This window comes from Phyllostomus hastatus, unplaced genomic scaffold (genome assembly GCF_019186645.2).
Source record: "Phyllostomus hastatus isolate PE091 unplaced genomic scaffold, TTU_PhHast_1.1 phas_scaffold_182, whole genome shotgun sequence".
In the NCBI taxonomy this organism is placed as follows: domain Eukaryota; kingdom Metazoa; phylum Chordata; class Mammalia; order Chiroptera; family Phyllostomidae; genus Phyllostomus; species Phyllostomus hastatus.
Window position 1 is genome coordinate 10781279 of NW_025334013.1, and position 140153 is coordinate 10921431.

The 140153-nt window shown below is 57.4% G+C and overlaps 1 protein-coding gene across 3 annotated transcripts; it reads left to right on the forward strand.

Moving 5' to 3' along the window:
- Nucleotides 1–18071: 18071 nt before the first annotated feature.
- Nucleotides 18072–114373, forward strand: PAX7 (paired box 7). Of its 3 annotated transcripts, XM_045859440.1 has the most exons (11): nt 18072–18177; nt 20781–21016; nt 21584–21713; nt 22612–22740; nt 70217–70416; nt 77361–77526; nt 78955–79157; nt 97230–97251; nt 105754–105774; nt 106978–107250; nt 114258–114373. In XM_045859440.1, exons 1-11 carry the CDS (start codon nt 18093–18095, stop codon nt 114371–114373), a joined length of 1581 nt encoding a protein of 526 aa, XP_045715396.1. In that variant the 5' UTR covers nt 18072–18092. The 3 variants fall into 3 exon arrangements, with proteins under 3 accessions (XP_045715396.1, XP_045715397.1, XP_045715398.1); XM_045859441.1 differs by lacking the exons at nt 97230–97251; nt 105754–105774 and having other exon boundaries at nt 22606–22740; nt 107004–107250; XM_045859442.1 differs by lacking the exons at nt 97230–97251; nt 105754–105774 and having other exon boundaries at nt 107004–107250.
- Nucleotides 114374–140153: the final 25780 nt, after the last annotated feature.

Sequence of the window (140153 nt, forward strand, 5' to 3'; positions counted from 1 at the left end):
TCTGTAAAATGGGATGACATGACAAGGACATGACCCAAGGCTCGCACGAGATACAGCCCCTGAGGCACACCTGAGGTGCTCAGCCAGCACCTGCCACTGCGCGTCACCGAGGCAATGGCTGTGGGCTGGAAGGAACAGCTGTGTCACCCAGGGAAGACCAGCGTGATGGAAGTCCCTGGAGATGGGTCTCATGTCTTCATGGACTGGGAACCACACAGGCTAAAGCAAGATGCGTCTTCAGACCTTGAGACTTGACCCTGAAGGCCTTAAAGTTCACATTGTCCAGTTCTCTATCCGAAGACCCCATGTCAAGGTTTGCTTCTTTTCATTTGACCATCAGTCCCCAAGAAAGGGCCCAGAAGCCGTTAGGTAAGGTCCAGAGAGTTCGTTGATTGTTACGACTAAGCAGGGGGAGGGGGAAGGTGCTTTGGCATCTAGGGAACGGAGGCTAGGGATGCCGCTAAATATCCCACAGTGCACGGGATGGCCCCTGCAACAGAGAATTAATTACCCAGCCTAACAGGTCAATGGTACTTAGGTTGAGAGGCCATGCATCAGACTAATTAAACACTTGCTTTCCTTTTTTGCTTTGGCCACTGGGAAGCTCAGAGCACTGTTTAATACTCAGTTGAGCATAGTTTCTCTCAGCCTGTTTCTGATTCGACTCCTACCCCCATAGCCATTTTCAATTACTCTGTATCTTCTCCTTTCATCCCGTGTTCAGTAGGCCTGCAGGATTTTTATCTTATTTGAATCATGTTTTATTGTTACAGGGATAACTGAGTATATAAACCAAACATAACCTACCCCCTGGTTTTTTTTAAGTGATTTTAAAAGTTTTGTACGATGTGCAGTTGCATTTATAGCTTATTCCATCCTCTCCATGGCTGCAGGAGAGGAGGGGGTGGGGGGGCGGGGAAACGGGTTCAGCCGGGTGACCCGTGAGTAAATAGTGGACCTGGGACTCACACACGACGGAAAGGAAAAGTCGAAGAGGAAACAGATCACATGGATCTGCCTAGCCAGGGAGTAACAATAATGCAATTCATTGTCTGAATTAACCAATTAATCCTCAGCCACCCTTTAAAAAATGACCCCCTTTCTTTTTTAAAAATGAGGAGACCCAATATCCGCAACCAGTTTGGATAATCCACTTCGGTGTCCTCATCCAAACGCCAATTTTGGTTAATCCTGTGGCCTACCCAGGCCAAGTGACCCCGAGGATCGGCACATGGGACACTGACTGCCGGCGTTTCCAGCCTGCCCCATCCTCGCCACGCCCCCTCCCTCTGCTCCACCGTGGGCCCGATGTCCACGCCAGACTCCACACTCCGAAGCAGTCTGCCCTCACAACGGAGTATCAGCGGGCTGGAGAAGGAGGGCAGCCCTGAGACGTGCTGCCACGTGGAGGAGGAACCGGGAAAACCTCAGCGCTGAGTGGGCGGGGCGAACGCTAGCGCAGAGTGGGCGGGGCGAACGCTAGCGCAGAGTGGGCGGGGCGAACGCTAGCGCTGAGTGGGCGGGGCCAGGCACCGAAGGGCACGTTCTGTTGGAGTCCCTTTATGGGAAATATTCCAAGAGGCAGATCCGCAGAGGCGGAGAGGAAATGAGCGGTTGTTTGGACTGGGTCAGGGGAGCGATGGGTTCCCGGTTCCTTTCGGAGCAGCGAGCACGTTCTGGAATCAGACTGTGGTGACGGCTGCCCCGCGCTGGGAATGCCACCATTTCATACAGTTTATGGTGGTTAAAACTGGGTGTTACGTGGGGATATTTTTCCATAAGCTTTTTCAATGTAAAAAATAATGAAAGAAAGGGAGAGAGGGAGGGAGGGAGGGGAGGAAGGAGGATGGGAGGAATGAGGGAGGAAGGAGGATGGGAGGGAGGGAGGAAGGAGGATGGGAGGAATGAGGGAGGCAGAGGAAAAGGCAAGAACCAGTCTGACTGTGCTGGGCCCGGCGTGTATGAGCATCTCTTTCTTCCTTTCATTTTATCTAATACTGAAATACAGTTTGCACAACCAACCAACCAAAAGAAGAAGAAACAAACAAGCCAAACCCCAAACCATCTGAACAGCTGAAGTCTTGCTGACCTTGGCGAGAATCAACAGGTCAAAAAGCTGAGCTGGCCGGTCCGTCAAAGGGTTATTTTGTCTACACAACACGGCGCAGCTGGTTCAAAGTTTGGGGTTTTGTTTTCTTTTCCCTCGCTTCAACTGGCTGCTCTCACTGGGCGAATATGCAATTTGAGAATGACTGGGAAAAATAATATTTTTACTCAAGCCCAGGTTTCCAAATTGCCCAATTAATAGAAGCGGGAATGTCCTTTCTTGGAAGGATCTGACCGCAGGCATTTGGAGCCAAAGTGAGCTGTGGTCCCACTCCGAGCCACGGGAAAGGGATGCCTATTGGGCTTCCCTGTCCCCTGGGGCTTTTACGTAACAGGTGTGCCCGGGGCTAATCGCAGCATTATTTAACCTGGGGGGAGGGGAAAGCCACCAGAGTCTGTGGCGGGAACGGCTGGTGAAACTGTGCTGTGTCCACACGATGGGACACCGTGTAGCTATTGCACAGGCTGCCTATGCACAGGCAAACCAGCAAACAGAAACGAAGGACACGAGGTCTGTTTTCCTGCAGACCGAGTGGAAGGGCACACGAACCCACAGCGCCATTGCGAACGAACGCAGGGCCAGGGAACATACTGGCAGCAGATCCCTGCGAATGCGGCGGACGGTTCCGTGGTGGGCGGTCTTCTTCATTTCTGCTACATACTTTGCAAAGAGCGAGTGCTGCTTTTAGGAGTCAAAAACCTTTTTTTCCTTTCAAATGTCGTCAGGGACTGTATGAGGAACCAGGCTTCCCTCTGAAATGGCTTCCAGCTTGCCGACGGCCTCATCGCTTCTTCGCTCTGGGCCTGTCATCGCAGCCACGTTGGCGAAACCCAGACCACAGACAGAGAAGCTTCTGGGCTGCAGGCCGCACCTGGCCTCCTCCGAGAGACACTGCATGGACCCGGGAGCAGTAGAGAAGAGCCGGCCTTAGAGAGGCAGCGGGGCTTTGGGGGACGCACGGCCTCTCTGCAGAGAACCTCGTTCTTCTCCATGGCTGGCTGCACCCAGGACGGTCTGTCTCTGAGTCAGGAGCTTCCTTTTGGATTTAAGTGCAGGCAGGCATGCACCGATTCCACACCTGACGCCGCCGCATGCCCTTGGGCAAGCCGTCTGAACCAGCAGTGAAAACAAACAGATTCAAACAGCAAGGTAGGTTCAAACAGGAAGTCCTCAGGGCTCCCTGTCCTGCCTGGGGTTTTACCTGTGTTCTGGTCGTCCAGCTGATTATTCATCTCCCTGGACAACCCTCTGAGGCAGAGGCCACTGGACCCTTGAGGAGACAGAGGCTCAAAGAGGTGCAGCCTCCTGCCCAAAGCCACGCAGCTGGGAAATGGCAGAGTCAGGGCTGGAGCCCAAGCCCCTCGGAACTGTTCCTCATTTTCATGTCCTCGTTACCCCGTCAGAACCAGCAGACATTTGTGAAGAGTCTGTAATAATGATAAGCATCTATCATGCAGCTATGAAGTGTCAGCCACTCGGCTAAGTGCTTTTCATACATTGCTTCATTTAATCTTGCATCGGTCCCTGACGGGGGACATTGTTGCACCCCCATAACAGAGGGGTGAACTGAGCCACCCAGTAACACAGAGCCGGAGTGTCAGAGGATCTGGACCCTGGAGTGTCAGATGTGGTGAAGATTAAGACTATGAGCTCCATGGCTTGGGAATGACAGTTGGTATCTACCTGGGACCATGGGAGATGAATTCTAAACTGTTTGCCCCGGGGGAGTTGACCACGGGAAATCGTGATCCCTGGCTCCTGCTTCCAGCTGGGCGGGCCTAGAGCGGTCAGGGCACCGAGTCTCCCCTTCCTGGGCAGAGACCTTGGGAGCAGTGAGCTGTAGCCAGCTGTGAACTGATGGACATGTGGCCCAGATGCAGGTCAGGGGATCAGGGGACACCACCCAGCTGATGTAGACGAAGTAGAGTGCTCTTTTCCTTGCCGACTTTGGGTGTGGCCCACCGAGAAAATGTAGGTGCTCACTTCTCGACCTCTTCCATACTGTGGCCTTGGAGAGGTGCCGATGAGGCCTCTTGCAGCTGGAGGAAACTGGCTCAGCCCCCACACCCCCGCACACCCACCCAGGTTCCGGGAGACCCAAATCTCGGCTGGCAAAGCGGGAGGGTTGGTTCAGCAGGATCTCTCCCCTGCCCCCTCCCACCCTCACCCTCTGGGGCAGGGGTGTCCAACCTTTGTGCAACTCTGGGCCACCCATTTAACACACAAACATTAACGAAAACCGATAAGCAAAAAAAAAAAAAAAAGATTTTCAGTAGATTTATGATTTGGTGTTGGGCCGCATTCACAGCCACCCTGAGCCGCGGGTTGGACACCCCTGCTAGGGTTCGCTTTTCCCTTGAAGGGAAGATAAAGAATTCACCTCTGAAGGACTCCCTTCACGGAAAGGCCTCCCAGGGCGTTCCAAGGAAGCTCTGCTTCCGTGTAGACTCCCAGCGCTAATGTAAAACCACGGGTGTCCGTGAGCACGCAGAAAACGTTTGCCTTTCAGAGAGAACGTTTGAACGGCCCACATTTTGCCATTCCCCGCAACCCTGTATCAGCCAACGCTTTTTAGTTAGCAGCTTTCCCGAGATGAAGTCGACCAAATATCTGCTGCTTTTATGTGTGCTCGGCTACCTCAATCTTTAGGGCCCAGACTCGCCCCCATGCACATACACTGTCTCCTACAGCTCCGTGGCTTCTGTCCCTGAAGTTAATCAACATACGGAAAACTCCTCCAGGAACCGTCTTAATAATGCCCAGCTCTGGAAATTCGGGATGGAAGAGAATTTCCAGGTTTGAAATTGTGGAGGGAAGCTTACGAACCATCTGAGCCCACATTTAACAGAGGAGCAAATGCAGACCACAGGGGAAGGGACTTGTCCAAGGTCATCGAGTGGCTCCATGCTGGAGCCCAAGTGGGCGCCCCGGCCACTGCCCAGAGAGGTGCAGGAACAGAGGTCACGGTCTACGTTTCAAGGACACAATGTCTCCATCCCCAAGGAGAGGCAAGGAAGGGAGTCTTTGCAGGCACAATTGACACAAAAAGTTTTCAAAGCCTTTCCTAACCTAATATATGTAAAGAAATCTTTGGAGAGTCATTCCCCATTAATCAGCTGTCAGCAGCGTTCTGAGGGCGGGGAGGGGAGGATAGAAAAGACTAACTCATTTCCCAGAGCCCGTTTTCAAGGTTTCCACAATGCGTTTAGCAGAGCCAGCCATGTTGGGGGAGCACTCGAGAAAATGACAAATGCCTCTCACACTCGAGCACTCCAAACCGGCATGGCGGTCCCTCTGATATGGGGCCTCTCCCACATTAGCGAGCGTCAGAATCATCTGGAAGGCCTGTTAAAACAGTTTGCTGCTTCCCCCCACCCACCCAGAGTCTCTGATTTTGCAAATCTGAGGGGGGCCTGAGAAGCCGCATGTCTAACACTTTCACAAATGTGCTGATGCTACTGGTGTGGGACCACACTTTCGAGGGTCAGCGTTCCAAGCCACTGGAGTGGTACCTGAGTGGTTGGGATAAAAGGGAGAAAAGAAAACTTGACTCATCTGGGAGCAGAAGCCTGTGGCAGTCGAGCAAGACTCAAGGTCGAGCAGAGGTGGTTGGCCCCTGAGCTCTCCATAAACTCCGACAGTGCCGGCGTGCCTGCGGCCTCCTGGGGCCGGCACATGGCAGGTGGCCCATAAATGCGCATTTCTGGAGTGGTTGTTGTTGTCGGGTGGAGGTAGTTCACACTCAGTGGAAAGAAAGGGCCAGGTGGCACAGGGGTGACGGGAACACTGGAGTGACCCTGAATCTCACTCCTTTGCCTTGACATTGGGCTGAGGCAACTCGGCTCTGAGGCACGGACATAGCCCACAGGTGCTTCCTTCCGTTGTGATGATTCTCACTCTGGTGTCCTTATTTTTACGTTACAATTCTTGTTCTAAAAACATGTTTTAATGCCTGGAGGTAAGAAGGAGAAAGTAAATATCACCCATCAGCTCACCTGAAGAGGTGGGATTCACTGATCATCTGGGTACACCTTCTCCTAGGTTTTTTCTATACATCCGTATCATTTTTTTTGAGGGGGGAGCATGCCGTTTCGGAAGCTGCCTCTCTTCACTCGATGTTTCATGAACATGTGTCAGGTCTTTAAAAATTCCGAGAGGTGGTTCAGCGAAGAGCACGGACCCTGGAGTCAGACTACCTGAGTTCACGTTGGTACGTGCCACTTACAAGGTAAGGGACCACGGACCGGTCACGTAACCTCTCTATGCCTCGTGCTTTCACCGATACAATAGTAGTAGTGACCTCGAACAGTCGTCGTGGGGATTAGAAGAGCTACCGTATGTGACGCATTCAGGATGGCCGCTGGCTCGGGACCCCGGAGACAATATGCAAGTGTCGCCTCTTACGATGTATCTTCGTGATGGCTCCAGAGTATTCCATCATATAAGTGTTTCAAAACATGTCTGTCCATATCTTACTGCTCAAGTGGTTTTTTCAAGTTTTCCTTATTATTAAAAAAAGTTGTGCCCTGGCCAGTGTGGCTTAGGTGGCTAGAGCATCATTCCATAAACCGGAAGGACAGGGGTTCCATTCCGGGTCAGGGCAGGTACCCAGGTTGTGGTTTCAGTCCCCCCCATCAGGGCGCATATAAGAGGCAACCAACGGATGTCTCTCTCTCTCTCTCTCTCTCTCTCTCCCTCATGTTTCTCTCTCTTTCTCCCTCCTGTACCCTCTCTCTAAACTCAGTAAGCATGTCCTCAGATGAGGATGAAGAAAAACATTCTTTTTTAAAAAAATCGTCGAACATACTTACCGATATATCTCTGCACATACACGTGACACATCCCTAGAAGGGCAAAGTGACATCCCAAGGACAGGTCTCAACACTTTAGAGCTTTTGAACATACTTTCCAGGTCACCCTTCAGGAAGCTGGTACCGATTCGCTCTTCCACCATCTGTCGGAGCCCCAGCTCCCAGAGCCGTCAGGGACCCTGGGTACCATTTCCTGTCTTACAACGGACACTTTTACGGGTGAGCGTGCCTCTCACTGTTTTATTTGCTTGTCTTAGGTATCTCATAAGGCCGACCGTTTTTCATGTTTCTAGCCTTCACGATGTCTTTAATAAATTGCTTGTCCGTGGCCTTTGCTGAGGGTCGTTCATCATCCTTATTGATTTGTAAGAGCTCTTTACATAGCAAAGACATGATGCCTCTGCAGCAGAGACATTGAAAGCATTTGCTCCCGTTTCCCGTTTACCGCTCAATTTGCTTTCTGCTGGGTTCTTTCCCTCGGGCGTAACTTTGTTCCCATCAGATTCATTTGGTAACCAGGCAGGGAAGCCGTAACTTCCTCCCCCCGTCAGCATCTTCCCTGCCAAGTCCCATTGGCCTGGGGTCCTTTTAAGTCTGCAGCCTGGAGCAGCCCCTTTGATTTACTGGCCCCTACACAATGAAAAACCCCAGATCGGAAAGTGGTCGGTCCGGTCTTTCCAGAAGTACTAGATGACCCCAAATCTGCTGGGCTCTTACCCCTGCTGGCTGCACAGGTCACAGGTCATCACGCCCGGATGAGCCCCCAAAAAGGATAACTCAAGCCCCCTGGTGATGACAGTAGATGCCAGCCAACTGGTTTGGCTGCTTGCTGCTCGAAATGTCCCTGGCAGTGTTCGGTGGAATGCAGGCTGTGGCCCAGGACTGCAAGGGGAAGAGGGATATTCGCTGAGGACAGGGGATAAAAGCTGCTCCTTCCTGCGCCCTGCTGAGAGTCGGCCCCCGGACGCGTGTTTTCTCTCCGGCAGTCCCTCGCCAGCCAAGTGCTACTCCGCTCGTTTCTTAAATGAGGAAATAAAACCCCAGAGAGGTTAAGCAACTTGCCCCAGGCAGCCCAGCTTGGGAGGGCTGCACCCCAGGTTCAGATGGACCCCGTCCCATCGCAAAGCCTGGGTCCCACTGCAGAGCCCCACGCGTCATACGCACCTGCCTGTAACCCCCAGCTCTGCCAGCTGCGTGCTCCGTGACACCAGCAAAACTGCCTCCCCACCCTAATCCCGGTCTGCCTTCACCTGAGGATGATGATAACCTGGCTGATACCGCTCAATATTGAGGCAAGAATTGGGTTTTTAAAGCACGAACACAAAAACCCTGTAAACTGTAAAGGGGCTCCACAAAGGTGCCAGTGGCACCCTCCTTCACAGCATATGATTATTCACTCACGCCCTCACAGTTTACATCGGCTCATGTGGTCGTATGTAAACAGACACTTGCATTACAGGGTGGATCATCAGCCCCCTTCCCATGCCCACATTGATTCATTCATTCATTCGTTCTCTGGGGGAGAGGCAGACAGTGTCTTCGACCTCAAGGAGCCCACACTGACGCACACATATGTGCACGGGTACCTAGCATGCACACATGCATGCACACGCGTGCACACACACATTCTCTGTTCCGTCTGGGCGTCTTTCTCTTCCATGGCTTTGAACCCCTGGCTCTCCGAGGTCTCAGAGACACGGGATCCTGAGTTCACTGGAAACCAGGACCCCACCCCTTGCCCTGTGCTCCAATGAGACGTGGCACACGGCAGAGCCGTGCTCACCCGAGTCCCCACACCTGGGATTCCAGGGAGCACAAGTGTGGCCTTGCCCTTCAGAACGTGGCGGCCAGCAGAACCTCAGCTCCCTCCCGGCGGAGCGTTCTGCAGAGGCGAGACGGGGCCGCTCCGCATCGCGTGCCTCTGCCTGGCAGATCAGATTCCTTTCTGCCTCTAAACCAACATCCCGCTGTGTCAATAAAGGCAAATCTCGAAAACATTACGTTGGGCAAGAAAAGCAAGTTTCAGCCTGATGCCCACAGGATACCATATGTAATCTGCAAAGATAACCTATTTGAATGAAAATAAGTAGTAAAATTATGAAAGCACGTGCATGAGTTTCCCGTAGCTGCCAGGAGAAATTACTGCAAACTCGGTGACTTCACGGAAAGTGACCCTCGCACGGTTCTGGAGGCCAGAAGTCCCAATCAGGCTCTCACCGGGCCAGACTCTACGGAGCCATCCATCCCTCCTTCCAGCTCCCGGTGGCTGCCAGCACTCCTTGGCTTATGGCCATACCACTCCCCTCCGCCTCCGCCGTCACGGCACCTCCTCCCGCTCTGCCCGGTCCCCCTGTTCTTCTCTCTCACGGTGACACCTGGGAGGGCACTTCAAGCCCACCGAGACAACCCAGGATCATCTCCCTATCTGAAGACCCTTCACTTAGCCCCATCACCAAAGAGCCATTCACATTTTAAGGTAACATTTACAGGGTCCAGGGATTAAGACTGAGTGTCCTTGGGGGCCATGACTCAGCTTACCGGAGCATGTGTAGAAATGATCTGTGCCCAACTCATCATTGTGGTGTCTTCTGGGACATAAAGAAGGACAAGGAGGTAGGGGAGGGCAGGCTTCTGTACGTGCCCGTTCTGTTCGAACGTCTCCGTGAAGTATTTAATATATATATTTTAGCCCTGGCTGGTGCAGCTCAGTGGATTGAGCGCAGGCTGTGAACCAAAGTGTCACAGGTTCGATTCCCAGTCAGGGTACATGCCTGGGTTGCAGGCCATGGCCCCCAGCAACTGCACATTGATGTTTCTCTCTCTCTCTCTTTCTCCCTTCCCTCTCTAAAAATAAATAAATAAAATCTTTAAAATATATATGTATTTTTTTTTAATTTTAAGCCCTACTGCCTCCTAGCTGTGTGACCCTAAGCAATTTACTTCACATTTCTGGACTTCTCTCTCCTCCTCTGTAATAGGAAGATACTGGCACCTACTTCATGGATGTGCGTGGGCCTTTAACAGTGCGGCCGAGTGCCTAGCGAGTGTCTAGCTCGTGGTAAGTACCAAGTCACCACTATTATTGTTGCTCTTGTTGCGTTTCTGAAACTGAAGAGCAATTTCTATAGCGCGCGCACACACACGTACCCCTTCCTGAGCGAGAGGAGTACGTTTCTCTGCTCGGAGCCCTGGCTTCTGACACTCAGCACTGGTGAGGGTGGGTGGGCAGGCGAGCCGACAACCACAGTGGTGGGAGCCGGGTGGGGGCGGGGAGCTGGGGGGAGCCCCTTTGCGGAGGCACTTTTTGATCTGCTATAACTGCCACTATAGAGAATACGGTGGAATTCATTTTTATGATGAAGGAATTAATGGTTCTGGAGAGAATCGGGTTCAGGTGGAAGACTTGAATCCAAAGAAGGGAATAAAGCCTTGAAATTCAAATGAAAAATTATTATATAAGCATAAAGGAAACCTATTTTACACCTGTAAGACTAAATGTATAAATATGAACCAACGGCTCCCTCTGGGAAATGGGGATTGTGCTTTTAATTCACCTAGACAAATATGCGGTGCCCTCTTCCTTCCACCTATGCATTTCAATGAGGACCTGGCGCCCGCTGGGGGCTGCTGGCACCCCCACACTGGCCACCTCCTCCCGGGGCCCAGACAAAAGCCCTTCTGGCTTCTCCATAGCCCCCTAGAAGGAGGAGGGTGGGTTCCTGAAGCTGCAAACTCCTTGGACAAGGTCATTTCAAAGGCTCCCTCTCGGCTCTAGCGTTCTGTGGTCCTGCAGTCCCCCGCCCCCACCGCACGGACGCCTGGGTCATCCTGCAGTCATAGAATGTTTCAGCTTCATTCACTCAACCCATAGCACCTTTTGAGTGCCAGCCCTGTGCCCATCTCTGTGATCAGTGCCGGGTTCATCTAGTTTACAAAAGGGGAAACCGAGGCAGCAAGCCAAAACATGGGAGCGAGAAAGAGGACAGGCTTTGTGCTCAAGGAGGCCTACGTTAAAGCCACTTTCCTACCACCGAGACTTAGAACGAGACTCCCGTTTGACCTTGGACTCCGAGTCTCCCTTTCCCCCGCTGTACAACAGAGATGCTGGTATCCACCACACAGGGCGGCTTGGGGATTAAAAAGGCTTGTTGTTAGATGCCTGGCACGGGGTGGGCATTAATATTGGTGCCCAAGGTCAAAGAGTACTATGATGGTTCAACTCAGTTCTTGATTGAGCATGCTCTGTGGTCTCCCAGCCACGGAGCCCAGCCACGAAATCCCAGAGACGAGTGCGCAGTGGCCCCAGGGCCGGCTGCAGAGGAAGCCAGAAGCCAGGGAGCCGGCGTGCACTGAGCACTGACGGCAGACCCAGACTAGGCATCCCTGCTACTTAAGACCGTGCAGATCAGCCACGTTTTGAGTCCCGGTTGCACAGGTGTGAGTGTGTGTGTTGTATGCGGCACAGCAAAGGTTCGATGTTATCGGGCAAGTCACCGGCCTCACAAGATCCAAGCCCAGGCCGCTCAGCCTTTTCCCAAGTCCAGATACCCTGTTTGCTTTACAATCACTCACTCATTCATTCATTCATTCATTCATCCAATGCATATTGCTTGAGCGTCTACTATGGAACACAGGCTACAGAAACAGAACAAGCACTCCTGCACCCAGCGAAGAGCGCTCCCTCCTGAGTGGGCCCGTGATGGAGGAGGGGGCTTCCAGGGGGAGGGGAAAGGACTCGCCCTGCAGACCAAAGGAACCCGATTCCACCAGCTTCCCCTCAGCAACAAGCTGATGTGAGGTGGGGATCAGGCAGCATCTGATCTTTTCATCCTCCTTCCCACCCCACTGCAAACCCCCAAAAAAGCCTGGGGGCCTGGAGGAAGAGTTAGTCTGGGCTGGGAGCTCCCCTGGAACGCGCGCAGTCAGAGCTGCGGGCCAGCCGGCGCTTGGCCGGCGCTCGGCCCCCGCTACCCGCCCCCCTTCGATTTGGTCGGTGAAAACGCTTTGCCAGTTCCATAGATGTTCAACTGTGATAAGGTAATTGTCCAAGGGCGCAGTCTACAACCCATTAACGCTGGACCCGCCGCAAATTGAACTTGGAGAAGTGATGTAAAGGGGCCAGAGAAGGCAGCCCAGTGCGATCCAACACTCGGTCTTTTGTTCAGGCGGCTGGGAGCTTGGAAGGAGACTCCCAGAGGTTCCAGGAAACACATGCCCGTCGCACACCACATACCTCCGCCTCCTCGAACCCGTGTGTGCACACATGCGTCCTGTGTGCACACGCGCACACATGCACGAGTACGGGCACTCGCACCACTCTCGTATACTCTCCTACGGGTACCTACAGGCTCTGCACGTCACATTCCTACGTGGACACTCTGATGCACACACACTCACCTCCACCCTTTAGGGCGCTGGGACCAGACTGGAGGGGCATTCTTCTATTGGGGGGGGTGCCTTTCCCACACCAGAAATGGAAAGGGGGGTTACTAGGCAGAGGAAAGAGTTCTCCAGGTATGGGGAAACACGTGGTGAAGGTGGTCTTGACTGCACTTCTGAGAGCCGGGGGGAAAGCATTCAGCAAGGGAGCCAAGTCCACGCGGACAAGAGGAAGAGGAGGGGCCGGCAGCTGTCCCAGCAGCCAGCCACTGGCCACCGCTGCCGCGAGGCAGGCAGGAGAGGCATCCTGGCGGCTCCCTCCAAGCATCAACCTCAGAGTATTTATTTCCAGAACTTCAGGAGCTAAGAAGCTCCCAGGACTGGCCTGAGAAGGAGAAGGAAGAAGGGGAGAAGAAGGAGGAGAGGGAGGAGGAGGAGGAGGAGGAAGAACAAGAAGAGGAGGGCGGAGGAAGGGCAAGGGAGAAGGGAAGGGGGAGGTCCAAGGAAACCCTATTTATTCAGCAGTGGGCCAGGAGAAGCCCGATTATCATTATTGTTGTTGTTGTTGTTTTCCTCAAGAACTGGAACCCAACACACTCTGTTTTATCTTTCTGGGGAAAATGAACACGTCCAGCCAGAAAACACTGCCGTTTCCCTTTCCTTCCTATTCAGGTTTGGGCAGACATTTCGGGTCTCTCTTTGAAGAGAGCTACTTCTTAAGAGAAAAATAATAATAAAAGATCGGGGGAGCGTGGAAAAAAAGTGTTCTTTTTCAGGGGTGCCTCTTCAAACGTGGCAATGAAAAATTCCGGCCTCCGGAACCCGGAGTGAACCTCCAGAGGGTCCTTTGTTCGAGGATATTCCATTTCGGTCCCCGCCCCCTCCTCTCTCATTATCAAACATTTGAAGACGGAATAGTTCCGTTTGTCGATGTAGTTGGCAGGCGCCTCTGAACATGCAAAAGGCCCGCCTAAACGAAAACCCCAGGGTTCAAGGTGGATTTATCACCCTTTAAAGGGAGATTTATTGGCCAATCACTTCCCCAAGGTGCTCATCGCAGAGGTCTGAAATAGAGAGTGTTCTCCCCCTTGGGTTGGGAGAAGGCACCCCTGGGCACGTGGGGGCAGGACAAAGGGAGGCCCAGCGGTGGTCCGAAGGCGCCCCACACTTTCCATCATTCGCGCACTCCGGGGCGGGAGCAGCCAGAGAAAAGCCAGCTTCCCCCTGCGATGTCGACCTGGGGTCTGGCTCCTGATCTTCAGGCCAGAGTTCTTCTTCCCCATTTTAATTGGGTTTGGAAGGTTCAGTCCAGGAACTCGGGAGGAAGAATTTCTATTAGCACTGCTGTTGCCCTTAGAAATGTGTGTGTGTGTGCTGGGGGGCGGGGGATCTCAGTGCAGACAGACAGAGGTGGAGGTAGGGGGCAGTTATGTGGCCAGGGAGCAGCGGCACGGGGTGATTTCTGGGGGCGGCGGGTGCTGGAACCCGGCTGGGCCGGGTCTGGAGATGCTCCTCTCTAGAGAGCCCGAGGCAGACGCAGTGCAGAGAGGGCCCCTCCCGAAGGTCTTTGCCCCACTCCGTGAAGACCAAAGGGCTCTCCCCGGGACTCAGGTCTGAGTTACAGCCCAGAGAGCAACGGGGGCTGACATGCCTCAGGAAACCATGGAGATGGGGAGGCGGCGGACAGGATGAGCAGACTAAGAGAAGGGGGACCGCTGGGAGACGTCAGAAAGGCAAGGAGAGGGAAACGAACAAGAGGAGATGGACGAGCCCGAGAGACAGACTGGGGGCGGGGGCACGCAAAGACAGAAAAGTGTGAGGTGTGTGTGTGTGTGTGTGGTGAGGTGGGGGAGAGAGAGAAGAGGGAGGGGGGAAGAAGCAGGGAGAAAGAGACAGGGTGGGTGAAGGGCTGAAGGGAAAACTTTCCAGGCCAAGCCCAACCCAACACCCGACATACAGCTGGTGCCCCTGGGCACCTCCAGCAGCGAAGGAAGGTCCTAGGAGCTGATGAACGTCTCCATGGGGGTAGACTGGGACTAGAAGGTGAGCAAGGGGAAATGAGAGGGGGGGAGGTTCCCCCCACCTCCAGCTGCAGCCACCCCCCCCCCCGTTCCCAGGTGAACCCCCCCTTTCCCCTGCTGGATGTGAAATCGCCATTTCACCCCGCCACACTTCTTAATTGTTGCAAAAATCATTTGTGAAATTGGTCTCCAACAGGCGAGAACGGCCACGCTCATTCCAACAGACACCCCCCTGCCTCCCCCTCGTCTGCCCTGCAGGGGCCCAAGGAATCCCCAAGCTGTGCAAATGCATGGTTGGCACCTGCAGCACTGGTTTTGGGGGGAGCCAGCTGGTGGTGGGGGGGTCCTCCCTTGCTACTAGACCTGCTGCTCCCAGTCAGCTGCCAAAGAGGGCAGGAACCATGCCAAGGGTTAGGTGGTCCCCCATTTGCCTGGGGTTCCAATGTGTCCAGCAACAGCTGATTCATGGGCCCTTAATCTCAGGGTCCTGCTGTATGCTTGCCCCGCCTGGTTCAGGAGACAGGGTGACGGGAGGGACAGTGTCGCCCAGCATCCCCACCAGCTGTGCGCCAGGGCTCTTTTCTCCCGGGGGAATGACCGAAACACCACCTACACCTTCCTGAAGGCGCGTGGAGCTATGCTAAGGCAACGTGAAAGAGATTCCAAAACACGGACACAGAGACCCTCACTTATAAAAACGCAGACTCAGGCCGGACGGCAACCTCCAGCCAACCTGCACACAAACCCACCTTCACCTACACACAGACGCACAGGCCCCGTCCACCCACAAACACGCAGACGAGGGAAATCGGTGATTGATGAACGAATAAGTGAATGTACCATGTGTGCAACATATGGGTTACATGCGCCTGAATGTGTGTGTGCATGTCACATATGTATGCATGTGTGTCTGTACACACACATATACATTTCACACATGGCCTGCATCTACATACACGCACATACACATTGCATGCAAATATGCATGCGTATATCTGTATGGTGTGTACATTTAACACACATGTGTATCTGTGTCTGCACATATACACGTACACATTGCAGGCATGTGCACATCTATATCTGCTTGTATACGTGTACACATTACACATATGCACACCCACGCCTGCACATATGTGTGTGCTATGTGCACGTGCATGTCTATATATGCATGTGCACACATATTGTGTGTGCAGTCGCATGTCTGTATCTCTGTGTGCATGTGTTACATGTGTGTGTTTGTGTATATCCATGTGCCTATTACATGCACACATGTGTCTATATCTGCACCTGTGTGTGCACATTACACCCATATATGAATGTTTATATCTGCATGTATATACATGTACATGAAATACATCACCTCTCCTGGAGGTCAAGGCAGGCCAGACCCCCCAGCAAGAAGAGAGGGAAAGGGGGCTCAGGTCTAACTTCTCTTTCCCACGTACACACGCTGTGGCTTCAAACTTCATCTCCCAATCTCCCCTGAGGACCGTGGGTCTAGTGGGGTAGCACCTGCAATGAAGAAAGGGAACCAGGAAGCCTCCTAGGGCCCCTGTAACTCAGGCAGCCTGGCACCCTGGTGTCCCCCTTTTAAATGCTAAAGCTACTTTGCCTCCCCCTCCTCAATTCAGGGGCCACTGGAGGGGATGGGTTTAATAGCTTTTCAGTAGGCCTTCATTCCTAGAGGGCCTCCCCCCACCACGAGCCTGAGGAGCCCCCCACCCCCAGTGGGGAGAGAGAGGAGAGGAGGGGAGTGTGTCCCATGCTGAGAGGGCAAAGGTCACAGGTGAGGGAAAGGGGAGGGGAGGGAGCACAGTGGGGCCAGCCCGAGGAAAGCCCCCCAGGCCAAGACTAGGCTGACCCCAGCGCTAGGAGAGGGCGGGCAGGAGGCGGGCTGGTGGGGTTGGGGGCAAGTTTGGGGGCTGGGTTTATTTTATTGTATTTTGCCTCCAGCACTGGGCTGGAGACACTCTTTCCCGGGGGAGACAAAAGGCCCGCAGTCGTGGCGTCCTGCCCCGCTGGGAGGGCGTTTCGCCCCCAGGACTCAGTGTCCAGGCTGGGGCGTCTAGTCTCTCCAGCCCAGGAGTGCGCAGCGTTTCGGAACCTCTGATCACCCCACCCCCACTGCTGACCGTTCAATTAGGGCACCCCCCCCTCCAAATTCTGAGCAGAGGAGCGCAGAGTGGACGAAGTCAGGATGGCACCGGGTGCTGCCCAGCTCCACTCCTCCCACCCATCCGGCTCGCCGGTTCCCGGGCACCCACTTGCTGTTCAGCTCCAGAGAGCCGGTCTACCTGCCGGAAAGGGGTTCTGGGTGTGGTCTGGGAGCCGGGAGATGGGGACGGGTTCTAACTGGCTGGAGATGGACGAGGGTCGCGGGGCGGGGAGGGGACGAAGAAGTGCGTCCCGAACCCTTGGCAGACCGGGTTCTCCGAGCCCTAGACCCGGTTCCCTAAGCACCAGACCCTGCCGAGCAAGAGCCCACACGGGGGCTCAGACAGTATTTCAGAGAAAGTCATAAATCGCTTCCATGAAGTCACCCTCAGCCCCACTCGCGGAAAATTCAGCGTGTGAGTGGAATGAAGGAGACGATGTGACACACAGCGGACTCTGACCCTGGGAGGCCAGAGACGAGGCGAGAATCCGGAGGAGCCACCAGCCCGAGGCCGACATTCCCATGCAGCCCGAGCGCCAGAGGGGCCGTGGGCGACAGGGGGCTGGGCGCTCTTCGGATCCGGCCCATTCGTCAAAAGGAGACACTGGGACAAAGTGGGCCCCTCTCCTTCTCCCTTCTCCCTTCTCCCCACCCCCGCCCTCATCTCTGCTCCCTCTGTTTTAACGGGCAGTTCGGGCTCTACCCCCAACCACCGCCCCCCCCCCGCCCCCAAACCAGGTCGAGGTGAGGATTAGAAAAGAGGGAGAAAAAGATACTCGTTGGCGATTTCTTTTCGTTATTGGTTCTCGGCTCCCTTGCGCCGCGGCCCCCTTCCCTTCTCATAAATAAAAGAAAAGTCCGAACCTATCAGATCCCGTCCGCTGCCTCCTCCTCCTCCTCCTCCTCGCACTCCGGCGGCGGCGCACTTTTGCACAACTTACCCAGAGAACCACTCGCCCCCTCGCCTTGCCTCGTCACCCCGTCGCCTCCCCTCAAGCCCCGAAACCTGAGAGGCACCTTCTTCCCTCCCGGAGGGTTCTGGGGGCGGGGGTGTGAAAGCGGGTGTGCAGGGGAGTAGCGAGTGTGGTCTGGAGAAAGGCGTGGACGGGAGCGCGGAGAGGAGGGGGGAGCGTGAGCGAGAGAATAAATATATAAATAAATACGGAAAAGAATCCACCCCGCAGCCTCTCCGGCTCAGAACTTCGGCCGGGAGCGGGGAGCGCGAGGGCGCGGTGCTCGCCAGTCCCAGGCTGGGGCCGGGACTCCGGCCGCGTGCCCCGGGTCTGCCCGGCGCGGCCGCCCGCACAACTTCTGGCCGAGCGGAGCGGGCACAGGCGCACTTGGGGTTGGCGTGTTTGTTTGTTTGAACTTCCTCGTCGCCACCTTCCCTCCCCCCAACCTCCGCCTCCACCTCGCCCCCCTCCCCAGCTTCTGGACGCGCAGACTGCAGGCGGGGGTGGGGGGGTGGGGGTAGGCAGCGTGTAGGGAGGGGAGCGAGAAGAGGTTTTTTAAAAAAAAAAGGAGAAGAAGAAGGAAAGAAAGAGATCGCAGCAGGGGTGAAGGGAACGGACGGGAAGCGATTTTTGCCGACTCCGGATTCGTCCCCCGCGGGCGCGAGAATGGCGGCCCTTCCCGGCAGCGTACCGAGGATGATGCGGCCGGCTCCCGGGCAGAACTACCCACGCACCGGGTTCCCTCTGGAAGGTAAGAGCGCCGGGCTCACTCCTCGCTCCTCGGCCGGGAACTCGAGGTCCTCGGAGAGGCGGCCACCTCCACGGGGTGGCGGCGGCGGCGCCAGCGCCCGCACAGCACGGGGTCCCCTTGTCTTCTGGGTCCAAGTCGGGGCGTCAGACCCAGGAAGTTGGCGGGACCGACTCTTGTCGGGTTTCGCGTGGGTTTCGCTAACCGGCGGCCTCAGACGCTCAGGTCGCGGGGCTCTGGCCTTTGGCCGCAGAGCTGAGCGCGTAGGTTTGGGCTCCTAGGAAGTTTCAGGTCCTCGTGAATTTCGGTTCTTTCCACTGTTCTCGGATACTATTCCGCCCCCGGGACTCTTTCTCCGCTGCCTGCGTTCCCCGGATACAGGCTTCCTACTCTTGTTTTGAATTGTTCTTGCCACCTCGGGATGGTCTTCCAATCCCTCTTATTTCGAAATACCAACAGTGTGTGATATTTTATATGTCTAAACGAGGAAGGCTATCCGCTTCTTCCAAAGCAACAATCAGAAACTCGAGCTTTGGGGTGTGGAAACCAACTAATTAGAAATGATAAATAGTAACGAATCCCCCCCCCCACACCCGATTAAAAACACACACACACACACACGCACACACAAACTTCGCTCGGGCTTCTCAACTCTGGAAATCTCCCAGGAGAGAACCTAAGACGGCCAAGAGGGCACCGCGATGTGCAGGCAAAGGGAAAAGCGTTCACTTGTGATGTGTCCTTCCTAAACACCCGGCACCGGGGTGAGCAGAGAGGACGGGCGGGGGACGGATCCCCGGCTGGAGAAAGGGCTGGGAGCGCGCCGCCGCGAGCCTCTGGGCGGTTTTATTTTGTTTCCTTTTGAAACCAATGGCAAGGTCTTCAACCTGCCAACCCGGAGATCATTCCGCTCCTGGGGAGATCATTCCGCTCCTGGGGGTAGGTAGCCCCGAGTGTCCTAGAGACGAGGCTGGAGAAAGGTGCTACTTTTATTTTGTAATTACTCTTTTTGTAATTATAGGAGCCCCCCCCCCCCCCCCCGGTGCTTGAGGCGCGGGAGAGAGGCAGGGAGGGGACCGGGGAGGAGGGTCCCTGCGGCTGCGAGACGGCGCGGGTCCCTGAATTAGACGGAGGCGAGGAGAGCGGCTCCGTGATCAAGTGCGCGCGAGCAGCGGCGCAGGCGGGAGAGCGCCCCGGCCCGGGGATTTGCCGTCGCCCTCTCCTGTAGCGAATGCAAGTAAAACAGGCGGCCGAGGACGCGCGGCGGATTAGAACAATATTTGCCCAACATGACGGAGAATACTGAGGAGAGCCGAGTGCCGGTCGCTCAAGAGGCTCTTGAATATAAAGTTGGGCGCTCGAGAGCTCTCGAGAGCTAATGGCATATCCCGCCACGGAGACCGAGTGACTCTGGCTTGGCGACGCACGATTTCTGATTAAATCCGAGGGTGGTTTCAGACACCCACTTTTCCAAAGAGAGGTGGGGGCACCTGGAGAGCGAGGGAGGAGGCGGCAGGAGCAGCTCCGCAGCCGAGCCTCTCCTCGCCTCCTCCCTTCCAATTATACTGTCGGCTCCCTCCGCCACGGGCGGCTGTGAAATCGTTCTAATCTGCCGGATCTCCGCAGCCGCCGAGTCCCCAAATTGGGGGGATCGAGGCCGGATTAGTGCACCGGGTGTCCCCCAACCTTCTGCGAGGAGACTGTAGACTTTGCATTAAAGCTGCGGAGGCGAGGCATCTCCCTCCCCAGCACCCACCAGGAGCGCCGTCTTTCTGGCTCCCGAGGTCACCTCCATCCAGGGACTCTGGCCGTCTGTGCAGCAGCTTCCCAGGGCCTGCAGGAACAGTTTGTGGATTTCCGGGGCCAAGCAGGCATTCGATTTAGGAAACGGCCAACAAGGGATCATGTCCCCCCAAATCGTCCCAAAACGAAATTAGGGCTTTGAGAGAGGTCAGAAGCAAGGGGAGTCCCTGGAGGGGCAGCCAGGTGCCCTGAGAGGGAGCAGCCAACAGCGTTATGTCACTGGTCCTCAGCTATGCCATTATGGGTAGGACAGTTCTGTGGCCCGGGCACGGGCTGTAAATACTAGTCATCGATCAGCCCCTTCTGGCCCCCAACAAAATGGGTCAGTCTTGACTGACCAGATGGGTGACATCTCACCCAGTGCTGGCGTCTCCGAGAGGCAGGCAGACTTGCCGCCCAGTGTGCATCCTGGGGGACAGAGGTCGTTTGGTGCCAGAGCCTCCGGGCTCCACCAGACCCGTGGCTCTGCCGCCGTCTTTCTCCTGCCCCTGCTCAGAGGCAGTCAGCCCTCCAGGTGTGTCTTCATTCCCCTCTGTGCGGCGGGACTGGAGACAGACAGCACCTGGGGGGACGCAAGAGGCCAGCAGTAACCCCTCTCTCCACCCCTGCAGGCCCAGCCCTCAGCTTCGTGACAGTTTTCTTTTTCCGCTTGCCGAACTGCCACCGCTTCCAATGCGGGGAGCTCCGAGCTGTCAGGGGTCTTGGGGCTTAGGAAAAACTGGAGTCAAGGGGTTCACCCAATGCCTCCTCCCCCATCCTCACCCTGTGCCTCTCTCCTTCCTCATCTCCCCTTCCCTCTCCAGTGTCCACCCCGCTGGGCCAAGGCCGGGTCAACCAGCTTGGTGGGGTCTTCATCAATGGGCGACCCCTGCCCAACCACATCCGCCACAAGATCGTGGAGATGGCCCACCACGGCATCCGGCCCTGCGTCATCTCCCGCCAGCTGCGTGTGTCCCACGGCTGCGTCTCCAAGATTCTCTGCCGCTACCAGGAGACCGGGTCCATCCGGCCCGGGGCCATCGGCGGCAGCAAGCCCAGAGTGAGTGTCTTTGCCGCTGAGCTGGCGGGAGGCCTTCCCGTGGTTGGGGGTCCGGGCTGTGGCCCCTGGCACTCCCCTGTGCCATCCAGGAGCACCAGGCGACTGTGTGCTTCATGGCAGTGGGAGAGTGTCCCCACCCTCAGGTGTCCCCCCACCACTGTTTGAATTTCTCAGGGATGGGAATAAGTGAGGTCCAGGTTGCCCAGGACTCTGAGGTCAGTGAGTCCTTGCTGGGCTGTTCCTGTGTCTGTCCCGACCCCCTATCTCCATCCCAGACCAGGGATCATCTTCCCTCAGTCTTGCCTGAAATAGTGAGGAGGGGGATCCTGAGGGTCCCGATCAGGTTTCTCTTTCATTACCTGTCTCCACCCCATGTTCCACCCCATCCCGCGGCCTTCCTAGGAGCCAGAACAGGTTTCTTGAAAGCATAAAGGCAATGCCGCAAGAGGGGCATGGTGACCAGAGCCACCAGCCTGGCCCGGGGCTCTTGGGAGGCTGATATTAAAAGTATCTCCCTCCCTCCCACCCCCTCTTTCCTCTCCCGCTCTCCCACCTCCACCTCTGAAGCAGGTGGCGACCCCGGATGTGGAGAAGAAGATTGAGGAGTACAAGAGGGAAAACCCGGGCATGTTCAGCTGGGAGATCCGGGACCGGCTGCTGAAGGATGGGCACTGTGACCGCAGCACCGTGCCCTCAGGTGAGAAGGCAGCTGAGCCTGCAGAGCTGGCCCATGTCCGTCCGGCCAGGGCTCCGTCCGGGACGCGGGCTGGGTGTGGGGGGGATGGTGGATAGTGGGGAACTCTGAGAAAAGTTAGGAGGAAAAGGGAGCCAGAGCGAAAGGGCAGAGAGAGAGAGAGGGGGCACAGGACGGAACCAAAATGGAAAGGAAGGTGGCAGGAGAGAAGAAGGAAAGAAAAGAGGAAGTGGAAGGGAGGGAGGGAGGGAGGGAGGAAGGGGCGAATAGTTCACCTACAAGGTTGGGCGAGGAGAGAAGCTCCCTGGGCGCTTTCTCAGTTAGTGGCCTAGACGAGGCTCCGACCCAGGGGGCCTGATCTCCGGGGGCTCCCCGGAGCCCCTTCTTCCAGTCACCATTTCTCTTCTGTTGCTGCCGCCAGTGGGTCTCAAACGTGGAGGCCCTGCTCGGTGCCGCCCGTGAGAGGGAAAGTGGCCCGAGGTTTGTGCGCGCCCGGGCACTCGGACTGCAGGGCTGGGACGCACCTGAGTGTGGCCTGGCAGCGGCTGGGGTTGGGGGCCCTGCCTCTGGGGAGCTTCTGGGGAAGTGGGTGCGGATGTGAGTGCATTTAGGGTATGTAATAGTGCAGGGTACACGTATGTGCAAGGAATGCACAAGTGGGTGTTTCTGCCAGTCTGGCCACCGTGCAAGTGCCCGGTGTGAATCAGGCTTCCCTACATGGGTGGCTGACTGCACTCATACCTCAGAGTAGGTGCAGAGGTTTAAACATGGGTGTGAATGCCCCTGCAGTGTGTTAGGGGGAAGGAGCTTTGGGTCTTTCTTCCAGGGGCCCAGGCAGCCCGCGCTCCCTCGCCCCAACGACTTATACTAGCTCTTTTGCCTTTGAATTTCTGAGGTTTAGTGAGTTCGATTAGCCGCGTGCTCAGAATCAAGTTCGGGAAGAAAGAGGAGGAGGACGACGCGGACAAGAAAGAGGACGACGGCGAGAAGAAAGCCAAACACAGCATCGACGGCATCCTGGGCGACAAAGGTAGGGAACGCCCCGGGGACCTCGGCGCAGCGGAGCCGCATTTCCCCGCGCGCTGGCGTGCAGGCCAGTGTCTCGCTTCTGTCGCCCGGAACTGGCGGACAGAACTCGATCGGGAGAACTCGCAGCCCCGGGGCAGCCAGGACCCCTCGGGGTTTGCAGAGGGCACCCCCTCGATGCGCCCCGGGGCGACAGGGAGCGCAGACGGGGCGTAGATGGCCTGTTAGGTCCCTGGGGAGCTCGGTTGCAGGTTAGTGCACCGAGTGCCCTTGGACCGCGCGCCTGGTCTAGCGGAGGACTCCCGGGCACGTGTCCTCCGGGGCTGGCGTTTTGGCTGCCGGTCCCTGTGTCGATCTATTATTTATAGGGAACTTGGGCAAGGGAGGGGGCGAGGAAGGAGGAGCCGGCCTGCGGCTCCCTAAATGAATTTGTTAACCAGACCCGCACACGCTCTCTAAACGGTCCCTTGAAACCCCGCCTGACAGTTGACTGACCGCCGCAATCAATAAAAATTAGCGAGGGCCGCCGCCTAAACTCTCGGTTCCGCGTTGCCAGGGCCCAAACCGAGAAAGCATGGGAGTGGGGAGGCAGATGGGTGAACTATTAAGGTGCTCTGCTCCGACGGGGCCAGGAGTTGAGGCCAGGTTCCCGGAGCCTGGGCAGGACCATCCCAGGGAAGGAGAAAGATTGGGGCTCCTCCACACACCCTCTCCCCCTTTCTGTGCAGCCGCTCCGCGAGCTGGAGTTTGAGCCCAGCTGGAGGCCAGCTAGGGAAGGCGTTTCTCTCTCCAGCGCCTGCGTGCCCGGCCGGGGCAGATCGCGCTTTCCTTGATCCAGGCGGGCAGTTTCAGAAGGGAAAGTCCTTCCCCGAAACTCCTCCCCTCGCAGTTGTCTTTGAGACTTGGTCAGCGTGCGTTCACTAAGGCTGTGGGGAGAGGTAGACTCGGAAGACAGTCGCAGACCCACAGGAAAAGAAGTGGGTCCCCAAATACACACGCAGGGAGACAGCAGGCAGCAAGAGAGGCAGTAGCCGCTCGAACCCGTGAAACAGCGGCTCTGGGGAGGTGCAGAAACTTGTAGAGAGCACACATTATGTTCGAGTTTCCCTGCAGAAGTTTCTCGAGCCCCCCCCCCACACACACACCCTGCCTCCTGTGAACTCCTAGCCCAGGTCTCTTTCCAGTGGCCTCTCCCAAACTTGAAGATGAACTTCACAGGCAAAGCCCGCTTCCAAAGACAACGCCCCACTGGGCCCAGCCCCCACCGGCCTGGCCGGAGGGGGAAAGATGGAGGGGGCCGAGGCAGACCCGCGTGAGAGCAGCCCGGAGCTGGGGACGGGGCAGGCTATTGACATTCAGGGCCCCAAGTAGAGCCCTGTCCCACCGGGGACAAAAGGGCGAGGGAAGAAAAGGAGCGAGCTGTGCCTGGCACCCTGCTGTGCGGGGCCCGCAGAGGGGCCGCTTCTGGGCGGGAGGGGCCGTGCGGCTGCCCGGCAGCCCATGGCTCGCCCGGGACCGCCCAGAGTCCTGCTGCCCCTGGAGGTGTTGGGGGGACCCAGTCCTTATTTCAGTCTGTATTGAAAAGGTAGTTAGTTGGACTTCTTTGCGGGATGGGAGACATAAAATTTAAGTAAGCTTTCACAGCCCAATGCTGCACAGCAGATACTGCTTCTGGGAGGCAGCCCGGGTAAAGTGCGAGATTTGGTATTATTTGGAGAGATTTTAGAGGTGTCTATGTGTGGGGGGGTGGCGGGGATATGCCCAATTTAGTCTGTAAGGAAGCACAATAGATTAATTTCTTTTGAGGGGAAAAGAAGGAAATGAAGAGGATGGAATGATTGTGTGGTTTGGGGGATCCCTTTGCCTCGAAGGAGTCTGGGGGCTTCCGGTGCAGGTCTGGACTTATAAAGCCAGCTAGCAGGCGACTTCGCCGGAGAGAGGTTTCTCCTGCAGAGAACCAGGGAGTCTGCAGGGCTGGAGGAGGAGCCTGGCAGCTCCGGATGGGGAAGCTGGGAGCACAGGCCCCGAGCCTGCGAAGTCAGGGAAGGAAACGGGAGCCGCGGGCCCGGGGTCCGGAGAGCTCTGCAGCCTCTGAGCGGCCGTGGGCACGTTGGGCATTGTGACTGAGTTAGACGGCCCCGTGGGCCCTCGTGTCTCTCGGCGTGACTGTGTGCCCACGGGGCCTCTGGGTCAGAGTACGTGGCGGGTGTCCCGAGCAAGTGAGAGCGTGTGTGTGCGCGGTGTGTCGTTGCGGAGGGGTGTGGATGGACAGCGGGCCGGTGGGGTTGTCTGCCCCTCTGTGGGCAGATCGCCTCAGCGCCTGGCGTGGTCCCGGGGCCACTCTGTGGGCACCCTAGTGAACTGCCCAGTTGGGACCTCTCATCGCTCTCCCAGGCCGAAGACATCCGTGTCCTGGCCAAGTTAAAGGTGAAAAGACCTCCTGACCTCCGCCCAGGTTGACCAGGTGTGGAGAGGCGGAGAGGCCCCACGGGCAGAGAGGGGACAGGGGGTGCACATTCACAAACTTTGTTTTGGCTCCTCGATCCTGACAAACGCTTGCTCCGTGGGTCGCCCCACTCATGGCGGGGAGCCGCCAAAGCAGGGGTTTAAGAGCTCTCCTCTTTAAGCGCTAAAGAGAGATCCCTCCCTGAGTCCGTTTTTTCCTATCGTCCGCTTGGCATTTAATAATGTTAAGACTTATTAGAGCTGGTAATGAAAACTGGGACTGCTGAATGGGAAACTGTGTTGGAGAGGGGTGTAATAGCTTCCAGGCATGGTAAGAAACTATTTATCCGCAATCAGTCCTCACTCTCAGAGTTTGAAGCACAAACGTTAAGTTGAAGGGTTTTAAAGCAGATTAAATTGAGCTTTTATTTCTGTGCACTTTCATCTCTGAGCAGCTCACTCCTGCTCCCCTTGGGCTGATATTCATGAGGCTGTTCATATTTTTTTTTGCTCTTATCCTTGTTAAGACTGAGTTATTAGGATTGTTGGTGGTGAGAATTCACAGACCACTTGCAGATAGGGTCTCCAGCCATGCTCTGCTCCCCTGGACGGGGCCATGGACAGTTCCTTGCCCCCGTCCACTTGGATTCTCTCCTCTTCAGCCTTTCTCGAAGGATCAGGGGGCAGACAGGCCAGGGACCCGACAGGGAAAGGATTTGAGGGGGGAAGGAAAGGAACAAGATTTTCCTAACCTGAGTCCAGGAAGACTCTTGGAGGAAACTCGACAGGGGTTTGCACAGAGTCAAACCACCCCTCGGTGGGAACTGAGGGAATGTGAAGAAAGAAGCGACCATGGTAATAAAAGCAGTGACAACCAGTAACACACAATAACGCCAAAGCCTCAAATGTCTGGTGGTGTACAAACTCAGGCACATGGATCTGAAACTGACCAGATCAGTCACCATGTTGTTCTCTAGAGCTGAGAGCCCAGCAGGGTCAAAGCTAATATGAAAGGGAGTGGGGGGAGTAATACAATTAAAAAAGAGGAGTGTGCATTTTCCTGAGGTGGTGCCAGAGTCCATCTGAAAGAATTTGCTCACTCCCTTGGTGTAAAAGATCATCTGAGGTCTGGTCGAAGGGGATGTGTGTGTGAGAGAGAGAGACAGAGAGAGAGTGTCAAATTTGTGGGTATCTTTTTTTTTTCATTTTCCCTTAATTTGTTTCTAAAGCAGCGAACTTACAGGTGTTGAGTGGGAAATGACGAAGAAGGCTCGGAAAGGAGGGAGAGCCCCGAGTGTCGGTTTTAGACACTTGTAAAAGGAGGTGGGAAACAATTTAATTTGGCAGCGGCGGTAGCTGCTAATGCGGTTTTCGGTCGTTTGCTACACAGGAGGAAGCTGTTTTGATTGTGTGTACAAGGACCTGCCAAATTTAATTAGGCTCCGGGGGAGCGAATGAATAGGGGAAGGGGGGCACAGCTCCCCTCAGCCCACACGGTTTTTTTTTTCCCCCTGGCTTCACACCTGGAAGGGGCATTGTTTACCGGATAGGATGGAATGGGAAAAGGAAGGGGAGGGGGAGAGAGAGAGAGAGAGAAAGAGAGAGAGAGAGATAGGGAGGGAGAGGCAGGCCTTGGAAGAGGGAGCAAGGAGGAGAAGAAGATAGCCCATTTATCAAGAAACAATCTGCATTGATTGAAACCAACAAGTTCCCTCCTCTGTAAATGTGTGTTTAGAGAAAGGTAATTGACACTCCACCAAATCAAAGGATTACCCCGGGTTGGCAATCTAATCAAACAGAGTCCAGGCGGGATTTGAAGCTGTTCAGAGTGGGATCAGCTTCGCATAATGGGGGCTCGGAGGAAAATGGGAGGGTGTCAGGCAATTCCCCGGCTTTAGGCAGAGCAGGGTGGTGGATATTCAGTGCGATCAGAGGGGGAGAGGGCGGGGCGAGGGCTCCGCTGGGCCCTAGTGACGGGGGTGGATGGCGGGGGGATAACCCGGGGGAGGGGACTCCTGGCGAGTCCAAGCTGGGCAGACAGACTCCCCCTTTCTTCCCTCCATCCATCCCCCGCGACCGAAGAAGAGAGAGGGGAGGAGGGACCTGAGACTAAGGAAGAACAACAATGAGATAACTATTACAAAGGCAAACACTGGCGCTCGCTCGCTCCAGCCCCAGAACCCGCGGCAAATAACAAAGTCCGCAAACTGTTTGCCAGATAAACTCGTGCCTAAATCGAGTGTGACGGGCCAGGAGAGAAGAGACAGAAAGAGATAAGGTTGGAGGGGGAATGAACAAATATAATCTAATAGACATTTAGAAAACAAACTTTAAACAAGGGAGAACAGGCCGGCGGAGGGTAATTATCCGCCCCAGAGACCCGGGGAAGCCGTTGGAGCTCGGGGGGTGGGGTGAGGGACCGGAGCCGCTGGAGCGCTGTGTGTTGGGCCAGGGGCAGGGGGAGGAGGTGGCTGGAGGTGGCTGGAGGTGGCTGGAGGTGGCTGGAGGTGGGGGTACCTCCGGGACACCGCGGGAAACCATGAGAGGGTCCTAGGGGCGCACCAGGGAAGGGCTCGGCTCCCAGATTGAGGTTCCCACGCAACTCCATGCTCCCCACCACATTTCTGAACAGGGTGGGGTCCCCCACTGCCCGGGCTCGCGAGTTCTCTGTTCACTTGTGGGCACGCACTGCTGCGCTCAGGCTGTTTCCAGGCCTTTGTACCTAAAAGATTCCCGTGCACGGCCCAGCCGTTAAAGGAATTAGATATTTACCAGTTTGAAATAAGCCTGGCTAAGAAGAGAGAGGGAGAGACATTGAAAAGATGAGGCTGGGGGAAGACTTCAAACGAATCCATCACTCGGAACGGTGGAGGAGAGATTTACCAGACAGTATTGGGAAGTTATTTAGATATTAATAACACATTTTCCTGAGGCGCGACCACGGCAGCCATCTGCGCTGTTCTCCGAGCTATTTGGCTGGGTGAAGTGTGGGCGTCTCAAATGTTGGGGAGAGATAACGCAATCAGGCTAACCCTGGTCCTAAGACAGCATCGCAGCGTTAAACCCGGATTAACCTCCCCCACCCACACCGCCCCCTCCCCGGTCACAGCTTTCCAAATTTTTCAGTGGAATTTTACATGGAAGGATTTTAAAGCACATATAACAGTCGCCTTAGAGCAGTAAGGTGATTACGTGGGCCTTTTTAATAAAAGAACTCCTGAAAGTGATCGTTGTTACACGTTACACGATAGATAAATAATATTGTATAAAAAACATATAGTTTTATAGAGGGAGAGAGGGCTGAGCAAATGAGATTTCCTTCCAGGTTGCCTCTTGGGGGTTCCTACTTGCCATCAGCAAAGCTGATGAGGCTTCACCCCTACCTAATGGGAGTCTAAGGATATGAACATGAAATGGACAGGACCCCTGGTTCTGGTTCTGGTTCTGGTTCTGGAAGCTCTGGTCTAAAGCCAAGCGGGACTCCCACCCCAGAAGAGACAGTGCCCGGTGGACTTCCCTTCCTGCTATTAAGAACGTGGAACAGAAACCCCAAAGGGGAGGTTCTCCAGGGACTTTGGGGCCTTGAAGGCCAAGACAAGAGGGGGGGGACATTCCGTGAATTCCAGAAAAAAAACAGCTCCTCTCCCTCACCCACTCCAGACTAATGAGGTAATTAGGAAACCCAGTTGGGGATGGGGATGAGAGGGGATTGGGAGGTTAGGATGCCCCCTCAGTTTTTGCTGTTCTGAGACTTCCCTTCCCCCAACTCCGACTGAAAGGAGGAAAAGGTGGAAATGGGGTCAGCGCTTTCTGACCCGCTCCCGAGCGATTGGCCCTGGCTGGGGTCGGGCAGGGGGAGGGAGGGAACTCGCCTTCCCAAATCGAATCAAAGCAGAACGGTGACCTAAGGGGGAAACTTCGCCATTAGTAGATAGATCTCTCCAAAACTTCAAACAAAGTGGGGGGAAGGGGCGGCCAGGCTGGGATGGAGTCCGGAGAAAGCGCGGCGGGGGTGTGGGGTGGGGGGCGGCTGGGAGATTGCGAGGGGCGGGGCCTGGAGGAGGAAGAGAAGGGGTCGAGGGCAAAGGGGAAGCGGGAGCCAAAGGAAGGGGGTTAAGGATGCTAATGTCAAAGGGGTGGGGGGGGTCCGCTGCACTTGGAACTTAAGCCCTGGGGGTGAGGAAAAGCATCTCTGGCCGCAGCCACAGCCTCGGGAGGTATGAGGGGAAGCTGTGTGCTCCCCAGGTCACACTCTAAAGAGACCCTCGAGGGCACCCCAGGGAGCCTTTCCGCTCTCCTGGGTGTCCCTTGGGGAGCGCAGTGAGGGTGGCTTGGCGAAGGCCGCGGAGCTCTGCCAGCCTGCTGCGGATGAATGGATTGGCTGGACTTCCCCGAGACTGCCGGTCCACTCATGCACCTTTCCGAGACTTGGTTCCCTGGGCCCTGGGGGTGCGCTGGGTCTGAACCCGGGTGGAGACCAAGAGAGACCGACAGAGCCACGGAGGTGGGACGGAAGAGAGTCAAAAGGGAGGAGGAGGAGAGAGAGAGCGCGCGCGCAAACTCCGAGCGAGAAAAACCGAGCGCGGGAGAAGAGACTCTGAGTCCAGCGTGTGCAGCCCCCGAGAAACGCGGAGGGGTCAAGGGAGACTCCGAGCAACGGGAAGAAAGACAGAAAGACGCAGAGCCGCGGAAAGGCAGGCCCTGGGACGGGCAGATTAGGAGAGGCCGAGGGGCCCCCGAGGCAGCCCGCGGGACTGCGCGAGCGGAAAGGGCGAGCGCGCAAAGCCGGAGGGCGGCGGGAGGCGGGCGAACCGCTGTCGTCCTTTTGATCCTGCGTGGCTTCCCCTTATCAGAAAGCGCTTTCGGTGACACCGGCACAAAGGCAGTTCATCATATTACAGCGCGGCCCGGCGGCTCGCTGCGATCCCGCCGCTTAATTAGAGGCGAGCGAGTCAGGCCAGCGGGGTGGGAGGGAGGCCCCGGCTCCGCACTCCGACCCAAGGTGCTGGGAAGGGGCTGGCCTGCTCCTGGCTCTGTCGGGACTCAGCACGAGGGGATGTAGGGGGCGGGAACCCTTATTTAGAGCCTCGCCCAATAAACAGGCCAGTCCAGGTTTCCCTGCAGAGAGAGTGAAGCTCGCTGCCTTTTGGGTTTGTGGTGGTTTTGTTTTGTTTTGTTGTGTTGGGTTGGGTTTGTTTTGTTTTTGCAACGGCCCTTTCTAAGTTGCCAGCCTTGGGAAGGATGGCACGGAGGCCCCCATCCCCATTCCCCAGCTTTGGATGCTGCAGACTGCAGGGTGAGTAAGGTTAAGGCTACAACTCCGAATGAGCTCAAGGCTTCCTACTGAGCTGGGTGGCGTTCACACCCACCGGTTCCTGGCGACTCCGACCTTCGAGGGCCCTCTGTCCCTGTCTCCACCTGAGACCAGCTGTGCGAGGCAGGGGGGCTCTGGAAGGGCAAAGAGCTTTGTGGTGACCCCAGGAAGTCAGCGTTCTAATGTTCGTCCTGCTCATCCCCTCACTAGCAGTGTAATCTGGGGCTCACTCAACCTCTCTGGGTCTCAGTTTCCTCCCATGAAAAACCCCAGAATGGGGCCTAGACAAAGATGCCTATTCTTGGGTGGGTGCAGGGGGAACCCTGAGCCCCTGTGAGAATCAAATAAAAACCCAAGAAACTGATAACGCCTAGGAAACTGATCATTCACAGGCATTCACGAAGCTAGAACTTTGCAAACAGTATAACAGGGTCTCTGGGCTTCTAGGGGCCACACTCCATTAAGAACTCCCCATAAGCATGTTTCTTGGTGACCCTAGTATTCTTGAGGGAGCTTCTGCTTCCAGAAGCAGGAGCCCTTGTTGAGGTAATGGATGGAGTGTTTGGGAGGGTGGTTATGAGGCCGAGAGTCTGCCCTCAGCCCTTGCTGCTTCTGCCCCTTTCCAAAAAGGACAGCCCAGCCCATTCCTCCCCACCCACCCCCCTCCTTTGGTTGTTGGAAGGGTCTTTTCTGGGGTTGTTACGTGCAAAGATAAGTACAAGTACCGACCTCCCCTTTTGTCTGTTGGAAGGAAGGAAGGGATGAAGGAAGGGAGGAAGGAAGGGAGGAAGGAAGGGAGGGAGGGAGGGAGGGGAGAGAGAGGAAAGAAAACAAGAGATTTTCCAGTGGGCTCAAATTTCTTCATTCATTCTGTAAAAATTTGCTGAGCACCTACTATGTGCCAGGCATTGTGTTACGTGTCCAGGAATACCTGAGACGGAAAGGTTCCTGCTTTCATGGCATCCTGAGCCAGCTGGTAGCTGCGGAAATTACGCCTGTAGTGAAAAGACGGCCCAGTGTGTGTTTGTGAGGTGTTTCCCCGGGTATTCCAGAGGGCCTGCCTCCTTGCCGAGCTGTCCCTGTGTTCGGGTGTCTGTGCATGGGGGTGTGTGTGTGCGAGAGAGAGAGCACATCAGGATGTGTTTGGGGCGGCGGCTGAATTTGGCAGGCAGCCCCCAGCCTGACCTCGGGAGTCGCAGGCGTCAGCCAGGACTTCGCAGCGCCTCGGGTTGGAGCGAGCGGAGGAGGGAGGAGCGGCGGCCGCGGGTCCCCGGAGCCTCTCGCCTTGACTGCCCTCTTTGTCTGAATCCCTAAAAGACTTAAGATCAAAGAGGCTGCAGGCGCGACAGAAAAAGGGGTGGGGCTTCGGGCGCAAGTTGTAGCTTGGAAAACTCCACCTTGAATGTTCCTGGGGTCCTTTCGGTGGGGCCCAGATGACAGCGGAGCCCCAGACCAGTGTGCAGCTGGCTGCTCCGGGGGGCCCTCTCCGAGGTCCTAAGCCTCAGCTCGAGGGACAGGTGGAGAGGGACTGCTGGGGCCGCGGGTCCGGGTTCACACGGAGAGTCTCTGGGTGACTGGGGGAGGTGGAGAGAAGGCCACGTTCGGGCGAAGTTTTGCAGAGTGTATGAGTGGGTGGTGTGCAGTGTATACTTTTGCGGGGAGAGTGCGGGTCTGGGGTCAAGCCCTGGTTGCCTGGAAACTGGTCCTAGGAGTCCGCACTAGCTTGATGTGGGCTGCACGGACACGAGGATCAAGATTCAGCGCTAGTTTGTCTCCACAGCGACAACTGGGACTTGATAGGGATGGGGAGCCCCTGAGGAGTCTCCTGGCGCCCCCTCTTTCCTCACGGAGGCCTGCAGAAGAACCTTCTCTCTCTGCTGCTGCTGTGACCTCGGGCACCACACCCGCCCCTGGTGTCCAGACACAGGAGGCTTTTCCCCAGCTTTGCCCTGAGACCCCCACCCACCCACCCACACACCTCATCCTTGGGACTTCCTCCTGGCCTGCACTTCTTGAGCTTAGAATCACCCTTCCGAGGGCAAAAAAAAAAAAGTCCTATAATAAAAAGAAACATTAAAGTATGAGAGTGGAAGGAGGAGGGCGCGACCAAGAGAAACCGCTTTCCTCCGCTCTTTGCCCCCCGCCGCAGTCGAGACCGCTTTTTCCGCGTCTCTTTCTAACTGCGGGCCAATACCGAACTTCGAGATCTCTGCCCGCCCGCTCCCATTGTGGGCGATGGGGAAGATTCTGAAATATTGCAACGGCGTTTGGGGGATGTATTGGAAGCGCTGGGAAGGAACCCTAAGAAAAGGAGTTCTAGAACTTTCTTTGAGAAGTGGGGCTAAATGTCTCTCCCTCGGGAGGTCAAACTGGGTTGGGTCGGGACCTTCCCTTCCGTGGTCCGCAGAGGCGACCCCCCGAGCGGTTTCGTTGGCGCGCTCAGCTGCGAGCCGCGGATGAGGACCGCAGCGCGCGCCCCATTGCATCGCCCCTCTTTACAAAACCCTTTTCCCCCTTCCTGCTGCGGCGGGGTTGGATCTGGGGAGCCCATCTTCTGTTGTGGAGCCTCAGCTTCCCTACTGGTGACTGGGGGGGCGGGGTAAGGGCCCCTCGTCGCGCCTCCGCGCAGGAGGAAATGAGAACCCAGAAAACGCTTTGGAAACCGGCCGGCGGGTCCTAGGAGTGGGGAGGGAGGCTCCGAGAGTTCCTCCTCCTCCTCCTCCTCCTCCTCCTCCTCCTCCTCCTCCTCCTCCTCCTCGGCCGCCCCCCTCCCCGCCGCCCTCTCGGCCGAGTCCCCGCTCGCGCCTCAATGGCCACTTTAGAAATACAAACAACTTTAGAAATAAAGTAACCAAACCCCGAAAGGGGCTTTGAAGGGGCGAATGCCTGGTGGCGCTTTACTATGCTGTGGGCCGAGGCCCCGGCCTAATCCCGCTTTCATTTTCACCGACGGCCGCGGGGGAAGCGCTCCCGGCCTCCAGGCCCCTCAGGAGGCTGATTAGACCACAAAGAGCCCCCATTATCCCGAGAAGAAAACCGGGGGGCGGCGCGGGGCGGGGGGGAGCCGGGGGAGTGGCCGCCTGCGCCCGGGCTATTGACTTAGTGGATGAAGTCAAGAGCGGGTGCGCTGGGAGCCCGGAGGGGGAGCGGACGGGGGCAGGGGCGGGGAGACGGAACAAAACGGGACGCACAAAACCCCACAACAAAACCCCAGCTCCGGGCTAGGGGAAGCCAGCCCTGGCAGAGGGCTGCGTCTGCTGAGCTGCTGCTGCTGGGTCAGCTGCCCCTGCGGCCTGCTGGAGGAGGGGAGGGGGAGGGGAGCCGGTGCTCGCCCTTGCCTGGAGTTGGTGACTTTCTTGGGAGGAGGTGGTGAAAGAAAGGAGAAAGTTACACCCGCGGAAGCAGGTTATCTGTGCTTAAGTGCTTCGTGACTTGGGCTCCGGCCCTGGCTCCTAGGCCTTCCCTTCCCGGGGAGTTGGGTCCAGATGTCTCCAAAAACCCCAGCTGCGGCCACCTGCGGGTGTGCTATCCGCGATGTCTGGTGGGTGGTGGCGACTCCTCCCTGATGCTCTGGAGGAGGTGCTGGAGTCAGGGGCAGGGAGGTGGGGATGAAGGAGAAAGGGAAGCTCCACCCCCAGCCTGAAAGACGTGGGTAGCTTGGAATGCGGAGCCCCAGAGCCTCAGTGTCCCTGTCTGCAAAACGGCCCCGCGGATGACAACTTCCAAGCGCGTGGGCCAGAGTCAACATAATGACATCACAGGCAGGGCACCCCGGAGGCGGCATAAATATTCCTCTCCAATCCCTTCCACGCCCGTCTCCCCCGAGGTGGCTTTCCCTCTAGAGGCCACTCTCCTCCGACTTGAGAAATAATGGGGGCTGCAGCTCTTGAAGTGACCACCCGACTTGGGGTGGGGTGGGGTGAGGACAGGTGTGCAACCAAAGGTCGACACGCAGCATCCCCCCTTATCTGAGAGAAGAAAGTGGCCCCTGTGGGCAGCTCCGCCTTCAACAGAAGGCAGGGGCCGAAGGCCGGAACAGAGCCGGTTCCGGGTACCCAGCAGCCGCTGTTGAATGAGTCCCAGCCCCTCCCAGGTGGAGGCCAGGCAGCTTTGGGGAACAGAGTGTGTGTTGGGGGGGCACTTAGGTGATGACTAACGGGGATGGTGGCAACATCCAGGTGTAAAGGAGGCAGGTGAGGGCATGCGACATCGTGCCCCCTCCCCCAACCATAACTATCTCCTGCCCCTTGAAAACAGGGGTGCTCTCAGGTCTCAGTCCTGGTGGGATGACTCGGAAGTGCTTTGAAGGCATCTGACCCTTCGTTTGTTCATCCTGCAATTCCTTCTTGAGCCCTGTGTGGCGTGGGTTGTACCGGGGTGCTGCCCTAGAGTCCAGGTCGTGGCTCCTCCAGGCTGCGTTAAGGAGTTAGGACTTATTCTGAGGGCAGCGGGGAGTCAAGGGGGGGTGGATTTCGGCAAGGGAGGGATGGATTGAGCAGAGAACGAAGGTGGGAGAGGCCAGCTAGGAGGTTCATGCGGTGAGAGAGAGAGAGAGAGAGAGGGAGAGAGAGGGAGAGAGGTGTGCAGGGGGGGACGGGAAGCAGAGGGTGAGTGAAGGGGGTCAGGAGAGGCCAGGCCCAGCCTGACCTGGGAGGAGAGAGGGACACAGCTGTTCCCAGACTCCTCCCACCTGATACCCAGGTGTGCAGAATGTGTCGCTGGCTACAAGGTCAATTAAAGGAACCTTGGAATTCCTTTCTAGGCTGAGATTCCACAGGGTGAGTCAGAGTGGAGCAGGCCTTAGAGGTCCTCTGGTCCGTATAGATGGGAAAGCTGAGGTCCAGGGGGCGTGGCGTGCGTGAGGCCAAAAGAGGGAAAGGCGCCGGACTGCTGGCAGCTGCCCTGGTAGGGAAGCGAAGGAAGCTGAAGTCTTGCTTCCAGGAATTTGAAGGCGAGGGTGGCCATGCAAAGTATGGCCCTCTTCCCTCCCGGCAGTCCATCCCCCTCTGTAAGTCCCATTTCACAGAGAGGGAAACTGGGGCACAGATATTAGCCCAAAGAAGCAGGAGGAGGAGGGGCCTCTCCTAATAGGGTCACAGGGCCCTAATACCTTTACCTGGAGGACACAACCCAGCTGCCCTCCTTCGCCCCGTCTGACAATTGCATCCTCTCCCGTCCTTCACACCCTGGGCCCTCAGGCCCCGAGGAGGTGGTAGCTCAAGCCAGTACCCCCCACTACCACCCAGCTCCCAGCACCCATGGGCACCCGCCAGAATCTCGAGACTTGACAGATGCCAGAGATTTGGCCCTCGGAAGGGTGTCTTCGTCTTCTGGGAAAAGTCCTTTTAGCAACAGGGACACATCAAGCCCAGAAGGAACGGAACTGCAGTCTGGGGGTTAGGGCTGGCATGCAGACCTCCCTGTGAATGGCCCGCGGAGCGGCCCTGGCTTTTGCTCTAACTGCTGTGCAAATCCAGACAAGCCGCTTAACTTCTCTGGTCCCAGCCCCTTGGTCTGAACCATGGCAAGGCACGAGGAGCACGGCGGTTTTCAAACTGGATTCCATGGCACCTTGGGGCAGGAGGTGGTACTGCAGGTGAGGATCCGTTGAGCTCTGATCCCCTGGGCATGTATTCGTTGGAGGTGCATGGAGGAGACGAGGGTGACCCGGCTTTGTCCTGGGAGGGAGCTGGGATCACCTCCTGTCTGAGGCTACTCTGGAAGGGGGGGCAGCGAGAGAGACTGGAGAGAGACTGTTTACGCCTGGAATCGGAGCCCCAGGCTGTGGTTATTGGTCTTCAGAGATAAGCTGATACCGCTTATCTGGTGACAAACGACTGCCCCTCCTCTTCTGTTCTCCTGATTAGAGAACTTTCTCTCCTGGCCGGGAGGTCTCTTTGGAGAACAGGCAGGGCCGCCTCCAGACACTGGGCTCTACCTGCCCAGATCGCTATGTGACCAGGGGAGGCAGGTCCCCTCCTGGAGCTCCGTGGAGGGCTGGCTGGAGGAGGCTCCGATGCACAGTGTGGGGGGTGGGAAGTCTGGTGAGCCGGAGGGCAGGAGGGTGTGCCCCGAAGTCGCTCGGGTGCTTTTGTAAAGTTAGCCCACCTGAGCACTTTCTCTGTTTGGGGACAGCTGAGGACCGTGGCTTTGGGGTAAGCCGCCCTGGTTGAGAGCCACTGGTCTCAGGCGACACCCGGCTTTACAGATGGAGACACTGAGGCCCAGAGGGGGGAAGGGACTTGTGCCTTGTTGTAGGGCAGAGGGAGGGGAGAGTCAGAACAGGGACCCGGTCTCCAGGCTGTCAAGCCAGCACTAAGAATGGAACGTTCTTCCAGAGTTGCTGGCTCCCTTTTTATTACCATCACCTGAAGGGGTGTGATTGGCAAGGGTACCTTGCTGGGAACCAGGGAGCTGACAGGGCAAGGCCCCCACCTCCCCTCCTGTCCCCAGCACCTGCCCACACCCTGGGGGTGGGCCCCCTGACACCCACTTTCACCACGGCTCTGGGCCCTCAGCCCTCACATCCAAAGGCGGCCTCGGGGACACGAGAGCACTGGACTCGGAGTCCGGGAGCCGGGCCCAGCCTCCCTGCTTGGGTCCCCAGGGCAAGTCAAGTCGCCTCACCGCTCTGAGCCTTCGTTTTCTCATCTACTCAATGGGGATACAAAATCACAAAGGGGACAAATGAGTGAAAACACAGAAGAAGCGGCTGGCACACAGGAAGTGCCCGGTGACAATGAGATTAAAGACCTGGAAGTAATCTGGGCTAAACAGGTGACCCACAGAGGTTTCTAAGAGCAGAATTCCCCCCGTCAGAGGCACGCTGTCCTTCTGTCAGGGATCTCAAGTGTGTGTGTGTACAGTGTTGTCGTAGGTTTTTGAAAGATTTATTACAAAAGTGATATGTGCTTGTCAGCTTTGAAATCAGCAAATAGTGTATAATGTTAACATCGAGAAGCCTGATTCCCTAGAGGTCATCTTGTTCAGTTTGGGAGCGGTACAGCTGCCTGCATTTACATGTCTGAATCTACATTGTATCTGTCCATCCATCCACCTGTGTAGATGCAGACGTAGATTCTTTAAAAAGAGTTTTATTTATTGGTTTTCAGAGAGTGGGGAGGGGAGGGAGGAAGAGAGGGAGAGAAACATCAATGTGAGAGAAAAACACCAATTGGCTGCTTCTCGTAAGTGCCCCAACTTGGGGTGGAACCCACAACCCAGGCAGGTGCCCTGACTGGGAATCAAACCGGTGACCTTTTGCTTTTCAGGACGACACCCAGCCCACTGAGCTGCACCGGTCAGGGCAGATGTAGACATAGGTTTAAAATGGCATCATGGGAACTTAACCCGGGGACTACAGAGGCTTCCGGGGGGGCGGGGGGGGGGCGGGGGGGGACCGCAGAGCCCCAGGATGGCATTCTCAAGTGGGTACACTTGGAAGGATCTGTGCGTTTCCCTGGGCCGGGAACCTTAGCTTTTTCTGGGTCTCCTAGGACTCCTCTTGAATGAGGAGATGTGCAGGTGTTTGTCCTCTCCGAGGAAGGGCAGGCGGCCGCCCCCCCCGCCCCCGCCCGGCCCTGTCAGTCCCTCCCCCTCCCTTCCTTGCACCTGCCAGGGCTTCAGGCCTCCCCTGCTTCAAAGCGTAGGCTGGGCTCTACCTGCCTCGCCCCTGAGAAAGCAGCCAGGTTTGAAAGGGGAAGTGGCATTTCAGGCGCTTAATTAGACCCAGGACAAGAATGGGGGCCAGCTGTCCAGTCAGGCAAGGGGAGATTGTCCAGGGATTAACACCCAGGTAAGCCCTGGGCTCACCCGCCCCTTGGCAGGAAACAGCAGAGAACCGCGGGCTACAGCGGAAAGGCCGGTCAGCAGCGAGGGTTCACGTTCCCTTTCGCAAAGGGTGGGGGGTGTGCAGGGAGGGAAGGGACCGAGGAGAAGGGGGAGCCCCTCCGCCCGCACCTTCTCCCCCGCCACACCAGTGCCCCAGGACAGGGGAGTTAGGACTCCCACTCTGTTCTCACACCGACAATGTATGAGCACTCCCAGAGGTGGGGGAGCACAGCCTCGAACCCCACAAGGCCCTGTTTCATGGGGCGGACCCACTGTGGGCAGACAGGCAATTAGCACGTCCACAAATAGGAAAACGCTTTAAGAAGGTGGGCAAAGTGACTGAGCTGGGAAGGGATGGTGGATGAGTTATCAGGGAGGCCTGCCCAGAGGAGGTGGCATTTGACCTGAGACCTGAATGGCAGGAACGAGCCAGTCATTGACTGATCCTCCACAGGAGAATGGCCCATTGAGAGCTGACCGCAGGAATGAATTCCTGGAATCCTCCCAAGAGCACCTAGGAAAAGGCACGATTAAGATGCCCTTTCTAGACCCAGAAACGGAGGCACACGCAGGCGCCTCAGCCCTCTGGGCACCAGAGAAGCAGGCACGTCTCCCTGGAAGCCTGTACGCAACCCGTCCGCCTCTCGCTACATGTCAGGGACTGTGCCAGGGGCTGTATACACCTCCTCTCACAACCCCCCGGCCCTGCCCCTGGGTGTCTATTAGCCCAATTTTGCCAATGACAGCAGAGCTCAGAGAGGTTTGCTCAGCTCCCTGGAGTCACACAGCCGGCAAGTGGCAGAGCCCCTAATGGAGTCCAGGTGCCACAGACTCTTACTGCTGCGACACTTCGGCTTTCTGGCCAGCAAACATTTCCAGCATCTGACTTTGGAATGCCCTCCCCTAACTCACAGGGCCCGGTGTCCCTGAGGAGTGGCTCCCCTCTCTCTGGAGCGAGGGGCTCATCATCCTTCACAGAAGCTTCATTAAGGGGGCCTGCTGATTTGTTTCCTTTCACGGAGTGCCCTGCCCACCTTTCTAGTTTGAGGGCGACATTATGAACCGAGAGGCCTCAGGCGGCCTTGGGAGGGCGTAGGAGGTAGCCGTTGGGATCTCTGTTAGGGGAACATTCTTTCTTGTGCGTGTGTGTTGTTGCAACTCTACGGTGTGCACGTGGTTTCGGAGGAATCGTATCGTGGGCGTCAGGAAGTAGTAGGTGCTTGTTAGACCGAGCGGAGGGCTCTGTCTTCGTGCTTGGGGTGTGGGGTTTGTCCTTGTGACGGACAGCGTGCATGTGTCTAGGCGTGTGTAATCGTGTCAATACGGTGTGCTTCTGTTGGTGCCGAGAGGCGAACATCCCCGGGTGTTGCTGGAGAATAAGGGATGTGCGTACCAGCGGGGCCACGTCAATTCCACGCCGCCCAGGTGAAGGTCGGCGCCTTTGTCCACGGTCTGAATGTATCTGCCCCCATTTCACAGAAAGGAAACCGAAGCTTAGGGGGGTCAAGTCATCTGCCTGAAGTCACCTCGCCAGGAAGTAGCTGAGCCGGCCAGGGCCGTCAGGGCTGACCTCGAAACCCAGCTCTTTCCCCTGCTCCCTAGGAAAGGTCTAAGTGGCAACAAGAGGTTTAAATGCCAGCGTGCGGTGCTGCCGCCTTCGGTCAGGGGCCTGGCGGACGGACGTGTGTGCAGTCACATGCTCGTGCTGGCGTCTCAGCCTCTGCACATTCCCCAGGCCCCCCAGCCCGGCCCGGCCCGGCCCTGCAGTGCGGGGGCTGGGACCTCTCTTCTGGGGGATTGCAAACAGGCCGAAGATTAAGGCCTGCAGCTGGCTTCAGCCTGGAACAATGGGAAGACCTAGGAAGGGAAGCGATGGCCGGAGAGGCATGGCAGCCCTGTCCAGAGAGGTGGGTCCCAGGGTCTGCCCGCTGGACTTGGAGTGACCCATCCCCCTCCCTGCTCTCATGTCCTGTCCCACCCCGTCCTCATGCTCCCCCTCCCAGCTGGAAGGGGAAGACAGAGTCTATTAAGAAATTCCCAACAGAAGGAACCCTTCTCACGAGTCCACCGCCTTCGACCAGAGATTAGGAGAGAGTTTAACAAGGGGAGGGGCACCCCCAAGGGGAACAATCCAGTAAATCATCACCGATGGGAGAGAGAGCTGGGGAGGGCCCTGGAACCCCGGCTGGGTGCTGTGACCTGGCCCGAGATGCGTCCGCTCCGACTCCATTCTCCTTCACGGAGGACAAAACACAACGTGATGAAGCCAACCGGAGCCCAGGGGTGCGACGTCTTTCTCCTTCCCCAGGCTCCTTCCGCCCGCTCCCTCCCCCGGTGATCGAGAAGGGTGGCAGCCGCCCCTCAAGAACACCGTGGGCTTCCCGGGGGAGTGGAGAGAAAAAACGAACCCCGCTGGGTGGGCCGGAAGGGAGCTTGTGCTAATGTGCAAGGCCGTAACCCCCGGAGAGATCGTGCTCCTCTCCAGCTGGGGTGCAGCTCTGGAGAGCAAACTGGGGGATTGTGCTGGACCTGCCGAGTGCAGGGCACCATCCCTTAAGCCCCACATCCCTGTGACTGTCACAGGTTTTCCTAATCCCATTTCACAGATGAGAGAACTGAGGCTCAGGGAGCTGGAGTCACTTGCCCAAGACCGGGGCTAGACAAAGAGGCGGAAGGAGCGTGAATCCTGGGTTCTCCAGCTTCGGGTGCCAGACTCAGGGCAGCCCGCAGGCGGCTCAGGAGGGACCAGAGAGAGAACTAATTCTGCTTTGCTCTTGCCTACCATGTCCCGGTGACATGGGCCAGAGTGCATCTATTTCTTTATTTGGGGCATCCGTATTATGATTTAACGTTAACTCTGCTGTTTCGTCTAGCTGGTCGGGTCTGTGCAAGCTCCTTCCCAAGTCCTCTCGTCACCCCCAAAATAAGAATCCTATTTTAAACAAACACGAGCATCATCACTCCCAGCAGCAGCCAGAAGGCAGTCTCCCTGGACTCCGCTTTGCACGGTCAGACCAAGGTCTGCAGCCAGTCCCAGCCCATGACTAGGAAGCTGAGAAATGCAGGTGGCGCATCCCCTCCACAGATGAAGCCACTTAATTACCACGCAATCAATATGCAAACAAGTGCCAAACTGGGTTTGAATCAAATTTCTCATCGGGGACCCAGTGGGAGAGGAGAGTCCAGCAGAAGGGGGGTCCACCAGGGGAGGGCTGCCCGGGAGGGGGGCTGCAGGATAAAGAGATGGGCTTCCACAGGGACCCAGGCACCCAAGGGCCACTCGGAGGCCCCCGGAGCCCCCAGTGTCGGGCACGGGGCACGGGGCCCAGGGCCCGTTGAGGGGAGTGCAGGTCCGGGGCTCGGGGCTGCAGCCGGCGGGAGGGTTTCCAGCCCTGTCAGCCGAAGTCTGGCGGCCTCCGCTAATTCATTTGACTCGGAAATCTCAACTTGACCAGGTCCCCCCTCCCCGCTTTAAAACAAACTCATTAAACTTGTCAACACTCATTAGGCCTGTAAAACATTGAACTGGAGCCACTGGGGAGACTTGGAGAGGGTGTGTGTGTGTGTGTGTGTGTGTGTGTGTGTGTGTGTCGGTCACGCTCACTGCCATGCTGCAGCGGGCCCTAGGAGGGCCCACCTCGGAGGTTTGGCAGGGGCAGAAGTCAGACTCTCCGGTTCATCTCCTGCCTTCGTCCGCGCCCGCGCCCGCGCCCGCCTCACATCCAAGGCAGAACGGTGCAGGGGCTCAGGCCCAGCCCCAGAGTTGGCCCTGAGGTAGACCTGGCTTTGGCCTCCTGGCTCTGCTCCGTGCCTCAGTCGCCCCATCTGTATTATGGGTATTCTGATCATACGATCCATCTCTCTGGGCTGTCGGGAATACAACATGCATAAAGCACTTGCAACAACTCCTGGCGAGTTTTAAGAGTGCAAGTTCTGGCAGCTAGTACGATTCATAGTACCTTACATTGTAAGGGCTAGAACTTGGAAGTTTGGATTTGACAGGACTTGGGTTGGGACCTCGGCTTCCTGCTGTGGGAGTCTGGAGCAGGGGTCCTTCCTCCGAGCCTCAGTTTCCCCAAGTGTAAAATGAGTCCAGTAACATACACGCGTGTTAAAAATAGGATTGTGGTGAGGCAGTTAACACATACGAGGCTGTCACTGTGTGGATATTAGGACTATTCTTTCTTCTTTGCCCCTGCCTGAATCCAGCCCACCTCCCGCACCGCCCCGAGCAGCATGGAGCACCGAGTACAGTCTAGGTCTCACTCTAGAGTGAGTTTGGGTGGGGGGGCGGGATATAGGCTTCCCAGAGAGGGGCTGGGGACTGAACCCCACCCCAGCCTAAGGAGGCACGTTCATGTGTGTGGTCTTAGAAGCAGAAGCCTCATTTAGAGAAGGAAGAACTGCTTAAAGGAGGGAAAAATTGGCTCCTCTGTCCTTGACTTTAAAAAAACACACACACACCTCTCGTTTTCAAGGCCTCCTGACGGCAAGGAGACCAAGTGACCCCAGGTGGAAACAGGAGGCTGCGGGGAGGGCTCCTGCCCGCCGTTGCCGAGAAGCCACACTTTCCTGTAAGAAACGCCCGCAGCAGACCCGCAGCCTTCCCTGCCCCTGCCCGGGGACCAGCTCCGGCCCCAGCCCTTCCGCCGGCGGCAGCTCCGGGCCCCATGAATAGCGGTTTTGTCTGGGCTTCCATTTAGGATTTGTGGCTGTGGTGGTGATGGGTTCTTTCTCCCTTTAAAGTGGGGTGTCTGCCGGCTCTCTCCCCCTCTCCGTCCCATTCCCCTTCTCATTGAGAATGACTCTCAGGGGGAAAAAAAAAACACACAAAAACAAACCGACCCATGCCGGCCTTCTGCTATTTTTCTTCCCTCTCTGAAAATGAGAACATCAGCTATTGAGGCGGATTGATGAACTCTTCCCAAAAGTTTATTAAGGGAAGGTTAGACAAAAGGCCCCAGGCCGGCAGGCAACTGAGCAGTCAGTATATATACTGGGCCCTTTTGTCGCCCCGGGGCCGACGCATGAATACCTCTCAATGGCCCTCTTTAGAGTGACAAGATCAAGCCAGACAACGGCTTGTTAAAAGGGCTGCCAGCGTTTTCTCTTTCCCCAGCCCGAAGCTCCGCCCCCCACCTCGCCTGCATTAATGTACATCTGCAGCGGGAGGAATAATCGGCTGGAATTCTGTCTGTTTTGTGTGGGTTTTTCTTTTTTGCTAAATACACCCTTCCTCCTCCTCCTCCTCCACCTCCTCCTCCTCCTCCTCCTCCCTGCCCCCACCTGCCCGCCTCCCGGCTCCTGCCTGCCCCCTCCCCCAGCGGCCCTGCAGCCATATGTTGCGGAGCACAGCCTGCCTGTGCTTTGGAAGGGACCCCAGGGTGGGTGTTGCTGGAGGAGAGAGCGGGGTTCCTCCTCTGTGTCTTCCCGTCTGTCCTCATCCCAGTCACCCCCTGACGGAACGTTCACTGTGTCCTGGGGCCTCTGTGGGAACTTGCGTGTGTCATTGCTCATGGGGGCTTTTGCATCCAGGTGGGTGTTATTTCCCCCCAAGATGCAGATGGCAAAGCGAGCCAACAGGGGAAGCGTCTTCCTCAGGGAAGGGTCGAGCAGGGCTGTGACTCCAGGCCTGGATGGCTCGAGTTTCACCCCGTTTTCCAGCCGCTGCACTCAGGACAGGGGTGGAGGAGAAAAGTACCTCTGAGCCCCTGTTAGGTGGCTGGCTTCTGAGCCGGTGGCCATGACTCGGGCAGCCCAGAGGGAATCAGCGTGTTCAGGGGCCTGAACCCCAGGGCACGGGACTGGGCAAGGGTGTGGGGGGAGAGCCGGCTGGGGCGCTGGGACGTGACCCGGCCTTGGGAGATGGCTTTCTTGAGGACCACCGCTCAGGGAGAAGGCGCTGAGGCTCAGATGAGCCACAGTCAGGGAGAACCCCCAGTTCCCTCTAGACGGGGTGGGGGTGTGTGTGCACATGATTGCGCACAATTATGAGTGCATGGGTGCAGATATGTGCATGTGTGTGGTGTGTACATGTGCATTCATGTGTGTGCATGTGTCATGTGTGCTGTACTGGTGTGTATGCACATGTGTACCGCAGACTCACCGTCCTGCTGAGTCTAGCCCTGTGCTTCTCCTGTGTCCCACCAGAACGTTCTCGGAGGGTGAGGACTAGGTCACTGCGTATCCCTTGGTGCCAGTACAACGCTGCATGCAGAGCAGGTGCTCAGTACATCTTCCTAAATCCGGAACCTTCCTGAGACACGCGAGCAGTGCAGGGGAGAGGGGCAACCAGGCCTCTGCTGAGGGTCGAGGCTAGCCCCCTCCCTCCCCTCCTCTCCCCCCTCCCCATCTGACACCTGTCTTCACCGGGTACTGAAGGGGGCTGAGAGGGAGTGTCCCTCGTGATCGTGGGCTTGGGACTCAGACCTGCATCACTGACCTTCGCCCTCCGAGCAGCTTCCCTGGTAGGCAAGCCGGAGAGGGTGTTCGCGCTCCTCGGCCCTGGTGGTTCTCCCCTGGGGAAGGGGATGGCGAGGGAGGGGCGGGCGCAGTAGGAGGAAATCGCTGTCGTCTCAGGGGTGAGGGGGAGCCTGGCCTCTGGGTCCTGCCTTCCCTCCTAGGGTTGGGGCGGGAGCACGGGGGACTGACTGGGACTGTCCTGTTCCATCACTAGAGCCCCCTGTCCCAGAAAACCCTCTGTCTTGGGCAGACTGGGATGGTCGGTCACCCTGCTCCCTGCAGCAGCGCAGGGACAGGTCTCGTGGCTCGCCACTCCCCCGCGCACAGTCGCCCAGTGGGGTCAAGGGCGAGCGGGAAGGGAGAACTGCGGGGGCGCGCCCTGTGCCGCGTTACCTGGTGGGGGGGGGGAAACCCTTGAATTTCTGCGCTCCGTGCTGGGTGGCTGAGTGGGGCGTCCTCCCGCGGGTACCTGGGCCCCCTTCCCCCGCCCCACCCCGATGAAGCCCCCGTGGTGGGGAGCCCACGTTCGTTTTTGACGGCCGGAGCTCAGCCCTTTGCTGTAGACCAACCCGAGTTCCGGTCCCATCTTGGCCACTTGCCGGCTAGGTGGTTTTGGGGGTGCCGTCACCCCACTTGGGAAATGGAGGAGATGCCACGGAAATCCAGACTTGCTCAGAACAAAGCAGGCCTGCAACCAGTGTTCAGTTCCTCCCTATGCTCCTGCTCTGGTCGTCCCCAGACCCTGACTTTCTTCCGGCTTCAGCACAGAGTTAGAGGGAAGACAGCAGGAAATCCAGACACGGAATCTATCCAGAGAGACCGAGTGGAGGTGTGGGGTGGGGGTCTCCCTCCTCCCCCCGAGATGAGAGGCCCTATTTCATGGATGATTCGAGGCAACCTTCCCCCAAGGAAGGGCTGTGACCCCTGACCCCGGTAACCTGTACTTACCACCTTCAAACGCCCCCACTCACCCCAGAGAGGTGACCTGCGCTGGAGCCGAGGCAACAGGGCAGGCAGGGCCATAAACCAGCGGACTCCGGGGGCTCAGGAATCCTGAGCGAAGAAACAGAAGGGGCTCGGAGGTGGGGCCCGTCCTGGACTGCGAGCACGTGGCCGGGGGCGGGGGGTGGGGGATGGGGCGGGGTGAGGACGCTCAGGAGGTGGAAAGAGGAGAGAAGAAGCGGGTTAGTGGGCCAACCCCCCACATAAGGCACGTCCTCTCGCTGACGCTCGGTGTCCTCACCTGTACGATGCAGCTAGGCACACGCTGCCAGCTCACGCAGGTGAGAGTGGCTCCCACGAGCCTCGTATGTAGCAGGGGCTCGACAGTGCTCGAGGGAAAGGGGAAAAGATAAATGTGCTAAATCAGGGTGGGTGGGCAAGGGATGGGATGGCGATCGCAGGTGTAAGCAGTTAACGCGCTGAGGCCCGAGGATCAGCAAGTCTTTGTCGGTCACCAAGCACACGCCTGGTGCTGGGCGAAGTGGAGAACAGCACGGGAGCGTCCCTGCCCTCGGGGCCCCCCTATTTGGTGGGAAGACAGGCCGGCAAACATGGCTGGTCCGCTTCCTCTGCAACCTCAGGCAAGAAATGGGCTCTCGGAGCCTCAGTCTTCTCATCTGTCAAGTAGGCTGAAGGACACCCACCTCACACAGCTGGAAAAAGCCAAGTGCCCGGTGCTGTGTGCCCGCACACAGGAGGTCCTCGGAGGGAGGGTTCTGGTGCCCGAGGCAGGCCTGGTGCCCACACTGGCTGCCGGCTGCACGCTGGGCCCAGGGCTCAGGCTCCCAGGCCCAGCCTGGCCTTTGAAGCTCAGCACAGCTCCTTATTACCGCAATTAATTACCGGGACAATGACGCTCGGCCCTGCCCTCCGACCGCGCCTCGGGAGTGTCAGGGGGTGGGCGGAGGGCGCTGGGAGGGGGAGGTTAACGGCTGCCTGTTTGTTTATGGGCACAGGAAGCTTTATTGGTTTTACACTCCAGCCTGGTTTGGAATCAAAGAACATTTGCAGGGAGGGGTGGACGCGAGCTGCCTGGAGCAGGGAGAGTGGCCGTGTTTATTTTTCGGGCCCTGGTCAAGTGCAGCCTGGTCTCCGTCTGCCCCCGTGTCCTCAGACCCCTGCTCTGGGGCTGGACAACAGGACGGCAGTTCACTGGGAAGCGGCGGGTGCTCAGCGGCCAGGGCAGCAGCCTCTCTCTTCCACGAGCTACTGGTGGGCTGAGAAGACCCCAAGTCGGGGGAGAGAGAGTCTGATTGCCCAAAGTCTCAAGTGAGCACTCTGGAGCGTGTGACCAGGGATCTGGCCAAGATACTCGTCCTGTCTGGGCTCTTGTGACCTTGTCTCCACCACGGGCCTGAAAATGATGAGCCCACCCCGGCCGCCTTGAAAGACGTGCTAAGCGACCTTCGGTGACGGGACAACAACAGGTGACCTTTATGACGTCCTGCAGTTGGCTCCTGTGTCCCTTCTCTGGGCGACTCACTCCGTCACTTAGTCTCCCCCTCTATGAGAGGGGCTGCAGCTTCAGGTCGGACTTCGGCCAAAAATGAGAAAAAAGAAACCCACTGGGTTTCTAACATCCAAAAACATTGTATTCGTCCTTGATGACACAAAAATGACGTGCTTTTTGTGGGGGGAAGAAGTCAAACGCTGGAAGAGGATAGAAAATAGAAAGTTTGCCGTACCCTCCTTTCCACTGTGCAGAGTTAAATATTACAGACCGTATGGGAGTCAGATCTAGATGTTTCTCTGCAGGGAAGGGTGCCCTTCCACACCTGTGTGCATGTGGAGACAGCAGGCCCGTGTGCTAGGGATTGTTCTAGACGTAAAGAATGCGTGTGTCAAGAACATCGTTTTGTGGGGGCTGGAGTGGGAGTCTGCCACCTCCTTGCTGCCCCCTCAGCATTGGGCTTTGCCACCGTGGACGTGACTGGTGAGAACTAATGAGCCTCCCCCTGTGCCAGTCACTGTCCCCTGCTAACTCAAGGAGCCACTCCAGCTGTCCCCACTGGATGGATGCTAAGACTGAGGACCAGAGAAGCAGAAGGTTACTTGGGGCCTCCTTCTGGAAAGTCACAGGGCTGGAATGTGAATCTGGAATATTCCAGGCCATGCGGGGGAGTGGGCCCCATCCTGAAACAGAGCTGCTCGGTGTGGGGGACGGACCCCAGACAGGCCCTCGGCCGGGCCCCGTGGTGACAAGCAAGCAGGGCCGACGCCCTCCCGACAGGCCGCGAGGAGTTATGTGGCTTTACCCTGACCTGGGAGTTCAGGCCGGCCACTGCCAGCCCGTCTGAGAGGACTCCCGCATGCCTTTTCCCTCCTGAGGAGAGAGAACGGGGAAGGAACAGAGGCTGCGTAAACCCGCCCCTCCTCCCCCGGCCGTGGGAACGTGGGATCCGCGCCTACACTTCCCTTTCCCAGTCAGGGATCCTGAAACTCTCACCAGCTCATTGCACTAAGATTGGGATGTGGGGGCTGCAAAAAAGCTTCTGCTACCTCAGACCCTGCTCACATGTCAGGTCTGGAAGCATCTCGTCCAAAGCACCTCTCACTTTCACAGATGGAGGGGCAGAGGTCCCAGAAAGGTTAAGTGACTTGCCCAAGGTCACACGGCTAATTGGCGACAGGACCGGGACGGATTCCGTCCTACTGGAAAGACGATCTTCCTCGGAGGCAGCGGTAACCTCTCCCCTGGCCCCCGCACAGCCTGCAGCCACATCTGGGCTCTCCCTTCCAGCCCCGGAGGAGGCCAGGAGGAGGCATAACAAATGGGGAGCTGGTGACCTGGAAGAGGGGAGACAAAGCCTGCGGTGGGGGAGGGCGGAGGCGAGCTGCTCCCGGGACCACGGTGGGGCCGCCGTGCTGGAAGTCCCTTCACGAAGCTGTCGAGGCCCTCGTCTTCGGCCGGCGCGTTACAGTTCATAAAGCTCTTCCTCGGCTGTGAGCCTCACACCCTCTGTGAAGTAGCCTTGTCACCCCCGTGTGACACGTGGGGGAAGTTGAGGCCAAAAGGGTGACCTCCGTCGCTCAGGGTCACGCAGTGAGCGATGGGGTGTCAGACCCGGGCGGGGAAGCACTTGGGGACCGTTGAGTGCTCTCTTCTCATTTTATAGACGAGGAAGCGGGGGCCAGGAGCTCCCCATTCTGGGACCTGTGCCCCTAGACACATACTGTCCCCTTAGACACGTCACAGGTGAGCCCCAGATCCTTAGGGGGAGCAGGATGATACATTTCCTTTGCCAGGGACCATGCCAGCTTTTTGACAAGGCCCAGCTGAGATGCCACCCTTTGGCTCCAGCGACTTGAAAACATGGCAGCATAGGGCAGTGGCCGAGCTTCCAGGCTCCAGAGCAGCTGGATCCAGACCCAGCTGCTCTGCTGCTGGCTCTGCTGTGTGTTCTTGGGGAAACCACCTGATGTCTCTGGGCCTCTCCGTGCAGCGTGGAGCTCCATCAGAGACAGAGGTCGTGCGGGGTAGAAGACGTAGGCACGCACCCCACTTAGCCAGTCCCAGTGCTCCGTAAACGTGGGTGGCTGGTTATGTTTACCGTCATCAGGGCGGACTGACAGGGGCTGTGACTGGCTCTGTTCTCAACCCCGGCAGCCTGGTCAGCACACCCGTGTGCGCACGTGGCCTACCTACAAGGAACGAGATGTCTCATGCCTGGAGCCAGACACGGGGGTGTGGGTGGCAGCTCGGCGGCAGAAGCGGCGGCATGGTCATTCGCACCCCCTTTCCCCAGAGACTGTGCCCGTTCGGTCAGAGTCGGATGGGTTGGGCAAAAGTAGGTTTGCAGTTGTTTGTCCGTAAAACACAGGTTCCGTTCTTGTGTGGGTATTTATTACTCTAGCATTTGCCATACAAACCACTGTAAACCTCCTTCTGCCTGGCCCCGGATGGTTCGGAGGGGGCGACCCCAGTTCTGCAGCCCCAGGTTGAGGGCCAGCCCCAAACCTCAGGCCCAGCCTCCACCAATCAGTGGTCTAGGTGCTGTGTAGGGGAGACCCCGGGTGCCCTGCGGCCTGTGGGGACCGCACAGGCTCTCCAGAGACACCGTTGCAGGGTTTGGGGGTGTATTCTCTGCCTCGAGCCCCAGAGAGGTGGATGGCACAGGTGAACACACCTGCGAGTTCCATATCCTGCCTGCTAGCCGCCCAGGATGTCCTCCGTCTGAGAAGACTCGTCCAGCCCATGGCTGTGGGGAGGCTCTGGGGTGGTGTGTGGGGGGGGGGGGGTTGGTGGGGCCCTGAGGCAACAGTGGGAGGCAGCAGCCGGTCCTGGAGCCCAGACAGCCCCCCATTCAGCCCCTGGCAGAGTCCTCAAGGCTCATCCCTTCACCCAGGTGGTGCGTGGCGGCGTTCCACCTGAAGACAGGCTTTGAACGTCAATTATTTGAAACCAGGGGAGCCAAGGCCTCATGGGCCTCTCAGAGCAAACAAGCTTTTGGCAAGTTCAGAGAGAAGCAAACTGGATTGAATTTCCCCTCCGACTCACCTGGGGAAAAATTCAGACTGCTTGGTGGCGGGGGCACCGGGGAGCTTGGCTCCCGCGGTAGGCTCAGGGGGCAGGAGTCACCGAGAAAACCCCCCGAGACCTCCTCCAGCTTCCCCGTGGCAGCTGGTGCCACCGCGGGCTCAGGACAGGACAGACCAAGGTCAGGCAGTCCTTCCTTCGGTCTGACCTCATTTCCTCGAGGTGCAGGTCAGGAGATGGCAGGACCTCAACCACTTGCCCCAGCTCAGCAGCTAAATGAGGGGCGGGGTTTGAGTCCTGAGCCTCCTGCAGCTAGCTGTGTGTGGGGTCGGGGGACAAGCTGCCTTCCCCCAAGTGCCCGCTCCCATCTGTAAAACGGGAGAGAAGAGTAATACCCATGCGGAGGCTCTTGGTCGAATGGACAATCCTATAGAAAGGGCAGGGGTGGGGAGGAGCTTGCTCCGTGGTGGGTTTCACCTGTGTCGCTTCAGAGTCACAGGGGAACGACAGACGCTTCGTCTGCGTGCACCCCCGACTTTGCAGCAGCCTCCTAAAGGGAGCCCTGTCCCCAGAAAGCCAGACCCCCACTAGCCGTGGAGCACACGGAGGGCCAAGTCCAGCAGACGGACTCTGGAGGATGCGGTTGGAGGACTGAGACCAGATTTAAGGAAATGCGTGCCCATTGGTCTCTGCAAGTCACGAGGTCTGAGGGTCGGGGGCGAGGGGCAGAGGAGCTGGGGTGGGGAGCTCTGTGCTCTTAGCACGCGGTAGAGGCAGGGGGTGGTGTACGTGACCTCCCAGCCCGGTCCTAGGAGTTCCTGCCCACCTGTCAGCTTCGGCTGGGACCCCCGTCCCTGAGCCCACCCAACCGGCACCCGGGGATGCACAGAGGGTCCCATCTTTGTTTGTTTGTGTTTTTTAATTTTATTCATTTACTTTTAGAGAGGGAAGGGAGGAAGAGAGAGAGAGAGAGAGATATCAATGTGCGGTTGCTGGGGGCCGTGGCCTGCAACCCAGGCATGTACCTTGACTGGGAATTGAACCTGCTATGCTTTGGTTTGCAGCCTGCACTCAATCCACTGAGCTACGCCAGCCAGGGCTCCATCTTTGCTCTTTTCTTCCTCAAGCCGAGACTGATGGAACACGCTCCCCTCCCCTGCTCCCAGTTCTCTCCCTTCCTCTGAAATGCCCATGATTCCTCCCCGTGCCCTCCCCCACACCCACCCTTAACCAGGCTGCCCCTCGAGCTGAACAGGAGATGGGAAAATCTGGAGCAAAACTGAGGAGCTCTCGGGCAGCGGTTCTCAGCCCTGGCTGCTCATGAGATTCACAATAAGGAGCTTTTAAAAATCACAGCTGCACCCCAGGCCATGACATTGGAAAGGGGGGCAGTCTTTTTTAAAGCTCCCCAGCTGATTCGGGTGAACCGGCCGAGGTTTTTAACCCCTGGCCGGGAGTCAGAGCTGTGGATAGTCCAGCCACATGGGTGTCTCTGCTGTGCCCTCCCAGCTTCCAAGTCCTCACCTGCAAAAACCAGGAACCAGCCCTGGCTGATGTGGCTCAGTGGATTGAGTGCTGGCCTGCAAACCAAAGGGTCGCCGGTTCAATTCCCAGCTGGGGCGTATGCCTGGGTTGCAGGCCAGGTCCCCAGTAGGGGATGCGTGAGAAGCAACCACACATTGATGTTTCTCTCCCTCTCTTTCTCCCTCCCTTCTCCTCTCTCTAAAAAAATAAATAAATAAAACCTTAAAAACAAAACAAAACAAGAACCATCAGAACTGTAAGCCGGATGAGAAGGGAAATCTGGTACCTAGTAAGTGCTCATTAAAAGCTTGTTAAAATAATAATAGCTCCCATTCATGGAGTGCCTGCTCCTTGCCAGGTATTTTGCATGTATTTACATAAGCTTTTCTCTCGGTGAGGCTGATTCCTGAACTGGCACATGCCTTTGTCCTGGTTGGGGCAGGCAGGTGTGTTTGGAGGCCCTGGAGGAGAACCCTAGCTGGTTCTTGTTTAGACACATCTTAGGTAACCTTTGGCAAACAGTGACGCAGCTGTAGCCAAGTCTCTCCCCAGGCCGCCTGGCTTCCTCAGGTTTCTTCCTGCGACAAGTCGGGGCCCACGAGGATGTGGCAAGCGCCTGTGTCGGTTTTCCTTGGGGGCCCTTGGGAGGGAGCGGGAGCGGGGGCGGGGACAGGGGTCTCTCCTTTGCCTCCCTTTCCTCAGACACTGGCTTGGCCTGGGCACTCACCTGCCTCCTAGATCCCGGGGCTAGATCCTAGAGAGGCTGAGTGACCAGCCCAAGTCACCCAGGATTCAAACCCCCAGTGTTTGGTCTCCAAAGCCATATCTTGCTGGTAGCCTGTAGTTCTACGTCGGGGACGAAGGCATGACGCTTCTAGACACCCAGCTGGGCCAGACACCACTCAGTTCCTGGTACTTGGCCTCAGTCTCCCTCCTCCTTCCTGCCCTCCTCCCAGGTCTGGAACCCCCTGAGCCCGGGGGTGACAGCCAATGACATTGCTTCCAGGCTTGCAGGGGAGGCCCTGGGGGAATCAGCGCATCTGCAGAGCCACAGAGCCTGTGTCCCGAGTCAGTGGCCTTGGGATTTAGATAGAACGGTGGTCACACCAGAGACCCCTGAGGGGACCCCTGTCTGCGGAGGCCTGCTGTCACCCTCGGCTCCGACTGCTGACACACCCTGGGAGTGTCCGCGGGTCCCTCGACCTGCCGTGTGCCATGTACCGTCTGGCTGGTCTCAGACCTCTCCAGGCGCCGTTTGCCTGTCTGTAAGACGAGTTGCAACTAAATGATACGTTGCTTTCAGCTTGAACTGACTGGCTCTCTTGGCCAGAAGGAGGCGGCAGACGTTAGAGACCAAGCCCGCCTGGGGAAGCCGTCCTAAGCAGGGAGGCTGGTGCCCCCTCCAGACCCGAGATCAACCCCACCCACTGCCTGTCTGAACCCTGCTTTCCTTGCCTAGCAACGGAACAATAAGAGCTGTAACGTTGCTTAAGTGAGCTCGTCCCCCGAAAGCCCTTCACCAGTGGCTGGCACCCCAGAAGTACTTGTGGTGGGCTGGAGTGACTCCTGGTTGTGAGTTCCGTGCAGGCCAGAGCCCTGGTCTGTGTATGTGTGTGTGTGTGGGGGGGGGGGGTGGAGCAGAGTGTGGCAGGCGGTGCTAGTGCCCAGATTAAATGAGGTGATAAGTGCCCGGTCCTTGGTGCCTGGCCGGGGTCCCAGAGATTGTCAAAATGGTGATTTGCATAGGTGTGGCCGAATCTCCCATTTCCAAACCCAGGAATTGGTGCACAGGCAGTTGGAGCTGGAAGTGGGGGGAGGGTGGGGACAGGGTGGGGTGGCTTTTGGTTGCCCTGCCCAGGGTGCCAGAGACACTCTGTCCCACACACCCTGAGTGCCCAGGCCCGGGGACCTGCCGTGCCCCTTCCCCCACCTCGTAGCCCATGGCCGTGGCCCTCGCCTGGGCCTTGTCCAGCAAGCCCCCTCTCCACCCTCTCGCTTCCCCTTGGGCCAGAGCTCTCGGGCCCTAACTTATGAGACCTGACCTGGAGCCCAGACATGCAGGCCCCTCGGGCATCCATCTGTCCGTCCATTCGTCCGTCCATCACACGACACCTTTGACCTAGCTCCAGGGCCTGGAGAGCTGGGTGCCAGTTGGCTGGTGGGGGCTGCAAGCTCTTTAGACGACAGCCCAGGCCTGTGCGACACCGTGCACCTGGCTCCTTGTCCCATCAGGCACCACTTAAGAGGATGTACCCCGAGAATGTGGAGGGCTGGAGATGCCTTCAGAAATGGAAATGGGAGGCATTTGTTTATAATTTACTGCCTGACACGTGACGGGAACCCGATGGGACCAATAAAGGCTCCGCACTCACCCAACTCCTGCCTCAAAAGTGCTGGAGCCAGTCCAGTTCTCTGGAGGCAAATGCATCTCAAAGTGGGGGAACCGCTCTGCACCCCCCCCACTGCCTGCCACCCGCCCTCCAGCCCGCTCGCCAAACTTGTGCAAGACTGCCCACTGATCCCCAGATCAGTCCCGGCTGCCAGCCTTTCCAGGCTGTGGGGCAGGGAGGCAGGGTGCGGGGGCGGGGAGGGGGGGTCTGCTTTCGAGGGAGAAAAGGGCCAAGGAGGCAATTGGGGAATGACTAGAATATTCCGGGCACAAGACAGGCCAAGAGAGGGGGCCAGTGACGGAGGAGAAATCCGGTTTTCAATTTTCCTCAAGAGAAAAATGAGCACATGAGAGACAGCATAATTTTCCAGTGTGCAGGCCATAAGTGAAACCTCCTTGAGACATTGTGAGTTATTAAAGAGGAGGAAAGAAAAGAAATTGTAAAATCAGTTTGCCTTTAGCAGAACTGTACAATGCACTCTTATTTCCAGGGGAATCTAATTAGAGGGCAGGCGGCCAAGCCTGCGAGGGCATGCAAGCGGGGGGTGGGGGCTGGAAGGGCCCGCGGGCCGCACGGGAGGAAGGCTGGGAGGGTCAGGTTGGGCTTTTGGGGGGCGGGGGTGGGCGGAGGGCCTTTTCCCTCCCAGCATCTCAGAAGCCTCAACTGGCTTGGGTTCGAATCCTGCCTGAATCTTGACTCTGCCTGATGTCTTTGAGGTGGTGTCTTAACCTGAACGTGTTTCTTCATGTAAAAAACGGGAAGAGGAACCTTTGTTGTTGGTGTCGTTGTCAGGACGAGATGAAAGGGTATGTGGGCGGAGCTTGACACGCACTGGGTGCTTGGTGACTGTTGATTCCTGGTCTTTCTGAGCCGCTGGGGTCCCAGGCCTCCACGCCTCCAGCGCCCGCACCCTCCGCCTCTCCGGGCGCCCCGGTCATCCCCTTCGCTTTCGGAGCCTCCACTCATCAGCTCCCGTCTCTAGCCCCACCTGCACTCTGAACCTACCCACCACGTCCCCTGGCCTCCTAGGGTCACAGGTCTAGCTGGGCCTCTGAGGTCACCAACCCATCCATGCTCCTCCCTGCAACCTCTCACAGGACAGTTAAGATTCATTTTGAGGAGATCGATGATTTTGCTCAGAAATACATAACAGAGAGTGAAAGTCGCCAGAATAGTAAGCTCACTAGCACGCATGTGCACACCCAGCAGGACCCGGCACCTTCCTATGATATCCGTCCATCTCTCGGATGCTGCGTCCCCTCCCACCAAACACAGCCCAGGCCGCAGAGTGCTGGTGTTTTCTGTGGCTGCTCTCAGGGCTCTTTGGAGCAAGCACAGCATGGTGCTGGGGGTGGGCGGAGAGGAGGGAAGGAGGCAAAGGGGTGTAGAAAAGGAAGCAGTGGCGGGTGAATGTTTGGTGATTTCCAAGACCTCCCCCTGCCCAGACTTAGAGAAAGGGAGCTCGGATGGCAAGTGGACCTGTGTGTGGTTTCAGGTTCCTGATGGATGTGGGTTCAAGTCCTGGCACAGCCCTCTAGAGCTGTGTGACCTTGGGTAAGTCATTGCCCCTCTCTGAGTCTGATTTAATGTCAAGGAACACCAGCCTGCAGGGCCTGAGTTTTGTGTGTGCCAATCATGCACGCCAGGCACGGCACCCGGCACCAGGTGCCCGGCATCCCTGTTTCCTGTCCTGAGAGGACCGCTCGTTCTTCAGAGCTGGGAAGCCCGACCCCACGCCCACCCCCAAATATGCAGAAACTCGATTTTGTTCCTTGAGAACCAGCGTGTATTCAGATTCCACGCCCTCCCTGCTAGCTGAGTGCTACTAACCTCTGGCTGGCCACATTTTGGGAAAATAACATTATTTATTCTATCAAGATTCAGTAAACTGGGCCCAGAACAATAATTGCCCCAGGGTGTGAGTAACAGATTTTATTTTTATTGATCAAAAATAATTTTTTTATCAAAAACAAATCAAACTAGAAGAGGCGTAAGTAGCAGGATCAAATTGAATTTTAACTCCTTTAAAAACCGGCTCCCTCCAGCAACCTCTTTGCAAAGATGGCTCTGCAGTGAGCTGTGCTCTCCATCCAGGGGGCCGGGGACTCCACGGGCAATGGAGGCTGCAGAGGCCGCAGTGCGGCCACCACTCAGAGGCTGTGCTCGCATGTGGCCCACCTCGGCGGGGACCGGACCTCTGGACGCAGCCCGGGGAGCTCAGTGGGGCGCCTCTGTGTGGATTTACGGAGCGCTGAGCCTCCGGACCTCTCGGAACGGTTCAGCCGACCGGCTGGGGCTTTCGGCGTGGGGCCAGATGACTGGCGTTGCATAAATACGTCCTTAATGAGGTGACGGTGCAGGATGATCCTAGCGCACTCACCAGCGATCACACTGGTTCGAAGAGCACACCGCCGAGGCGTCCGCTGGAACACCCCGGTGGTTGCGTAGACCTGGGCGGACAGGAGGGGCGGCGCGTTCGTTCTGAGATGTGCTTCCGTTCACGCGTTTGTCCATTTCACAAACCAAACGAGTGTTGAGCTCTTCCTGTGGGCCAAGTCCTCCTCTGGGCCTTGGGAATAAAGTAATGAACGAAAATCCTTATCCTCCAGGAGAGGAAATTTTGCTCCTCCAAATTAGTCCAGCTGAGAGGCTGGAAGATGGGTCACGGAGGGGGCAGGTGTTGGACATGGCCCCTGCCTTGAGCCTTTCGAAGGTCACTCTGCTGGTGCTGCGACAGCTCTTTCCCCTTGCTGATACTGGAGCACACTGGTTGCTGAATTCGAAGGGACGGATGGTGGGGGAGGGAAAGAGGACTTCAGTAAGAGTCAGGTGGAGAGAAGGGGTGACGGTAGGTGGGTTCAGAGGCTGGGGCGCATCAGGGGGCAGGTTGGGCCTTGGGCAGAGCTCCAGGCATCCTGGGCCACGGTCTGCCCAGACTCCCATGACCCTGTCACCATGCAGGGGCAGGAGCAGGGGCAGGGCCCACGAAGAAGACAGGCTTGCCCTCGGCTGCCCATACCTTGAGCCGAGTTTCTCTCCCCCACCCCACCCCTCCAGGGTGGGAAGATCTCGGAGCCCCCCGGGGCTGAGGGCACGGCACTCCCTTTCAGGCACGGTTTTCTCTCTCCGTAGAACAGCATTTTATTTTCTAGCTGTCGCTATTTTTCTCGGAGTTCTCAAACCGTGGCCCCCACGAGCAGTGAGCAGCTTCACCTGCAAACTTGTGCGAGATCCACTTCTTAGACTCCACGTTCTGAATGAGCAGCTCCCACGGAGGCCCAGTGATCTGTGTCCGCCAGGGGATGCGCATGCCCTGGAGACGCTGGAGAGGCCACTGGATTTACCTAAAGCATATGCATTGGCTCTGGCGCCGGACCCACGGGGGTTTGAAGGGGGGCTTGGCCTCTCCGCCTCTGAGCAGGTCTCCGTGCCTTTGGGGCGGTCCCCAAGGAGCCCTGGCAGGGAGCTGCCCGTGAACCCCTGGGACGATCGCGAGGGTGCGGTGAGTGGACACAGCGCCCGTGGGAGTCCCGGCACATGGTAGACCTGCAACAAGCTGTCACTGCGTTATGTGGCGAAAGCCACCCCGTGAAAGCAGACGGAAGTGTTCAGCGGGGCAAGGGCTGAGCAGCTTTGGAACGCCAACCTCACCGACTCCGAGAGCGAGAGAATCACAGAACCTCAGAGGCACAGACCCGGAAGACATCAAACCCGAAGGGACGATCAAGTCCCGCCCCCTTTTTTTTTTTTACAAGTGAAGAAGCAGAGGCTCCCAGAGGCCGAGCACCTGGCCCAGGCGACACAGCCGCGTCAGAGCCATCCCTCTTGTGCCCGCACTCCCTTCTGATTACACAGCTGCCTCCTTCCATCTCTGTCCTGCCCTCGGGATTATTCTGCACAGAGATTCCAGCGAGGGGGCCCCAAACGAGCCCCTCGCTGCTTTCTGCAAATACCTTTGAACCCGGGCGTCATGTGCACTTCGTTCTCTGCTGTCAGCCCCAGCTGGTGCAGTGCTCACACGTGTTCAAAACTGTGTGTCGAGTGGCTGGATTAATGTCTCAAAGGTGTGGCCCTAAGTTTGAGTCTGTCTTTGGCTTCTTTTCCTCTTGGCAGTTTCTCTGGGGGGGGCCGGAGCTTGGGCAGGAGGAGAGGGCAGCAGATCTAGGGAGACCCCAGCCCTTGGTGGGAGCGTGTGATGGCCTTTCCACGGACTCACCAGCGTCCAGGCTCCGGGGCCGGGCTCTGGCCAGTGTCTGCTTCAGGACCAAGTTTTCCAGGGCTGTACGCCCGCCTGACATAATATGTAACAGTAATTAAGAAATAAGCCGCCTTGCCTGGCTTCGCAGCGATCATTTGGCTAAGTAACTACCATGGTCCAGTGCCTCAGAAATCACCATTAGAGTACGCTTCTTATGGCCATAAAATTTCTCGTTTTCTGCCTTTCATCAGCCTCCCCCTGCAATCTTCGCCTTGCTTTATTTATACATTCGTCCTCAAACAATGGCAATAAACTCTTTCCCAGAGTGTTGCAAATCAGAAATTTGTCCACATTTTTCCACCACCTTCCACTGTGGACCTGCTCTGCCTGGGAACGGCCCAGCCAGGCCAGCTGGAGAGGCCGGGCTGCGGCAGATTGATGGGGGCACGACAGGGTGGGGTTGCTGGGGAGAGAGGGTGGGGAGGGGGCAGCGGGAGAATGCACCATGAAAGGCCTCTGGCTGCCCAGCGACCAGCCTGAGACACAGGGGCTGTGACTGGCGGAGGGGAGGGGAGGGGGAAGGGAAGGAGGGGAGGGGAGGGGAAAGTCTCCCTAGCCCCTTCCCCTAAGAAAAGAGGAAGGGCCTGGGGATTCCTGGGAAGCAGGCTTGGGCCCAGGTGGAATATAGTATAAGGATGATAAAATCCCCCTTCCCTGTGCCCGCAGGAGTCGGATGATGTCAGGGTGTCCTGTAGCCCACACGGCACCTGCAGCTTAGAATCTCAGTCCCCTCCGGAGCTCCTCCCCACCCACGTCCATCAATCATTCTTCCATCCAGCCTTTGCTGAACACCCTGCTGTGTGCCCGGGACGGCGCTGGGCTCTGCGGCGTGCAGTAGTGAGTGAATCAGCTGCACCCCAGACCTTCTTCCCAGGGTTCTTCTTGGAGACCCCGGAGGACCTCTGGTTTTCAGGGATGAGGGAAATGGAGTCCAGAGAGGGGCTTAGACTTGCCAAAGGTCACACAGCGCGTGGAAGGCCAAGGCAGAGACAAACCTCAAGGTTCCAATCTGGAGCTGCCTGGTCTTCCCAGCTAGTCTCCAGGCTCCCTGGGAACCCTCCCCCGGACGAAGTGATCATCCTGTCAGTTTTTAAAGATCTTTTTCTTTTCTTTTTGTCGGTTCTAAAGAGAGGGGGAGGGATGGAGACAGAGAAAGAGAGAAACGTCCACGTGAGAAACATCAATCAGTTGCGTCTTGCACCCACCCCTGACTGGGGACCGAGCCTGCAACCCAGGCACGTGCCCTGACCGGGAATCAAACTGGTGACTTTCTGCTTTGTGGGATGACACCCAACCAACTGAACGATACTGGCGAAGGGCAACGCCGCTGTCATTTGGCTGGGGTGCTGGGTACCTGCCGCCGGTTTGCGGTGGGGCGGGGCGGGCACTTTAGCCACGGCCCTTTGCCTGCTAACCTGGAACGACTGGAGGTGGCAGCAGGTGGAGAAGTCACCCAGCTGATGGCGTGGGTGTTGAGCTGCAGGGGGGGAAGACCGTGCCTTGTGCTTCTGGGAACAGGTTTTTGTGTCTAAGGCGTGGCCTCCTTTAAAGCCACGCCTCCCTGGGGCGGGGCGGGGCGGCCCGGCTCACTTTTCCAATGCTCCCGCTTCATGTTTGTGTCTGCACTCTAGGGTCAGCCTGCAGCTCTGCCCGCCTTTAAGAGAGCAGTTCTCTTTAAAAGGGGCAGGATCTGAGATGCCCGCTCGCTTGTAAGGGAGCGGCATTCACTCGCTGTGGTTGTCACGGGGGAGGGTCTGTGGGGAGCCCGGCAGATGCCTAGTAAACAGCTGTTGGACCTGTGCCCCTGGGTGCCCCCTGACCTGCGGCACGATGTCCGGTTTCAGAGTTTTTTTAAAGAAGGGTGGGGGTGGGGGTGGGTGGGAACTGGGCGGGTGGAAGGGAACCCCCAGGGAAAGGGGTCGGGACAGTTCTGAGACCATGACTTCGGGGGAAACTCAAGTCAGTTCTTGTGTCTGTGATGACAAGGGTCATAGTTTCTTTGTACAACTGGTGGCTGCAGTTTCTATTCGAGACTGTTATTAAGAACCTAGAAGGGTAACCTCAGAGCTCTTGCCAGTTACCCTGCCCTGGGGTAACACCCAATTGTACTAGAAGGAACATAGTTTCCATTTCCAAGAAGCTCCCAGTCTTTCTTACCGTGGCAGCACCATCTCCAGGCCAGGGTGTCCCCAGTGTGATGGGGGAAACCAGGTTCCCACACTCCACGAGCTCAAATGAACCTTTAGAAACGGGATGATAAGGCGCGTGTGGGAAACGGGACGTCCGCGTTGAAAGTTAGTGGTCCGTCTGCAGCGGGGGGCTCGACGCCAGGGACTCCAAGGTTGGCACCAGTGGCAAGTGCCGCAGGGACTCAAGGAGCGCTCTCCAGGGGTGACACCGTCCTGGAGAGCGTCGTGGGCTCGGCGGACCCTGACTCCAGATTTGGAGAGGAGGGGACGTGAGACAGTAGGAAATCACACGAAGGCGTCATCCCAGGCCACCGCCGGGGACAGACCTGGAAGTGACCTGCAGGGACAGGCACCTTCGGGCCCCTTGCCGGGGTTTCGCGGTCACTCCGACCTTGAGTTAGTTAACCTCATTGGCAAACTGCGTGGGGCTGGTGATAATGCTCACCGATAATGGCACTTACCTCCGAGGTGACAGTGGGAAACCATGACTTGCTCCGGGGAAGGCACGCATAAGCCGGAAATTCTCGAGCAGCTATTTTTGTTTCTTCTCCTGTGACCTTCACACCCGGTCCTGCTGGAGGAGGCTCTGTGTGACCACAGAGCCCAGGCTTTGGGGTATAGTGAGCCCCAGGGGTAAGCCGCTCCTCAGGGCTGAGCCCGCAGGCAGGGGGCTCATGGATGCCGGGAGGCAGGGGCCAGGGGTCCTGAGGCCACTTTCCATCCCGCCTCCTTTGACAACTTTCCAACCGGCTGAAGCCCCCCCACCCCACCCCACCCGCCTCTCAGGGCTCTGCACAGAGGAGGGGAGAGTGGGGGTGGGGAGGGGAGGGTCCGAGCAGGCCTGACTTCTCAGGCATATGGCCCTTTCACAGTGGCTTTGTGGGGCGCTGACGGGTGGCCGGGCTGCCTTTTCTTGCCACGCCGGGCAGTTTCATCTGGCCACGGGGCCCCAGCTGCTGCTCTTTCCCCTTCACTGCCTTCCAGGCCTCGCCCCAGGCCTCCCTGGACCCAGCTTCCCGAGGTCTGTCTCCCTCTTTGGGTCCTCGGCATCCGCCAGCATTGATATGCCAGCTGCAGGACTCACCTGAGACTCTGGCCCCCTCTGCCCTCTGTGGGCACCACCAACCGCACACCTGGGACAGCCTTCCCCGGGGGTGGGATAGGCCGTGGGGTCTGTGGGCCTGGCTGGGGTTGGGCAGAGTCCCCGCTGCGGTGGAGAAGGGAGTAATGACAAAGGGTTTCATTCGTTCGTGCGTGCGTGCGTGCATTTGTTCCTTCCCTTTGCGTTCTGCGGCAGGCAGACACGCTTGCCTCTAGGAGATACAAAGGTAATTCAGTTTGTGTTGTATGCAGGCACCAGTAATGACAACAGCGACGGTAATAGTGATGGTGACATTACTAACTAATAGTAATAGTTACATTAGCTAACGTACTGTGCACTGAATACTGTGTATTGAATCACCGGGTACCTGGCACTGTTGTAAGCCCTTGTCTTGCGGTGAATCACTCAATTTTCATGCACGAGGACTCTATGCAGTGGGCACTGTTACTTCCCTCACTTTACAGAGGAGGACACTGCAGCCTACAGGGTGACGTAACCAAGGAGGTGTGGCGAGCAGCTTGTGATCATTGCATCAGAGACATCACTCTGCATTTCTTGAGGGTCCGGTCCACGCAGCCACACCAACACCCCAAGAACTAGGAGGATGGCAGTTCTCAGTCCCAGGGGGTGGATGGGAAATGCAGACTCCAGGAAGACAAGTGGCATGCTCAGGGCCACACAGTAGGTCAGGGCCCGAGCCTGGAGTGCCGGCCAGCTCCCCCTGTACCAGGCTGCTGTGCAAATGAGAGGAGAGGGTGGGTCGGGGAGTCAGCCCGGGTGCCCGGCACCCACAGCCTCCAGACCTAGTTTTCTGCCTTTCCCTTGCTCCCTCTGACTCCCATCACTGTCCCCGTTTTAGAAACACAGAGAGTGAGGCTTGGGAGTTAGAAAGCGCATCTGGCATCTCCAGCTCTCGCGGGTCAGGTCCAGAATTCCCACGAATCCCAGGTGCATCTGACTCTCCCCAGCTCCCCTTCCCAGCTCCCCCCCAATGCCTGCCTGTGGCTGCCTGGGACCCCCGACGGCCAGGCCCCCCTCAGGAGCTGACCTAGAGAGCTCTGCCGTCTGCCAACAGCCCGCTGACGCAGGGAAGGAAAACGGTGGTTGCTCCCAAGATTGTCACAGAGTCACAGGAAGAATGTGAGAGGGGACAGCGGGCCAAGCTCCTCTCCTCTCTCGGGTTCGGTCCTGCCTCTGAGGCACCTGCTTCAAAGGACCCCCTTCTCCCCTCCCCAATCCGCAGCCGCTGCCCCCCTTCCAAGCCCCGCATTCGCTGCATGTGGTGCCAGCAGGTTAAGGGGACTGAGTTGGAAGGGTCCTCGGAACAGCTTCGTCTTCAGCCTCTTCCCTTACGGGCAGGCGAACCTTATTTTTGAACTCTGCACCCAGCAAGCCTTCTGTGAGTCCCTTTGCCTCAGACCCTCCACAGACCCTCGCTCCTCCCCCTCCTGTGACTTGTGCTCGGTTCACGGTTCAGTGCAGAAAAAGCTCCGGACCCACCGTCAGAAGGCATGGCTCTGATTTCTTGCTGTGCAGCTGCATGGCGCCGTTTCAGGCAGTACTCCTCTCTGCTTCCTACATCCGCCCCGCCTGGTAGGGATGTAGAAGGAGTACCTCTCTAGCGCCTGAGGACCGTATTATACTGTTCGTGCAGAAGCCGCGGTCAGGTTCGCAGTAAAACGAAGGTGGGGGTGAGGGGCGCTGAATCCTGATGGGTTAGATGGGGGCTTCCTGGAGAAGGAAAGTTTTGTCGCATTTAGGCTGTAAGCAAAGTGAACGTTCCAGCCTGGCTTTGTAAAGGCACGTCCCCCCTTCCCTCCTCTCCCTGAGTTGGGAGAGTGACACTGGGACAGTGACTCCTCTCGGAGACTGAGAGACAGCACAGGATTGGAAGTCAGACGGGACCGGTCTGGAGTCTCACCGTGCCTGTGCCTCTGGTCCCTAGCTGAGTCCCAGTGATGCGAGCATCTCAGACCCCGAGAAAGGATGGTGCCATCAGGGAAGGCTTCCTGGAGGAGGCGATCCCCAGCTGAGTCAGAAAGGATGAGCATGAACGAACAGAAGAGCCAGGAAATCAAGAGGAGGCCGAGACTCAGACGGGCAGCAGTGGAAGAGTTAGGAGACACCACCAAGAGCAAAGACCTGTCGTTAGAGACCAAGGCTGAGACCATCCCCACCCCAGCACTCCTGGGTGCGGAATTACTTAGCACAGACTCGAAAGCTGGAGGGTGAAGAAGGCTACTGGGGGAGCATGGGTTCGTGTGCGGTCGGTCCTGGAGGGGGGCTCTACAGACGCCCTGGAGCACAGGAAAGACGGCCAGGTGGTCCCAGAGCCAGCGAAGCCCGAAATGTTGCTGGAGGCAAAAGGGACAAAAAACTGCCCTACGCCAGGCGCATCCTGAGAAGACAGGGTTCTTTGGAAAAGACAGTAATGCTGGGAAAGTAGAAGGCAGTGGAGGAAACGGGGAAGACCAGACACGAGACGGATTTTCACAGAGGAAGCCATAGGCAGGGGTCTGCAGGAGCCATTGAGGACGGGACATGGTGGACGTCACTCATTCATGCACGGGGCCACCGGGAGTTGGAGCTCGCTCAGATGACACGTTAAACGTGCACGTGTTTGCTGAGCATTCATTCCCTTGTCTCTGGCACTGGTTTGTGTGTTTTAATAGACTCATTCATCTACTCATTCATTCATTCATTCAGTCTGTCAGCCAACAAATGTTGGAGTGCCCACCTTGCGCCCAGCCCTGGAGATGCAGCAGTGAATGAAAAAGATGAACACACCTGCCCTCAGGAGCCTGTGCGGTGGCGACGGCCAGGACAGCAGGACGCAGGGGGTTGGGGACAAACGCAGAACATTTAGCATGTGTGATTGTGAGATGTGCTGTGGAAAAATGCAAAGCGAGGAAGGTGGGCGGGGGGAGCCCCAATATTACCCATACCTTTCCTACGTGGAATCCACAGAACCTAGGCAAACTGCGTCCGGAGCCTGTGCTTTTCAATGCCCCACTCGGCTTGGCCTGGCCAGCTGCGAACAGCAGGCCACGGGGGTTGGGGACGGTGCCCGGGGGGAGGGGGAGAGGGGGGGAGGACACAGCTTACGCAAAGGCCTGTGTTTGCTGGGGCTGCTGGAGTGCAGGGAGAGAGGGAGAGGACAGACTCTTGGGTGGGGAGAGGGGAGGCTCACAGGGACCCTGTATCTCCTGGCTTTGGTCCTGGGCCCGTTGCCTGTGAGGAGCGAGGGGAGAGGAAAGGGGCATCAGGGACGAGTGCCAGGCCTGGGTGGCGGTGCTGAGATGGGCACCCAGGAGGAGGTCGCTTCCAGGGAGCTTTGAGCTGGGGTCCCAGCCCCGCTCTCTGCCCGATCCCCCGCCACCCGGCCCCTGCGTGTGGCCGGCTCCCGCAGACACTGCCCAGATGCACGCACCACGCGCTGGTTACAGCTGAGCAGTTCCAGCGGCGGGGCTGGGAGGGCGCCCGCCATGGTCCTGGCTCTCCGGCCCCCAGCTGAGCCGTAAATGACTTTTCCATTTTCTGAGACCTGCGCCCAGGCCTGTTTGGTATTCAGGGACACCCGGCCCGCACTCGCCAGCTCCTGGCTCTGCCCGAATTACTTGATTAAAACGCATATCAACTATTATGTGATTCGTTTCTCTGCCGCAGCTCCTAGCCGGCCTACGTTAAACTGTAATAAAGGCTGGGCTGGGAGGCGGCGGGGACAGGAGCCCAGGAACCGGAGTGGGAGGGTGTCTCTGCGGGGGTGAGGGGTCCTGAGAGACGGGCCCCACATCTCAAGGCCATGGCTGGCTTCCCCTGGTCTGGAATGTCTGACAAGGATTTGGAGATGGGTCAGCTCCCTCCTGCAGCTCCAGAAATGGTGACCATCTTCTCCTTTGGCAAAGGGTGACCAGGGAAGGTTGGAGGGGTGGGGATGGAGAACGAGCCACCTTGGTTTCCATGATCAGAAATGGAATCCTCCGTCCACCAGGAATTCGCTGAAACAAAGCTGACTGTCCCTGGGCTGGGCGTCCAGAGCCCTGGGTTTTCTTCCCAGGCTCACGCCCCCAGGGACTCCACTGGGCATCTGTAAGATGGGGCTTGCTCCTGCCTGCGTGGCCTTCCAGGGTTACTGGGAGAAACAGTGTTAACACAGTGAAAGGGCTTGCAAACTGCGGAGTGCATGCCCAGGTTCAAGGTGAGGACTATGGCAGTGTGTCAGGGTTCAAAGGAAGTCTGTAACCATCCCACTGAACCCTGTTCACCTAAGAAGCCCTAACAGAGCCCCTGCCGGGTGCTGGGCACAGTCTCGGGTGCACTCAAGGACCTCCTGCTGCAGTGGGGCCCAGAGGCCCATACACAGGCAAGTTCGGTGTTTCTCGATGAGCTTTGAGAGCCCAGGCTAGGGGCACTGCAGCCTGGTTGGGCCCAGGAAGTCTTGCTGGGGGAGCCCCGCCCCCCTTGCCCCCTGGCCCCGAGCTGGGCTCTGCTGGCTGAGCAGGAGTGCTCCTGGTAGAGGCGGAGGCATTCCCCCACCCCTTCCAAATCTGGAGGTTGTGTGATAGTGTGGCTCGGTCCTGTAAGGAAGCTGAGAACTGGACAGGGAATCACGAGGAGAGGCAGGGTGAGTGGGACACACAGTCAGGGCCCGTGGGGTGGGGCGGACGGGGGTATCGCAGCTTCCTGAGCCAGTGGCTGGCGGGCTCCAAAGGCGGGCACGGGGGCCGGGTGCAGAGGCTTGGGGAGCGGCTGGAGACCTGCCTCCAGCCATGTGCTGTGCACTTCAGCCACCTGGCCGGGGCTGGACCCTGCCCTGGACTCTGCCCTCATTCCTGCCCACCCTTAAGCTTTCACAAACCTTAAGGTTTGGCAGACTGAAGGATTTCTGTCACCCCTCCAGCCCCTCATTCTGGGGTTCTCTCAAGTCACGCGTTTCACACCTGCTCTGGCCCCGATTCATTTGGAAGCTGTGTTTTCCTTCGTCCGCCCGGGAACTTCCCAGCACGGGCGGTGATGCCTCCTCCACCAGATTGGGAGCTTCCTGAGACGGAGGCTGTTTTCCCCCCATGAGACTGGGAGGGCTCCACGGTGGGACTGGTCTTCTACCTTGCTCTGTATCGGACTCCCCACATCCCTAAGCAGGGAGAGGACCCGGGAACCCAGAGAGAGGCCCCCTCACCATATCCCTCTCCCTTGGGGCTCTCTCCACACCCGCGCCAGCTCCGTCCCGCCTCCCCGGCACCTTGCCATCTCACAGCTGCTTGAGAGCAGCAGGGCAGGCCTGCAGCTGGCCAGGATGCTGGCCCCCTACCCCCGGCCTCTGTCTAATGAATGCGCTCCCATGTCCACTCTCCCCACGTGCCCCTCCCCGTGCCAGCTGCCCAGGCTTTGGCTGCACGGAGCACTCAGCCCCAGCCGTCAGGGCTTCTCTGCGGCCAAGTCCACCTAATCCTGCTGATGAATCTGACTCTGAGACCAGCGGGTTCCGGGGGCGGGGGGAGAGCACCACCGGGGAAACCGGAGCCAGGGCGGTGCGGTGGCATCAGGGTTCTTTGTGAGCAAGCCCCCCTCACTCTTGCTGCGTTGGTCCCAACCCCCCCCCCACCTCCTGCCATCATCATCGTCATCATCATCGTCATCATCCTTCCTGTGCCCTTTACAGGTTCCAAAGTACTCCCGCAGCCTGCATTTCATTTCGTTCTTCAAAGCGGTCCATTGAGGCATGCGGGCATGCACCATGATCTTCACTTTCACAAGTGAGAAATCCGAGGCCCAGAGAGGGAAAGCGACTTGTCCAAGGCCACACAGCGAGGGAAAGACAGAGCCCAGAATCCAGGCGTCAGGTCTCCTGGACCAGGACGCTTGACTAGATCGGAGCTGCCCCAGAGGCCCCAGACTTCTTTCTAGTCTGTCCTCCCTCCCCTTTCTTCTCCAGCAGTGAGCGTGGGCTTACTGGCTGTGTGGCCTCCATCAAGTTACTAAACCTCTCTGAGCCTCGTTTTCCCTCTTCATAAAAGAGCCAATGGCCCAGACCTGTTGTGAGGCTGGCACTGACCTAGATGGATCTCTTCCCCTGGGGCTGGGCCAGTGAGGAAGCCAGAGATCTTTTTCAGAGGCCTGAAGTGACACAGTCCAGTTCTCCTTCGATCTCTTTCGATTTCTACCTAGTGGGACAGAGCCTTGCTGTCCCCACACAGCATCCAGAGAGTTGTTATGGCAACCGCCAACATCCTATCCCTTCAAACAGTAGAGGCCTGTGGGCCCCGCTTTGCCTTCCCCAGTCTGGGTTTTGGGCTGGGCGTCTCTTTCGGCCCACAGATCCCCAGATCTGTGCTGGGCAAGGGGTGGGAGGAACGAGGAGGAGAGGAGGAAGTAGACTCAGCACTCCATAATGATTTTAGAAAGCTGCACGTCATTTGGGGGACAAGGACGTTGGATGCAGGTGGGGCCTGAGTGGGCGGAGCCCTGAATTTGTCCTGCAGCCAGCAGGTTGCTGACTACATTCACGCTCTTGGTTACAGCCCAGTAGCCCGTTCTAGTATTTCCCCGATGTTTTGCTTTATACAAAAGCACCTTCGCAAACTGAATTCAAGGAAACGAATGCTCTTGTACGTGGAAAATGAGTATCGTGTCCTGTAAGTAGATGGGAACCACGGAAACAATGTTGTTAATTCTGCCCAGAAGCTACTGCGTGCAGACAGCTCTGAGCTCGGGGCTGGTCCTCCCCTTGTTGAGAAGGGAGAACAACAGAGTTGAATTTGTGCTGTCCTGTGGGGTAGCCACCAGCCACACGGGGCTAAAGAAATTCAAACTGAAGTGAAATCACATTAAAAAAAAAACAACAACCCAGTTCTTCAGTTGCACTAGGCGCGTCTCCAGGGCTCCTTGCCACGTGGGGCTGATACCTCCACCACGTCGCCCCACGCAGGTCCGGAACATGTCCATCATCTCAGAAAGGCCCGGTGGACAGTTCTGCTCTGGACAGAACTGAGACTTAATCAGAGTGGGGTTTTTCCTAGCATAGGGCTGTGTCTCCTCCCCAGTCGGAGCACGGTTCTGCCCACAGGTTTGGCCCCCAACAGCCCCAACCCCCCTCTCACTCCGAGCCTGTCTGGGCTCGAGGGTCCCCCCTGGAGGAGGGGCGCCGGTGCTCCATTCACTATTAGCGGGCTGCCGCCCCCTCCTTCCGGCCCGCCACTCCTTGCTGCCTCCTCCTGAGGCCCCAAGGGCTCGCTCTTCTCATCACTGTCAGAAAACTGAGGTTAGGCTGTGAGTTTCAGGAAATGAATCCTTGCGATTAGTTGTCTTTGGCTCAGAGCCCCAGACGTGCTGGGGAAGGTGCCCAGGGTGCCAGCTGTGCCCAACGAGGGGTCCTCTTGGTGCCGGGCTGCTGGGCAGCCAGGAGAGGGTGGATGGGGGGGGGTGGATTTGACTCCAGCCTCCACCTTTAGGGACGAGGCAGGCAATGATGAAGGGAGGGCCCCTTGTCTTTGGTTCCCTCTTTGTCACAATCCGGGACAGCCTAGCAGTGACCAGTAGTGATCAGACATGACTGTCCAATGGTCAAGGCAGCAGGAGGGAAGGGGACCCAGGTAGGGGGGCATTGCCCCAAACTGGATGAGTTCCCAGCTGTGGATGCAGCCCGGTGATAGATAACACGACCCAGCATGCCCTTCGGCACGCCGGGACTTTGCACGTGCTCTTCCCCTTCCTGGAATGCCTTTCCTTTCGCCTCCGAGTGACATCGAGGCTGTATTTGGTTATGGGGGATGGGAGGGAGGTTGTCCCTCGTGGGAAGGGCCTAGACCTACTCAGGTAGCCAACATGAACAAGAACAGAGGTGGGGACGGGACACTGTTACATTGGCTCCCTCCATCCCTCCTTTCCATCCTCTTTGCAACCTTTTCCCAGAATGCAGTCGTGTCTTCACTTAACAAATACTAAACCACAAACAAGCACAAAGAAGGAAACACAGGTTCCGTCACCCTGAGGTTAACGTCTGCTCACCTTTTCACTGCAATGTTCCATAGTGCGTCGCCCCGCTCTTTCTAAAAGTGGTGCTGAGCTCTGCACCCTGGTCTGTGCCGAGCCGTGTTCTTAAAGTCAGCATTGTCGAGGCACAGTTAACATGCCGTAACATTCTCTCTTTTGGAGAATATAGTTCTAGAAAATTGGGCAAATGTTTTTTTATTATGAAACCAACCCCTAATTCTGATTCACAGATATCCTTCCGCGTCAGTGGGAATAACCTAAGTGCCCAGCTACAGGGGATTTTTTTTTTCTTTAAGGAATGTTGTGCCTTAAAGTACTTAGCCAGTTCCCTAGGGCTGGGCACGGAGGCTGCTTCCCGCTCTTCCCTCTGGTAAACAGTGCCTCGTGCTCCCCTGGGACCTGACCCTCCGTGCAGCGATGGGCCTGAAGGTGCGCACGGCGCACCCCTCCCTCTCACCGGGCGCCGCCCTCCCCCTCCCTCTTGCCTGGCTGCAGGGAACCGGCTGGACGAGGGCTCAGACGTGGAGTCGGAACCCGACCTGCCTCTGAAGCGCAAGCAGCGCCGCAGCCGGACCACGTTCACGGCTGAGCAGCTGGAGGAGCTGGAGAAGGCCTTCGAGAGGACGCACTACCCCGACATCTACACCCGCGAGGAGCTGGCGCAGAGGACCAAGCTGACTGAGGCGCGTGTCCAGGTGAGCAAGTGTCTCAGACGTTGGCACCGCGGGCGTAATCCAGGGCCGGGAATTGAGAAGGTGAGGCGGCCAGGGCCCGAGGGTTCCCTGGGCCCCTGGAGAGTCGTGCAGCAGGTGGTCTGAGGACTCTGTAAACAAGTAACGCCACCAGCAATCGATGCCGAGTGAGCGAGCTACGAGTGTTGATGGGCTCATGGAGTGGCGGGCAGCCCGAGGGAAGCCAGGGGCTGCAGTGAGGGCTGGTGGATTGTGTTCATCGCTCCAGGCAACAAGCACCTCAAAAAAAAAGAGAAAAAGAGGGATGGAGGGAGACATGGAGAGGAAAGAAGAAGTAGTCAAGGGAAGGAGGGAGGGAGGAAAGAAGAGAAGAAGGAAGGGAAGCAATAAGGAAGGGAGGGCAGTAGTTCAGCCAGGAAGAGAGGGCTCGGGGTGTATAAAACCCCCTGCATCTCTAATGAGGGGTGGAAGTCATTCAGAGGAAAATTTCTGAACAGGCTTAGCTTCCTAAGATGGGTGATGAGTTTCCCCATACGGGAAGCATGCAAGCAAACGGGGCAGGCCTGTTCCTGGTGAGTTAGAAGCACCAGAGGGAGACTGGCCAGGCCTTGAACACCCCTGCACACATGCACTCTCGAGTGTGCAGCTCCTAACCAGACGGGGGTGGGGGAGGGAGAGTACAGGCAGGGCAGGGCAGAGCCTGCCTGCGGTCCAGGCTGACGATGGGGGAGGGACTTGCCTCCCCTCCCCAGGCTGTGCTGTCATGTTCAGAGGACTGCAGTCCTCTCTGAGTGCAGGGAGAGCCTCGGGGACGGCTGGGAAGGACCCAGGCTGGGTGGGGGAGAAGGAAGGTCATGACGCATAGCTCTAGTGGGAATCCACTCCTGGCCTATCTTCTCCCTGAAAGAGGGAGGCGGGTAGAGGGGCCACCCCAGACTGCTCACGGGGGCACTGCCGTCCAAGGGTAGCCAGCCCTTGTTGGGCACCTGCCCTCTGCAGTCCCAGGGCCTGTTGTGTGTGGACCTGGTGGAACCTCGGACCAGAGCCAGAAGGGTCCCGCCCCAGGCCACAGGTGCGGAAGCTGAGGCTTGGAGCCCAGAGGCGCAGAGCTGAGTGGGGCCTGAGTGGGCCTGGCATTCAGGCCTGGCGGGCACCCACGCCCAGGTTCCGTTCAGGAACAAGAAGTTGACTCAGAGCCTGGAATTTGAAAGCAATAGAGAAAGTTCTGGAAGCAAAGCAACATTTGAGCACTCCAGGAACTGATGCACCTCCCTCCGCCTTCCCCACCCCCCACTCCAGGAGTGGGGGGCCCTGGGCTGCCTTCGAGGGAGACTCCCTGGGAGGGGGGGTAGCGGCAGCAGCCAGCTCATCTCAACCCTCCCCTCCTCTCACGGGCGACACCCGAGCCTGCCCCCGCCAGCCTCCCTCCCGCTCCGATCCGGCTGCAGCTGTTCTCCTGGGCACATTCCTGGGCGCTTTCTCATTCCCACGTCTGGGGGCCTCGCTGCTTCCCACCACCTTGAAGCCTGGCTGCCCCTTGTAAAATTTCCTGGCTGTCAGGGCAGTGCATTTATTGGCCCAGGGGGCCCAGAAGCAGGTGTCACTCAAGGTCCAAGGAGGGAGGGGGGCTGGGATGAGGGGCAATAGCTAGGGCCCCAATAAACCTACAGGGCAGACATCTTCCACATGCTGACGCCGCCCTCAGACTCGGGGCTCTCCTGGGTTGGGGGCGGGTCTCCCCCTCAGACTCTGGCTTTCCCCGGAGCGGGGCGGGGGGGTCTCCCCCCCCCATAGCCCGAGAGCTTTCCCTGCAGAGGGAAGAACAATAAATGCTGATCCTTAAAAAGGAATGAACTAAAGGTAACCCCCCCCCCAAATGGAGGCAGGAATGGCAGAGCATTTAGCCTGGAGAAGAGGAGACTTGGAGAATATGGCTGCCTTGAGGCACCTCAGGGGTAGAACCAGGGCCAACAGGGAGATGTCCCAAGTCCCATACAATGGTCTGCAGGAAAGAGAGCGCAGACCTGGGAGCCACGGGTCTCGGCAGGCTCAGGTGTCACCCGTGAGAGGAGGGGAGGGGTGAGAGGAGCTTGGCTCCCTGCCTCTGATCAGCTGTGTCGCCTTTAACAGGTTAGTTTCCTTTCCTGAGACGTAATTTTTCATTTATAAATAAAGGAATCAAGCTAAACGGTCACTAAGGCCCCTTAACATGCTAGGATCCTTATTGACAGTCAAGGCTGCCTTGTGAGATGATGAGATCCCCGTTAGAAGAAGCATTCAAGCACAAGTGCAACACTCAGTGTGTCAAGAGACCTGGAGACAGGGTTCCTGCTGTGGACAGTGTGGCAGGGGCCTCGAGGCCGCCTGGGCACTGCGTAGGTTTTCTGGCTCTGTACTTTCGAAGTCTTGGCCTCTGATTCTAAGTCTATGGTTCAGGGATTTTGCAATCCTTTGCCATTTTTTTAACTTCAATTTTATTTTTCAATGACAGTTTGCATTCAGTATTATTTTGTATCAGTTTCAGGTATACAGCATAGTGGTTAGACAATCATATACCTTATAAAATATTTCCCTGACATTCCTTTCTTTTTTTTTTTAGATTTTATTTATTTATTTTTTAGAGAGGGAAGGGAGGGAGAAAGAGAGAGAGAGAGAGAAGCATCAATGTACAGTTGCTGGGGACTGTGGCATGCAACCCAGGCACATGCCCTGACTGGGAATCGAACCTGCGATGCTTTGGTTCGCAGCCCGTGCTCAATCCACTGAGCTATGCCAGCCAGGGCTAACCCCGATATTTCTTATACCCACCTGGCACCATACATAGTTATTACAATAATTGATGGTATTTCCTATGTTGAACTTTACGTCCCTGTGACTATTTTGTACCAAACTGCACTTCTTAATCCTTTCCCCTTTTTCATCCAGCCCCCGCAAGCCACCTCCCTTCGGGCAATCAATTTTATTTTTATGCCATCTTTTCTCCATGGCCCCGGGAGATGGGTGGGGGGGGGGGATAATGGAATGGTTCAGAGTGGTCTCAGAGACAGATGCCTAGCTGTGAATTTCAGCTTCATCAGTTCCTGCTTTCGCTGTCAGTTTCCTCATCTGCCATGTGGAGATGACAAGAATAGGATCCAAAGATTAAATGATGCCATGGAAACACACACATACACACGCAAAGCTAGAAAGTGGCCGGCACACAGAAGTGCCACAAGTCGGGGCGGGGGCTGTCATTATTATTTAAACTCCACCTGTGGATGGTTCCGATGCTGGCCACCCTTGAAACTCCAGGTTCATTCATCTGGCACTCATTTATTGAGCACCTACTACGTGCCGGAGACTGGTCTAAGCTCCGGGGATTCAGCAAACAGAAATCTGTAGTCGTGGAGCTGATATTCGAATAAACAAGCCTTTAGGTAAACACGTGTCAGGTGGAGTTCATGATTCCAGTGTGTTACCTCCCTCTGGCTCCCCTCCAGCCCTGCTTTGGAAGCCTGCGGAGTGTTACAGGGCACCCCGGTGTGTGGCAGAGACGCCCCTGTCTCAGCCTGCAGAAAGCCCGAGCCACCGTGAAGGGCAAGAAGAGGGGTGTCGGGCAGGAGGACACACACCTGGGGACCAGTCACTTTCTCTGCAGGAATCTGCATCTTCAAACAGCAGGAGGCCGACCCCAATCTCGCACACACCTTCCGTGGAGGCAAACAAATCCGTTGTGTGCAGCTGCCAGGAGCCCTGAGCCTGTGATTCTTCTAGAAGCAGAGGCCACCCTCAACCGAATCTCGTTTTAGAGGGACTCACTAATTAGCAACTCAAATCAAACTTTTCACAACACCAGATAATACTCATAATGCACTTTTTACGTGCCAGGCACAATGCGCGGCACTTTACATGCATTATCTTTTTCACCCTCACCATAACCCGCAGAGGGAGGGAGGGAGGATTAGTCTCTCCATTCGGCGGTGAGGAATCTGAAATGCAGCTGAGAGAAGTAACTTCCTGAGGACGCAGTCGATAGGCAAGCACGCTAGGACTTGAACCCAAGTCCGCTCAAGTCTGTTCTTTTCATCCGTGCTGCGTTGGGAAAAGGTCCAGACAAAACATTCAACCCAGCAACAGATGCCTCCTGCGGCGTCTGCTCCCAGTGCTACGGAGGGGGGAAGGACCGAAAGTGAGCAGGGCGTCTGCGTGGGGTGCCGGGCTGCCACGGTCCCTCCTGGAGCCCCCATTTCCCCCTCTGTAAATGAATGACCTCCTGGCACCGACTGTTGGCTGAGAGCGGCCCCAGCTCAGCCATCGGAGGGTTTCCTGCGGATCGATACTTACCAGACGCTGCTCTGAGCACAGTGCCCGGGTTAACTCATTTGAGGTCCAGAACCACCTGAGAGGTGGGGGCTATTATTAGCCACATTTCACAAAGAAACTGAGGCACGCAGAGATAACGCAACGTGCCCCTCTTAGCCGGGAGTTGGAGGCGGGACTCAAACTCAGCAGTTTCCAGCATCGCTGCTAGTAACTAACCATCTTGTACGTTGTGAGGTGGGAGGCACCTGCTGGAGCGGAGGCAGCCCTGGGGAAACAGGACAACAGAGCAAGACGAGGTGAGGGAATTGGCAGCAAAGGGCACGTGCTCTCCTCCAGGAAGCCCTCCTGGATTCTGAGAGGTGAAGCCGGAAGCCCTTCCTCGGGCCTCCCTAGAGCGGCTCGCATGTCACCTGTCACTGCACTGGAGGGCAACAGTCCTTCGAGGGGCCTGTCGTGGACTTGAACCCAAGGAGAGGGCGGCTAGGCCTGGAGCCTGCGCACGTCCGTCCCCGGCGTCTCGCTGAGCTCGGCGTGGAGTCCCAGCGCAGCTCTGAGCTGGGGAGGAAAAGCAGGGAAAGGCAGGAAGGGGGAAGAATGCCTCCTCCTTGACTTCGTACCTTCCTTTGAGGAAAAGCCGACCCACCCCCAAAGGGGCTGCTGCCTTGGAACCGACGAGAATAGCGTGTCCCACACTTAAATTATTCTCCGACCCTCTTCAAGATTTTTGCCACATTTTCACATGACCCGCATTGTTCTTTCTATAAAATCAATGCGTTTTAACATAAAAGTGTATCTGAAGCTCATACGAGGAAGGCAGCTGGAAACATACACAGACAAACAAGGTACGATCAAGGCCCTTAGGAAAATGTCACCTCCCGAGGCTCCTCTCAGTGTGAAAAGGCAGGAGGGACGCATTTGCGCTGACCCAAGACCAGAGGGGCCTGGAGAAGGGGCGCGGCTCGGGGCTGTTTAACGTCCGCGTCTCTGGCCATCTGGGACATCTCCCCAATGTGGAGTGACCAGAGCCCCACCCTTTGGGAAAGGCTGAATTCAAACATCCCCCACGGAAGCAGGGGCCGGAAACACCGCCCGTTTCTCCCAGTTCAGGGGCAGCCTCCTTCTGAGGGCCCCTGCCCCAGCCCAGGACACCCCTGGGAAACTCTCAGGGCCCCGGGGAAGTGGGGAGGAGCCAGGACTTCCATGCGATTTGGCCTCCAGCGTCCCCTCCAGGTGGAGCTGCCTCAGCTCCTTTCTTCGTGAATCCTAACCTGGTCACAGCCACTGCCCTATCCATCCAGCCTGGGAAGCTGCGCGCTGTTTCTCCTCCGGGAGAAGACACGCAGCACCCCTCTGCCCAACGAGACTGCCCTCCTGCGTGTCAGCAGGCATGGTCTGGAGGGCTGGGGGTCTTAAGGAGTCCTGTGCCAGGGAAGGTCAGGGTCTTCTCCCCACCAGCAGGGGCTGCCGACTGAGCCCTGTGGCCCCAGCCCTGGGAAAGCCACCTCTGCCTTCCCTGGTTCACTCATCCGTTCAGCAGGTATTGGCTGAGCCCCTACGGAGCCAGAGCCGTGAGCCAGGGATGCAGGCCTCCACCCCGGGAGCCCAGAGCCGCAGGGACAAAGAGAAGCATTGCCCCCCAAAACAGATAACTGTGTGAGGAAGCACACGTGAGGCCTCCAGAGAAAGGGCTGCAGGGAGGGAGTTCCAGGTAGAGGGAGCAGCGCGTGCAGAGCTTGAAGGCGGAGAAGAGCCCTCGGCCCCGGGGCAGCCCCTGCTCCACGCACTCCTCCTCCTCCTCTCTCTGGCCCAGCCCAGGGCTTGTCGCAGATCCAGACGGGTGGGCTGCGGAAGGGCAGGCGTTTAAGTTCGAACCTCAGATCCACTGAAGACTGTTGCTGTGGTCTTGGCAAGTTATTTGACCTGTGTGAGCCTTGGTTTTCCCTTCTGTAAAATGGGAATAGGAGGCCGTGTCTCTCGGTTCTGCCATGGACAGACACGTGCAGCGCCAGCACAGGGCTTGAAGGTCAGGGAGTCTCAGAGATGTTACCTGGTTTTCCACGGGTGCTAAGCACACCCCTGTGTCCGTGGGAGGTGGGTTTCCCCAGTCAAGGGGGCCTGGCCGAATAAGCGAAGTGGGGGCTCAGGCGCCAGAGAAAAAACTGGTTTTCACATCTGAGTCTGGCAGGCAGATCTCGTTCAGGTGGGTTCTGGATCTGTGGCTTCCTCCTGGGGGGCTTCCTGGAGGAGGCAGGAGTTGAGCTGAGCATGTGTGGGGACAGGGACAGTCACGTGTTCACATCCCTCGGGGCAGGAGCAGCTGCCATGGAAAGAGCACTGCACCCAGAGTCACACAGCCTGACACGTGGGCAAGTCACCCACTCTCTCTGGGTGTCAGTTTGCTTGTCTGTGAAATGGGGGTGATGATAATAAGCTCCTCCCTGGGAGGTCGTGAGGACAGAAGGGGACCGTGCCTATGAAGGCTCTCTGCAAACCGTCCCCAGCAGCGTGAGGGAGGGCGTGTCCTCCCGTGGGGGAGCATGCTGGCTGGACCGAGGGTGACAGCTGGGGGCACTGGTTCTGGCTGAGTCCCAGCTCTCCGCCGGGAGCTGGGCTAAGGGCTCTGTTCTCCACTCTCGACCCACCAGGTCTGGTTCAGTAACCGCCGCGCCCGTTGGCGTAAGCAGGCCGGAGCCAACCAGCTGGCAGCGTTCAACCACCTTCTGCCAGGGGGCTTCCCTCCCACCGGCATGCCCGCACTGCCCCCCTACCAGCTGCCGGACTCCACCTACCCCACCACCACCATTTCCCAAGGTGAGTGCCCGGGCCCCGTCCCGGCATCTTAGCCATGACCTTCACGCTGGGCCCGCCCAGTCCGTCCTTCCTTAACAAAGAAGGAATGAGAAGGGTTGTGTGTTTATGACCCTGCGTCTACTTTCACCTGGGCAGTCTATTAAGACAATAAAGGGGAGGTCCTGCCCTTGAACTTCTCGGCTCTGCCAAAAGGCTATAGAGCATCCAGGTAAGGATTAACAAGGTCACTTCCATGTCCACGTTTAGAAGAGAGCTTCTCAAACTGTAAAGTCACATGAATTTCCGGGTCTTACTCAAATGTAGAAGAGGCGGTGCACCTTGGGAGAGGAGAAGGGTTCTTCCCCTCCCTCCTTGGATCCTGTCTCCAACTGCGCCCTCCCCCTCCTCTTCCCACTGCCTCTCAGCCCCTCCCCCCAACCTCCCTCCCCCCCTGCACACATTAGGAACCCCACTACCTGACATCTGCCTCGTGAAGCCCTGGTGGCTCCTCTTAAAGGGCTGGCAGACGGGCTGGAGCTCTGGAGGCTGAGGAGAGAAGCAGGGGACCTTCTCTGGGATTCTCTCTCTTTTTTTAAAGATGTTATTTATTTTTAGACAGAGGAGAAGGGAAGGAGAAAGAGAGGGAAAGAAACATCAGTGTGTGGTTGCCTCTTGCACTCCCCACACCGGGAACCTGGCCTGCAACCCAGGCATGTGCCCTGACTGGGAATCGAACCAGCGACCCTCTGCTTCACAGTCTGGTGCTCAGTCCACTGAGCCACATCAGCCCAGGGCTTCTCTGGGATTCTTGATGAGAAATTAAACCTTCGAGGAGAACGGTGGTCCAGTCCGTCGGAAGGCTGTATGGAGGGGCCCTAACAGAGCAGAATAGCAGCTGAGCAGCTAGGAACAGAGATAGCCGTTCAAACCCTGACCACACTACTCACCAGCCTTGTCGCCTTGCACAAGAGCCTTTACCCCACTGAGCCTCGGTTTCTTCATCTATAAAATGGGAACCGTAGTCTTGCTTCATACCCTTAGTGTCTGTAAAAGCACCTGGCAAGTGGTCAATGCTCACAAAATGCTATTGAGACCGGCCTGGATGGATTCAGACAGAGTCCCCATGAGGTCTGACCTTCAGTCCAGGTAATCGCTAGGTTCCCAGTGTGTGCCGAGCACGGAGCGGCAGGACCCGTGCACCGTTGCCCAAAGGTGATCTGGAAAGTTAGCTGGCTGTCAGTGCAGACTTGGCCAGACCCTAGTGCCCTGCCTGGAAGCCCGCTTGTCCCATTTCAGGTATCGAGAAACGGTCCCTTCCCTCCACTGGATGGGGACTGCGAGAAGGAGGCTCATGGCTTGCTTTCCAAACAGGAGGTTCTTTCCCTGCCTGGGAGGCCCACCCTCCAAGGCGAGCCACCCGCTCAGGCCCTCCCCTGGGTCTCTCCACAGACGGGGGTAGCACCGTGCACCGGCCCCAGCCCCTCCCGCCGTCCACCATGCACCAGGGGGGGCTGGCTGCGGCCGCGGCAGCCGCGGACACCAGCTCTGCCTACGGAGCCCGCCACAGCTTCTCCAGCTACTCCGACAGCTTCATGAACCCAGCGGCGCCCTCCAACCACATGAATCCTGTCAGCAACGGCCTGTCCCCTCAGGTAGGTGGCCTCGCCCCTCTGCCCAAGGTCCCATCGCCAGACCCCCACTAGTCCAGGCCTCAGGGGCTCCAGGTGACCCAGGTTGGCGGTCCTTGGGGAAAAAGTCACTGGTCTCCACAAAGCCACTGGCTGTTGGGTACTTTGAGAGGGTTTAAATAACTTCGCTTGTCAGTATTTTGTGGTCCTTCACCTTGGGTTTCTCTTCGCAAGCTGCAGATGTGGGTGGCTCAGTGGAGGATGCAGAGGAAGGGTTTTCATAACACGCTTCCACACTTCTCGCCACCCAGAAACAAACAGATGTGTTACTAGTGAGTGCTCCTGGCTGGACAGCCGCCCCGAGCTTGTGAAACTGGCCCGCACCGATCTCGTGGCTGGTCAGTCCACGGAAGTCGGGCATTGTCAGAGCGTGCATCGGTGGGGCCCTTGCACCACTCCCTGTGGGATGCCGATGGTGGCTGGGGTGTTGTTCTAGAACCAGGAGTCCTCCCTGGGTTCCACCCTGTGTTCCGTCTCCCACCTTTCCCCAGGAGTGACCCATGCATGAAAGGCAGGGCCGTGTCCTATTGGTGGAAAGAATTACGGCTGGGTTCCATGGGGAAAACTCGACTCCCATTGGGTCTTGGAACTCTGTCCACTCAACGTGTGATTGGTTGCTGGTTAAGTCAGTCATTGTCATTGCCTGGTGGTGCTGTTAGAAGTCTTGGGACCTACTTACATGAGGTGGGGAAGACCATGCTGGGGTTCGCAGTGGGTAGCAGTGGGTTTGGGGAGCAGGACTTGGTGATGCTGGAAGTTTTTAGTGAATTTGAGGAACTGGTGAGTTCATTTCTGTAGCGACAGCAGGCTCTCAGCTATTCACGGGGGTGGGGGGGGGGCGGTTCACCCTGCCTCCCACCTTCTGAGACACCTCCCTCTTGTGTGGTGAGAATGCGCGCGGTACAAACCCACCTGAACAGGGGGATAGGAAGGGGAAGGCTTGGAGGAGGTTTTAATCCCAGCTCTGCTGCTCAGGTGTTAGGCAAGGTAGCATCCTTGAACCTCAGTTTGCCCCCCAGTGAACAAAAGAGCGGTTAAACAGTGCCGCTCACCTGCTAGGAAAGATGTTCTCTGCATTCCCGTGCTATCAGATTAGAGCACTCTGCACAGACCCTGGCCAGGTAGGGGCCCAGTAAACATTACTTCTCTTTTCCACCCCACGCCCCCCCCCCATTACCAAGGCAATAGAATTAGTCTAGAGACCTGATGCCTGAAATAAAAGGGGCCAAAGGGGAGGTCCACTGCAACCCCCACCTCCCCGCCTTGGCCACGTCCCTCTGGCTGTCTGTTTTTGTAAATAAAGTTTTATTAGCACACAGCCGAGTTCCTTCAATGATGTAGTCATCGCTGTTTTTGTTCTAAACAGCAGAGTTGAGTAGTTTTGAGAGAGACCCGATGGCCTGCAAAGCCTGAAACATTTACCCTGTGGCCTTGACAGAAAAAAGCTGCCCCCTGCTCCCTGGCCTAAAACATTTCCAAGAATGTTCATTTGCGGCGTGTTTTGGGTTCATTCCTGTTTGCCTCTATTCGTGTGTGGAGTGGAGGGCTGCTTGCATTCTAGTTCCATCATTTGCTTGTGGGTAAGTTCCCTTCTCTTCTCTGTGCCTTGATTTTCTCATCCATGAAATGGGGGCGATTGAACGCCTGTTTCACACGGCCATCAGGGATTGAGTGGGGCGATCCACCTGAAGCCCTCAGCCCAGGTCCCTGCAGAGTCGAGTGCCCCGTAAACACATGCAGCTGAACGCTGAGTCCCTAATGGTGATGCACCCAGGCCCCTTGGGGCCCACGTGATGTGGGGAGGGGAAGCAGCCTGCAGACCAGAATGTTTTCCCAGTGGTACCCAGGGGAGCCTCTTTGTGATTCAAGGCCATGACCTCCGTCTCACCAGTGCCCGGGCCTCACGGGTCCAGCTAACCTTCCAGAGTCAGGAGGTAGGGTAGGCCCAGCAGGGCCCCGGAGCTGGCTGGGTAAGGATGCTGCAGAGGCCCGAGAATGTGGTCCTGGCCTGGCCTCATGGTACAAGCAAGTGGGAGGGGCATCACTTGGAAATCTGAGGAGGGACACTGAGGTTATGTGGCCAGCGACCTCACTTTACAGCTGGGGGGCCCAGGACACACGCATTGTCCGAGTTCAGGGCCCCTGGCTCCCTGACCCGTGCTCCTCCTGGCCCGCTGCCATCAGTGTGGGCTGAAGTGTACCCCCAAAGCAGCGCTCCGTCGCAGGGCAGAGGAGAGCCGAAGGAACCAGGGGTCCCTGGCTTCTGTAGTGTTGTTTGCAGCAGCGGGTAGAGAGTGAGGATGTTCCGCGCACTGTTTGGGCCCAGCGCTGAACCTCAGGGAGGCGGGGAGGGGAAACGGACCCACCGATGCGAGCAGCCAGGTCCAGCCCAGCCCCCGGCGGCTCCCTCCCCACCGCTTGGGGCAGAGAGGCTGCGAGGCCGTGATGGATCGGGCAGACTTCGGACAGGCACTTGCCCAGAGGTTCCCACCAAAGGTGTGAAGACAGATGGCGGGTCTGACAGGGGCAGAGGGGACCGGGAGGTGAACAGCTGCTGAGGGGAGAGGGGCTGCGTGCCGGGCGGGCGCACGCGGGGCCAGGCCATGTGTGCCTCTGAGTGCGCGGCCCTCCGGGGTTAAGCTGCGAGCACTTCCTGAAGGCAGGGGGCAGCCCGGGGGCGTTCCGGTCTTGTAGAGACGTTCCCGGCATTTCTGAGCCCCGACACCCACCCGGCACATGCCCTCCTCGGTCTGAGCAGGCCCGCCCCACCTCTTCGGCACGTCTCTGTGGTCTGGGGAGCCGTGAGGGTTCTCCGCCAAGACTGATCCATTTTCCGTGACCTACCTCCCCGACGGGAGGAGCTCACCTGGGCGAGAGGACAGGCCCCGTGTGGGATGGGGCTTCCCCCCCGGGGCTGTGGGCTGGCACGTAACCCCTCACACGGAGTCGCAGTTCCCTGCCGCCGCTGCCCACGCAGCCTTGGCCCAGAGGGATTATTGGGGGGGGGGGTGAAGTTGGGGGCCCTGCTGAGCACCTGCTGGCCACACCACCTGGCCTGTCGCCACCAGGGGAAAGTGTGCCCCCTCTCAGGGGTTGACCCCATCTTCGGCTCAGACCCGGCCTGAGCTGCAGGGTGCCATGAGCCTCGGGGACTGCCCAGAGGGATTGCCCAGCCAAATTCACCAAAAAGCCACTTAGACATCTCAGCTCTGCGCCTGAGGCCTGACTCAAAGGCAGCGAATAGCTATGGGCGCCTGCTCCACGCCCCGCCCTGTTCTGGCCTCAGCCAGTGACCAGGAGGGATGGAGACCCTGCCTGCGGAGCTGGCCGTGCGGGGCAGACAGACACAGACAACATGCGTCACAGAACAGCACGTCCCACTCTTTCCCGCCAGTGCTGACAAGGACAGCCCACTTTCTGAGCCCCTGTGACTCAGGCCCTGCTCGGTTTCCAACGTTCCTTTTTTAACTATATTGTATTGATTCTGCTATTACGGTGCCCCGTTTTCTCTCCCCTTTACCCCCCTCCACCCTGCACCCCTACTCCCTCCAGCATCGCCCCACTTAGTTCATGTCCGTGGGTCTTACATGTAAGTTCTCTGGCTTCTCCATTTTCTAAACCATTCTCAACCACCCTCCGTCTATTTTGTACCTACCATTTATGCTTCTTATTCCCTGTGCCTTTTCCCCCGTTCTCCCATTCCCCCTCCCCCCTCCCCACTGATAACCCTCCATGTGATCTCCATTTCTGTGATCCTGTTCCAGTGGTTTGCTTAGTTTGTTTTTGTTTTTTTAGGTTCAGTTGTTGATAGTTGGGAGTTTGTTGTCATTTTATTGTTCGTATTTTCAATCTTCTTCTTTTTCTTAAGCCAGTCCCTTTAACATGTCATATAATAAGGGCTTGGTGATGATGAACTCCTTAGGTGCTTATCTGAGAAGCACTTTATCTGCCCTTGCATTCTAAATGATAGCTTTGCTGGGTAGTCACCTTGGATGTAGGTCCTTGCCTTTCAGGACGTTGAATACTTCTTTCCAGCCCCTTCTTGCCTGCAAGGTCTCTTTTGAGAAAGCAGCTGATGCAGGGACAGAACCGGGACTCAGCCCCTATCTCTAGAGCCTGGGCTCTTAACCACTCCCCCTCCTGCCTCCAAAATGCACCCCCCTTGCTGTCTTTTTTGGAGGTTGGTTGGCAACCCGAAGAAACCACCTCGGGAAGCCAGTACCTTCAGCTTAGTGGAGGGGAAAGCTCACTCAACCTGTATTGTGGACGAGAACACTGAGGCCAGGACCACAGGGTAGGGGCTGATGGGCGGGGCCAATGGGCGGGGCCGGTGGGCAGGGCTGATGGGCGGGGCTGACTCAAACAGGAGAAAGCCTTCCCAGAGGTTTGGGTGACCACAAGGCTTGTTGCTCTCCTAGCCCGGCCCTCACACACCGCCCCCCCCCCGCCGCAGAGCCAGCCATGTATCACACAGACGTCCCAGCCTTGCACACTGGGTCCTTCTGAAGAGGAAGACAACTTCTGCCCATGAGACCTCTCTCTCTGCTGGCCCATTGGAGGCTAGGACCCAAAGACCACCCTCCCCTGCCCACTCTGTCCCCTTCACTCCAGGCTGAGGGTCAGTGACTTGGAAAACAACTGAGGGCAGCTTAGGACCAAAGGAACCTTTTGTGACCTGAATGGCTTTGAATAATCTGGTATCTGCAGACTCATCCCTTCCCAGTGGCCCGTGCGTAGGAATCTCAAGCAGAGCGTGCTTTTCGGGGTGGCGGGCAGAGAGACGTGAAGGGGGCACCGAAGCCTGTCCCGAGGGTTTCCTCGGTTCTGATGGGGGAGACCCAGCTCCTGGCCCGAGAGGAGGGACCCAGCTCCCGTCCCCAGGAGGCCACGTCCTTAGGTGCCCTGGTGTGATGGTGGCATCGCAGCCCCCTCCTGGAGAGTCCCCGCTGTGACGGGGCAGGCAGGCAGGCACCCAGAGTCGTCCGCAGCTGCAGCACTTGCCCATCCAAGCTCCCAAGCAAAGCATCAGGCGCGAGGTTTTGCCATGTCGAGGGTCATCTGGGCCGGAGACCAGGGGCAGGGTGCCCTGGGCAGGGGGCTTCTTCCGGACCTGTGTGTGTGCCCCGCGGGGGCAGCTGGAGCTTCCTTCTACCCCCCAGCGGTCTCAGGTGCAGATCGGACCAGAATGGGAGGTGGAAACTGAGGCACGGAGAGGGAGAGAACGTGGCCCCGAACCACACCATCACACTGTCTATCGGTGGCCGGCCAAGCTGGGACTGCCACCCAGGGCCCCAGGGCCCAGCCAAGCCCTCGCCTCTGGGAAAGGGGGCATTTCTGTCTTGCCACCACCACGTGCTTTGTTCCTTCGTAATGTCCCACGTCGGTGCCCCCCCCCACTTCTCTGTGAAGCTTAACACGAAAGAACATGTAGAAGGGATTTTATGTATTTACAATCCCCACCCCCCGGTGTCCCCAGCGAACTAATGAAAAATACTCTCCCAGTGTGCAGTTTATCACCTGGCCACAATCCCGGTCAACCAGACCTTTTTGTCCTTTCCTTCCTGTGCTTGTCACAGTCACTAATGACGGCCAGTGTGGCGTGAACGCTGACGCTCGGCCAGCCACGGACACGGCTGTGCGCTGTACCTGCTTCCACTCATTGCATCTGGGCGGTTCTCGTGACTTTTGTTTTACAGAGGTGGGAATATACTTTACCAGGGTCATCCATCCATCCTCTCTCCATCCATCCATCCATCCTTCTAGCCAACAGATATTTATTAAGCCCCTACCATGTGCCGGGCCCCGTGGTGGGCTCCAGGAAGTGGCAGAGCTAGGATTCGAATGGCCCAGCTGCACAGCCCACAGTACCATCTGGTTGTACCAGCCCGGGGAGGTCGGTCTTGTGGTCCGTATGGGAAGGCTGAGGTTTGCAGCCGCAGGGGCACAGCCAGGGTCAGAGCTGCCCCCTCCCCCCAAACCCAGGAGAAATCAAGCTCAAGGCTTTAGTTTTACTTCCTGTGGATGGGATCCCCGGAGTGCCTCTCGACAGCAGATGCCCACCGCTGCCCTCCTGGCATCGTTCACGGCCTCCAGGGGAGCCAGCCCAGCAGGGAAAGACGCCCCATCGGCCGCACGCCTCTGGGTGCCCCAACCCGTATCAGCGCTTGGCCTCTGTGAAATCCCTCAAGCCCCACAGAAGCCCTCCACCTGGGGAAACAGGCTCAGAGAGGTTAAGTAACTTGCTGAAGGCCACAGAGCAGGTGAGCGGCGGAGAGTCTTAGACAGACCTGCCTGACCCAGACCGCTGCACCTTCCCTGGACCCTGAGCAGGACGAGATCAAGTCCGCTCGCTGGGGCACGGAGCTGTGCCCGTCACGCGGTGGGCACGGGAAACTCCTTCGCCTCTTTCTCCTCCGACTTCCTCTCTGTGTTTTCCCCCCTTTATTGGTGACACCGCGTGTATAATAAGCATTTAAAATGAGTCTTGCTGGACCAGGGACGAGGAAGGAGGAGGGAGTGGGAGATTTGTCGGCAGGGAGACAGGGAGGGGGAGTGTAGAGTGTTAAATAGCCCAGAATTTCTTAAAAAACTGATGCAAATCACTGGTAGGAGAGAAAATTATGTGCAATTACGCCCTGATATGGGAAGGTTTTGCCTAGCCCAGGCAACAAGATCTCATTAACAAGCAGAAAATAAGATTGAAATGGTGTGTAAAAGAGCTGAAAAATGAATTTGAATGCTGCGTTTGTCCACAATTACCCCCTCCTTCACACACATTTTATTGCAATTTTTTTATTATTCTTAATCTCCCCGTTCCTCAAAGCAGATTGGGGACATCCTGGCATTACCGGGGCGTCGGGAGGAGGTGTGGAGGATTGCCTGCTCTCCTGAAAGGGGACCCTCCTTCTCTCGCACGCTTCCCAAGGTGGGGTTTTGGAGGGATCAGAATTCATTTCTCCGGCTTAGCAGGTTGTAGGAACACGGGGCTTTAACCCCAGCCCCGCGCTCCTCTGGGCCTCGCCAGCCCTTCCTTCTCCTCCCTTCCCTGTGGCTCTTCTGCCTCCCGCTTCCTTCCCTTCGCCTTCTCAGGGTCTCTCCGAGGCTGTCCCTTTCCCGAGGGGCCTCTCCCTCGGGCCCCTGGGCAAGAGCAACTGCACAGCCTTTGCTGACGAGCAGCCCTGGGTTGGAGTTCCGGTTCTGCCACTTCCTACGTTGCTCTGTGGCCCTGGGGCCGCTTGCTTAACCTCTCTGGGCTTTGTTGTCCTCGTCTAAAGATGGGAGCAATAACTCTTACCTCTCCAGGGTACCAGGAGGACTAAAGGAGAATTTGAGTAATGTGCCTGGCACATAGTAGGTGCTTAATAAACGTGCATTCACTCTCCTCCACCCACCCCCAAGCTATGCCCTGGCTCCCAACCCTGCTTTAGTCCCAGCCCGTCTCTGCCATCTCTTTCCCCCTTCCCCTCTCTCCCTGCTTCACTGTCTTCAGTTGGCTGGAAAATAACTGAGTCCGTGTCCAATCCAGAGCGGTGTTCCACTGCCCCTGTCCTGGGAAGAGAGGACGCTGGGGTGCGGGTAGCACCCCGCTCTGCAGAAAGCACGGGAAACGCTGCCCCACCCCCAGCCCCCCAGGGCTCCGGGCAAGGAGGAGCTGAGATGGAAGGACTGACTGGCTCCCACTGGGTGGACACTGGCTCCAAGTGGCTTTTCCCAGGGCGAGGGAAAGCTAACTGAGTCACTCCACCCACCCACCCATTTCTCACCGTTGCTCACCATTTCTCACCATGACCAACCGTGACGGTGTGGGATCAGAGGTCAGTTTGTGGAAAGGGCCAAGAGTCTGTGGCCAGATTTTCTTGGACCTGAAGCCAAACTGGCTCCCACTATACCCAGTGACGGCAGCCCAGCGCCCAGGGGTGCCCCTGACCCCCAGCCACATCTGCCAGCCCCTCATCATAGCCCTGATTGGGGCACCAACGGAGGGCTGTGGGGACTGGCCGCTCAGCTCATCAGGTGTCCCCTACCCCGAGAGCTCCTTCTTGACTCCCGTCCAGGCCGGCTTACAGGGCTCAGAGCATCGGCCGGGGGGCCCTGGGCATCCTTGAGCCCTTCCAGCCCCAAGAGAGACAGATGATGCCAAGATCCCGCTCTCACGTCCAGTTCTGCCTGTGCCCGCGGCCCACCTCCCTCGGTGGGAAAAGCTGAGCTATTTCCCCCCGGCGGTTCCTCGCCAAACAAAACCACCTGCTCCCGCCAGTCAGAGGCCTGGCTGCAGCCCGAGGGAGCGGCCTGGACTGAGCCTCCTCTCCTGTGAAAACAGACCCGTGTTTATGCCTCTGTGCCTCTCGCCCTCTTCTCGCGGGTGGAGGGGGACGAGGGGGTGGGGGAGAGAGGCGAGACTGGGATCAGGAACTTGCTGGCGAGCCGGGGGAGGGGGAGAATCATTCCCACCCACAGGTTATGCTAGGAATTGGGGGACCTGGCTTGTTGTCTGGCTTCCGAGTGCCTTGGGAGTCTTTTGTCATCGAGGGAGCAGCGGGGGTGGGATGGGGGTAGAACCCTGGCCTTTTCTCCGTTCTCAGAGGACCGGGTGGGATTCTGGGACGATGGTGTCTTGTGCCCATCTCCCTGAGGGTGGACAAGAGATCAAGGTTGAAGTCTGCCCTCAGAGGCCAGCCTGGGCCTCCCGTTTTGCCCGCCACTGAGGCAGGCGCAGTGAGCGGGAGTCCACACCTTGAGAAGGTGTGGGCAGGGGCTCCTCTGCTGCTTCCTGGCCTACACCATTGGGGAGGGGAGACCTGGATACTTCCACGGACCCCTCGATTTCAGGGACCACAGTCTTTAGTTGGACCACAGGTGAGGCAGTGATAAGCTGGTGGAAGGTGGCTTATTTGGTAATGCACAGAGCTCCGTGTCTGGCACTTAGTAGGTCTGCAGGCACCCCTGACCACCCCCAGGAGTGCTGCAGATCTGAGTTCCCTCCTAGCTCTCTGCTTCTGGCCCGTTACGTGATCTCCCTGCTCTTGGCCTCTGTGTCCCCGTCGGTGCGATTAAAGAGACGGACGAACTGCTGGTTAGGAACCTTCCTGCTCAGAGTTCGGGCTCTGCGCGTTCTCAGTGATGACACGTAGCCGTGGTCTGTTCCCACGAGCCTTTTGAGGCAGCTGATCGTTTAGCTTGCACTTGAATGTCATTCCATGATTCCCTTCAAATTCATTTATCAAGCACCGCATGCAGGTAGGCTCAGAGAAGAAATACACATGGCTGTGTCCGCTCTAACCGAGTATATGGGGGGGGAGTGTAGTCACGCCGCCCCCGCCCCCAGCGATGAGAGAATCAGTAGTTGACGATTTAGTGGGACTTCTGGTCCCCCAGGGTAGGCAGAACAGAGGAGTCTGGAGACGGGAAGGTGTGGCCACGGAAGGCTTCCTGGAAGAGGAGTCTCCAAAGGGAGGTGGAATTGGTTCAGGGGAAGACGGGCAGGGATAGGAGGTGGATGCAGACCAGACAGGAGCAAATAATACGGCGAACTCGAACACAGGGTCTGAGTCAGATACATCACGGGCTCCGTGGAACGGTCACACAGACCAGGACTCGGATCCCGGATCCTCTGCCCAACTCACTCCGGGGCCCCAAGCAAGTGACGTGAGCTCTCTGAGCCTCAGTTTCCTCATCCATAAAATGGGGTGTTACTGCTTCCCTTGTGGGATTGTGAGAAACAAATGAGACCGTTTATACTCAGCACTGTGCCTGGAGCACAGGAAGAGCTTACTAAGGGGCAGCTTTCCCTGCGGACTGTCCATGTTCTGATTAGAAACTGAGTCAGCGACGGCCTGCCAGGTTTCTCTGCGTGGGCCGGCATCCATCTGGGCCCGCAGGTCTGGCTCAGCTGGGGCCAGGCCTGGTCACGGTGGTTGGAACCTCAGGAGATCTGCGTTCCCCCCCAGCTCTGCTGCTGACCCACTGTGTGCTCTCCCTGCTCTGGGCCTCAGTTTCCCCACCTATACAATTAAAGAGATGGACGAGCTGCTGGTAAGGAACCTTCCTGCTCAGAGTCTGGTTTCTGTGGGCTCTTTGTATGAGCACGTGAGTCACAGCCACCAGATCCACGGGCGGGGCTGGCCCCCCTGCTGCGCCTCCTCCCTGCCCTCCTGGGGCCGAAGCCTGGGTCTGCCGGCTTCCCGTCTGACTGTCCAGAGCTGCCTGGTTGGGTGGGAAAGAATGCAAATAGAGGATTTGTCCTTCTTCTTGATTAGCACGGGGGCTCCGAACGCGACAGTCCCCGCAGATAGAGGGGAAGAAAATGAGGGAGATTAGCAATTAATACGGCGGGCGGATCGGAGCTGCTCAGGCCCGTCCCTGGGGTCCCCAGCGGGAGGGAGGCCGCCGGGATGGCCGGCAACTGGACCCGGGAGGCCCGGCAAGGCCCCAGGCAGGAGAGACGGGGAGATTTGGAGGGCCTCCCCCCTCCCCGAGGGCATGCTGTACTCCAGCTCCAAGACTTTGCACCTGCTGCTGCCTCTGCACGGGCCTCCTCCTCCAGGACCCCCTCCGCTCCCCAGTCCCTCTTCCTCTGTCATTCCAGGCTGGGCCCCTTCCGGGAAGCCTTCCCTCCCCCCCCTCATGGCAGGTCATCGTGCCTTTATTGTGCATCCATCACACTTTATCAGCATCGTGAAAGTATTCGTACAAATCACAATAGTAATGGGTCAGTGTTTTCTGAGTACTCACCACAGGCCAGACGCTATGGTATTTAATCCCCTGAGCACCTACCTCTCTCAGAAGGGGAGGGGCCTCGATCACTTCTCCCATACAAATGGGGGGACAGAGGCACCAAGCAGTTTAAATCATTTGCGTACGTTGCTAACAAGTAGGAGAGCTTGGACTTGAGCCCACCAGCCCTGCCCCAGGAACCATGCCATTCCGCAGTACAGGTCACAAAAATGCTCTGTCTCCCACGTGCTGGTGACTTCTTCTGCGCTTCAACTTGGCTATTCCCAGGGCAGGAGAGCAGGGGCGTCAGGACGCAGGCTCTGAGGTCCCTGGGCCTGGGCCCAGTCCCCAGCACGGTCACTTCCTGCTTGTATGACTCCAAACAGGTTCTTCCCTGCCTCAGTTTCCCCCCTGTAAAGTGGGGCTAATCAGGGTTTCTGTCTCATAGAGCTCATCTGAGTCGATATATGCAAAGGCGAGTTCGTTGGTGCCTAGCACAATGCGGGCGGCTATTTGCAGATGGGGGCTCCCAAGGCCTCACAGAGAGTGGGGTGCAGGGCCCAGCCGCAGGCCCCCTGTTGCAGAATTAATTTCCCCTGGAACCTTTGAGTTTCCCTGCTCCTTCCTGCCTCCCTATCTGGCATCTGCCCCACCCCAACCTCAGCCCCAGGGCCTCCCCCTCTCTGCTGACCCTCATACCTGACCCCCTCTCTGTGCTGCCCCCCTCCCCAGCTGTGAGCATGTGAGGGGGGCAGGTGTTCTTAGCTGCCCTCCGAGTTCTGCTGGGGCAGCTGGCACTTCTGGGAGCACCAGAGAGCTGGGCCACTGTCCCCCGGGGCATCAGAAGGTTGGGCCTGAGTGCGCACCCTAACCCCCATGCGGTCTCGGCCAGTCACCCACTCTGCACCGCTGTCTCCCCCTGCGTGGCCAGGGCCAGCACCTCCTTGCAGGGCGGGCAGCCTGTGCCCCACCCCCAGCCCAGCCAGGCCTGTCATCCCACTTGTCTTCTCCTTCAGCCAGGCCCTCATCCCAGAACCTTCTCGTGGGCCCAGCTGGTGGGAAAGCAACCTCCGGGTCTCCTCTGCACCCCACCTTTGCCGCTTTCTTTCCTGGCCCCATTTCCTCCCCCCACCCCAGTACCTGGCCTCTCCCAGCCCCTCCCCCTCGGCCCCTTTCCCCCTCACCCCGTTAGCACCACCGCCTCCTCAGCCTCCTGCACCTCTGCAGACTGGATCCTCTCTGCCCACCCCTTTCTTCTAGACCCCCTTTTTCTCCCTCCTCCTTTCTTTCCTCTCAGCTCCAGCCCCCAGCCCCCTCCCGTTCCTGCCCCTCATCTCTCTCCTTCTCCACCCCTTCTCTCACTTCTGGGGTTCTCTCCCAAACACCTTCTTTCTCCATCTTCAGCCCCTCCCCTCACCCCGTCCTCCTCCCTGTTCCCCTCTCCATTTCTCCTTTCCCAGTGCTTCCCTCCCGTCTCTCGGACTTGTCCAGCCCCCCAACGCTGGGCCTGCAGGCTGGGCTGGTTGCGGGTTCCGGGGGCCCAGCCGACCTGGGTCCAGGCAGGGGTGGGGGCCGTGGGGGGGGTGGAAGGGGGGATCTGGCTGGATCAGCCACCCCTCCCTGTGCGCTGCACCGCGGCCACTGCCACCGCTGCCGCCGCCGCGCCTTTGATCCATGGCCCGAGGCCGCCTGACAGTGGAAAATGCGGGGAGACAAAACCACTCAGTCAAAGTGATTCCCAACAACTGTCTCCCCGAGATAAGGACGCGCTCGGGCTCGGCCGCCTGCTTAATTCCTGCTGCCCGGCCTGGGATGGGGAGCAGCGGCGGGCCGGCCGCCCCCGGACCCCGAGCGAGCGGCAGCCAAGGCCGGGCCCATGGTTGCAGGTCCTGTGGTCACAGGTCCTGCCTTCGCCATCTGTCCCAGGCGAGCAGTGGCCGGGGACAGGGCCGGCGAGGCTGGCCCAGCGGAAGAAGCAGATGGGCATTTTCCTCGTTGGCAGTGCCTCCCGGGAGGACTTCCTCTCCCATCCCCAGCCCGCGCACGCAGGCCTCTTCGCCAGTGCCCGTGCTGGAACGTTCTCTCCCCTCTCTCCGCTCGCCGCCCGCACCCTAGGCCTCTCTCTGGCCTCAGCTCCTTGGCCACTCCCTCTCGGAAGTCTGCCCTGTTTGCCTCTGAATGTTAACTTTGTGGGTACTGTCCTCTCCCCCTAAAGCCGGGACCGGGCTCTCCTGGTAGCCTGTTTCAGGCACAAAGCCTGGCGTGCAGCTGGGGGCCAGTCAACGGTAGTGGGCACCCACTGGGCACTGGGCATCCATCCTGTGCCCAGCTGTGGCCCCTGCCTTCAAGGACTTTCCAGTCAGTTCCATGAGAGGCAAGCAAGTGAGCCGGGAGTCAGAAGCCTCCAGAGAGGAGGGGATGCCCCAGGCAGGGGCCGAGGAGGGGTGTCAGCGGCCCCCGGCCCCCTCCTGCCAAGGGGAATGAATACCTTTGGCCTGGCTAGGCTGGAGGGACCACCTGGAGGTCTACCTTTGCTTCCTAAGCTCTTTCCTTGGTGGTTAGGTGATCAGGTTATATAAAGTGAGGCCAAAAGGGAACCTTCCCCATCCCGCCCGAGCCCCCCTTGGGGCTGTTTGTTGCTGGGACAGAGAGAGCCAGGGTGTTTGGGGTGATGGAAGCCGGCAGACGCCATGGGGAAGCGGATTCAGCTCAGGATGAGGAAGGGCTTTTCACGGCGGAACCGGCCGGGGGTGGGAAGGGGAAAGGGGTGCCCAGGCCGGTGTGGCTCGGTTGGTTGGAGCATCGTCCCGAAGCCAAAAGGTCACTGGTTTGATTCCCAGTCAGGGCACATGCCTGGGTTACAGGTTCAGTCCCCAGTTGGGACGCATGTGGGAGGCAACCGATCGATCGATGTCTCTCTCTCTTCCTCTCTCTTTTGAATGAGAATAAATCTAAAAAAAACAGAAGGAAAGGGCAGCCTTGTACAAAGCAGTGAGCCCACCGTCTCCGGGGTGGGGGTGGGGGTGCGGACAGAACCTGGTTTTGTCAGGGCTGTCAGAGAACCTGTTAAAAACCTGAGTTCCCAGGCTCCACCTGACGGGCTGACCCAGTGGGTCTCCTGCGGGCCTGGGGGATCTGGGTGTTAGAGGCGGCACCGTCTGAGGGGGGCCGCGGGTCTGAGCGCCGGCACGCGCATCCGCAGCCCTGGGCTGGGGAGCCTCGCCTCGACCCCGCTGCTGCTGCAGCACCCCGACCCCCTCTCCCCATCTCTCTGGGCAGCGATCCGGGGGAGGGGCCGTCTGAATGGAATGGGCATCCCATGTCCGGCAATCTTCAAGCCAGAAGTCACCCTCGGAATAGCGGAGCCACGGCCTCCTTTTACAAACAGAGACACCGGCCGTAGCCCCCCTCTTTCCACTGCCAAGGAAGACTCTGGGGTTAGCAGGGCTTGTCTGAGGGCCTGGCGGGTGTGGCAGTGGCCACATCATTTCAGGGGGGCGGGGGACAGCCTTTGCGGCCATCTCTGCTGCTCTGCTCCGGGTGGCCCAGACGAGCCCCGCCCCAACACTAAGCCCCGGGAGACCTTCCCCAGCACGGAGCACCAGGCAGGAGAAGGAGAGACGCGACGGGGATGTGTGAGGGCCCCCCACCCTGCCCGGCTCCTGTCCCCCGTCATGCTGGTCTGTGGGGCCACCAGAGAGTGCGGGAGGACTAAGGTCCTGTGAGGGCCTCAGGAAGGGTCTTCTACAAAAGGGCTGCGTCCAGGCTGGAGCAGAATCTCCTCAGCCCCACCCCTGGGACCACCTTCCATCCCCACCTGCGATAATGCCCCCCCAGGCCCAAACTCCCCAGGTTCCTTGCTGACTGCACCCCCAGTCACCTCCATCCTCCCTCTCTAGGTCTCTGGGGAGGAGCAGCTGTCCCACCTAGGGTCCTGTCTGGCTTTGGCCCTTAAAGTCGCAGGGTCACTGTTTCAGCAGCAGTTCCTGTCACCCCTGATCTGTTCAGACCCAGTGGTCAGGCAGGTATTTGCAGCCGTCTGATCCTCCCTGACCCCAAGGGCCTGGAGTCATCGCACCCATTCTGCAGACTCAGGGTCCCCAGCAAGAGACATTGCCAGAGCCCACCGGTCAGGTCTGCCCCGTGCGGGACTGAATTCCCTCCTCCACGCCGGGCTGCCGGAGCGGGCAGGGCCTAGACCACACTCCCGCTACTCCAGGTCTGGTCTGCCCTTGAACAAGACCCCAGGGGATCTGAGAAGCACAGGCTGAAATGACCTCATCGTGCCCTCCCCAACTCCCCAGCTCTGAGACGCCCCGTCAGCTCCCTGCAGTGACCCACAGTGGACTGACCACCCAGGACAGTAGAGGAGTGAGGAGGGAAGAGGCTTGGGAGGGAAGCTGAACACCTCCCCCAGAGGTCCCCAGGAAGAAGCAGGGGGCCGGGGAGGCAGGGCTGAGGGTTCCCGCAGCCCCATGACTCTTCTCTGTGCTCACAGCCAGCTGACGAGGGCGCGAGCCCGGGGAGATGAGCTCCGGGGCTGATTCGGGAGGCACCTCCGACTGCGGGTGCAGAAGGATGTGGAAGTGGACGGAGAGACCCATAGCGAGAATCAGGGTGTGAGGTGCCAGTGGAGAGAAGAGAGGTGGGTCCAGGCAGACACTCGGAACTGTCGAGGAAAGTCGGGGACAGAGCGGCAGCGCAGACAGAGAGTCCAGGAGAGAAGCACATGCGAGAGACACCCGGAGACTGAGAGAGACAGAAACAGGAAGAGAGAGAGACACACACACACACACACACACACACACACACACACACAGAGGTGTGCAGACAGCAACCTCGAGAGACCCGACATTGAATCCGGCCCGCCACCTCCGAGCTGGCTGCCCTGGGGAGGGAACCCGCCTTGGGTTCCTCCGTCAGCGGGAACAGCAGCAGCAGTGTGGTCCCTTCCTTCTCCTCCTCCGTGGTAACCTGCCAGCGCCCAGCCTCTCTGCATGCGTCTTTCTCCCGCCCCCAGTCCAGGGGTCCGTGGCAGGGACCTTTACCAAGCAAAGCGGGCTTCCCCGGGGCCCAAACCCCAGATGTCCCACCCCTGGCCCCCGGCCTCCTGGTATGGCGGTGGTTGGTCCCAGGGCCCCAAGAGCCCGGGGTGAGAAGTCCTGCCCTTTTGCCAAGTGTTTCCCTTTAGTTCCAGATGCCACCCTGACAGGTGCTCCCCTGTGATTAATGTCCCCACCCCCGAGGCCTGGGACCAGCCTTCCTCCCCAGACCAGAGTTGGTGGGTGTGTGGGCTGCCCCAGGACCAAGCCTCCCAGAACCACCCCCGCCCCATCCCGCCTCTTTGTCAGCCTTCCCCAGCCCTGGCAGCGGAGAAGAGACCCCTCCTCCAAGCCACCTCAGATGAGCCAGCCGACTGAGTTGGCGTGCGAGTCTCTGTTTTCAGTCCCCATCGGCGTCACAGTGGTGGGGAACACCGCTGGTGCCGCGGTGAGCAGGCCCGTGTCCGCAGAGCGCCCGGAGCTCCTGCGGGCACAGCAGAGAGGCCGCTGGGAGGCCCCGCAGCCCTGAGAGCGGGGTCAGCGATGGTGGACGCGGGTAGCTCGGCTGCTGGTGACTCACCAGGCCGTGTCCGGGGGCACGCAGGCTTCGGCCGCTCGAAGGCCCTGTGCCGTGCGGCCGGGGCACGGAGCAGAGGCAGTTGGGGGTGGGGCCGGGTGGGTCGGGGGACCGCTGTCAGAGCTGGGGACCGTGGTTGGAGATGGGGGCTGAGTGTCCAGTCGGTCCCGGTGGAACTGGAGCACCACCCCCTAAGTTAAACAGGAGATCGTAACACTTGGGCAATCTCACTGTCTAGTCAGAAACGGTGGTTATCGGCTGTGTGATCTGGAACGCTCCGTGCCTCAGTTTCCTCAACTATACTACGTGGATGGTGTAGTCCTACTCCAGAGGGCTGTTATGAGGGATAAATGGGTAAACACGTGAAATACCTGGAATGCCGCGGGGCATGGAGGGAGCGTGGAAGGACTCCGGGCTAGAATTACGAGTGGGTGCAGCAGCCGGGCCATGGAGTCGGGCGGTGATGGGAGCTGGGGACCCAGGCCGGCACTGGGGTCTCCGCTAGGGTTCCTTTCCCCACCTTGCCCACCCCCTTCCCGTGCACCCCACGGCAGCGCCTCCCCTGCCCAGCCCACAGCGCCAGCCAGACAGTCACTGTCTCCTCCCGCATCTCTCCCGCATCTCTCCCGGGCCCCGAGACTGAAAGGAGACGACGTCTCTCCGCGCAGCCCCCCCAGCCTCTTGTTTGTTTGGTACGTCGGAGCCGAGGGCACATTTCTGCTAATTTTGTGGCTGCCTTTATCAAACGAGGATTCACAGACGCTTTATCCTCGATAAGTGGATTAGTCGGTGTGCTAAACAAGACGGTGTGGGACTCGGGGGCTGCTCCGGAGAAGGTATTTGTTTAGGAAAGAATGAGCCTGCGTCGCCTGCCCCGTGCAGGTGAGGCAGGCAGGGCCCCAGGTAGCTGGAGGGCCCTCCGTGCTCCTCCCTGGCAGGGGGAGCCCTGATTGGTGGGAACTCTCTCCACAGCGCAGGCAAGGAGGGGAGGGGAGGCTGGGTTTCAGAAGGATGACCCCCGGGCCCCTCTGGGGAGGGGACAGTGGAGCCCGGCATTCAGTCCAGCTGCCGGGCACACCTGGGCGCCTTTGGAGAAGGTCACCTCCTTAGGCAGCCGCTCCTCCTTCCCTATCTCCAGCCTCCCTGCACCTTTCCCTCCCTACCTTCCCCTCCTCCTAGCCTTTTACTCCCTTTCCGTTTCCTTTCTTCCTCCCTCAACCATCTCCAGTGGCCTTTTTTGCTAAGTCCTGGGAGTCCAGACATGGGTAAGGCCTGGCCCTTGCTTTTACAGACAAAAGCACAAACCCAAGCCAACTAATTAATAGGCCCTCACACTAGGCACAAGGAGCCATTCTGGTTCCACACCGGGCTTCTCAAACCTCTGCCCAAAGTACCCCTGATGATAGTGGAGCGTGTTCCCCCAGAGGCCCTGCAGGGGGTATCACAGATGTTCACAGATTATCTTTAAAACGCACACTCGTTTTGCATTCTTTGCCACAGTGGAGCCATCTCGGTTGGCCATAATAATGAAATAAATTAGCATCGGGTCAAGTTGACTCCCCAGGAAGTCGCACCGTGCTCGGCGCGTGAGTTTGCACAGCACGTGATAGCGCGGTATCGTGGGTGTGGGCACCGAGGGAGGAGTAGAGGAGGGCTGAATGTCGACCGTGTGAGTGACCAGGAGGGTCATGAAGTCACAGACAGAAACAGGGAGTGCAGGAGGAGGGCCTGGATGGGGCTGGGGGCGGGGTGTGGAGGTCAAGGCCAAGAGGTCAGGGCAGAGACGTGGATTTCAGAGCCACATCTCCACAGAGACGCTTAGGAGGAGTGAGATGCTCAGGGAGAAAGGAGAGAAAGAGGCTGGGAGGATGCCTGGGTCTACCTGTTCCTGCAGAGGTCCCTGCCCTGTGCTGCAGCAAGAATCTGGTTGAAGGTGAGAGGGGGGGAAGCAGAGACTCTAAGATGGAAAGCAAAGGAGAGGATGGAGCAGAGCATTTGGGTCCCCAGCTGGTCCTTAGCAGCGTCTGTCCTCCCCAAGCTGCCTCCAGCTGAGTGTCATTTTGCTATTTATTTACATGTAATTATTGCTATGAGGTGCAGATATTAACGCTGTCAAGAGCAATTTGCTCTGACATTTTTCACTCGCTCAGTGCCCCCGCCGCTCTCGCCGGAGCCCAGGGCTCTCCCTGCTCCGGCTGCCGCGCGCTCGGTGGCCAGGGCGGGAACCACCCAGCCGGCAAGGAGCGGTGTCGGCGAGCGCACCCGGCTCCTCTGCAAACTCATTAAGCTTTGAAATTGAATTTGGTCAGGGAGAGGGCTTGCTGGGCCCTACTCCGCCCGGCCGAGGCTGGCTCAAGGCCTCCCTGCCCTGGCTTCCTCTGAGAAAACCGGGCAGGGGCTGGGCTGCTCGGGGCAGGGCCAGTGCCTGGGGCTGGCAGAGGGCAGCACGTAAAGACGATGGAAGGTCACGGTCAGAGGCGAGAGCGTGTACAGGCTCAAGGTGGCTATGGCACAAAGGTCAGGCGTGGTGGCTAGAATCCTCTCAACGCAGTTTCCTGTCACCCCACAGGAAAATCGGGCAGCTCTGCCTCTAGGGATTTATTGCAATGGACAACTATAGCCCCCCGAGAAAGAGGCTTTCCTATGGAGCCAGTGGAGCACCTCAGCCAGCCCGCAGGGGAGGATGGCGCCGTGGAGCACGACAGGTGCTGGGCCGGCCCTGAAGCGGGTCCTGTAGGCAGACGCTAGAAAGAGCATCAGCTTTGGAGTTACATCTTCTGAGTTGACGTTTTAGCCCACCACTTACTAAGTAATTCGCAGGCTTGGGTCAATTACTTAGCTTCCCACAGCCTCAGCTTTCTGATCTTGAACACAGAGCAGCAAATACCCCTCCGTCACTGGACCTGAGAGAGTTCGATGCTGGCCCTTATTTGATCTCATGGGAAGGCGCCAGCGAAAGCTTCGCACTGTCACCACTGCTACCTGACAGGGAGGCCACCTGGCTGCCACCGCTGTCGTGGAAAGACACTAGGGGTGGCAAAATGCATTTGAATTTCAGGAAGATAAAAATGCCCATCCTTCTGACAGCTGTGGTCAGGAGTAAATGGCGGTGCTGCCTGCGCATAGTAGGTACTTGGCACTTATTAGGTGCTTAATCATGGAAGACATGGTTTGGTTTTTTTTTTTTTTTTTGAACCTTTTGATAACCAGAGGCCGTTTTATAGAAGAGGAAACTGAGGATCACTCATTCCTTCCCTCCACTGAAAGGACTTGGCTCCCGGGAGAGGGCAGGCGGGGCCTGGGCTATCACGGCCACGAGTCCCTAACGCATGGTGATATGTGCCAGCTTGTGCGCCCAGGTACTAACGAGGCCTGCCTGCCACCACTCACTCCCTGCCACGGCCAATCTGCGTTCACGTCTCTGGCAATTACGGAGGGGGAGCCCCCCACCCCCACGCCAGGGGTCCAAGAGCCCAGGCCTCCCCATCCTCCTCCTCCTCCTCTCCCAGCCTGGGCCCGGTGAGCCAAGGGGGCGCTCGTCCTAGCCCCCGCGGCCCTCCTGCCTCCCCCCTACCCCTCGCTCAGCCAATTAGGCCCCTGACACCTGGAGCCGCTGACAAACTGTTTCTGTCACTTGCTCTCTGTCTTTCATTAGGGGCCCCGCAGAGGAGGGGGAGCGGGAGGGGAGGGGGAGGAGATGGGATCTTTCATGCTTAGTAAGGCCAAATACATTAATTACAAAACGGCCATTTGCCGCGTGAAAGTGTGCTAATTAAATTTATGCAATCATTATCTTTAAATAGTCATATCTTTCCCAGCGATCGGCCCCTTCCTTCTCCAGCCCGGCTGCCGCTCCGAGCAGAGCCGCACTAATCCCTCGTCCGCCATTATCGCGCCATCGGAGACGGTCTTGCGTCCCGCCGAGCCCCACCAGCTCCGGCGCCCTCCGGCGGCCAGGGGCCCTCGGACCCGCCCCGGCGCAGACACCTCCAGACTCGGGCCAGCCCAGGATCCTCCCAGGAAGGGAGGGGGGCGAATTCAGGCTCTCTCCAGGGTTTCCAGATATTTCTACATCTCTAGATTTTTGGAGATTGACATTTTGTAGGCAGAACATTGAAAGTGTGTGTGTGTGTGTGTGTGTGTGTGTATGTATCAGAGTTTGTAGCTTGTGGGACAATGAGTGGGAAGTCATTCTGTGCAGCCCCTCACTTCCACAGAGTCTTCAGATAAAGCCTCCAGGGACCCCTGTGGTGGGGAGGGGGCTCTGAAATCGGTTGAGCTGAGGGCTGGGTGCGAGTATCCACAAGACCCTCCGTGGTTCTTCGCATTCATCCACCTCTGTGCCAGGCCCTGTGCTGGGGATAAACAGATGGATTCACTCCCTCATTCACTCACTCACGCATTCGGGAATTCAGCCAGACATTCACTCACTCACAGATGTTTGTTGGGCACCTACTATGTGCCGGGCACTAGGAGTAGGACACCAAGTCTACCCGCAGCAGTGCCTGGTCAGATCCAGGGTCCGGATCCTTCCGTGTCCAGGGCGGAAGGCGGGGCCACAGTGGGGCTGACAGCTTTCTCTGGGCGAGGCCCAAACCTGAGACTTCACAGCCTTTTGTGGCTCAGCCTCTCAGAGCCTCGCCCTCCACACGCTAGGAGGCTCTTACCGAAGTCTCGGCTGAATCCTTTCTCTGCAGAGATTCCTCTTTGGTCACACACGGCCTGTCTTATGAGTCTTCTCGGGCCTCGCATGTTGAACTCCCACGGGGGAGGAAGAGATGACGTGCCAGAGGGTGGGGTGGGGACCCCCCGCCCGGTCCGAGAGGGCAGCCAATGACCCGGTGCTCACTGAGTGCCCTCTGAGCCCCTGAGTCCCCATGCCCTCGGTGAGGTCAGCGAGAGAGGTCAATAGGACACGTGCCTACATGGGAGTACACGTGAAGTACTTGAGTACACGCATACACACAATACACATGACAATCACACATGCGGGCACACAGACTTATAGTATCCACACGCATGCACACACCGACTCACAAGCACACACGATTCACACATAGACCATGCACAGTGCTCCCACGTGCACATATGTGCGTACACACACACACACACACACACACTAATCTCACACATGTGATAGTCCCACAGACACCTGCTCAGCACACACACACACGAGTCAGAATGGCCCAGAGCCTTTAGTGGTAATGAAGAGCACGGCCAGGGCAGGTGTTCTTGCCCCCACGCTGCCAGGCATCCCCTAGGAAATTCTGGATGAGCCCCGAAGCCTCAGTTTCCTCAGCTGAAAAATGGGCTAGCAGTGCTTCCTAGCTCGGTTCCAGGCTGGAAGGGAAATGCTTTGGAAACCAGGGTGCTGCGCCCGTGCAGAGAGGGACGGCAGGCAGATGCAGGGGACCCTCCCTGGGAAGCCGGGTGTTGGTGGTGGGTGAGGGACTGGAGTCGGGGGCTGAGGCTGAGGTCGGGGGAAGGCCAGGCCTGGACGTCGGCTCTCCTGGTGGGCGGGCGCCCCTGGATGAGCTGTGGACGTACGTGGAGAGGGTGCAGGGAGAGAGAGGGCCAGGAGCCAGAGATGGCAGGGAGAGGGGGCGGGAACAGGGAAACCTGCAGAAAATCTTGTTTGGAAGCTCAAAGTCAGCACCCGAAGCCCATTACCGCTGTCCACAGGGGGCAGGGAGAGGGGAGGGGGCCGGATCCTCTTAGCAGAACGGAGCAGGGGGAGTGGGGAGGCAAAGGGTGGGCCGCCTGGGTGGGTGATTTCCCGCTGGCACTAATCCCAGCGTGGAGCTGGGGACAGGCGGCGGAACGGGCAGGGGTCTGTTGGTGTGACTTGTATCCTGGTGTCTGTTGCCGGCTGGAGGAGGGGTCGTGGAGGCACACGGGCGAGCCTTGGTGCGCTGGCGATCACGGAGTCATGAGGCTGCAGTGCACACAGCTGTGTGTGTGACTTCACCTGCACACCTCTGAAGCGTGTGGATCGTGTGTGGCCTCGCGGTGCATGGGGGTGGGGGGTGTTTTCATGTGCATTCTCGTGTGTTCGCGTGAGCCTGTGTGAGGCTGTGGGTGTTCCGGCATGAGCGTCTGTTGCATTCTGGGGGGGCCGGGGTGTGCTCGTGTCTCCCCCCACCTGAGTGTGGATGTATAGCTTTATGGCGTGTGCGTAGCAATCGTGGTGATGATTGGACAGTGCGGTACTTAACCTTGCTGCCCCTCAGAATGCACTGGAATGAGCTGTAAAAAATTCTGGTGCCCAGATCCTTAGAACAACGAACCAGAATCTCTAAGGGGTGGGGCCTGGGCATCCGCATTTTGAAAGACTCTTCAACGGATTCCACTGGGCAGCCGAGGTGTAGAAGCAGTGACTGAGTGGACAAACCCCAGGAGAGCGGCCCTGGCCCTTCTTTTCACAGAGATGGACACGGGGACGGACTCCAGGCCTCAGACCCTTAGGGACCAGGGCAAGTCGCGAGCTGGGTTGTCCCAGCCTGGGACAGTCCTAGGCCCAAAGGAGACCTGCTTCACCCAGTCCAGACAAACGTGGCTTTCCATTCCCGGCGAGCCGTGCCCTTCCTCGCCTCCTGTCTGCGGGCTGCCCCCCAAACATGCCCGCTCCTTCCACCTCTAGTGGGAGCCAAGGGAGTGAATCAGAGGGCGGGCCGGGGCTGCTACCGGACGTGAGGACATGAGGCTTGGAGATAAGCATGGTCAGTGCCCGAGCCAGCGGGCCCTCTCGGAGCCAAGCCTGAGGCGGGGGCAGGAGGGGAGAGGCAGTGGGCCACCGGCCTGCTCGTCTGCTATGGTTGTGTGGTGACGCGCTCCCCAAGGGCAAGTGCCTCCGTTCTCTGAACCTCAGTTTCCCCACATGTGAAATGCAGCAGTCTCAAGGTGCCTCTCGGGTTTCATGGGTGTCTTCTGGCGTGTTTCCATGTAAGTGTGTGCGCATGCTCGATGTCCTGATGAGTTTAAGAAAAGGAGAGATGCACCTGTGAAGGATTTTCATGCTGGGTCCTCGGAGTTTTGATGGAAAGCTATTTGGCCAACTAGACAAGAGGCGTTTTTGAGTGACGGATCCCCTTCCTGGCTTCAGGTGTGGGCTGTCCGGTGTGAGTTCTGGGCCGTGCCACGACTCGACTGGAGACTTCACAGGTTCCCCGTCAGGGCCCCATGTCTTTTGACACACACGCACCCTCACGGCCGATGAGCACATGCAGGCCAAAGGGGGGCGGGGCGTATCCAAGGGACACACCTCTGGCTGCCTTTCCAGAGCTGAGACCACAACTCCCTCACGGAGGCGGAGTCATTAATTCTCTGTCCAGAAAGCACCCACTGTGCGCCAGGCCCCCTGGGGAAGAAGAGATGATGACAACATAGTCCCCGACCGGGAGCAGCAATCCCCTGAGTCTGTCCTCGAGGAATCATTTCTGCCTGCGGCCAGGTCCCTTCCAAACGGGTGGGGGAGGCGGGGGAGACCTTGCATTTACCGAGAACCAGTGGTGTGCCAGGTGCCGTCTTAATGCGTTTTACTCATTTAATCCTTTCAGCGACCCTACAGGCAGCTACAAGCATTATCATTCCCATTATACAGATGAGAAAACCGAGGCCCAGGAGGTTAAGGAAATTGCCCAGGGCCACAGCTAGCCCGCAGCAGAGCGTGGATGCTACTGCAGACCCTCTGCACCCGGAGTGCGCGGTGTGCCTGCCCACCTGCCCGCCGGCGTGAGCGCGCTTTGGCTCCGTTCCAGCCCCAGTCTCACCTCCAGGTCCAATGTCCCGACCTCATCCGTCTCAGCCCCTGCCCCTCCCTCCCTCCACTACCTTCTGCGGAGGCCCCCCGCTCATTTACCCCGAACCCTGCCACGGAGCCCCCGTGATGGCGATCACCCCTTCTAATTGCAGCCTTGCTCCCAGAGCCACGTGCGGTTATCACAGAGGGTGCAGATCTCTCGGCTCAGCCTCCACGGCCCCAGGCCCTGCGGGCCAGCTCAGGAACGGAGGGAATTAATTACATTTCTCCCAGCCCCTTCTTTTAAAGTAGGGGAGCGCCAGCAAGTCCCGGGGGAGGGGGCGGGGAGCAGAGGATGTGGAAGGGGGGCTGGCACGGGGCTCCCTCGGCTCCCACCCGCCCCCCCCAAACCTGCAAGCCTCTCCCCAGCGGCAGAAGGGGGGTGTGAGCCAGCCCCTTATTGATTTAGTCTGGTGGAGGCTGGGACTGATTTAGAGCAGAGGGGGAGGAAGGGGCTGGGGGCGGGCGGGGGCCAGGGCCGGTGGGGGGGTAGAGGAAGGGACGGCTGTCACTCAGCCTGACGGACAGCCGGGAGATTTGCCTTCAGATAAAACCTTACAGATGTGGAGGTCGGTATTGATTTTGAGTTAGTAACGGTAACGTACCAAGAAGTAATACATTAGTGAAAGCAAGGTCACCGGGAAAAAAGTAAAACCCACCAGGGAGAGGCCTGAGCATTCTTGAGGGGGGTGGATTACCGCATCAGACCAGGACTTCCTCAAGTTCAAAAGTTTGCAGGCTCCAGACCGCGGCTAGGCCCCTGATGGTGGGCAAACGCTTTCCGCTTCCGAGGGCCAAAAGGGACTCGGGGGAGTCCACAGGCCAACCGGAGGCTGGAGGGCCACCCGGGCCTGCGGGGCTCTGCTCCGCGGGCTGCCGAGAGCCTCTCTCTGCACTCTGTCCATCCTCGCCAGCACTGCTGGTGGTGGGGAAGAACAGGCCGGAAGTCGGGGAGACCCGGGTTCATATCCCGGCCCTGCCACTCACCGGCTGTGTTCGCTCGGGTGCACCATTCACTCCCCCATCTGCAGAGTGGGGGCCGTCATAGTCTGTTTCCTTGAGGAGTCACTGCTCCTACCTCCCACCTCCCGCCAGCTGAGCCCTGCCCCGTTTGCTTGGAAGCTGCCATGCGCAGAGACGCGCAGAGACGGGCTGGATGGAGTGGAATGGAAGCCCTTTGATCCACGGGCCTCCAGGGCCTCTGGAGCAGAGTGAGCAGATGCCCGCCCCCGCCATTCACACCTACCCCAGATGGGGATTCGGTTTGGTGTTCCAGGGCAAATCCCGCTGAGCCAATCCCGTTACAGCAAGAGCTCCCTGGGCCTGAGCTGATTCGGAGCTGCCTGGTAATGGCCCAGGGTCCGAGGCCTCCTGAGCCGCTGGGCGCCACGCACGTCCCTCTGACAAAGGATTCTCCTTGCGGTGTGCACGGTTTTCACTCCCACCGGTGACCTTCCCACTACTCTCCGCGCCCACCTCAGGGCCTTTGCACGTGCCAGTGCCCCTGCCTGGAAAGCCGTCTGCTACTTCTCCTCGTGGCGTGCTCTTTTTGCTACTGATCACGCCTGTTTTGGGGAGGTCTTGCCTGACCGGCTCTGGAAAGGTGTCGGGGCAGGTAAAGGACAAAAGAGGGGTGTCCCCAGCGCTGAGGGGAGTGGGTTGAGAGCATCAAGGAAAGAGACATAGGGGGAAGGACCCCCACCAGTAGCTGCCCAGGAGACAAGCTGGCCAGTCCCTGGAGGAAGAACCTCTATAGGGGTCGCGTGCCTAGAAGTCATCTTTGAGAGTCAGTCTCGGTGCTCACCAGCAGAGCGAGTGGGGTCTGGCCCACCGGCCCTACTGTGAGATGGGGAGGAGCCCCAGCCCTGCATGGGCCTCAGGTTTGTCATCTGAGAAATGGGCCTCACAGCTCCGTCCCACATGTCTCTGTAGGGCTCTGGATTGGGAGAGTCACATGGGTTTGTGGCTGAGAAAGACGGTGGCGGAGGCGGAGGCGGAGGCCGGGAAGAAGGGGACTGGCAGGGTGGGGCTGCTAACTCTTGGGCGCTCCCCCTTGTGCCCGGCTGGACACGGAGCCCCTCCCGTGCAGAGCACATCCGGCCCCCCTGCCACACTCTGAGTCAGGCCGGCGTCACCTGAGTGAGGGCACACGGCCCCTCGGGATGGGGCGGCCACAGAGGGTCGGGGACGCCCGGAGGCGGCACAGCCGGGGAGTGGAGACGCTCCGTGCCTTTTCCTGGCCTGAGGATGATGATGCGGCCATGCCCTCGCGTCAGGGGCAGGGGCAAGTCCAGAGTGAGAAGGCAACCATTTACAGAGATGTCATCAGCCTCAAGGTCGTTGCTTGGCTGTCCTTTGCCCCCTGTGTCCCGGGAGGTGGGTGGGGAAACCAGGAGTCAGAGAGCACAGCCGTGTGCCCAGCGTGGACAGTGGCATGTTCTTCAGCTTGGTGTCGGGCAGACTGTCAGCCAGCCTGGCCCCACCGGGCACGGGGCCCCCCTCCCGTAGGGGGTGGCATTCCCAGAGGTTGCCAGGTCCTGGGCCCTGCAGGTTGGAGGCACAAAGATCAGGCCCCTCCTCCCCCGCCCCCCCCCCCAGACTGCTCTCTCACTCGGCAGGGAGTCCTGCCGCCTGCCCCCTTCTCCCCACTGTCTCTTCTGGAGAGCTGGACAGCACGTGTCACCTCCCCCAGGTGGACCCCCTGGCTGGCTGGGGGCCCTCCTCTGGGCTCATACCATCCCCTGAGCTGCCTTTATGACAGCTCGTCACTCCATACCCTGATGATCTGTTGCCTTGTGCCCCCCTGCCCCAGACCCAAACACCCCCCGAGCTGAGGGCCCTGACCATGGCTGTCTGTCCTCTGAAGTCCCAGGGCTCCGCCTCAGGCCTGGTGTCTAGGCCCCACCAATGCGTGTTTGCTGAATGAATGCGTGAGCACACCAGTGAACCGACACCAGGTGCTTTAAGCGGAGTTTCTAGAGATGAGCCTCACCCTGTCGGTCCGAGTTGCCAGTTGAGAGATTTCTGTTTGCTGAGCCAAGCCGCTCAAGGAGGGGGGGACGGCTGCAGACATCTGGGGGCTGCCAGAATCGAGGAAAGGTTCTGGGGAGGCCACTGGACAGACTGGCCGTGTGCACGGGTGTCGTGAATTCCCAGAAGGGCACCAGGTCTTGGCCAAGGTCAAAAGCATAGCTGGCCTAGCATGGGGTGAGGGCTGAAGCCGACAGACCCAAGTCCTGCTCTGACCTTTGTGCTGGAAGGCGGGGCGTCCCGGTCTGTTGGGGGAGGCACAGTCCCTGTCCTCGGGAAGCTCCCTGTCCGATAAGAGAGGCATAATTAGCTAGTGTGTTCATTCATTCCTCTGTGCACTTGGGCATTCATTCATCCAGTCAGGCCTGGGGCTAGAGAGGGGAGCAGGCCCCGCCTCACCCCAGAGCTCACAGCAGAGGAAGCCTCCATGGGTCAGAACCTGACCAGGAGAAGCCACTAACTCTCTCACCCACAAGGACAAGCAGACAGGTCACCCGAAGATCTTGATGCTGCAGGGACCTCCAGAGACAACCTCCAGCAATGGCCTGTCTGGGGCCGGCCTGGCGCCATCCCTGCGGTGCTGGCATCTTTGGGGTCCTTCACGCACCCACCCCGGCCGCTCAGCCGACGCGGATGGTCTCTCCCCACAGGTGATGAGCATTCTGAGCAACCCCAGCGCGGTGCCGCCGCAGCCGCAGGCCGACTTCTCCATCTCCCCGCTGCACGGCGGCCTGGACTCGGCCCCCTCCATCTCGGCCAGCTGCAGCCAGCGGGCGGACTCCATCAAGCCGGGGGACAGCCTGCCCACCTCCCAGTCCTACTGCCCACCCACCTACAGCACCACCGGCTACAGCGTGGACCCCGTGGCTGGCTACCAGTACGGCCAGTACAGCCAGAGTGAGTGCCCGGCGCCCTGGCCTCCCCCTGCCCACCCCACCCCCTGCTTATTCATAGAGAGAGCTACAAGGGGGTGTTGGGGTGGGGGTTCCCATCTCACAGATGAGGACGTGGAGGTCCAGAAAGGAGGAACAGCCGTTCTAGGATGATGCGGAGCTGGACCCCTGCCGTGGCGCTGCTGCCGCCGCCGCAGAGGAAAGCCGACCCGCGGGCGCACAGGGCTGGGCAAAAGCGGGTTCACGGTCGTTCCCACGGGAAGACACTCAGCTTACGATTCTTACAACAGCTCGGCCAGCTCAGAAGAATGCCGCTCCCAACTGTAAACCTGCTTTTGCCCACTCCTGCATAATATGAGCCTCAAATGGCATTTAAAATTTCCATGGAGCCACACTGTATTTTCTTTATTTCATTATTTTTTAATCCTCACCCAAGGATGTGTTTATTGAGAGAGAGAGAGAGAGAGAACCATGGATGTGAGAGAGAAACATTGATGGATCACCTTCCTGTGGGCGCCCCTACTGGGGATCAAACCTGCAAGCTAGACATGTGCCCTGACCGGGAATCGAACCCACAACCTTTTCGTGTATGGGCCGACACACTTAACTCACTGAGCCACCCAGCCAGGGCTAAGAAGCCATTATTTTAAAATGTGAGAAATAAGTTATTTTTTAAATAATGTTTAACTTAATAACTTAAGTTAAAAATGTGAGCAAAGTTATTTTTACTAACGTATTTTATTTAACACATTCTATCTAAAAGGCGATCATTTTGACATACAATCCATATAAAATTATTAATGAGATGTTTTACATTCTTTTCTTCGTTCTACCTCTTTGAAATACATCCCGTTTTTGTTCAGACACAAAGTATTCGTTGGAAACGCTTGATCTGCGTTAATGTTTCCTAAAATTTACTACTGGGGAAGTTGTGGGTTTACACGCCCACGTTGTTCCAAAGATACTGAAAAGTTTCCCACCCACGAAATTAAACTGAATTTGAGTTTTTAAATTTAAATGAGGTGAAATGAAATCAAAAATGTAAAATTCGGCTCCTCAGTCTCACTGGCCGCCTGTCAGGTGCTCCGGAGCCGCCGTGGCTGGCGGCCGCGGAGTGGGAGGGACAGTGTGGCCTTAGGGACCCTGCCCTTTTCTGTCCCCTGGCCGCGGGGCACTGCTGCATTTGGAGTCCTGTCCTCTACCCCTGTCCTCAGCCTCAGTTTCCCAAAATTCTGGGCGGGTCTCGCACACCCAGCCCAGTCACAGTTCCCTTGAGCACTCTGCTTGGAGGCGGGCATGCAAACCCTCAGACCAAAAGCTCCGAAGGCAGCCCAGCCCCAGCTCCCAGCTGCTGGCCGGGGCAGCGGCAGGGCAGGCCAAGAGGGCACAGGTCGCCAAGGTCACTGGCTGCTCCCCCTGCCCCACCTCCCGGCAAAGGCCTCACCTGCTGGTGTCAAACTAATCAGAAGGGCGTGTGGCGAGAGAGGGTGAGACCTCCCCGCCCAAGGCCATCCTCACACACGCCCCCACCCTCGCCGCAGCCCCGGCCCGGCCTCGCTGACCTCTGCTTCCTGTTCCCCACACCAGCCCGCTGCTCCTCGTATGACCTTGGCCTCCACGGCTAAATGAGGGCCAGCTGTGCTGGCCTCCACATCCCAGCTGTGTTCACGGCTCCCTCCTGCATGTGCATCTTTGAATATGATAAATGTGCACACCTGTGTGTGCATGAGAGTGAATACGTGTTTGGATGTGTTACAGTTTGTGCGTGTCTGTGTGTGTATTTGCGAGGATTCCAGCATACAGGTGTTAGTGCACACATTCTTGTGCACAGGCGAGTGTGTGTGTGGGGGTGTAAACATGAGTGGCACATGCAGGGATGTGTGCATATGATTATTCACACACTTGTGAGTTTAAATTAGCATATGGTGCATATATGGTTTGCGCATGAGCTTTTATGTGAGCACACATGCACACATATGCTCACGTATGTGCGGCTATAACGTGTGTTTACACGTGCATTCCAGTGTGCATGTGTCTGTGGCTGTGCCTCTGTTTGACATGTGGTGTGTGTATGTTATGTGGGCGTGTTTAATAAAGATGTGGGGGGTGGGGTGCACATATGTGTAACTATGCACATGTGTGCATGTGTGCCTGAATGTGCCTGTATTGGGAGGGTGTATGTGGACAGGTACATGACGTGTGCCGTGTGTAAATATGGGCATGTGCACATGTGAGTGCATAGGCGTGGCCATGTGCTCCTGTATATAGCTGTGCGTCCAGGCTTGGACACACGGTGTTGTCTGTGTGTACAACCATGTGTGGATGTGTGCACCTGGGGAGCAAGTGTGTGGAGGCACAATAACACGTGGGTGCATGTACGTCTGAGCGTAGGGTGCGTCCATGCGCATCATGTGTTTCCAGAGGAGCCGAGGGCGACCGCTGCCCCAGCCACACGCCCGGGCGCAGAGCCGCGGCCCACATGTGCTCTTGATAAAGAGTTTAGAGCCCCGGCCTGGGGCAGGCGTTAGTCACACCCGGAGCCCCGTGCCCGGCTCCAGGGGCGCCTGCCCAGCTCGGAAATAAAATTAACCCCGAGTCAGCACAGGGGTGGTGAGGGAGGGGGGATCAAAAGGGAAAGGGCCCAGGAGGCGAGAAAGGAGTGTTTGTTCCCCTCTGCTCCTAGAAGCTGGCAGCAGGGATCCCTCCCCCCCTGGGCCCCACTCCCACCCCCCTCTAGCTCCACCCCTGCTCCCCTGGCTCCTCCTCCTGACTCAGAGCACATCTCCAGCCCCACCCAGCCCAGAGGGAAGGAGCATGAGACCCGACCCCACCCCACAGAGGCTCTGGGGTTGGGCTGGGAGGGGCCTGAGGGAGTCTGCCCCACTGGCACCCGGAGAGTGGGCAAGGCACTCTGCTTCTCTGAGCTGCAGTTTTGCCATCTGTGAAATAGGGGCCCGGGGATTAGACTCAGCCTTCTCAAAATGTTCCATTGTAGCATCTCCCTCCCTAACATTCATGGCTTCACACCCACCTGGGCTGCACAGAGGCGCACACACAGAGAGTAACTTCTACAAGAGTGTTCGTGAGTATGTGTATGTGCATGGCTTCGAGGTGTAAGATACAGAAGTGTGTGTGTGTGTGTGTGTGTGTGTGAAGGAAGGAGAAATGGCCTTTTATTGAGCATCTACTGTGGGCCTGGCAGCCCTCCCTCGCAGCCATCCGGTATAGTGTGATGCCCGGTGGACAGATGAGGCAATGGGATCCCGGAGAGGTGGTTCGCCCGAGGTCACACCGCTGTGTGCGTCTGCGTATGTGCATGGCCCCACCCACGGCCCCGCCCCAGAGGGCCTCGCCTTCAGGTGTGCACGGCACATGCACACGGGCCAGACCCTTAAAGGGCAGAGTGCACGCCCTCTCCCCGGCACGGGGGTACCGCCACACCCTCCTCTCCTGCCCCCGGCCGCTGTCCGTCCATCTGTCTTTCTGCCCTGTCCCCAGAGCGGGTCGGGGTAGGGGGACAGGGACAGGGCACGCGGCAGATTAATATGGCCCTGGTGCTCCCAGAGGCCAGGGCCGCACTAATGACGGGGCTGATAGAACGCAGAAGTGTGAAAAGAATTTTAATAGATCTGACAACTCTAATAAGAACTGGTGTCTGGAAGGGTCCTCCTCTGGGGCCGCGGGCTGACAAGATGCTGACGGCTGAGATTTGTTTACCGGTTGGCATCACGGCCGCATCTCCTGCCAACTCCCGATTAATCTAATTTGAGACGTTTGGAGCCCGAGAGTGGGTGCGAGGCAGAGGAGGGGAGGCGCGGAGAGACAGAGGGACAGAGGGACAGGGAGGGCCGCTGATGGAGGCCGTGATGAGAAATGCCACAGCCCCGCCCTCGCCGACCCCCGGCTGCGCCCCGGGGAGAGGCAGGCTCTGCGGCACTCCGGGTGCCCTTGGCATTGGCCGGGTCGGCAGTAGAGTTTGGCTTCTTGCGCACCTTGGTGGGGCCTGGGGAAGCTCCTACTGTGTGCTGGGGCCATGGCTGGTAACTGGGAGAAGCTAAAGAGGAAGGGACAGAGCGATCAGAGGAGCAAACAGGACAACTCAGGCTCTGCCCTCTCACGCGTGGGGCGTGGCTCTGGGCCAGCAAGTCTTTCTGCGCCTCAGTGTCCACCTCTGTAAAATGGGAGCAGCCGTACCTACAGCCTGGGGCTGTTGAAAGAACTCAGTGGGACCTCGTCCGCCTGGCCCATAGCAAGGGCTCGTACATGGGCAGGCAGGGGATCTCCCTTTGTTGTTCTCATCACTGTCATCCAAAGCCAGACCTACCCGCCCCATCCGTAGGAAGAGCTGGAGAGGCTGGCATCAGAGGGCGGCATCATGTGGAGTAAGGAGGGGTGCGTGGAGCCTGGGGTGATTCAGGAAGGGTCACCACCCTTGACCCTGTGCCCTTGGAGAAGTCACTTACATTTCCAGAGTGGAAAAGGAGGCCAGTGCAGGATCTGGGGTGTGCCCCGTGCACTCTTAGTGCTGGGGTTATTATACTGTAGGAGGCTGCTGGGTGAAGTCGTGGGGGTGGTCAGGAGCCACATCAGACTGCTGGGTTTGAATCCCGGCTCCACAGCTTAGCAGCCACGTAATCCTGCAAATTATGCCGTTTCTCAGGGAGGGGTCCCCGTTTCCTCATCTGTTACAAGGGGGTAATGATGATACTACCAGCCTCAGAGAGCTGTTGTGAGATGGTGCATGGAAACTGCCTAGGACAGGAGCAAGCTCTCAGTAAACGTTAGCTCCTCCTCCTCCTGTTCCCATGGCGACTCTGAAAACTAGACTCCTCCCCATTGGGCGGGCCCAAGAGCCCAGATAAGGCAGCAGCAGGCTGCAGAGAGGGTGTGGCCAGAGGAACAGGGTCCCCTGAGGCTAGAGATGGGAGATTCTGCTACGCCCACCCAAAGTAAGGGGCTGACCCAGACAGGGCAGGGCTGGCCCCCACCACCTCTGCCCAACCAGCTGGGAGAGTAAAGAAGGAGTGACCTCAGGCACCACCCAGCGCTCAGCCCAGGACCCAGCCCAGGACCTGTGCACCTTCTTTAGGAATCCAGGGGGCCCTGCCCTGCGCCAGCCCTCTGTGCTCAGCATCTTAAAGCACATTGTCCCACTTGATCCTCATCACAGCCCTTTTGGAGGATAGAACTTGTTCTTTCCATTGAGTGGGCAAGGAAACAGGTCTGGAACGGCAAGGGGATTCGCCCAGTGCCACGCGCACAGGAGGTAGTTGGGGCTCTGTATTGCCCTCTTCACTTTCCTTCTTGCCCCCTCGGAGGTCACATCTGATTTTTTTTAAGATTTTATTTATTTATTTTTAGAGAGGGAAGAGAGGGAGAAAGAGAGAGAGAGAGAGAAACATCAATGTGCGGTTGCTGGGGGCCGTGGCCTGCAACCCAGGCATGTGCCCTGACTGGGAATCAAACCTGCGACACTTTGGTTCCCAGCCGGAGCTCAATCCACTGAGCGACGCCAGCCAGGGCTCCACATCTGATTATTAAATTAGCGGCCCACGTCTGCTGAGCTCGTTGTGTGCCAGGCACAGTGCTAACCAACCAACCACGTTATATGCATTTCCCATTTTATTCTCACCACAGCTCTTCAGCCTAAGTGCCATTATTATTTATCCCCATTTTACAGACAAGGAAACTGAGGCTTGGGTAGGTGAAGTGGGATACTCAAAATTACACAGAGTTGGCAGGCACAGGATCTGAACCTAGGTCATTTGAACCCCAAGGCAATGTGGCCTTCTGTAGCTCAGTTCTTGGGCCTTGCCCTCTGGCCCTCCCCATCACCTCCTGGCTCCACCCACCTACCCTGGGCAGAGCCCTCAGCTTCAGGGAGGCGTGCAGAATGTCACAGCGTCCCTCAGTGGGCAGGTGACAAAGCTAGTGTTGGGCTCAGCCTCGTGATCCCTGGTGCAACGCTCTGTCCATCTTCCTCTCACCCTTGGATTTGAGAGGTCCCGGGGGGCAGGGCAGTGGCCACAGCCGAGATTCTGGCTCGGGAAGCAGCATCTGTGGGCCTCGGGAGGCCTTGGTCACACGCCAGTCTGATCACTTGGTCAGGGCTGATTTCTGCCGTGGCCTCAGGCAGGTGCAGTTAACACAGCCCAGACAACACGTGCACGCGCAGTTGTACCTGTGCACGCACACACTCTGACACATGTGCATGGCTTAGGTGGAACTCACCTGTGCACAGTTACCTGTCCATGCACAAGCATTCCCACAGTTCCGCTCATGCGGGTGCACACAACTCACCCACATCCGTGCACATGCACTTGTGCACGATTGCTCACGTGGGAACATTCATGTTCACACCCATTGCTACCTCACCAGGATTCTCATTTCCACTCTTCTCTCTCTCACACACACACATGAGCACACACCTCAAACTCTCATCCCTTTCCCCTGGGTGACCAGAATTGACAAGGCTGACAGTCTCAGCTTCCTGCAAATCAGGGCCCTGGCTCCTCCCCTGAACAGACTCAACTCAACTGCGAAAGCAGCTTTAAGTTTTGAGTAAGGGGCCTTGCTTTGCCTGCTCCGCGAGCTCGGTTCGGGGCCCAAAGAAGGCAGAAGGACCTTGCCCTGGTTACCACCTGGGTCCCGGGGGATGCTCACTGAAGGCGGACCAGTTCTTCACTCAGCAATGTGGGTGTCCTCTGGACCTCCCTACAGGACCCGCGAGAGAGCTGAGGTTCTAATTATTATTATTGTTATTATTATTGAGTGTTAAGTAAATATTTGCTGAATGATTGGAGAGAGGTGAGAAGAAAGAGCTTTATGATGAGATGGATGGATGGACGGACAAACCAATGGATGGATAAAGGAATGGATGAGGGATCTATGTATGAATGGATGGGTGTGTATGTGGGTGGATGGCTTGATGGCTAGATACAGGGCAGATAGAAGAATAGGAAAAAGAACTTTAATTTCTAGGAGTTTTCTTTTTTTTTTTTGTCTTTCCAGCTGCTGTTGATTACCTGGCCAAAAACGTGAGCCTCTCCACGCAGCGCCGCATGAAGCTCGGGGAGCACTCCGCGGTGCTGGGACTCCTGCCGGTGGAGACTGGCCAGGCCTACTAGGGCCCCTGGGGCGACTTGCCCCACCCCATGCCCCAGCTCAGCCCTCACTGCTCCCCCAACCTCCCAGCCTCAGTCCCCTCCTGGCCCTGGGGGTCCCAGGAGGCCAGGCAAGGAGCCCATTCCCTTCTCACAGCCAGCCCTCTGGGCATGCGCAGCTGGTCCCTCCCTCCCCTGCGGCTGGAGACCTGGAGTGCCCCCCACCTTGGAGTCTGCCCCTGTACTTTCTCCCTGGGAGGGTTTCTGGTCAGCCCACTGTCCTTGCCCAGTCCAACGCTGTCGCGGCCTCTGTGCCGGCTGAGGCACAGGCATGGGAGGTCACCCCCAAATAGAGCACCATGAGCACCCAAGGGAGGGTGGTGTTTGGGTTGAGGTCCTGGGGCCCTTGGACTCCAGCAGGTACCCTGGCCAGAGGCAGGGGCGGAGCTCGCAGGCTGCTCCCTGCTGGAAGTGCTGGGAGCCAGTCCCTCCAGGTGGGTGCCTGGCCCAGGGCCGGAACCTCAGCCCACTCCTCCTCTGGACGCTGGGACTGCACAGAGAGGGAACCGAGCCCTAGGGTTTCCCAGGGAAGTCGCCCAGGAGTTCTGAGGACTTCGGGACCCTCCCCACACACCTCTGTTGGGTGGAGGGGGGAATCCAGCAGGGGCAGGGAGCTGAGAAAACCAGGAAGGGACTTAACCAGGGGGTGGGGCCATGTGGGGGCGGGGCTCGTCACCCATAGAGTGGCCCAAGATACAAGGACCCAATACGGCATCCAGAAGCAGCTGGCTTTCATGCTGAAGCCCAAGTTTCAATTTCACCCACCCCGTGTGGGGCGTGGGGAGCCCACAAAACCCTCAGTGTTCACATTCACTGGATCGGATGAGGGGGGAAGGGATCAACTGTCGAGGACCCCGGAGTGGAGAGGCATAGGGCAGCTCAGAAGGGGGTTTGTAACTGGGGTCCCTCTGCTTGCGGGCAGCAACCCTTTGTTGTCAGAGGCTTCAACTCAGCGTAGCTTTGACTTCTCACAAAGCCTCCGCAGAGACCCGAGCTGCAGGCTCCGTCTTCTAGGACGGGGCCTCCATCTGCCGGGGAGTCCCTTCAAATTGCCGGGGGCCGGGGGGCGGGGGTGGTGCCCAGAGCTCTGGAGAAGCGTTCTTGGACCAGCAGGGACTACTTGCTCCACTGATTCCCCTTGGCACTTGGGGGAAGGGGACATGTCCCTGTCCCACCCAGAGTGGCGTCTTCCAGTGTTGACTCACTCCTGGCCAAGAGGCCTCTGTCTCCTAGCGCAGCACTCCCTGCACAGCGGTGCTGAGCTAGGAGACAGAGGCCGGTGGTCTTCAAACCGCCACCCCTGGGCGGAGGGGGATGCCGACAGTTCTGGAGCAGAGGGACATGCCCTCCTCAGCCACTCCAGCGGCCCCTCAAGCTCCTTTTCTTTAGAGTCAGGACCTCTGGGGAAGGGTTCACGCCCCTGACTACGCCTCCCTTGGAACTTTGCACCGCCTTCCCGCTTATCCAAACTGGATTCATCTTCACCGTCACCATCGTTGTAATCTACACTCGGATCGCCCTTCTCAAGTGCTGCCGGGTTAAAGGCACTGTGACGGGAGACACAGCACCAAATCCACAAGGACTGGACCAAGTGGCTTGTCCCCATCTGGGCACGGGAGGCCACCTCTTCGCTCCAGCCCGGCCTCTCGCCCTCAGCTGACGAGACATTCCCAGAGGGCTGGGCTGCGGCTTTGAGAGTTGAGCTGAGCTCCTCCATCCTGGGAGCCGGGACACTTTCCTGCATGGATGCCACCTCTGTGAATAATAATGCTCACTTGTCTCTCGCCTTCAGACTCAGGCACACCACACCCATCCTGGACCCTGCCAGGGAGGGTGGCCCGTATCTCTGGTTTAGAAGAACCTATTAATAGTTGGGGACAAACAGACTCTCTGGTAGCAGCGGACACCCAAGCCGTGTGGTGTGGCCCATCAAGTTCAGCCCAGGTTTCCGCTGGCACATCTGTCTCAGGAGACTTTGGGCTCTTTCAGCTCCGGACAAGAAGGAAGACTGTGCCATCCCCTGGTGGCCCAGTCCATGCTTCCGCAGCTCTCACAGCCAGGAAACAGCTCTTCCTTAAGATCAGTCACAGTCTTCATTCACATTCCTCCAATGGCCGACCCTCCTCCTGGAGGCCTGGCTCAGAAATCGCCTGAGCCTCTCTCTACCCCATTCCCCAGGCGAAGGGATGTCAGGCAGGTGACATCGAAACTGCTCAGTTCTACCCCCAGGAGGTGACATTCCACTGCAGGGACCAATCCCAATCTCTGCCCCCCATGATGAAATATGGGAATAAACCAAATGATTTCTCATCACGCCCAGCCTCTCTGGAGTTCTCCCAAACCACCATCTTGCTACAATGTAGGACTTACTCCCCACCCACCGGGGGCCCCCACTCCCCTCAGAAAGAGACCCTGACCCAGACAGGTTTTCTCCTAAGTGCCCATGTATTGCTTTGTTTAGCCAACCCCGCCTGTAAAACTCGGCCTTGTGTTGGCAGCTCACAACTCAACCAGACAGAGGGTGTGGGGTGAGAGGTGCGAGGCCCCACACTCTTGAGGGTTGAGCGCAGCCTGAGAAAGGAGACCTGAATCCCAGGGGCTGGGCCAGCCCAGAAACAACCCCCCATGCACCCCTGTAAATAGAGTCTGTAGCAAAATAAGATGTTCCCTCCAACCGATCACAAGTAGCTGTTGGTCCTCCCTACGGGCAGCCCCTCTTCTGAGCTCATTGTACACTAGTTGGAAACGTGGTGATGTGCTGTTCGTTTATAGGAAGTGGACTTTTCTATATATAAATATATATACTAAACAAGGACAGAACCCCCCCCCACAGTGCGTGTTGTGCTAGTGCCAGGGACCACCTGTAGGGATGTATCTGCATATCGTGTGTTTCAAATTATGCATTCCAGGTTCTGTTGGGTCCTTTCATTTGTATTGCTTTTGTTTTTTTTTTTCATTTGGTATTTCTGTCTTGCTATGAAAAGGGAAAAGAAGTGATGTGTAAGAACCAAGCTATGCTTTTATACTCTCTATTTTTTACTCGATTTACGTTGCCGTTCTTTTGCCAGTGGAACACGAAGGAGAGGAGAGACAGGGGAGCGAGAGAGAAGGGAAGAATGAAGAGAGGTTTGCCCGGAAGAGAGATGAGGAGGTCAGGTGTCCAGTCTGACTGCTGCTTGAGAATGGGTCAGGCCCCAGACGCTGACCACTCCACCGAAATCCAATGTTGTTGTCCACGGCGCTTTGGATTCCGGAACTTGCTGAAACTCCATAGTTGCCCCCCAAAAGACCTTCTCTGGGGCCTCTCTCAGACTGATGTTCTCCTCCGGCTCCCAAATGTGCCCTTCCCTACTGGACACGTTTTGAGGTCTGCAGGTCTTCTCCCCTCCTGCAGAGGCGCCAAGCCAAGACCAAACGGGGGTTCTCCGGCCGCCATCCTGACATGCTCAGAGGCAGCATGCATCGAATGCTTTCTCTGCCGACTCGGCCGCGGCCGATCCCCTGCCCGGGGAATACCTACATAGCACTCTAGATCATTCCTTCCTCCTAGTAACTGCAACTTGGTTGCTTCCGTGTGTGACTCAGCAGCTGTTTCCCTCCACGTGGAAGTGTATGTGTGCATGAGAGTGTGAGCGGGGCGTGCGTGTGGCCGCGAGGGCGTGTGTGTTTAAATATAATCGCACCATAATTTATTCAGCTATATGGAGTAGTAGACTAGAAAGAGAAACTGGCATTTGCTTTAACTACCTGCTTGTAAGCGCTTCCTCTGTAACTCAGGCGTAACTGTTATACATTAAAAGAAATTAAAAGCATTTCCAAGGTTCCGTGTCCTCACTCCATCACCACCGTGTGGCCGCCCTAAAAGGGTCTGCGGGGTTGGGGGAGAAGAGATTGGACCTAATTTAGAGGGCCCGACTAGGCACTGCATTTCTCTCACGCCCCAACGGGTCCCTCCGTGCCACGCAGCTGCTAGATCCGCAGTGGCTACCCAATCAAGATTCGATCAGTGGATGGGGCTGCTGAGGCATCGCTCTGGTAGAACCTCAGTTCTCTTCACCAGGACCAACTTCCTGCTGCTAAGCTTCGTACCTTCTGTGGCTGTCTCCTGGGAGATACTGACCATTATCCCAACTGTTGCGGAGTTGAGTCCACACAGTTGGGGAGTGGGAGGGAGCTCAGAAGCTCACTATTGCCTTATAAGCGGAGCCTCCTGTGAGGATCCTTAGGCAGGTGAACTACTGGGGGGAGAGCCCCCAAGAGAAACTGGTAAGGGAGTGAAGGAAGCAGGAGAAAGCAGGGGGAGGGGCTAAGCAGAGAGGGAGTTTTAACCGGGGCCTCGCTTCATTCTACTACTGCAGGGAGCTCCAGGCGTGAATTCAGCACAGGGTCTCACCATGAGACCAGGAGCTGGCCTTCTGTCCCACAGTACTGGCTGTCAGCTGTCCCGGGGCTGTGGGTGGGTGGGTGGGAAAGGGCGTATGTGCCTAAGCGTCTGTGGTTACAGTGGCTCCTACGGGCTGGGGCCCGCTCTCCAGAGAAAGGTGCAGCAATGGGCCGGCGCCAGCAGCATTCACATCGGTCAGAGGACAGGGGTGCTGGCCCAGTGCAGGGCACCGGGGCCAGGACCAGCAGCGTCTACTCCACCCGGGCTCCCCTGGCTCTAAACCAGGGTCCCCACGTCATTCCAGGGCACTGGTTTACCTGGATGATCTGCACAGGAAGGGGCCGTGATGGAGGAGTTGTTGGGAGAAGCTGTGCATGACCGGCTGGTAAGGCGTTCCTATGGACCCAGCCCGTCCAACCCGGCCAAGTTCTCCAGGGCAGGGCCAAGGGAGGTTGAGTCTGAAGCCCGGGGTCTGAGACCGGTCGGCCGGCTGCCCCAGCAACCCCCTCCGCCAGATAGAGCCCCTGCAGCAGGGTGAGCTCTGTCCCAGCCCGCTGTGAAGTCCATCAGGTAGCTCACGCCAGAACCAGGGCTCCCAGCAGGGTTCCACCCCGCACCCCTCCCCCGGCCCCCAACCAGGCAATTGTCATTCAGGAAGTTAGGAAGCTACCAGGAGAGTTATGAGGAGAGGCACAAACTGGTCCAGTTCTACCCTCACATGACTTGCTGTGGATCAGGAGGCAGTTTTCTCCCTGTCTGGGGCCCTAATTCTGTACGTTTCTTAAAAGCAGGCTAGATGATCTCTAAGGATCTTCCAGGTTACCACGGCAAGACGCTGAGCCAAGGGCTGGTCTTGGAGCAGCCCCGTGAGCACTGGGCCGACTCAGAGCTGCCCCGCATCAGTGCTGGGGAGGCAGCTCCGCGTGAGGCCTAGGAGCTCATAGACCCAGCCTGCCCTTCAGGCACCTGCCTGGAGCTCTCTGACCGCCCTCTTAGGGACATTTCTCCACTCAAGAACCTTTGCTTATATCCATGGAAAGCTGAGAAACATAGTCTTCTTCCCAGGTACACTACCCGCCCGGAGTAAGACCAGGTGTCTGCATCTAAAGGAATGGAGAGGAATGGGTCCTGGACAGACCAGTGTGCCCGTCAGCGGTTGTCACAACATGCCACATAACATGGCAGGCCGGTCCTGGTCTCGTGGCTCATGCACACCTCGGGGTGGGCGAGTTTCACAGCCTCTCCCTGCAGAACACAAGGAAGAGGCTCCTGGGAGGGGAGGGGAGTGCAGCCACTGAGGCGAGGAGGGCCACACAGGACAGAGGGACGGGGGCTACTGACCATAATCCCAACTGTTGCGGAGTTGAGTCCACAGTGTCTGGTCCTCCTGAGAGTACAGCTTCCAGAGCCACGCCCTCCACTGCCCACGCTGCCGTGGACTTAACTCTGAACAGAGAATCGTTTTTCTGCCCGTGGGGACATCAACAGCTCATGCAAGGAGCAGGGACACGGTGTCTCGGGGCACCAGAGAGAGCGTGTTCGGCTCCGGTCGCCTCCATTCTCTCCCTGGAAGGACCCAAACGTGCTCCCTCGGGCAAATCCCAGCTTACGACCCCCGGGAAAACAGTAACTAGAAAACAGACAATTTTCTCACACTCTCTGGCTCACAGGAGTCTCTTTTCCTGGTCCTGTGGCCAGAAAGACAAGGCGTGGCTCTGTCTCACCTGCGGGCAAATGGGCTCCATGCGACCACCGGTCCTTGAAGTTCTCCATAAACTCGGACCACCGCCCCCAGGCTGCTGTGCCTTCTTGGGCCCCTGGTTCTGCGGGCAGACCTAGTGCTTGGTGGCATCACCAAATGGAGCTGCTAAGAATAATTTTCTCTTCACTATATGTATTATATGTGCTAGATACTGCACCAAGCAACTGGTGAGTCCCTTTCCCGTTCATTCTCAAGATGGCCCGTGTTAGGATGCGAAGTTGGGGTCCAGTTCTCCCCAGGTCTCCCCTCTAGAGACACTCCCCTAGGGATGTCTCCCTGTTGGCAACATCAAGCCCAGGCCCAGATGACCCCCTAGCCTGCCCTTAACCCCTGGGCTTACTGCCTCAAACCCATGGGCTCCCGATAAAGCCACAGGCAGACAGGTGGTGGGGTGCATCCCAGCTGTTTAAAACTGTTAAAAAGAAGACTTTTCTTTCTCTTAAGTAAGAGGACCAGGATCCAGGGGGAATTAGAAGCTGAGTCTGGGCAGGGCTGAAAAAATCAACGATTGCAGGTCGAGCTGAACAGAGACGTGTGTGTCTCATGTGCTTGAACAGTTTAAAAACAGTTCGTCTCAAAGAAACATTTGCCTGAGATGCTGGTCCCATTCAAGGTGGTTCAGCAACAACTGAGTTGGGGAGAAATACGTAGGAAACTGTAGAGAATGTGGGAGGGGCTCCAACCAAGGGAAGCTGGGGCAGGAGCACCCATTCCCAGAGTTCCCATTCCTGGGTGCAACCTAGGGGCCACTTCGAGGGCTGATGTGGGGGGCCAGACCCCACCCCAGACAACTGTATTAGCCTCGTGGTGGGGGGTGGGGTGGTTAAGTGTCCCCAGAGGTGCTAAGCCGCAGTCAGAATGGGGAGACCCCTGGCTGTGTGGGAGGAGGCCCCCAGAGGCCCCCGACAGCACATCTGGCTCACGGGCTGCTGGAGGAAGGAGAGGACTGTAAGGCTCGGGAAGCAAAAGGAACTTTATCAAAACCGATGAGTACCGATGTGTTTGCTTGAAGTAAAGGGTGGGAAGAGGGACAGCAAAATGAGAAGACCCTCAAAGGGGACAAGACAAAGAGGCCACACTTATGTCAGTAACGTTATAACCTATGGTGCCTCCCATAACCTTGTAATCTCTAGTCCTACGTGAATCCATTGCCTTATTTTATCATTTTCTTTGCTCCGTGAGCACCTGCCGTGTTGAATTGCTTCCTTAGATCCTTGGTGCCTGTGTTGCATTTGCACACATCTCTTTGTGCTGCGTATTTTCTTCCGTTTCCTCTCCCTTTCCGGTAACACTGAACTTCCTCCACGTGACTATGTCGGAGCAACGGCTCTGGGTGCTACATATCATTCCATGAAATTTCCCCTCTCCGGTCCCCGAGGGACACATGCCAGGGTGGCCCCAGCTCCCCACTCCCAACAACAGTGCTGAGTGAACTTCTCTGTAGCCCCTGGAAGACCTGGCCTTAAAGGGCCAGCAGTGGGGCCATGAGGTCATCAAGCCCCGCTCAGTCCCCCGATGCTGTCAAGGGATGAGCTCACTGTCCTGTTCTTCATTTGTGATTTTGTACCCAGAACAGACTGGCCCGTGAACCTCCGGGGCACACAGCGGGGCTGTTCACACAGTGCCACGCGGGCCATAGTCCTTTTATGCAAAAGAAGGCAAAGGCAGTGTGAAGTTAGGGGGATGGTCCCCAAACCACCCTCACTTCTGACACTCACTTCTTTCAGGGTTTGGGGGTTCCCAAGACCCCCTTCAGGTTCGATAATTCACTAGGAAGGGTACAGGTCTCACTGAAAGCTGTTACAGTCTACGATAACTCAAGGAGCCAGATGGAAATCGGCCCGGGAAAGAGACACCCGGCAGGGATCTGGGAAGGTTCCAGAGGGAGCGCGATCGCCCTGCGGAGTCGCAGAGTGTTAACTACTCGTAGCAATGGCAGCAGCACGCGACGCTGCTCACAGGGCGTCGCCATTTTCTCTCCCGCAGTTGGCCACGTGGCTCCGCCCACTGCAAGGCAGTCTGGGAAATTTGAGACAGCGCGAGGAGTGTTTGTTGGGTGGAGACCCTGGCCCCAAACAGCAGCGCTGTGGGCCTGAGACATCCCACCCTCCCCAGGGGACGGATGTTGAACGGGGTGCAGTGCACGTGTGAGTCCCTGCCCCCCCTCCCCCCCCGAATCCTGCTGGGATCCGCAGAGGGCTCCCAACCCTCCACGCCAACTGCCGAGAGTCTGGGAACATCGAAGTAATTCAACCAGCCCAGAGAGATGGTGAGGGAAAGAGGGCGCCCCTCGACGGAGCAGAGGGAGCTAGGAGAGGGGGCCGCATAGGTGCGAGGGTCCTTCACCTGCTTTGCAAGGATCTTGCTGGCAGCTCAACCGCCAGGAATTCCAGAGGAGGCCGCTCCGCAGCTGGGGCCAAGGGGGATGGACTTGAAGGACTCTGAGTCCCCCATGGGGATTAGGAGCTTCGTCGTCACCTGGCTGTGCACATAACGCGGGGTCAGACACCCTCGGGGGCCCTCACAGGATCCGCGGCTTCCCTGGCGAGCAGGCCTGGAGCCCCGGGGATGCACTGGATTGAGCTCCGTGACAGTGTTGGGTCTTCTGTGCCGTTGCTGGCAACGACACTCATGGTGGAGAAAGAGCAGCTTCCATGACCCCTGGGGAGCCCTGCTCTGGGCCAGGTCCTTGCTCTGTGCAGGAGCAGCCACCTGTTCTATTATCTCACTGAACCCTCACCACAACCCTGCAGGCCACATGTTACCCCCTCACTTCCCAGACGAGGACGCTGAGGTCTAGAGAGAAGAAAGTTATCAGAAATGAGCCAGAGGCGGCAGAGCTGGGATTGGAAAGCAAGCAAGGAACTCATATCCACACTTCTAACCACACAGTAGGATGGAAGATTTCACAGGAGTAACGGCCTGGCCCTCCCCTGTCTTCAGTAATTATCAACTTGCCACCATGCTTGTTGCATCGGCACCCTCCCCCACCCCCCCTCCACATCTTGGGCTACGTTTGGCGCAAATCTCAGCTCCCACGTCATCTCATCCTTGGACAGTGCAGCACGTGCCTCTGAAAGATAAGGAAGAGCCCTCACGCTTCACCACGGGGCCTGGCACGGGGTGGGCCTCAGTAACTGTTGAATAAGGGGACAATCTCTAAGCTCCTGTCAAGCTGAAAGTATACTTACAAAGGGCAGCCAGGAGTGGTGGGACGATGGTGGGCATTCCCATGAGGCTGGGGTTCAAACCCTGGCTCTGCCAGTCGCTGCGGCTATGGGACACTGGGTGACCTCATGGAAACCACATGAGCCCCAGTTTCCTCCTCTGGAACCCCAGCATCATAACATCACGACGTACAAAGTTGCTGGGATTGAATGAGCACGTGAACGTGAGCACATGCCCCCGCAGCGAGTCTGACTGTTGGCAGGGACAGGGGTCGGCCATGTCTCATTCAATTTCTCTGCGCCTCAGTCTCCTCATCTGTAAAATGGGATAATATGATACCTGCTCCCAAGAGCTGCTGTGATTGAGTTAGTCTGTGTTAGAGGTTTAATGCCTGGTACTTAGTAGGCGCTGAACGTGTGTTGTTAACCACTGGAAGCCTGCAGCATGGAAAAGTACTGCCTAGGGTCACAGTCATTTTCCTGCCAGAGAGAACAGAGAAGGACCGGGCTGTGCTTGAGATCAGAGCAGTGGTTCTCAACCTGGGGGGACGCTGGCCCCCCAGGAGCCCTGCGGCAATGTCTGGAGACCTCCTTTTGTTGTCGGAACTGAGCGGGTGGGCTGCTACTGACATATAGTGAGCAGAGACCAGGACTGTGGCCAACCCTCCTACAATGCACAGGACAGTCTCCTTGACAGAGAAGTATCTGGCCCCAAACGTCACATGTCAGAGCTGGGTCAAGAGGTGTTTTGTTCCATTGCTCAAGGCTGGGTGACCGAGGCCTCGGTCATTCTACACCGTGTCGGGACTCACGCCATTAACGGAATTTTCCCACCCTTCCCAGAGTAGCAGTTGATCTGGTTCTTTCCGGAAGACAGCTGGATGTGGCTATGTGCCCGGCTTCGGTCGGGTACGCTGGGACTCACAGTGTGCTCTCTGACCCAGTGTGGCCGGTTTGGGAGTGGCCAGGTCCAGGGGGTGGAGTGTTCTGCAGAATGAAGGGCCCCAGGTGGGGAGTTCCAGCAGCAGTGGCAGGATGTGCCGCTGGTCCCAACCTGGAGACAGGGCAGGGGTCTGGGATGGGAGGCACAGTCAGGGCAGGGCAGGGTGGGCGCACAGTGCAGTGTGTGGGCTTCGGGGCCAGATGCACCAGTGCTAAATCCTCGTACTCCGGGTGGCCTTGGCATGAGACCTAATCCCCCCACTGCTTCTTGGTCTATAAAATGGGGTTGACCATACCTACTTTATAGGAGAATCTCTCCAACAAACACTGAGAACAAAGTCCAGAGCAGACAGGGGGCTTTGCTCCAAGTTCTAGCACAATCTGAGCTGGAGGCCATGACTCTGAATTCTCAGTTCAGGCCCTTCCTGTGTATTCACTCATCCATGTGTTTGACCATGACCTACGTGACCACGCTTTCCTCCCGAAGACCCATCTCCAAGTACAATCGCACTGGAGGGTTAGGGCGTTGACATGGGAGATTTGGGGAGATGGACACAACATTCAGCCCACAGCGCCGGGCACTGTTGCCAGCCTTGCCTGGGTCACTTCAGCCACGCAGCCTCCAGCGAGTCATCCCTAACTGCCGGTGAGGGTAAATCCTTACACAGCAATGGCGTGGCTCTATGGTTGGCAAGACATTTGGACACACGCCGTCTCTGAGCCCTCCTCCGTAATCCTGTGCGGGAGGGGGACACTATTGTCTCCCCCTCCTGGTTGGGGAAAGGAGGCTCAGAGATGAAGTCACTCCCCAGAGGACTCTCAGCCCGGGTTCCAGATTTTTATCCTCCTTCAGCGAAGGGAGCCTGGGGCTCAGCGAGAACCTGGGGAGCCTCCTCTGGGACAGTGCCTGAGACAGAGGAGGTGCTTGGGAATTGTTGGAAGGAAGGATGGATGGATGGATGGATGGATGGACAAACGATGAGTGGATGAATGAATGGGCTGGACTACAAGATGCACAGCAGGTGCTTCTAAACAGAGTCCACCGATGACCAGGGAACCTGCCCAGTGAAAGGAGGAGACATGAAGCATCTGGACAGCCGCTGTGTGCCAAGGACACACCAACTCTTTACACGAGGCACGGAGTATGTCCCGTTGTACTTTTTGCTGAAAGGAAGGGACCCGTTTCACGGAGCAGGTGGATGGACCAGAGCAGCTAACTTCCGGCCCAGCGCCCCTTCCGACATCCCAGGGTTAAACCAGCATCACAGAATTTTCAAGAAAACGCTGGGTAAAAGTTCTTCTGGGAAAACAAGGTCCTTAATTCTGGTTTTTGCGACAATGAGAAATTCTGTATCTTTGTACCAGGTATAAGCCGGGCAGATGATAGCTGTTCAGCAAATACTGGTTGTTGTGTTTTTATTTTCCTGACACCCAGACTTCCTTAAATCCCCCACTGTGCCAACAAGAACTGATGCTTAGGGCGCACCGACCCTGGGCTGGGCACTTCCCTTATGCGATTTCAGGGGCTGGCAAGCTCTCTCCGTTCAAGGCCTGACAGTGAATATTTCAGGCTCCGTGGGCCGCGAGGTCTCTGTCGCAACCACCCGGCTCTGATGTCGCCCGCAGCAGCCACACAGAAACCCGCGAGCGTGTGTGTGTCCCGGTGAAACTTCAGTATCAGACACTTAAACCTGAAACTCATATAATTTCATGTCACCATAGATCGTTCTCCTTTTGATGTATTTTTCAACCAGAAGAAAACCATCAAAAAGGTAAAAAATAAATGTAAAAACATGGCAATAAGCACCCTTGGCTGTCAAGCCGTGCAGACAGGCAGCAGGTGGGTTTGGCTCGCCGGCCGTAGTTTGCCGACGGCAACCAGACGCGGCTGAGTTTGTTGCAGCCTCGTACCGAACAGGAGGCGGCCGAGTCCCAGAGAGGCGGAGGGATCCGTGCAGCATCGCACAGCCCGCTAGCAGCAAAACCAGGCCTCGGCGTCGGGTGGTCGGGCTCTGCGGCCGGGCTCTCACCACACTGCCAGTGTGAGCGTGGACCTGTCTTTCACTCGAGGAAAGTCCAGCTTCTGACTTGACAGAGGGGGGAAACTGAGGCCCAGAGTGGGGATCAAGACTGCAACCTGCGAAAGGTGGAGACCGAGCCCTGCCCGGCCCCCCAGCTCCGTCCAGGCCATGTGCCTGCACGTTGCACAGCTTCCTCATTTGTTCCAACTAATTATCATTTGTTAAGCAGATCCGGAAAGGCCCACCGGACAGTCAGAGGTGGGGGGCGGGGCGGGCGAGCCGAGAAGGCAGGCCCGAGAGATGGGCATGGGAGCGGCCGCCTGCACACGCATCCACACGCGTCCACACGCACACACACACACAACGGCTTCCATTTCCTGAGATGTCCACCTGCTTTTATGAATATAAGTGGATTTGTAACAAGCATTGCAGCTGCATATAAGGCATTCAGACATGGAGACAATTTTACTAGATAATAGACTATCATGCAGGATACAATTTAAATTAAAAAATGCAATTTTCACCTTGAAATGAACAAATGATTACAATTTCTATACAAATTAAGGCATTCAGCCTCTCTTTCAGTAGTGGCACCAGCCCATGAAATATGACATAATTACCATGAAATACATTTTCAAATATTTTGATTTTTGTCTGCCGCTTTTTAAAAAACATAGGCCGCCTTCTAGGTCTCCGAGTGTGTGTTGGCATTTCCCACCTTCTGGGAAAAACACATTAAAAAGAAAAACCAAAGTCCCCGAAGATGAAGTCGGCCCCCCTCGCTGCCCTCCCCATCTCCCATCTCGTCACCCCTTAGAGTTCCCTGCCATCCCCCGCCCCCTCCCTGGGCTCAGAGATAAAATTGAAAAAAGGCAGACGGAGGAGGAGAGGGGACGCAGGCGACCAGCTCCAAAGCCCAAGATTTATCTAAATTGCTACGCTTATCTGAAGAATCGCATCTGTTGGCTATCTCAACGGCAGCCTCTCCAACCCTCGGTCCCTCTCTCCCCTGGAAATCGCTTCCTCAGCCCCCAGCCCTCCCCCTCCCGACACACAGCCCCTCAACCTCTGCTCTTCGTTTTTAATTATTTTTCCATCCTGTTGTCTCTTTACGGCTGGAGACCAAAGGATGGGCAGCCGCCTCCTGTGGCTTGTTCCAGCCCTGTGGGCCGGATAAAAACTTTGGGGTTCAGCGGGAATGGACCGGGGAGGCAGCTAGTGGCCTCAGTTCCCTGGACCAGATCTATGTTCACGGCCAAGCTGGGTGACTTTGAGGAAGGTCACTCTTATTCCGGGTCATCTTTCCACTGTGTCTGCAAGCCGGCCGTCTCGCACCACCATCCCTTTGGTTTGCGCTTTGGTTGGACCTCTTGGTCCATGGGATCCGCATCCAGGTCACCTACCGGCAGGCTTTTGGCCTCTGAGTTGGTTATTGGTCTCGGTTCTGAGCCTCCTGCCCTGACCCGTCATCTGCTGGACAGACTTCACCGCTCCCAACCCTGGGCTTGGTTCCTCTCTGCGGCGTGGCCTCACTTCACTCAGGCCAGTTTTGTCGGCCTTTCCCCGTCGAGGGTGATTCGGGCTCCTCCCCGGCTCATCCTGGGCTAGTCGAGCCCGGCCCGTGTCGGTGTGGCCGTCCAGGATCTCTTTTGAGATGTAAAAGAAACGCCTATCATGTTACTAAACAATGTTATCCCAATCCATTTATTTTTTTAGGGTTTTATTTATTTATTTTTAGAGATCCCCAATAGATTTAACGAACACACACATGTGTGCACATGTGCGCACACACACGCACGAGGAGTCTGGAAAGAAACCTGCACTGTTCAGAAGACGCACTGTTTAGAGCACCTTGCTTTTGCCTAGTGTATTTGCTTTTGTTTTCCAAATGCTTTCACTTGTTTCAACTCATTCCCATCTTGCCACTGTCCTGTGTGGAGGACCGTACTCGCTAAGAGACACACTCAGTATTTTATAGAGGAAGTAGTAGCCGAGTATTCTAGACCAAAGCAGGGAATTATCGAAAGAGTTCAAGACCCATCCATCAAAGACCCACTGCCACGTCTTCTAGCTGTTCTTTGGGAAAGTACTTCATGGGACTTTGTGAACTTGGACTGCACCCTCTTCCTCTGACTCCACCCTAGCCTGCACCTGACCCTCCTGGCCCCCTGTAGATCCCAGGGCCAAATGAAGACTGGGTCCTACTCCAGCTCAGAAAGCAAGACGGATGTCCTAGTCCCGTCTAGTCCCGTCCTAGTTTTCATGCCCTAGTGGAGAGAGAAAGATTTTAGGGTCAAGCATTCAGAGTTTCAGAATCTAATTGCCATCTCTTCCTTGCTATTGGGCATTGGTGACATTAGTTGGCTTCTGTGCCTCAGTTTTCTCATCTGCAAAATGGAGGTGATGATACTTCTTCCGAATGAAGGCTGTGAGAATTAACTTCGAGAGCACACGGCGGGCCTTCGGCAAGGGTGAACTCTCCCCTCTCGTGCTGTGGCTCCCGACTTGCTAGAGGATTTTGAAATATATTTTTAAAAATCCTTTTAGTTCATCAAGAAAAGCCCAAGCTTCGAACTGTCTGTCACTTAGAAACTTGCCGGTATTTGGGCGTGAGGCAAGTTTCTGTGCCTGAAATAGAGGCCAGGGTACTGAGAGATGAGTGTGTGAGCATGCAGGGAGGGGTGGTGTGAGTGGAGGAGAAGCGGGAAGGAGAGATCATTATCATAAATTATTACAACTACGATGCTTATTAAACACCTACTCTCTGTTACAGGCTCTATATAAGGTCATTTCATTGAATTCTCATGACAAAATTATGGAGTTACTATTAATCCCATTTGACAAAGAAAAAGAACTGAGTCACAGAGAGGCTGTGCTATTTGCCAAAGATCACACAGCTGGGAAGTGGCAGAGCTGGGAGACTAAAACGTGTTATACGTTACTATTCTAGGTAGACCAGATGGCCATCTTTTCCCAAATATTTATTTTCTCAATAGAAAGCCATGGCCATATAAGAGGTGACCTAGGCACCACAGACCGTCCACAGCCAGCAGGCTGAGCATGCCACGTGCTCAGGTAGCTTTACTCCAAGGCAGCGTTCACCGAAGCAGGGCTGCCAAGCACCCGCCTGGCACTCTGCTCAGACCATGACCCAGGGAGCAACTGAGGGGGTGGGGGGTGGGGGAAGGGATCGGGGAAGCAGAGTCAGGCGGTCAGACTCCACCTGAGGTTCTGCAAAGCCACTCATGTGGCTCGGTCACCTCCTGTAGAGTGGAGGGACTGACCTGACATTGAGGGTCTGCACATATTCCCACAAGCCTCCCAAGGAAGGGGAAAGGCACTGTGAGAGCCTGTGCCCAGGCTCTTGGGGCGAGCAAATGACCCCAGACAGCCCCCCACAACCCCACATTCATTTAAATGGACAAACTCTTTTTATCTTAAAAATGTATTTTAAAAATGTATTCAAAATTTGCATTGCATTCCCAAAAGTGTGCTATAATATAAAAATGGGGCCAGTTCAGCTCTGAATTTCCCCCCTCAAAATTCTATGTAAAACCACTATCACTAACACTCAGAAAAGTTACATTACATTTTCTTGGTTTCACATGTCTACAAATTCAGCAAAAGGTCACATCTTCTTTAACAGCCTTTTTAAAGCCGAAGTTCTCCTGAGATAATGTTGTATCCATTATTATAACATCCATGCATTCTAACATTGAGTCATTTCAACATCCCAACATTATAAATTGTTGCCCTTGATTATGGCATTATTCTAACACTCAGGCACTGCCTTGTTCCGACATTCAATCTGGTCCCCACTGAAGTCCTCTGGTTGTCAACCGACCTGTTTCCAGGGTCTGATTTTCAGTCATGGACGGGACGGTGCTCAGACCCTGGTGGCCTCCTTGTTTCTGGGAGGGCAAAAAAGCCCATGATCTAGGCCTTGGGAACCTTCCTGCAGGTGTCTAGGTGATATCAGCACCGCCCCCCAACCTTCATAAACACATGACATGAGCACAGCTACTAAAGCTCTTGGTTATCTTGAACATGGTGCAAAATGACCACCTCAGAAGTTTTCTGAGACCCTCTTGGGCAAGGTAATAAGTATTATTACAACTAACATTCACTGGGTGCTTACTAAGCATAAGCATTATATCATTTAATCCTCAAAATCACCCTCTAGACTACTACTATTGTCCCTGACTTATAGATGAGAAAACAGAGACTCAGAGAGATTGGTTGGTTTGTCCAAGCCCCACAGCTAGTGAGGGAGAGTGGCAGGACTTGAACCCATGGCTGTCTGAGCCCAGCTCGCTCCTCTGTTGAACCAATGAGTATCGATGGAATTGTGGGGAATGACAACTCGAATCCACAGCCTGACACAGCTCAATGAAGTATTTATTGAGTGAATGAACAGTCGTCTTGGAGCTGGAACAACCTCAGGGACTCACCAACCAACCTTCAGATGGGTGGCAGGTAAATCCTGTTTTAAACAAAACTGATGCCCAGAGTGGCTATTTCAAAAGATCACACAGCTACAAAGTGGCAGGGATAAGGGGGAGGAGGGAAATGCTGGAACACAGGTGTGCTGCAGGTGGCAGGGTCCTCTGTCCTCCATCACCTCCTCCTTCAACAGGGAGGTGGTGCCCAGACTCAGCAGGGCTGTGCCAGGTGCCTTGGGAAGTCATTTGTGCCAGGTTAGATGGTCTTGGATTCAGGGACCTCGGAGATGCTTTAGGGTAAACAAATGGGAAATTTATGTCACTCAGGGCAGAGCCCTGACTGTCATAAAGGCAGGGTTCACTAAGCCACATATTAAAATAAAGCTGATTGGAGCAAATGGGGGAAGGGGAAATAAAGAGCTTTAAACATCATCATAGTCATTGACCAAGGAATTCCACCCCTGGGATCCAAGTCTCAAGAAAATCTACGATAGGAGAAAAGCTCTCTCCAAAGGGGATGCCTGGGACAGTAAAATAAATGAGAACACCCAAAGGTCCAATAGAGAAATGGTCAAGGAAACATGGTATTTCTACTCAGTGAGCTACTTTGCAGCCATTCTGAACAATATAGCGAAAGGCTGATCATCCTATGATAAGCCAAATGATTTAAGATAGAAGACCGACTTCACGATATGATCTCAAATACGTTGGAGTATGTAGAAGGTAGACCAGAAGGCCGGAATGAAAGGTAATGGAAACTGCCATTGAGAATGGAATGACGAGGATTCTTTTTTACTCCCTAAATGGACGTTCTGTTACTTTGATAACGAGACATTCATAAAACAAACCAAAAAGCAGACAAGGAGTAAATGGGAAAAGGAAGACTAGAAGAAAATGGCACTGTTCTTGCTCATCCCCTCTTGTTAACGGCAACTCCCCAAGGAGAGCAGAGTGGCCCCTGGCCAAGAAAGAACACAGAGGAAGTTCAACAGGATCCAGAACAGCGTAAGCCTAACCGCGTCCAGTGACGACAGCCGAGCAGAAAGCTGCAAAGGAAAGCTTGGCCGCACCTGTCTCCATGACGCACACAGAGGACCTGCTGACCCCGCTGCCCCTCTCCCGTTCTCCCATGGTGTGTGAAGTGGGTGTCCTCCCAGGCCCTTCCTGCCCAGACGTGCCAAGGCCACCATGCATGAGCCATCTGACGGCTTCCTCCAAACTGAAGAGTCCAGTTTCCATAGGACACCGTGTCACAACCTCCAGGCATCCCCACCCCCTGCCTGAGCCATAGAGACTAGGCAATAATGCTTACTTTGTAATTCAGAATACGTTCACAGCAGCCACCCCTTCTTTAGTGCTTCGTGTATGAAAGCAAAGACCCCAACACGCATTCCTTGTTTAATGCTGGTAACATCTCACGAGGCAGGTGCTGGGATCGTCTCCCTTTGGTGCACCAGGAGGTTCTGGTTGTAAGTGGCTCACTCAAGGCCAAGTGGCGGAGCCGGAATCCAAAGCCTGGTCTCTCCGACCTTCAGCAGCACCAGGCTCAGCTCATTACGCAGGATCCCAGTCAATGGCGCTGGGCCACTGTGCAGGAGAAAGCGTTCACTCCTCTCTCTGATGCCGTTAGGAGGATATGTGGATGTTCTTTAGTTGCTAAGTGTAGAAAGATCTGCAAGATCTACAGTTAGGTGAAAAGCAAGTAACTAAGTTGCAGAACTCTGTGTGTAGTGTTCCGCCATTTGTGCATGAAAGAGAAAAAAGAACATATGTGTGTGCTTGCTCGTACATGCATAAAAAAACTCTCTGGCAGCTACAGGAGAAGCTATTTGCATTGGTGACCTCTAGGGAGGGGGACGGGGAAAGATGCCCTTATCCTTTTGGATCACGTGACTGTATGATATGCAGCAAACAAAATTAAAACATATTTGAAACACGGGGAAAACGAACGCATCGGTCTTGAAAGCGCAAGCTAATAGGCAGCCATCACCGGCCACGCGCCCATTGGAATGGGCTCCGAACCGTCTCACCTGAGCGGCCTCCGCGTTTCACAGGGTGAGACTTGCACTTCTTGTCTGTCGCTGCCCCAAAGGCTCCTGGGCCCCATCAGACGAGTCTGCGAGGGAGCCCGAGCTGGTGAGCGCCGCAGGGCTCTGAGGGCAGGGGTGGAGTTGGTGGTTCAGATCGGAACTAGGGAAGCTTAAAAAAAAAATAGAGACAAAAAGTTCAAGAATGCTGGGCAAAAAAATTTTTTTCAAGACTATTAAAGAGGATGTAGCGCATCCAACAAATATGACGTCAGCACTGGCTGTGCTCCAGAGCTGCACTAGGCACCGGGTGCAACAGGGGAAATGCAGTCACAGCTTCTGACCTCAGAGAGCCACCGAGCAAACCCACCAAGCTGGGGGACGATCCCAGCACCTGCCTCGTGAGATGTTACCACGAAAATGGGAGCTGCAGCTGTGCTGAGCGTGGGAAGGAGCAGAGAGCTCTGGGAGGGCGTGGCGGGACTGAGTTAGATGCCTCTGAGGAGGCCGCATTTACACCACACAGCCCTGAATGACGCCAAGGAGACAGCCATCTAGAAGCTGGGGAGAAGTGCAAAGGCCCTGTGGCCGCGAAAGGCTTGGCAGATTCACCTGGAGTCGAGCAGTGAGGGAAGGATTCCGCCTCAACCCTTTCACAGGAGGAGAGAGCGATTTTAGTTGTTTTTAACTGACACTTCAGTTCATTCTCTCTGTAATGCTTCAGTCAAAACAAGGTGATGGAAACCTCCCTTCGCCACCATGAATGAGACTCCCTGTCCAAGTCCATCCTGGTGCCGTTTTGTGTCCCCTTCCAGAGGCCTTTTGTCGCGTTCACTGTGTGTATGGAAATGCAGTCTGGGGAGATGCATGTGTGGGGATTGCATGTGTTTTTCTGCCATTGCGAAGTTACACTCACTGTATCTTGATAAGATCTATAATTGTCAGGCCCTGGAATTCTAATTTTACTTAAATTCACTCTTACTTTTTACTCCGCAAACATGTATAAACCACCCACGAAAAGCCAGGCCCGGGATATGGAGATAAATAAGATCCAGACTCTGCTTTCAAAGAGCGTACGTCCTGGGGGAGAAGCCAGACATCAAACTAGGCATTTAAGCACCCAGGGACTGAGGGTTTGCAGGGAGGGAACTGAGTGTGTGTGTGTGTGTGTGTGTGTGTGTGTGTGTGTATGGGGGCAGGGTGCCGCTAAGCCAATCAGGCTGCGAATGGAGAGGGGGCGCAAGCTGGAGGGGAAGGGCGGGGAAAGCGTGGCAGGTAGAGGTCCCAGCACATGCAAAGGCTTGACAAAGAACAGCAGGTTCAGGAGCAGTGGCCCAGTCTGGCTGGCACTCAGGGTGCGTACAGGGAAGGAGGGGCAGGTGGGCCGGGGGCGTGGGTGGACAGGGCCCCGAGAACTGTATTTCTAACCCATGTGTGGCACGGGCTACATGGCAGGTGTTGTTATAAGCTTTACCTGTATTAACATCTTTCATTCTTGCGACCATCCTAGAAATGGCCACTATTATCTCTGTTGTAATGACGAGAAACGGAGACACAGAGAGGTTAAGAAATGTTTCTGAGGACACACAGCCAGTAAGTGGAGGAACCAGGGTTTAAACTCAGGCTGCTGGTAGCTTCAATCACTTCATTTCACTGGATTACAAAGAGGGCTGGAGTTGGGGTGGGGCAGGGCATCTGCCTGCAGGGACCTTGAGAGTAGGAGGCACAAAGCTGCCTCAGGCCCAGGGCAGGGCACAGCCCTTAACATTGGAGCCTCGGAGACTCCAGGACGTGGCACAGCTTCCTGCCACCCAAGGGGGAAGGGAGGGGACTTGTTCAGGGACAGCCTCAGAGGAACACAGGCAAGAGCGGCCTGGGGTGAGGAGGATGAGGATAAAGAAGAAGATGACGATGATAGCGATCTCTGGTTCTCATGCCGAATCCTCAACGAGCATCCCTGGAAGGCTTGTTACAACACAGATGACTGGCCCCACCCCCAGAGTTTTGGATTCTGGACTCCGGGGTGGAGCTGGGTGATTTGCATGTGTAGCAAGTTCCCAGCTGCTGCCGCTGGGAACCACTTTGAGAACCTCTGAAACAGCTAAGCCAGGAAAGCAGGACCATAGTACAGGCCATGGTCCAGGGCCTGACTCCTAGGAAGACTCATGACTTGGTAGCCACGATTATTCTATTTCCAGGGCAGACTTTAGGGCACAGAGAGGTGGGGTGACTTGCTGAGACCCCCCCACTGCAATTGGGGTTTCCTCAGCCCAAAGTTCACGCACCCCCACTCTGTCCTCGGGGGCCTCTCCACCCAGCCCACCACCTGGTCCTCAGTTCCTCCTCTGCTGATGGCGGGCACTCATGGGGGTGCCCCTGGGAGGGTGGGGAGGGTGGCCAGGCCAAAAGCTGCCTCGGCCACTTGAGGGGCACCGGGGGCGGGGGGAGCAGGCAAGGGGAAGTAGGAAGGTCCTCGGGCATAGCAAGCAGGAAGGGAGAAAGGGATGGGAAGCATTCTGAGTACCGGCCCACAGATATTTATTTACTGCACATCTTCTCTGTCCTTGGAATAGATCTCGTTCAGGTGGGGAAACTGAGGCCAGACAGGGGAAGGGGCTTGCCTAGAGACCAGGAGCTAGAGACCAGGTCTTTGTCCTGAACTCACCATCGGATGAGAGGGTCCCCAAGCCAGTCCAGGCCGTGCGAGGCAGACTCCAGGACATGGACCGCCACTCCTTCCGCCGCTGGGTGCTGGCCAGCGATGTTGAAGGGCAAGAGAGAAGCACCTGCCATTTGGTGAGCTCCTACTCTCACCAAAGAGTAGGGCTCCCTGAAGCCCAGAAAGGTGGACACTTTTTATCCCCATACTATGGATGAGGAACCTGAGGTTCCAAGTGATGAGGTGATTTGCCCGAGACTGTTTGGTGCATGCCTACTGTGTGCTGGGCTCCCATGCCAGATGAGCCCTTCACTTAGTTGGTCTAAGAGTAATGCTGTGAGGTCACAGCCGGTGCAGCGGGCAAGGAAGATGAGGCTCAGAGGGGTCCACAACCCACCCAAGGCCACACAACCAGCTGAAGGTGTTTCTGGAGGAGGGCAGAGCTGGTCGGGCAGAGGGTGCCCGGGTTGGGGCATGTCCGTTTATCCCCTCGTTGACCCTGAACGCTGGGCCTCACCCCATCCTCTATCCCAGCAGTCCCCCGCAACTGTGCCTGCCCCCCTGAACCCCCCCCCAACTGTCACAGATTATGCCAGGGACCCTGGGGACAGTGGGAGGAACATCTGGGTCTTGTTACAGGGCCGAGCTGGGGGTCTGAGGGCAGGGGGTGCTAAGGCAGGTCTAAATGAGTTTCAGAACCGCGGCGGAGTCCTAGTGTGGACGGATGAGGGGCCGAGGGGCCGTGGCCCGGAGTGAGCAGGAAGGTGGGATCAGAGCAGGCCAGGGAGGCCTTCCTGAGCCGCTGGGCTGGGCAGGGGGCAGGATTACGGGATTAGTTCAGGAGGCAGTGCTGGGCAGGGGTTGGCCAAGGTGGCCCCAGGCAGGAGCCCAGCCAGTCTCCGTCCCCACCTCCCAGGGGGACACTGGGCACTGGGGGCATGGCGGGAATACGGTCTGGTTCAGGGGCCAGCCCCGAGGAACGGGTCAAACCAAATTCAGCTTGAAATTCCAGGCTGGTCACGGAAGCCCAGGTGAGGGCCACATGCCCAAGTCAACAGTGAGGCCCTGAGAGGTCTCCCAGGGCGTGGGGCGGGGGTCCTCACCATGGGGGCTTCAGGTTGCTACTCGGCATGTCCTGCAGCATGCTGGGGGATTCGAGAGGGGAATCAAGAGAAGCAATCCCATAGTGGCCAATGGTTTCAAAGTGCACATTGTGTCTTGAGAATGTTGGGTTCTCGTGAAAACCCCCTAACACGGGCCCACGGAATGTCCACCTGACAGGCTCAGAGAGGTCAGCGGAGGGGACTGCTTCCTGGAGGAGGCGGGACTCAAGCCGGAAAATGCTAAGACAGAGGAGGCGGAGAAGGCATTCGTGGGCGGTAGGGGTGAGGCCGGGAAAGCAGCAAGAGCAAAACCAAGGAGGCGGGACTGCCCCGGGACTGGGTGGGCTCCAGCAGGAGGAGTGGAGGTTTGCAGGGGCTGTGTGAGACTCAGATTCGATCAGGGAGATTGAGGCCCGTTCGTGAGGGGCTTTGAATGCCAGGCTAGGTGTTTCGGCACTTGGGTTGGAAGCAGCAGGGAGTCGCTGGAGCTCCCTGGGGGTGGCACTGAGGGGGTCAGGGAGGTGTTATCGGAGGAATCATCAGGGCGACGCCCACAACATGGGTTAAAGAGAGGAGAGAGCGAGCACAGCAAGGCAGGCGAGCCAGGGCGACGTGGGCAGGGCCCCGAGTGAACAGGTCACAGGGCAGAACGCCGTGACGAGCAGGAAATAGAATGGTCCTCACTGCAACTGTGGCTTAATGTTTACCGCACATTCCGAGAGCTGCACGCCGTTCTGAGCGCGTACGATTATGTGCACGGGAGGTGCCCATCTCATAAACAAGGAAACTGAGACACGGGAGGGCCGTTTGCTGGAAGGTTACAGAGCTAATAAGTGGCTGAGCTGGGGCAGGAACAGAAGCCTTCTTACTGCCCCGAGGTGTCATTTCCATGGATCATGCTGCTTCCCCATAGTGCACAGCGCAGACAGCAAAGCCAGGGGCAGTGAGGTCTAGGCCAAGGGCTCTGGCACCTCAAGGTCAAGGCTGGACACTGAGGCGCTGATGCTCGGCTCCCTGCCTTCCCGAACCTCCCTGGCCAGGCCCGCCCTCCAGCCACTCAGCTCTCAGACGCCCCCCTGAGAGGTGTCGCCCATGGCCTGTGCGAGACAAGCCTCAGACCATGGGAAAGTGGATACAGATGGTGGCATGGGGACAAGGGACACTTATTTCCTCTCTGCCCTTTAATCTGGGGAGGCTTCTGAGCCAGGGGAAGTCCAGAGACAGGAGATGGGTGGGTGGAGGAGAGGTGGTGTGTGTTGTGGTGGAAGCAATGGGCGTTGGGGCAGACAGACCCAGGTTCGAGTCCGGGCTCTTCTTCACACCTGCCGCGTGACCTTGGGCAAGTTCCTTAACCGCTCTGAGCCCCAGCGCCCTTGTCTGTAAAGCAGAAATAACGGTGCCTTCCTCTCAGTGTTTCTGCAAGCAGATGACGAGGTGATGAACGTCAAGTACTTAGCCCAGGACTTGGCACACAGTAGGTACGCAATCAAAGATGATCAGGTCAGAGCCTGGGGACTGGTGCCAGTGAGCCTGTGGCATTGTGGGTGATCCCAGTCGCACCCGAGTCCTGTGGGGTTCTGCACTCCGCACTGCTGATGGCACGGGGTGGTGTCGGCACATCCAGGGCAGGTGTGTACCCTTACCCTGCACCTACACCTGCACCTGGTCCCAGGTCAGGGCTTCTTGGGGGCTGAGGTGAGACTTAGCAATGACAGTGTGGTGGTGGTGACCATGAGGATGGTGGCAGGAAGGCCAGTGGGGTGGCGAGGTAAGAGGTGATGCCAGGTGAGCGCCAGGAGGAGCTCATGGTGGAGCCCTAACCCCAGCCCCTCCCCACCACCCTCACTCTTACTGAGCAACCCCAGGCCCTGCTCTACAAGCTTTGCAAGTACTGGCCCACTGATCCCCCCAACACCCTATCAGGTGGTACTGAATCATCCCACTTTACAGAGGAGGAAGCTGAGGCAGAGAAGCTTCCTCAAGGTCACACGGCTGTAAGTAGCAGATCCAAGATTCGAACCCAGATCAGGCTGACTGCAGGGCCCACACACCCCATCTCCCAACACGGCTTCCCAGGGGGCCCTGGTCCATCCCAGACTTCGCCCAGCACTGCTCAGCTTCCAGAGTGGAAACACAGTTTCTCAGTCCTCAGTGGCTCCAGAAAGATGAGCTGACTGGCTTTGCAGAGGGGGCCCCATAATGCTGCCTTTTTACGAAGCCGTATCAGAAAGGCATGTCATGAGCCTACGGGCTGAAGCCACGTGGTTCGGGTCCAAATCCTACTTCTGCCATTTACTGCTGTGTGTCTCTGGGCAAGCTGCCCACCTTCTCTGTGCCTCCACTTCCTTAAGTGGGGAAATGGGGTTCATGATAATATTTGCCTCTCAGAGGAGATGATTTTTAAGTGTTTTTTTAAATGTTTGTAATGTGCTGATCGTGGTGCCTGGCAGCTGACAGGCACTCTGCAGAGATGACCTGGGCTGGGTCCCAGGATCAGAATGGCCTTCAGACGCCAGGACCCCATGGCTCTGGAAGGTAGGTGCCGCCTGGCTGAGGAGGAACGATCAGAGGTGAGACCCAGGCCGCCAGCAGAGGCGTTGCCACCTCTGACCTAGACTTCTCACCCACCCTCCTCCCAGCTGGAAGCCATGCTCGCACCTCCCTCTCCTCCAGCCACCTCTGCCACATCCAGGAGGCGGCCCCCCACCCCCGGGCCCGGCAGACACACCCAAAGTGTCCTGGAGAGCCCCAGGCCCGCCGATTTGGAAGCCCGCCACCCGTGCTTCCTCCTGGGGCCCGAGGAGTCCAGCAGCTTTGGGGCAACCACGACCATGTGGAACCTGCTGGTTAGTCGTTCAGCACGTGCTTGCTAGTCACCGGCCGTGCACCAGGCACCGGGCTTGGCAGCGAGGTCCAGCTCGGCACAAAGTGCCTGCTCTCACAGAGCCCCCGCCCCCATGGGCAGTAAAGCAGGACAGGACGTCAGACCTAGCGTGAGGACCTGACACGTAAAATGAAGGAAGACAGAGTGGCCCCGGCCGGTGTGGCCCAGAGGGTCGGCCATCGTCCCATCCACCAGAAAGGTTGTGGTTTGCTTCCCGGTCAGGGCGCATGCCTGGGGTGTGGGCTCGGCCCCTGGTCGGGGGCACACAGGAGGCCGCTATCAGTCTCTCCCTCCCTCCCTCTCTCTCTCTCCCTCTCTCTCTCTCCCTCTCTCCATCTCTCTCTCTCTCTCTC

What these genes read in the sequence shown, in the direction of transcription:
- PAX7 (XM_045859440.1), top strand. Translation starts at nt 18,093, where the DNA reads ATGGCGGCCCTTCCCGGCAGCGTACCGAGGATGATGCGGCCGGCTCCC. An exon ending in ACAGGGAGTGCAGGAGGAGG is followed by an intron (nt 97,252 to 105,753) that starts GCCTGGATGGGG and finishes CAGCGTGGACAG; the next exon opens with TGGCATGTTCTTCAGCTTGG. An exon ending in GTACGGCCAGTACAGCCAGA is followed by an intron (nt 107,251 to 114,257) that starts GTGAGTGCCCGG and finishes TTGTCTTTCCAG; the next exon opens with CTGCTGTTGATTACCTGGCC.